The sequence below is a fragment of the Punica granatum genome, chromosome 5, assembly GCF_007655135.1.
Source record: "Punica granatum isolate Tunisia-2019 chromosome 5, ASM765513v2, whole genome shotgun sequence".
Classification (NCBI taxonomy): domain Eukaryota; kingdom Viridiplantae; phylum Streptophyta; class Magnoliopsida; order Myrtales; family Lythraceae; genus Punica; species Punica granatum.
In genome coordinates, this window is record NC_045131.1 from 29,449,859 (window position 1) to 29,594,037 (window position 144,179).

The 144,179-nt window shown below is 37.0% G+C and overlaps 7 protein-coding genes and 1 non-coding gene across 19 annotated transcripts; 1 reads left to right on the top strand and 7 right to left on the bottom strand.

Annotated features, from left to right (window-relative positions):
* Window positions 1-7,379: 7,379 nt before the first annotated feature.
* Window positions 7,380-42,643, bottom strand: LOC116208043 (protein DETOXIFICATION 40-like). 8 transcript variants are annotated; one of them, XM_031541238.1, is made up of 8 exons: window positions 42,208-42,642; window positions 41,380-42,011; window positions 33,239-33,389; window positions 27,674-27,730; window positions 24,010-24,065; window positions 8,475-8,593; window positions 8,234-8,320; window positions 7,380-7,691 (listed from the first exon to the last, which is right to left on the bottom strand). In XM_031541238.1, exons 1-6 carry the CDS (start codon window positions 42,472-42,474, stop codon window positions 8,548-8,550), a joined length of 1,209 nt encoding a protein of 402 aa, XP_031397098.1. In that variant the 5' UTR covers window positions 42,475-42,642; the 3' UTR covers window positions 7,380-7,691; window positions 8,234-8,320; window positions 8,475-8,547. The 8 variants fall into 8 exon arrangements, with proteins under 8 accessions (XP_031397098.1, XP_031397099.1, XP_031397101.1 ...); XM_031541239.1 differs by having other exon boundaries at window positions 8,463-8,593; XM_031541241.1 differs by lacking the exon at window positions 33,239-33,389 and having other exon boundaries at window positions 42,208-42,632.
* LOC116209727 lies at window positions 31,857-31,963 on the bottom strand. Its single transcript, XR_004157319.1, has one exon. It is a non-coding gene; the product is annotated as a small nucleolar RNA R71 (small nucleolar RNA).
* Window positions 42,644-45,896: 3,253 nt separating the features above from the next.
* On the bottom strand, window positions 45,897-52,689 carry LOC116208615 (protein DETOXIFICATION 40-like). Of its 2 annotated transcripts, XM_031542145.1 has the most exons (7): window positions 52,166-52,686; window positions 51,390-52,021; window positions 49,480-49,536; window positions 48,503-48,741; window positions 47,198-47,316; window positions 46,951-47,037; window positions 45,897-46,285 (listed from the first exon to the last, which is right to left on the bottom strand). In XM_031542145.1, the coding sequence occupies exons 1-7, from the start codon at window positions 52,511-52,513 to the stop codon at window positions 46,217-46,219; spliced, it is 1,551 nt and encodes a 516-aa protein (XP_031398005.1). In that variant the 5' UTR covers window positions 52,514-52,686; the 3' UTR covers window positions 45,897-46,216. The 2 variants fall into 2 exon arrangements, 1 of the variants encoding a protein (XP_031398005.1); XR_004157100.1 differs by lacking the exon at window positions 45,897-46,285 and having other exon boundaries at window positions 47,198-47,287; window positions 52,166-52,689.
* Window positions 52,690-61,488: 8,799 nt separating this feature from the next.
* LOC116208399 (protein DETOXIFICATION 40-like) lies at window positions 61,489-69,118 on the bottom strand. The gene is made up of 8 exons (XM_031541806.1): window positions 68,610-69,118; window positions 68,128-68,503; window positions 66,592-66,847; window positions 65,448-65,504; window positions 64,556-64,794; window positions 63,202-63,320; window positions 62,848-62,934; window positions 61,489-61,850 (listed from the first exon to the last, which is right to left on the bottom strand). The coding sequence occupies exons 1-8, from the start codon at window positions 68,961-68,963 to the stop codon at window positions 61,785-61,787; spliced, it is 1,554 nt and encodes a 517-aa protein (XP_031397666.1). The 5' UTR covers window positions 68,964-69,118; the 3' UTR covers window positions 61,489-61,784.
* An 11,937-nt stretch (window positions 69,119-81,055) lies between these two features.
* On the bottom strand, window positions 81,056-84,913 carry LOC116206691 (uncharacterized GPI-anchored protein At1g61900). 3 transcript variants are annotated; one of them, XM_031539490.1, is made up of 9 exons: window positions 84,561-84,913; window positions 83,805-83,966; window positions 83,390-83,536; window positions 82,937-83,311; window positions 82,254-82,499; window positions 82,137-82,151; window positions 81,892-82,035; window positions 81,722-81,766; window positions 81,056-81,495 (listed from the first exon to the last, which is right to left on the bottom strand). In XM_031539490.1, exons 1-9 carry the CDS (start codon window positions 84,619-84,621, stop codon window positions 81,425-81,427), a joined length of 1,266 nt encoding a protein of 421 aa, XP_031395350.1. In that variant the 5' UTR covers window positions 84,622-84,913; the 3' UTR covers window positions 81,056-81,424. The 3 variants fall into 3 exon arrangements, with proteins under 3 accessions (XP_031395350.1, XP_031395349.1, XP_031395348.1); XM_031539489.1 differs by having other exon boundaries at window positions 81,056-81,269; window positions 81,377-81,495; window positions 82,937-83,536; XM_031539488.1 differs by having other exon boundaries at window positions 82,937-83,536; window positions 84,561-84,912.
* Window positions 84,914-91,366: 6,453 nt separating this feature from the next.
* On the bottom strand, window positions 91,367-92,098 carry LOC116207121. The gene has a single exon (XM_031539982.1). The coding sequence runs from the start codon at window positions 92,016-92,018 to the stop codon at window positions 91,641-91,643; it is 378 nt and encodes a 125-aa protein (XP_031395842.1). The 5' UTR covers window positions 92,019-92,098; the 3' UTR covers window positions 91,367-91,640.
* A 17,089-nt stretch (window positions 92,099-109,187) lies between these two features.
* On the bottom strand, window positions 109,188-114,983 carry LOC116207032 (extensin-like). 2 transcript variants are annotated; one of them, XM_031539878.1, is made up of 2 exons: window positions 113,941-114,977; window positions 109,188-111,416 (listed from the first exon to the last, which is right to left on the bottom strand). In XM_031539878.1, the coding sequence occupies exon 2, from the start codon at window positions 111,365-111,367 to the stop codon at window positions 110,309-110,311; it is 1,059 nt and encodes a 352-aa protein (XP_031395738.1). In that variant the 5' UTR covers window positions 111,368-111,416; window positions 113,941-114,977; the 3' UTR covers window positions 109,188-110,308. The 2 variants fall into 2 exon arrangements, 1 of the variants encoding a protein (XP_031395738.1); XR_004156845.1 differs by lacking the exon at window positions 109,188-111,416 and adding an exon at window positions 111,423-112,014 and having other exon boundaries at window positions 113,941-114,983.
* A 23,937-nt stretch (window positions 114,984-138,920) lies between these two features.
* Window positions 138,921-140,030, top strand: LOC116208715. Its single transcript, XM_031542263.1, has one exon. It carries the CDS (start codon window positions 139,040-139,042, stop codon window positions 139,661-139,663), a length of 624 nt encoding a protein of 207 aa, XP_031398123.1. The 5' UTR covers window positions 138,921-139,039; the 3' UTR covers window positions 139,664-140,030.
* Window positions 140,031-144,179: the final 4,149 nt, after the last annotated feature.

A 144,179-nucleotide genomic window follows, 5' to 3' on the forward strand; every position in this document is an offset into this window, starting at 1 on the left:
TTCATTTTCTTTAGACAATATTACTGTACATCCTCGTCCTACAAATTTTCGCTTATCTGCTTATTGTCCTGACCATGAAGCACCTTGATGCGGCAGAATTAACGGCAAATCGGTACATGGAGAAAAATAAGTTCTGATGACTCTATCTCAAAGAAAATGGCCTTCGGAGCAAAATACACAGCTTTGTTGTGATTTTTCGATATTTAAGGCAAATTCCATCGTTTAGGGTCTCAAACAAACATTTTATAGTTATTTGGGTGTTTTTATAATTTTAGGAAATTTTATTTCTTTTAATGCAATTTAGGTTTTCATAAGCCCTAGGGCTGGGACAGTTAATTCGGATTTATCAATAAAGTTCAGAGTTTTCGTGCTCTTTGTCCAATCTCGGAGTCGATTTGAGTTTGATGTCTATTTTCTGGTATTCGTAGAATTAACAGGTAGTAGAAGGTCGTAGTTCCGGTATTCGTGCGCGAATCAACGGGTTTGTAATAGGTTACTTGTGTGTATGCTGCGTCACACCTCCAGAAAAATTTTGAATTATAGATTAACTTTACCCACCCTAATACGCATTATATTAATTCACGACAGTCTTTTGAAGGGGGAATGGAGGGATTTTGACTGAAATGTCTCTCCCTTGTCTGGAAGAGTTACTCGAGGGAGACAGAGGCACTGAGGCGGAGAAAGGGGAGAGAGGGATTTGAGGAGAAACCACTATCCTCCCATTTCCCCCTCCATCGGGAAGGACTTTTTAACCTTTTAAATTGGAAAAACTTGAGAACATTTAAGCAATTATCTTTTTTTTGAAGCAGATAGTTCGGCGGACTGATCACTAAATGGATAGAAATACGTGCAAAATGCAATTTCTCCCCTTTAGGATGGCTCGAGTGGCGAATTAATATAAATTTGTTTTCGAATCTCTTTTGCTCAACTCTTATAATTTTTTGAACTTTTTTTTACTTTTTATTTTTATTTTTTTTCTGCACTTTAATATTAAAAAAATTAAAAAATCCAGAAAATCTCAATTAATCCGGTTGATCTGAGTCGGTCCACTAAAAATGAAGCTATCCCAGTTATGTCATCACCTCTCCCTTACTAATTGGGAAAATGACACTGTTAGTCTTAATTGTTTAGTCTTTTTTGACTTTAAGTCCTACAAGTTTTAAAATGGGTAATCAAGTCCTATAAGTTTGGAAAAAATGTCAGCATTGGTCCTAAATCTAACTGACCGTTACCGTCAGCCTACGTGGACTTAACGCCGTCAAATTGGCCGTTACTGTGATGATATGGCACGTTCGTATTGGTCCGACTCAACTATAAACTTTTTAAAATTGAATAGTAATCCTATTTTTTTCATTTTCGAAAAATGCCCCAGCTCTGCACTGTTCATCTTCTTCTTCTCTCTCCAGGTCCGCACGGTTCGAATCGGCGCAGAGGAGAACCAGAGCTTCGATTAGGCTTTGAATCCGCACATAAGAGAACCGTTGGGCGGAGAGGCCGTCGGTGGTGGCGTGGATCTCGGAGAAGTGGTAGATGTTAGGGTTTTTCGGGAGGAGCTGGTCCTTGAGGCGGGAGAAAGAGGACTGGGCTGAGAGGGTCACAATGAGCGACATTATAGCCTCGTTGGCAGATGCTCGGTCAATCGAATCGAAGAGCAGATCCGATGCGGCCAGATTCGCCGAGGTGAAGGCGTGGCTCGCCTCTCAGTTCGAAGCAGTGGGCAAAGAAGTGCCTGAAAGTTTAGGTGATCCATAGATTGGATGTGCATATTAGGATTGTGGAAACTGAGAGCTTTAGATCGAAGTGGGTGCCATGATGCCATTCATTGGTGCAAATGGCTTCAGTATTATGCAAATGTATAGCTGTGCCATTCCTTATTCTAGTTTTGCTCACTGAAGTTATGGATGGTACAGCTGCTAGGAGACCACCCAGAAGTCGAGTCAATGCGATGTTAATTTGGCAAATCACAGTAATTCGTATGTTGCCCCATGGTGATGCAATTATCTTGATTATGTTCTGCTTCTGCAGGACAAAGCTTTGGCTGCTTTGGCTATCGAGGACAAGAAAAGGCAGTATGCTGTTGCTAAGAAGTATTTTGAAGACGTGCTCCATTCGGCCCTTTCTTCAACTGATTAATCGCAATGCCATGTTATGTTAGGCTTCTCATCACCGACAGTTGAAATTTGATGCGAAACTCTTTGTGCTGTGTGAAATGTTGCAGCATAATGTTTTGTATTTTTTGTGGAAGAATGTTAATGATTAAAAGCAAAGAATGAATTGTGTCAAACAATTACAAAGCTATTATTTGTACATCTTACAAGCTCAAGAAGCCGAAAAGTTTCAGTAAACCTCCAAACATCGCTGCACAAGCTGCCAGGCTTTTGGAATATTCACCACTTCTGTAATAACCAACGGCCATAAGATAAAGTTTCTCTCTCTGTTGTAAAGTGGTGCTTGAATTTGTTAATGAAGCTGCAAGTGAGCATAATTTGGATAAATTAAAAAAGAGAATGTACAGGTTGAATGATGAAATCATCAGCACGAAATATCATCTTTTCACTGGAGCAAACATCGTGCTTTCCATGAATTAGGACTCTTGACAAGCTGGAGCTCATGTTCACAAAATCGAGGGCTTCGATTTCATGGGGTCCAGGATCGACAATGTGAAGGCCAAAATCCAGGATAAGGAGGGCATCCCGCCGGACCAACAGCGGCTCAGCTTCGCTGAGAAGCAGCTTGAGGATGGCCGAACCCTCGCTGACTACAACATCCAGAAGGAATCGACGCTCCACTTGGTTCCCGAAGAAGACGATGAACAGTGTCTCCTATGTGCTGATTCGAAGCCTAATCGAAACTCTGGTTCTCCTCTGCGCCGACTCGAACCGTGTGGACCTGGAGAGAAAAGAAGATGAACAGTGCAGACCTGGGGCATTTTTCGAAAATGAAGAAAATGAGGGATTACTATTCAATTTTAAAAAGTTTATAGTTGAGTCGGACCAATAGGAACGTGCCATGTCATCATAGTAACGGCCACTTTGACGGCATTAAGTCCACGTAGGTTGACGGTAACAGTCAGTTAGATTTAGGATCAATGCTGACACTTTTTTCAAACTTATAGGATTTGATTATTTCTTTTAAAATTTTTAAGACTCAAAATAAAAAAAAGATCAAATAATTATGATCAACAGTGTCATTTTTTCTAATTATTGTTCTCAGATAAGAAAGACCATCTTTCTTTCAATTTTCCTTCATTTCTTCACTTTTTCTCTGCCCTCGCTCCTAAGAATACTTCCAAACACAGTGTAAGGGAACGAACATGCTGGGCAGATCTACTACTTCTTGGGTCCCACAAAAGAGCTGATTCTGACTTTTGATTTCTCCGACCTATCATTTTACAACGTGGGATGCAATTAATTAACTGTTGACTTTGATCCAACATTACATCTGTCAAAGCTTAGCATTGCTCGACTCTATGTTCGAAAAAAAAAAGATTATTAACGATGATCTAGCAACTATTATTTCCTCTTCAGGTGTTTTTCCTGCATCACTGGATGTTGTTCTCATACTAGTAGACTGTTTTAGGGCAGATATGTGAAATTATATCTCCTAATCTTATACAAGTGATTCAGGGCACTCAAGACATCCATCAAGAAATAACGAATTACTACTTCCCATTCATATTTTATCCCTTATACTTTTCTAGAATTCATTCATAAAATTTCTTCTCTTGGTTTTTCTTCAAAGAAAATAAAAGAATACCAAAGTTAACTCAATATAATTTGTCTGGTAGTTAAAAGAAACGACTTTCTTAATCAAGTCTAGTCAAGTCCCAATACTATAAAACCTTGCAAGAGAATACTCATACCGAGCCACTTGTACGCTCTATGGCCAGCTGTCATATAAACTTGAGTAGGGTGGTGTTCAAATGGACCGTGGAAAGTAACGAAACTCGAATATCCCTCTATATCAATTTTAAAAAAAAAGAAAACCAAATTAGCTCGACGATCCTTAAGAATTTTTATTTGAATTTTGAACAAATTTAGGGTGTGGGGGTGATAAATAAATAAAGAGAAAACATTTAGTTTAGTCCTAGGAAGATTAATTTGTTGATAATTTGGCCCCTCAATAAATTTTGTCAACAATTTAATCCTCGAAAGATTAGTTGGCCAGCAATTTGGTCATCAGAAAACTAATTTGCCCACAATTTGGTCCCTTAATGAATTTTGTCAACAGTTTGGTTCTCGAAAGATTAGCTAGTCAATAATTTGGTCATCAAAAGACCATTCCGCCAGACAATTTAGTTCCGACGTTAACTGACTGTCGACGCCATGACGATAATCTGACATAGAAGCTAATATGACACATCCTTATCTAACGACAATTGAAAATTTGATTTTTTAATTTTCGAACGCGATATGACGTCGTTTTGGTCGTCCCACCTCCCATCTTCTACAACGGCAACGGGAATCTCAACTAACCTGAGATCAACCGAGGTGGTCTAACCTGCACAAAAGACCTGATGAAGTTGTTGATTTCGCCATTCATTTACTGTATCTTCACACTCTGCTGAGATTTTTGAAGTTATGGCTGAAACGAGGAGGGGGAATGACTGGATTTACAGAGTTAAGGGAATGAAAATATGAACAGTGTCTTTTGAAGTTGTTGATTTCGCCATTCATTTACTGTATCTTCACACTCTGCTGAGATTTTTGAAGTTATGAAGAAACGAGGAGGGGGAATGACTGGATTTACAGAGTTAAGGGAATGAAAATATGAACAGTGTCTTTTGATATGGTGGGGGGATGGAACAACTTAGTTAAGGATGTGCTATATCAGCTTCCAAATCTGATTATCTTCACGGCGTCGGCGGTCAGTTAAAGTCGGAATTAAATTGTCTGGTGGAACGGTTTTTCGAGGACTAAATTGTTGACCAATTGATTTTTTGAGAACCAAATCATTGGCAAAATTCATTGAGGACCCAAATTGTTGGCAAATTAATCTTTCAAGGATCAAATTTTTGGTTAACTAATTTTTCGATGACTAAATTATTAGTAAAATTTATTGACGGACCAAATTGTTGGCAAACTGATCTTTCGATGGCCAAATTGAATGTTTTCTCATAAATAAATGGAAATTCAAAGTTTAAGATGTAAAACAAAACAGCAAAGAGAAGGGCTATAGCCTAAGGATACTATGGTGATATATACTTTTGCCTAAAACTAAAATGTTTGAGTTATAGAGAATAAGGGTGTATAGCACATGTCTTTATTTTCAATTAAGAGATTATATTTTCAATTTTGATTGTGAGAGCACAATTATTCCTTTATTAATTATTAAAATTTATGTTTTATTGTATTAAACTCACGAACGGCCTTTGTAAAAAAAAGAAAAACAAAAATGTTTGAGTATACTCTCATTAGTAGACATTGGTAACTAGTTATATATATCTTCTCATTGTCATTTATTAGACCTACATAGACATTTATTTTTGTGAAAAAAAGTCTTTTAAATATATAGATATTGAAGATTTTCCAGGGTGGGAGAGTCAACAGTACAGCTCAAGACAAGATCCTCCCTCCATGTCTTTTCTAGCTATCTTCTCACTTGCCGTACTGTCCTCGCTGTTCTGTTCAATGCCCAGACCCATCCCACTCCCAATTATTTGGTCAATTATTATGAAACACAGTAGATGTTCCTCATAAATAAACCACAGGGAAAAAAAATGTATAGCCAGAAATAAATGAATAAAACAAATAAATATTTTGCTGCCGCCAACCCTGATGTCTCCTACAGAGAGAGCAACTAACTGGAAAGTGGAGATTTCGTATCCATATCATAGTACCATTTTCACATTGAAAAAGAATTTATTATTTACTAACGTCGAGCTTCAAGCCCACCAGTTAGCCGTATTGCCATATGTGAAACATGCACAGTCAGTTTAAATGTCACATAAATCTAGTTTATATGATTGAGTAAATGAAGGACAAATATACCTAGCATTCAATTCCCAATATTTGCAGCTCGAGATGAAGGGACTTTTAAGCTCGATCGTTAAAATGTACTAGGTCCTGTCATTCGAAAATCGACCACCGAAGGATGTTCCTTGTCGCTTGAGGAAATTGAGGCGACTCCTGGGGCTTCCTATGGGTATAACCAGCGAAACCAAGCTATTTAACAGGCCAGGTCCAAATTTAAATACAGGGGCCAGGCCCATGCTAAGAGGGCCCAGAGCGGCCGGTTTTAAGCCTTTTGCTGTATAATTTCCCGGGCAGGTTTTCCGCTAGGTGCTCTTTAGACTCGACAGCCTTCAACTGAATGAAGAAAAGCTCACAGGGAGGGGGACCACATACAGAGATTCGGTTGAACCGGTACTACTAACGCTCGATGTTGCGCCTGTAATCAAAATTATAATTAGTCGTAATAAGTCACAAAAAATTGAACGATAATTCAAATAGCTATTCGGACAAATAGAATGCTATAAAATTAACTGAATTTCACTAGTGTAAGAACTTGGAAATTCAAACCGAAATAAAGGTGAAACCGAAAGATACGAGAGAGCCGAGTCATGTGTTAGACACAAACCCTTGAAACAGAATTGTTCCCTCCTGCGTGCTTGAGGTCACGTGGACAATCGTTTCCTAGGGTAAAACGGCAACAAGCGAAGCAGCAGCACAAACAGCAACGCTTCAGCGAACTCGAAGTAAAGCGTGAACACTATCTCAAAAGGTACATAGGAGGAAAGGGGAGACTTGGATCCCTCGAACCTCAATTCACCAAATTCCGTTGGTTTCGGGTGGAAATTCGGATCTTTGTGCATGAAGACAAAACTCCACACTAGCTCATCATTCCCAAACAAGCAATTAATCAATTTTTGTCCCGAAAGCAGATTGAAAGGTCTGTTGGATTTTATAGGCTAGGTTCAATGCTTCTTTGACTCTTCCCATTCTCCTGTTATGGAGAATAACTCACATATATTCAATATATGTGTTAATGATATTTGATTATTCATGAATGCAATCCATTCATTTCTTGTAACTACCAAGAAAATCAAGAGTCATTAGCTTGTGAACAATTTCCTCATTCATCCATTAGCCATAATTTCCAACAGCGCCAAGATCACCGTATACAGGATTTCCCAGGAATTTTCTATGCTTGCTTCAATCAATAATGATCAAGTTTCTTTTGTTCCACACATTATATATATAGTTCGGACTGACGCAATGTAATAGGCAAAGAAAACACCAGTGAATCAGTCGCAATATCGACTCGCTTCTATTTCATTTCGGTTATGTTGCACCCGAGTCATTATGGACAATGGATTTTTGTTTAGGCCGATGTTATAAACTAAGGTCGAAAGGGCACATCACATTTTGAGAAATAAATTCGATGGACCAACTAGTCTGACGCTGACTTTAATTCCTGGTAACAATATAATTAAGAAGAGCCAGTACGGCAGTAACAACCCGATATGTCATATATAAGTTTGCAGGACAAAGCTTTCCAATCAGCTAACAGTATTCCTCAGTGGCAAAGGTTGGTGATTCGGCTATTTGTGTCATTATCATTGCCTGACTTGGTAGTACTGCTCTTTTCGGGTATGAACGGATCGGTCTTTCCATGGATCTTAGCTTTCTTCAAAGAGGTGCTTTCTTCTTGTCTTCCCATTTGTCCAACCTCTCCTTAGCTTTCTCCACCTGCAAGTTTCAGGAAAAATAAAATGTCGCTTTTATCACCGGTAGTTGGCAGTTCATGTAACAATCACATTTTAATTTCATGGGGTTGATCTAGCTAGTTTATAGATGAACATCTGAATCAATACTTTGCATAATATAGACGAACATCTGAATCAATACTTTGCATGATATATCGATAGAGTCCAAAATTTTTCTAATCGTTTTGTCACGAAATGGTAATCCCGGGACTGACTACTCTGATCTTTATAAACATATTGGGTCTGCTAATTGACACAATATCCTCATGGCTCGACCGGTCACATAAGAGACAGTTCGTCCATAGGCTTTGAACACCCTAGCTAGCTCGGTAGATAGGTATACACGTAGTCAAGATTACTCTAATGAAGACTGGGTCTAAAGTTTCTGATTTGATTCATTCATAGTTTGCGAGCCAAAAAAATAAAATCAACATGGACCTAACTTTGCCATGGCCTGACAGTTTGATATGCATGTGGTAGGTATAGAGTAATATTGCCCTCTTTATTGGGTGGTTAGTTGCTGACCTCTCGGTTCCAGTCCGTGCGAAATGTCACCCACAGTAGGATAGGAGCTTGCATCACAGTTCCACTGATCATTCCTGACCATATTCCCTGTAAATAAAAACTATCATAATCACTGATCACCCACAGTAGGATAAGAGCATGAATGCACAATATGTATGAGCTGTCGTGTTCCGAATTAATGAGATCATGGTGCGCAAACAAGGTAAAAATGAGATTAGTGGCACGTAACAGGAGATTTCACCTATACGCCAATATGGAATTTAAAGCCGAGGAGGTAACCGAGCGGGACCCTGACTATGTAGTAGCATCCCACGTCAACGTATGCAACGAACCTTTGCCACCCACATCCAACAGCGACCCCTGTCAACATTATTCGGAATTACCTAATTATTAGTAAATATTACGAAGAGGTGCATATATATGTATAGGAAGTATTATGTGATCAGATCAGGATAAACTAAATTAGAAGAAGATTATTTACCCGAAAAAAATCTAATAAATAAAAGGATATAAATTTGAACATGTTTACCAGAAAGAAAAATTTTCACCCCATTTAGAGCGAGGCTAAACGGCCAACAACGGGCAAAGGTCGGTTTGGCGACGGTTTTGCTGCGGTTGAAGGCGTAGCTGATGACATGCCGCAGTCCCATTACCGCTGGCCTCCCCCACCGCCACCACAAGCGACACGAAACGTGTGCATGGTATCTCGATGACTTTCCTAGGTTTTGGAAAATATCGGGTCGGACTGATTTGAGGAAGGGAGATAATAGGCTGAGTTGGATTTGGGCCCAAGTGTTGAGCCAAGTATCAATTGAAGAGATCCCAGCAAGGTGAGCCCATGATGGAAATTATATGCATATGTACATATTGCGGTGGAGGATTTTATTTGGCAGCCGAATATTATTCTTTGAGATCAAGTATGCAATGTTCATGTGATATTCTCGTGTTATCTTTAGTGTTAGGAAATCGAATAGGTTGGACATCCCTCCAATTTTATTTGATATCTTATTTTAGGCAATTTAGATTTGATAGGTAGTCAATTTCCTATTTGAATTTTATTTCGATATAGTATATTGTGGCATATCAGATTACGATATATTCTCTAGGATTTCATTGTAAACGCCTATATATACGTGTCATCTTGTTCGTTGTTAGGTTAAACACACTCATCAATCAAACTCATACTTTTCCTATTTTTTGTTTATCGCACCTTACTTTACCGCACTTTTCAATTCCCGTTTCATATATCCCTCAATCGATGTCCCGTGGATTGAGAAAATTCATCCTTGGAACTCTCAGGTTTTCAAGACGAAGATTTTACCTTCCTTCTGCACCACTTGCCGAAGGTTATTGAAGTTTGGGTTCACTCACATCGGGTGGACTTCCTTTCCCTCGGTTTCCTGGGCTAAGTTATTGGCCGAACTCTATTAAGCGGCTGCATAGCCGCTTGATCATTTTCGGACTGTGTTCGTATGAAGAAAATTGGTAAAGACACTCAAACGGCTAAATCCCTGAGCCTTGTTATCGTTTGAGGCGCAAATTATTACTTGAAGTTAAACCTAGCCGTCGATCAATCTCGCGGACATTTAGGCCGTGGTACACACTTTGAATCGGTAGGGCCAGCTAATGGCATGTCTCATATCTTGGAACCGTTTCTTGGTACGCTTGGATCTTTTTATCATGTTGCCAGTTAGGTACTCGTGTGATTTTGAGGAGAACATCACTTTGGCAAGCCCAGTGGGACCGTTCTATCGAAGAAGTGTTAAACTATCAAGATAGTGTTGACTCGTAGCAAGTCTCAAGCGACTCTAGAGACCGCACAAGAAGAAGAAACAAGACGATTGCTTCAAGACGAGGAAAGAAAACACTTACAAGAAGAAAATAAATAACCTCGTCTTGGTGCCGATGACCCGGCATTGGCTAAATCCTAGATGCCCGAGTGGGCGTGTACAATGATCCGAGAACTCAAAGACGGGATGAAGCAGGCCATCTGCGTGTCTTTAACTATGAATGAAGGTCAAGAGGTTACTCATGGAAAGGTCATTGAAGAAAGGTCGAACAAAGAGTTGAATCCGATCATCCATAAAGGCTATGAGTTTGCTTTTTCTTATAACTATGGAGTTTCGAGCATCATAGGGACCTCAGCCGGCAAGTCATGCCCGCCGTGGCAACCTTCATCCTCCATACCGTATGGTTCACTTAACCCAGTGAGTTGTGTGCCTACGATCCCGACTTATACCATGGCCAAGACCTACAACCCAACTACATTGGTGTTCCATCTAGTGCCGCAAGTCTCAAGTTAAACGACGGCGTCAAATATGTCTTATATGCAACAACAAAGCATGGAGACCTACATGCAACAATCGTTATATGGCAGGGCACCCTAAGTAAACGATAGTTATCCCTATTCAGACCAATCCTTTTCGTCAAAATCAGTTTGGGCAGCCTTATGCCATTTATACCATGCCATATACAACGTCTTTTGTTGCGACACAGCCCCTCCACAAGCTCAGCCTCCGGCTTTGACTAGGCCTCGGCTTGCATTGCCGCCATTACTACTTCAGCCTACAGCGAGTAATGCTTAGTCGCTTCAGGGGCATGCTCCACTCAACTTTTAGCAGCCCCAAATTAATTGGACCGACCTTATGACGAGTCCATAGGCTGCTCTACCGCAAACCTTATCCCGATTGGATCGATAGAGTTCATGAGTTCTCGATATGCTTTAAGATGCCTGATTTTAATCGATTCTTCTCAGGGGAGGACAACCAATCCTCCATAGAGCACATAGCTCGGTTTTCGAGTCAATGTAATTTGTGGCCGGTAACGACTATTTGAAGTTGCGTTTATTTGGTAACTCCTTGACTAGAACGATCTTTGATCGTTTGCGTTTGTTTAGTAACTCCTTGACTGAAACGACCTTTAATTGGTTCACCAACCTACCAGCAAATTCAATTAGAGATTGACAAGAGATTGAGGCAAAATTCCATGCGCAATTCTATGGAACTCAACCCGAGGTCACTATAGTCGACTTGGCAAGGTTCATGCAAGGACCGGACAAGAGAGTCGAGGATTATATTGCTCGATTCAAGATAGCAAAACAAAGGCGTAGGATTTCCCCCCCTGAGAGCAATTCATGAAGTTATGCATCAATGGGCTTGAGTTTGAGTTAAAGAAAAAGTTCGAAGGAATGGGATACCAAGACTTTTTGATTTGGCTTCCAAGACTCAAGTTACGAAAAGCTTTTGAAAGAAGAAGCTGACCGAAAGCGGAGTTCTCATGGCCATGTAAATGCTATTTTCAATGAGCACGATAAGGATTTTGAAGATGGAATGGTCGAAATAATTGCGGACAAGCCCATCAAATGTCCATTGCTTGTACAGGCGAAAATCAGGCAAATACGATAAGCCGAATGCCTTCAGCAAGGTAAAGTGCTACACTTTTGATGTTTCTAGACTCATGAGATCTTTTATTTCCTTGTTAAGTTAGGCTTAGTCAAGTTCGATCCCGGTCACAAGCACTCGTTAGCAAAGGAGACCCAAAATCGAGACTTTTGTCGATTCCATGGCTAAGCCATAGCACCAAGGATTGTATCATCCTAAGTAACATAATTTAGGACAAGATCGATCGTGGGATCCTTACAGAGGGAGAGAAGTCGATGAAAGTTGACACCCGACCCTTTTTCGGCTATCGCTCCCATTATGGCAAGATCGGCCGACTTACAGACAGTTCTTTCAAAGCAGAAGCTGGATGAGGGCTTTGCTTTAGAAGTTATCGAAGATGTTACAAGGCCTGTATGCAAACTTCATGATGAGCACAAGCTTTGCTCGGCTTGTGCGAAGTTGGTCATACAAGAAAATATGATGCTATCCATTTTACCTCGACCTTCACAGAGAGCAAGTCCCAACGTATTGATCAGCCACGATCGGTGAAAAAATGGACTCCTAAAAGGACTTCACAGAAAAGCGACATAAGGAGAAATGGAGATGATGAGAGGCAAGTCGAGGTTGAGGCATCTCCGAGGAGTTCGAGTTCGAAAAGCAAGGGTGATGGGCTCGAAATTGAGATTCCAATATCTCAAGGATCCTCAACTTCTAACTCGATCTAAAAAACGTCATAAACAATGACGATGACAAATGGAGTGACTTTCGACCGGCCAACAAGGCTACCCTGAGCAAGGAGAGGGCCAAAAAGAGAGCTTTCCTGTGAGTAAACTTGACTTCGACGAGTAGTTGTGCGACCATGTGATGGACAACGACAAGTGCACCTTAAACATATAGGAGTTCGATGACGGAGACGCCGTAAACGCTATTCAATTTGGTGCTTTCGTGATAAGCTGGATGTTGTAATGCTCACTCTTCCGACCACATTTATGGATAAACAGGCAGTTCCTCAAGTTAATGAAGTGCGCCAGCTGGGGTCATTCATGCTCCGAAATCCAATAAGGAAGAAGCGGCCTCACTAGAAGAGCACTCGAGGCTGAGGAGTTAAATAAGAGGAATGTCTAGAAATTTGTTGTCGAGCGAGTACCAGAGGTAATGTCTCGGCATCATCGCCTTCTATTCATCACCGTTAATATGTTTGGTGTGCCCAAGGTTATGGTTAACAATAGAGCAATGATAAACGTTATGCCTACGAGCACCATGGCCAAGCTCAACCGCACGGAATAGGATCTCGTGAAGATGGGAGTGACAACCACAGTTTTCAAAGGAGCTGTGACGAATGCTCGGGGGGTTCTTTCCGTTAACATTGAAGTAGGTTCAAGGGTTATCACATTGACTTTCTTTGCTATGGATGCCTTGGCTAGCTACAATGTGGTCTTGGGTCGAGATTGGATTCATGGAGCTGAGTATGTGCCCTCTTCATTACACCAAAAGTTGATTCTTTGGAATGAGAATGCTCACGAGGTAGTCCTAGCCAAGCCTAGGCCGTTCTTTATAAACTCTCTTGCTTCGGAGGTTAGGTACTATGATGAAGATGTCGGCTTTGTTTGTTACCCCATTGCTTGGCTTAACACTTGGGCCTAAATTCAACTCAGCCTATCTCCCTTCCTCAAATCAGTCTGATTCGATATTTTCCAAAACCTGAGAAAATCATTGAGATACCACGCACATGTCATGGCTCGGCTAATTTCTATGGAATGCGAAAAATAGTTGTAAACAATACTCCCCGCATGTCTAGTCGTGCGGAACAACATTGAGCGAGACTTGACATGGATATTCACGATGACCATGAAAAAGGATGAAGGAATGAGTGCACCTTACGGCTAAATAGTTGTTGCGAGCAAGTTGGGCACGAACGGTGAACTGAACCTTTATCTCTAAAACAACTATGTTCTCTCTGTTTTAGCTCCACTTCAACCTCAAATTTGAGCATCTTTTGCTTTGAACTAGGCAAAGCTCAAAACATAAAGTTGTAGATCTCAAAATTAGCTTTCTGTAGCATCTTGAATCATTAAAATTCGAGCTTTGTAGAGCGAAATATGCAATTCAGCCTGAAACTGTGCAGAGATTGAAAGGAACTGGCTGTGAGCATTTCTTGACAGAGGCTGAGTCTCTTCCGCATAGAATCGGATCGAGGTGAAAAAAAAAGTTGAAGCTCTCCTTCTTAGCTTTCTATAGGACTTTGAATCACACTAATCCAAGTTCCAGATAGTGATATGCAGACTTTTCCGTAAACCTGCGTGCTATAGGAAAATATAACCGAACCTCAAAGACTCGGCTACCCATTAAATAATTAGTACGCGTTCGGCCTCACAGCCATGAGGTCGACTTAAATGGCAACATCTTGTAGGTTGTGGTTCAGCCCGCTCTCATAATCCACTTGATCTGATCTATATTCTCATGGCTCTCACATCGTTGAATAATATCTCTTCAAATATTGGCCGTTAATATATCTATATTGAAGTCGACCCCAAAGTCTTTTAACCAATAAGCCTCATTGGGTGGATCCTCATGAATAACGAACGGGCCTTCCTACTTAATTTCCGTTTGTGTACTTGAACTTTCAGCCTCTTGAGCTTCCTCTGTGTAGAAGTTCAAGAGATGTTGGATAGCGGCTGTGGCTTCGGCTATCATCTTATCGCCGTGAGTCGGCATATTCATTCTAACTCTTTAGTGATTAGTATAGTCTTCGGCTGGGGTGCAATTAGCAATGCGAGCCGAGGCAAATGAACAGTTGGGTTAGCCGATAATTGATGAAGTCGAGTTGCTTGATGGTTATAACTTCAGTTGGCCTCCCATAAGCATCTCAGCCCTCAAAATTGATAAAGCCAACATCTTCATTACAACACCTAACCTCCGAAGCAAGAGAGTTTGTAAGACCGGACATATTTTTCAAATACGGATACATATACATGCTTATATATATATATATATTATATACTGGAATTTATGTTGTAAAAGAAAAAAAAAAGAGAGAAGGGTGGAGGCATGGGCTCCACGTGGCCCACAATTCCTCCTCTCATCTTCCACCGCCTTATTCATTTCATTTATTTGTCTTTCTTCCTTTTTTCTTCTTTGCTCGGTTTGACTGAGGAAACTGAAGGGGAACGGAGTAAGGAAAAAAAAACAAAGAGAGAGTGGAGAGAGAGAGAGAGAGAGAGAGAGAGAGAGGCGACGGGCACAGAGGCGATGGGCAGAGCAAGATCGTTGAAGAATAAGAAGAAGAAGATGGAAGGATTCAGGGAGCCTTCTAGTTGGGCTTGAGCTCGGTTTAGGCGACAAAGAGCAGAACATAAGAGAATAGATAAAAAGAGAGACGAGCGGAGTTGAGGAAGAATCGAAGCAGCGCTAAAGGCTAGGCTCAGAATTCCGGTTAAGTAAGTGATTCTCTCTCTCAATTATTTGACTCATTAATTGTATTTGTTCAGTAAGTGATTCTCTCTCTCAATTATTTGACTCATTAATTGTATTTGTTTAGTGGATTCGATTTCAGATCTCCCGAAGTAGAACTTGAGCTGAATACATATATGACTTTGGTCAATTACTAGGATTTTCAATGACTGAGCAGAAACATGAACAACCTCTGCATCTAACCATCGAGTTTACTTGTTGAAGTGAGCTGTCTTTCTCCCGAAATTCATCCTTGAGTGCTGAGTTGAGTCGGTAGATGACCCCGTCCCAATTTGTTTGTGACTTAGCTCGATTTGACTGATTCGAGGTTAGGTTTCAAACATGGCTGAACCATAAGACATTTCTATGTTTGATTTAGTAAGTTTTTAACTTGATATGACGGTTCAATCTCGAGTTTAAGGTGTGGACTGAGCTGTTTCATAGTCCTTCGATCCACAGGTGGATGTTCGGCTTGATTTTGGTGAATTTAAGTCGTATTGCTGATGTTGGCTGATTTGAGGGTGTTAAGAGGAGTTATTATATTCGATTTGGAGACGAGTTGTTGTGTTGTCTTGGTGAATAGATTGATGTTTCCTATTGAGTCCTATGGATGGTAATGCATTCTTTTCGCTAATTCCTTGTTAACCTTAGGCTATTTGGGTGAAAAATTATAAGATAAGGTTGATGGTAATCGTAATTGATCTCATGAGAGTGCTTATTTGGGGTCGTGATAAAAGGTTTGATTAATATAGTGGCTCTACTCAAATAAGACTTGAAGTCTTGAATTACTGTGGTAAAGATAATATGAATGGAATGAATTCGTTGGCTAAGTTTCATTATTGAACTTGCAAAGGATTGTGCTATGTATGTGGATCTCAAAGTCTTGGTCAAATATTTCAGCTTGGGTAAATTTATAGAATTTTAACATGATAAATTATGGAATAAGATTAGTTATTGTTAAGAAAAAGCTGGCTACTCTCTTAGGATTATTTTTAGCTTGATTAACTTATTTATCTCGTGTTAATAACAATTGGAGCTGGTTAAGTTTTGAGGTTCTTAGGGGTAATGAAGTGTGAAAGAATTTCTTCCTTTTAAGGTCAAATGTGATATTGTTTGCCATAAGGAATACATAAAGAAAATGCATATAATTTATAATTTTTTTCTGGTTATGCTTATGGTTGATAGGAGCCGAAGAGACTGAAACTATGCATTCTGATGGTTCGGCTTCATCGAATATTTTGGCAGTTTGATGAGAACTTCGTTCCATTGTGAAATGATATATATAGATATATATATGTTATGTGAGTACCCTATTCCCTTGTGAAATGATGTAGTATAGTTATATAAATTATTTAAGAAAAATATTGTGATAGTTAGAGATTAAGAAATCGGTCTTGCTATGCTGTGTGAAATGATTTGAGAGATATTGCCCTCTTATGTTCAATGTTGACATGAGATATACGGTGTGATTGTATATATTGATTGTGTATAAGATATGTGATGATAATATGTTGCAATTGTAATGTGATTGGGATTGTGCTTGTGGATAATGATATATGAGGTGAAACGACATGGTTACAATTGATTATACTTCTGTTATTACTGTTTATAGCCATGGGACAGCTGATCCGGTGGGATACAAAAATGGACGCCTAGACCGCTGATCCGGCGGGATACAAAAAGCGTCTAGACTCCTACTGCCGAAGGATAATGGGCAGCCCCCGCTTATGAGAAAGGAAATGATGAATTTGTGGATATGAATGCAGGGTTATGGTACCGTCTTAACTTGTTGCAAGGAAATACGACCCTATGGCTATATTGTTTGACTAATGTTGTGTATTGGTTGTTTGGGTTGATTTAGATGGATGTGATGATTATTGAGCTTGTCGGAATATGTCCTTATACTTGAATGCAAGTGGAATGCTAGAGCTTGATATGTCAAGTGATTGTGTAGTGGTTTGCTATGGAACGCTAAATGAATGGATATTTGATATTTATGTGATATTGGATGTTAGAGAAATGGTTGAAAGAATTATGTCTATTCTTTAGTAGGACTTAATTTAGTTACTATATTGGATAATTAACAATATAGTTAGTATAGATATATATATATATATATATATATACATATCGTGTGTGTGCGGTGAGTTGATAGTTGCATTGAATGTGATTTTATTATTTATTTGAATATTTGGTTGTTTGCAATTAAATATTTATTTAATAATAATTCATTTTGCTTTGGAATTTAGTACTCACTGAGGTGCAACTCACACTCTGCATATATTTTTCAGATGAGTTAGGAGCTAGACTAGCAGCACATGAGACTTTTTGAATAACGAGGATCAGCACGGAGGACTGGGCAGTGACCTTAGTTATTAAGTATTCTTTTTGTATAAAATATATTGAATATGTTACGACCTGAAAATTTTGATTAGTTGGTTGAGTGATGTGGCTCTCTTGGAAAATATATATACGTGAGAGCTTGCTGGATTGGTTATGTGGTTGTGAATTTATGAAAAGCAGGTTCGATATGAATAGTTTATGTGATATTGAATATCGAAAAAATATAGGGGAAACTCTGCTAAAATTTCGGGTCGTGACAGAGTTGATAAAGAACAACCTCGGCTCGGCTAAGACTTCCTCGGGAGCCTTTTAATTCCAAAGAATCAGCTTTTAGTATAATGTAGAAGGCATACACTCAATTGCATGAATCCAATCTCGGCCCAAGAGCGCATTGTAGCTAGCTGAGGCATCCACAACAAAGAAAGCCGATGCGATAACCCTTGAATCTACTTGAATAAAGATGGAAAGAACACCCCAAGCATGGGTCACAGCTCCTTTGAAGTCCGTGATCGTCACTCCCGTCTTCACGAGATTCTGCTTTGAGTGGTTGAGCTTGGCCATGGTGCTCGCAAGCATAAAGTTTACCTTTGCTCCATTATCAGCAATAACCTTCAGAACCGGCACACTAATCATATGAACGGTGATGAATAGAGGGCGAAGATGCCGAAACATTCCCTATGGTACTTGCTCGAAGACAAAGTTTTGGACATTCCTCTTATTTAATTCCTCAGCCTTGGGAGCTCTTCTAAGAGGGCCGCTTTTTTCTCATCGACTCTAGGAAATGAATGACCTCAGCTTGCAGCACTTCATCGACTTGAGGAATTGTCTTTTCAGCCATAAATGTGGTCGGAAGAGTGAGCATTGTAACATCCAAGCTTACCATGAAAGCGCCAAATTGAATAGTGTTTTTGACGTCTCCATCATCGAACTCCGACCTGTTTAAGGTGCGCTTGTCGTCGTTGTCCATCACATGTTCGCTCAATTACTAGTCGAAGTCAAGTTTCCTCCTCACAGGAAGGCCCTCTTTTTAGCCCTCTCCTTGCTCGAGGCGGCCTTGTTAGCCAGTCAAGAGTTGCTCCATTTGCTGTCGTCTATGTTCACGACGTTTTTACGATCAACTTAGAAGTTGAGGATTCTTGGGATGTTGGAGTCTGCCATTTATTCTTAGGGACGTTCACTAGTGGTACCACAAGCCTCTCCTTGGCCGGAAAACAATAAATGATGGTCAGAAACCTACCCGACCTCTCTCCTGAGCGCGTCGTCCATTGAGCCACACTTTGGTGAAGCATCTTGGCTCGCGAAGGACAGACCTCTCCTTGACTTGCAACTCTGTTCGGGGTTGATCATTGGAGAAAATCTCATGGGAAGCTCGGTTTAGCTCTTCTGGACCACTGAATTCGCGCTCGACCCCCCTTGCATTGCTTGGAGGTGCAACCTCAGCTTTGGACAAAACACTCTTGGCCTCATGCTCGAATTACTTCAACTCTCGAACGCTTGGAGTATAGATGAGTGTTCCCTTTTGTGAGCTTGAACCAACGTGTTGTACTCCCTTGGATATGGGCTGAACTGGAGGTTTTATATCCCGAGCCTTTAGGCAACACAAAGAGTCCTTAATAAGCTCAATTTCTAACCCATTACCCTTACCTTTCGAACTCGAACTCCTCAGAGTCACCTCAGCCTCGACTTACCTCTCACTATCTCGACTTCTAGGCACGCCGCTGCTCTGTGGAGTCCATTTGGGAGTCCATTTTTCCACAGATCACGGCTGATCAATACGTTGGGACCCACTCTCCCATGAAGGCCGAGGCGAGGTAGATAACATAATCTTTTCTTGTATCTAGGAGGAAAGTCCTGCACCTTTGCTTTATTATTTTGAATCGAGCGATATAATCCTCAACTCTCTCTCTTTCGGTCCTTGCACGAACCTCACCAAGTCGACTAGGGTAACCTCGGGTTGAGTGCTATAAAATTGCGCATGGAATTCGGCCTCTGTCTCTTGCCAATCTCTAACCGAATCAGCCTGTAGGTTAGTGAACCATTATAGGCTGTTCTGGTCAAGGAGTTACTAAACAAATGCAACTTCGAATAGTTGTTACCGGCCATGACATTACATTGACTCGAAAACCAAATCATAACGACATTATGTTTTTTTTTTGTTATTACAAAGGTTCATTAGACATTTTCTTCATTTTGATCATAACATCAGTCGTACCGGTTAGGATTACGGAAAAAAGTGTTGGGTCTATAAGATCACCCAAAAGAAAAGAAAAGAGAAAAAGAACGGCGGGTTTGTCAAACTTTGTTGATGAGTCGAATATATTACCTCTTGATTTTACATGAGAATTGTACTACATTTATTGATGAAATTTATTGCAAAGTGTATATTATAAGAATTTTAAGATTTCTATCCGGTTTACACATATTGCTTTCAAATATATGGCTTACTAGGTTTTTAAACCTGTACATTGCACAGACTCTATAAACAAAAATTTAAGATAGAAAATTTCATTTATTTATAATATAAGAAATTGAATTTAATAATATTTGTTAATGTAAATTTTATAGTTACAAACGTATGTATATAATATAAAAAATTTATTTTATACTATATAAATTATAATATAGTATGAAATTACTTAATTTATTAAGATTCTTCACTATTTTTACATTTACATAGTATTAATAAATTATATTTACTTTGTACGTATGTGGAGATATTTCTTTTGTTTAAAATACACTATATGAATTCTTTTAAATTCTATGATGATTGTATGAATTATATTATAATAAGAAAAGATAGTTAACTCTTAAAGTGAAACCAATTTTTTTAAGATCCATTTAAAAATTATAATTACAACAATTATGTGAGTTATATAAAGTGAAAAACGACATTATATTTTAGGAATATAAAAATTGAAATGAACTTATATGTATAGAATTTTTTTATTCAAACAAATGTATGATCACTTGTTTTTTGACAATTATTTAAAAGAATTACCAAAATATATTTTCACATATATATTTATTCATTTGATTAAAATTTGATTAATGTTATTTAATTATATATCTACAATTAGGCCATATATATATATATATTAGCTTCATTTATAATAGATTATTACGCAATGTTTGACTGATATAATATTATTTAAATGAATTAATAAATGTCGTAAATAAACTATAGTTATAAGATTTTTAAAGTTTCAAAAGTTATAATTCCATGCATTTTATGAATAGCTCTAAGATATTAAAAACACATAGTATTAAGAAATTAAAAATTTGTAAATCCTTGAGCCATTTAAAGACCTTCTTTTTGTATTTTGAGGTGAATCTTTTACTTTAAAATTCTGAATTCCAATGTAATTCATTGCATAACATTTTTAGTTTCTAGGGCAAATTACAAAAAAAAACCCAAATTTTGTAAAATGTCTCAGTTTTGTCCTAAATTTTGTTTTGTAACAAAAAAAACCATAAGTTTTCTAAAATGTCTAAAAAATGACCTCCGTTATAATTTCCGTCAATTTTTGCCTACGTGTGACCTACGTGGACTGTTAAAGGGACCCACTAGCCTACGTGTGACCTACGTGGACTGTTAAAGGGACCCACCATCAGCAGCAAAAATTGACGGAAGTTATAACATAGGTCATTCTTGAGACATTTTAGAAAACTTATGGTTTTTTTTGTTACAAAACAAAATTTAGGACAAAATTGAGACATTTTACAAAACTTGGGTTTTTTTTGTAATTTACCCTAGTTTCTATGGCAGTAAGCTTATGAACCCATTTTTATTTATGATTTTTAGGTATATCTTACAATTATTTTCTATTGTTAAATTTTCCTTTTAATTTTTAATTCTAGTTGTAATTTAGTGTCATTTTTGAAATGTTTTATTTACAACTAATATGATTTCTATGAAACAATTATTGCTTATTTCTTCTTCTTCTTCTTCTTCTTTTTTAAAGTACCTTTATTATCATTTTCATGGTTAATTTTTCTATCAATTTTTTTTCCAATAGTAATTTAGTTTGTTTATTAAAGAATCAGATAATCACCTGTCTTTGTTAAATATTTTCAATTATCATACTTTGTTTTTTAATGTTCTTTCAATTATTAAGGGATTTAATTACTTGTAATGCTATTAATAGTATTTATTGCACTCAAGTTAATTTTTATATTATATGTATAAAATAATTTTTAATTCCAAAAATTAAAATTAATTTATTTTAAAGTATTCAAGTGAATTAACTTAAACAAATTTAATACTACTCAAGTGAGTTTTATATACTATTAATTTTTTTTTCTTCCTATACAAATTTATTTTGTTTATTAAAGAATCTGATAATCACATGTCTTTGTTACATATTTTCAATTATCATACTTTGCTTCTTAATGTTCTTTAAATTATTAAGGGATTTAATACTTGTAATGCTATATTTAATTGTATTTATTTCACTCAAATTAATTTATATATTATGTATATTACGTAGTTTTTAATTCCAAAAATTAAAATTAATTTCTTTTAACATATTCAAGTGAATTAACTTAAACACATTTGACACTGCTCAAGTAAGCTTTACTCTCTCTCTCTCTCTCTCTCTCTCTCTCTCTCTATATATATATATATATATAGACTAGTCTAGCAACTTAATTACGCATTGCAAGGGAATTTGCATATTATATTTGCAGTAAATATCTTATTAAAAATTTGCCAGATTTTTGGGGTTTGTTTTCCATTTGTTTTGGTTTTTATGGGAGTATTAATAATCTATATATAGAGGAAAGGGGTTTAGTACAGTGGTATAAGTCGCCGACTTAAAACCATATGAGATTCGATTATTTCGTCAGTGAGACTTATGTGTTCCTTTGCCCATAGTATAAAGGAGAGATAGTTTTGTATTGTTATCTGCTTGACACTTTTTGGTTGATGGAGTTTTTATGAGTTGTGACTTGTGAGTCTGTCTCTGTACATACAGTTTTTGGAATGAAAGGTGCATTTATTAAGCAAAATAGAAAAAGCTTTACATGGATTTCACTCTTCATTTTTTAACCATAGGTCTGCAAATGTGAAACCATTTTCTTGTGGGAATTGTCAAATTGTCTTAGTGATCAAAGCATCTGTTATTTAAAAGAAGAAAATAAATGAACTGTTAAGATTTTATTTTTTGAAAAGAAAGAAAAGAATCAAATAACTCTTAACGGTTTAGGGTTATATTTATGAACTAGTTATTTGCCCAAGTTTTTTACGGGTTGAGTAAATAAAATTTATTTTGCATGGCCAAATTAATTTAATTTTTGCACTTTCCATTTATATGCATCGAGAAATGTGAGTATAGGGCCCCAGCCGGACCCTGAATCCAGTAGGTACATTCATTAGAATGTATTTAACTGAAAAAAAAAAGTTAAAAGGAGGTCATGTGTGATATATTAGGATTCATAATCAACTAATTATAATATTACGTCAATTAATAAAGTTAATATCCCACATTCAGTAAATCAAAAATTGTAAAATGAAACTTGATGTAATAATTATAAATCATGACGTTAGTTTATATACGTATTTGTAAGAATATATATGAAATTAATTTTATGATTATAAAATATTTATCTCTATTAAACGCATAGGAGTAAAACTTATATATATTGATAGACATATAGGTGTGATGAAAGTTTTTAAAGACAATTTACTATATTTTATTTATTTAAATCCTAAGGTTGAATCGTTTTTTATATTTACCCCTATTAATTGCATGGGAGAAAGACTATATATGTTGATAGATATTTATACATGATGAAATTTTTAAAACAATTGACTATATTTTACTTACCTTAATACTTGTATTGAACCTATTAAACCTATATATTATTATTTATTTTAAAATAAAATTACATAATTTATTCTCTTTTGGTATTATATTAAAGTTTTGCATTTAATGCGTTATAAAATATATAATTTATATTTTCCTTACAAATATAATATTTATTAAGGTATTTGACATTTCTAATCCTATATCATTTAAACATTTATCTTTCTAACCCTATTTATTATCTTGTTGTCATGTTTATATATAGAGAGATGTGAATAGTTGTTTTTAAATAGTCGAGTGGTTTAATACAGGTTTGCTTCTTTTTCGATTTGTTGTTCTCCTTAATTCAACGGAAGTATATAATACGATGACTGAAATTGCACTAAAAGTAACTTTTAAAATCATTAAGGGTATTTTAGGATTAAAAATGAGATATTTAGTTGAGGACATGAGATTAAATGAATATATATGTAAAAAATTGTTGTAAAATTTTTCTAGGATTGTCTATATTCACAAGCCTTTTAATAGTAAAGAACATTAAAGTGTTCAATTTATTATGTTGAATGTTGATATATATTCGTCCATTTATCATCTTTCTTATGAAGTCGCATAGCGCGGAGCCGCAGACGCATTGTATGCTCTAGTAAATTTTAGTAATTATCGCAATAATAAAATTCCAATATACTTTATTGAAATTTTTATACGGGTATCCTCCGATTTTGTACGTGGTTATTAGTTTCAGCATTTCACTCTAATTAAAGAGTAGGTACAAAAAATGAAACGTATGCTAATTAATTACCTTACAACTGTTTTGAGCCCGTAGGAGACCCCATTAACAGTCCCAGTATCCCCAAGCTGCACAAGAAACACAGGCAACTACACGAATGATCAATTGTTTTTTGTGGATACGTCAAGAGTCAACAATCAATTTTGAGGAATATCTGTAATTAACTACATGAATAGTGTCTTATAGAGACGGAATTTTGAGACTGAATGAGATTGTCTCTATTTTGAGATGAAAATTTTAAAAATTGAGACACAAAATACCATCTATTACCTTAAAAAGATAAAAATCTCCGTCTCATTATTCGAGATGAATTAAGAGATGGAAAATATTGTTTCTTTAATAGGAGGACGACAATTTCCATCTCAAAATCCATATCTCCTATAGAGACAAAATTTTGAGATGAAATGGATTGTCTCAATTTTGAGATGAAAATTCAGTCTTTCATCATAGAGATGAAAAATAAGATGTAGAACTCTATCTCTTTTTTTGCGATGGATCAAGAGATAGAAAACTTTGTCTCTTAATAATGAGACGAAGATATATATCTTAGATTCCGGTCTCTATCCACATGAGATGAAAGTTTCTGTCTCAAATTTCCGTCCCTGTGGATCCATATACTATAAATTCGAATCTTTATTTATCTTTTTTTTCAAAAAGAGTTAGGTATACAAATATAACTTTCATTAACTAATCTAGAAAATGAAAATGGATATAGTAAAGTGACATAAGTGCTCTCTTAGGAGTCGAGATTTCATGTTCGATTTTTTCTAGTGTGGCTACCTTTACCCCTTTATTTTGATTTCTATTTTTTCATAAATACTAGATGCATGAGCATTCTTTGCAACCGAGAAATTTTTCTCTTAAAAAAATAATTTTTTTTATTTTATAGGAAAGGAAAAATTTTAAAAGATACAAAATTTAAAAAAATTTTAAGAAAAAAATAGAAACAAAGACGACTGGAGAGGGAGAGAGGAGCGGCGGTTTTGCCACCACCCGTGGGGACAAAATCACAGTGGTGTCGGGAGGAGTTGTCTCGCTATCGACATCACGCTCCCACCACTGTCCCTCTCTTCGTTTCTCTCCGATATTTTAGCATGTTTTCCTCTTTTTTTAAAATTATTTTTCTAATACTATTTTTTATTTTAATTTTTTATTAATAAAAAATCTAACGAAAAGGCGGATGAAACATGAAAAATTAACGGAAAATGCATAACTAACTAGAAAGAAATAATTCTTAATAATGTACACACTTAAAATTTTAACAATTTTTGTTTTTGTCTATATTTAAGATAATGAATAAAGTATATCTTTGTTTTTAAAATCCATAACATTTTTTTTTCATTCTTTATGCTTGGATCCGTCAAGTTAAAAGAATTTCTTTGTTTAGAATGCTATTTCTATTTTTTTCTCACTAAATCCATGGATCTCTTCCATAATCGAAAAATAATAAATTTTTGGTAAACTAAAAAATTTATGAATAATTTTTTATTTATAAGTAAAAAAGTTCTTTATATAAGAAACTTATGTCACATAATAATCATTTTAACCTTCACGGGAACCTCACCACCACCAAATACGCCACCCCTGCCCTCACATATACACATGCAGGTTTAACTTTTCCTCTCTGTTCTTTTTGTTTTTTTTTAAACAAGAGCTGTCGGGCGCTTGACTTGGTAATTAATTTAATTTATTTTATTTAAGATTCTTCACCATTTTTACATTTACATAGTTTAAATTTTATATTTTGAGGTGCATCTTTTATTTTAAAAATTTCAATTCCAATGTAATACATTGCATAGCATTTTTAGTACCTATGGAAATAATATTATGAACCCATTTTTATTTATGATTTTTAAGTATATCTTATAATTATTTTCTATTGTGAATTTTTCCTTTTAAATTTTAATTCTAGTTGTAATTTAGTGTGACATTTTAAATGTTTTATTCACAACTAATATGATTTCCATGAAACAATTATTGCTTATTTCTTTTTTTAAAGTACCATTATTATCATTTTCATGTTTAATTTTTCTATTAATGGTTTTCTTCCAATAGTAATTTAGTTTGTTTATTAAAGAATCAATTAACTACCTGTCTTTGTTAAATATTTTTAATTATCATACTTTGTTTTTTATGTTCTTTTAATTATTAAGGGATTTAATTACTTGTAATGCTTTTAATAGTATTTATTGAACTCAAGTTAATTTTTATATTATATATAATAATTTTTAATTCCAAAAATTAAAATTAATTTCCTTTAACGTATTCAAGTGAATTCATTTAAACAAATTTGATACTATTCTAGTGAGTTTTATATACTATTAATTTTTTTTCATCATATACAAATATATTTTGTTTATTACAGAATCTGATAATCACATGTCTTTGTTACATATTTTCAATTATCATGCTTTGTTTCTTTATGTTCTTTCAATTATTAAGTGATTAATTACTTGTAATGCTATATTTAATTGTATTTATTGCCCCCAGAATCCAGTAGGTACATTCATTAGAATATATTTAACTAAAAAAAAGTCAAAAGGAGGTCATGTATGATATATTGGGATTCATAATCAACTAAGTATAATATTATGTCAACTAATAAAGTTAATATCCCACATTCAATAAATCAAAAAATTGTAGAAGGAAACTGGATGAAATAATTATAAATCATGATGTTAATATATATATGTATTTGAAAAAATATATATGAAATTAATTTTATGATTATATAAATATTTATCTCCGCATAGGAGTAAAACATATATATGTTGAGAGACATATTGGTGTGATTAAAGTTTTTAAAGACAATTCACTATACTTCATTTATTTACCCCCTATATATGTTGTTATATATATATATATGTGTGTGTGAAATTTTTAAAAATAGTTGACTATATTTTATTTACTTTAATGGCCATATTGAATCTATTGAACCTATATATTATTATTTATTTTAAAATAAAATTTCAGAATTTATTTTCATTTGGTATTCTATTAAATTTTTGCATTTAATGATTTATAAAATATGGAATTTATATTTTTCTTGCAAATAATAATATTTGTTAAGGTATTTGGCCTTTTTAACTCTATATCATTTAAACATTTACCTTTTGAGCCCTATTTATTATCTTGTCATCAAGTTTATATGTGTAGAGATGTGAATAGTTGTTTTTAAATAGTTGAGTCGTTTAATACAGGTTTGCTTTTTTTTTTTTCCTTCTTTAATTCAACGGAAATGCTTAATAAAATGACTGAAATTCCACTATAGGTAACATTTTAAAACCATTAAGGGTATTTTAGGAATAAAAATGAGATACTTAGTTGAGGATATGAGATTAAATGAATATATATGTAAAAAATTGTTGTAAATTTTTTTATAGGATTATCTATATTCACAATCCTTTTAATAGTAAAGAACATTAAAGTGTTCAATTTATTGTGTTGAATGTTGATATATATTCGTCCATTTATCATCTTTCTTATGACGTCGCATAGTGTGGACACGTTGTACGCTATAGTTAATTTTAGTAGTTATCGCAATAATAAAATTCCAATATACTTTATTGAAAATTTTCTTCGGGTATCCTCCAATTTTGTACGTGGCTATTAGTTTCGACATTTCACTCTAATTAAAAAGAAGGTATAAAAGATGAAGCGTACGCTAATTAATTACCTTACAGCTGTTTTGAACCCCGTAGGAGACCCCATTAACAGTCCCAGTATCCCCAAGCTGCAAAAGAAACACAGGCAGGCAACTACATGAATGATCAACTATTTTTTGTGGATACGTCAAGAGTCAACAATCAATTGTGAGGAATATCTGTAATTAACTACATGAATAATATCTTATCGAAAATGAATTTTGAGACGAATTGGGTTTCTCTCTATTTTGAGATGGAAATTTTGAAAATTGAGATGTAAAATTCCATCTATCACCCCAAAAAGACGAAAATCTCCATCTCATTATTTGAGATGGATTATGAGACAAAAAATACCGTCTCTTTAATATGAAGACGACACTTTCGGTTTCAAAATCCATCTCTCTTATAGAGACGAAATTTTGAGACGAAATGGGTTGTCTCAATTTTGAGACGAAAATTCCGGCTACCATCAAAGAGGCGGGAAATAAGACATAGAACTTTGTCTTCTTTTTTTTTTTTTGCGATGGATCAAGAGATAGAAAACTTTGTCTCTTAATAATGAGACAAAAATATCTGTCTGAAATTTCCATCTTTATCCATATGAGATGAAAGTTTTTGTCTCAAATTTCCACTCCTGTGGATCCATATACTACTTATAAATTCGAATCTCTATTTCTCTTTTGTTTGACAAAGAGTTATGAATACAAATATAAATTATAAGAAAAGTCTATATAAAAGTTTCAGCAATTATTAAAATAAAACTGATGAATATTAATTATATATTAAAAGTTTTTTAGATAAAATAATAAATAAATTACAGATAAGACATAAATAATATTAGGGAAAAGGGTGCAAACTACAATAACAGTGAATGTATAAAATTAGTTTTAGGTATTTAACATACAAGCAATAGAAAGATAAATATCAGCTTTAAGATGAAAATTTGCAGATGTATAACAAATATAATGAAATGTTAAAAGATAACAATAAATCGGAGTAGTCTATATGGTAACACGCATACGCGCCTAGGTGAAGACCTTGGTTCGAATTGTGCAAAGTCCACATAATTAGAGAGAAACGGTGCATTGCACCCCTGTTATAGGTGGCGGGCACACAAAAGCTCATGCTCCCACTAGGCTTCGCTGACCCAATATATATATTTTTACATTTTTAGTGGACTTCGGTCTCAAGATTTGAGACGGAGAGAAAGACAAAATTTTTCCTCTCTAATGGAGAGACGAAAAGCTTCGTCTCTCTTTCTGTTTCAATCGTGATACGAAAATTGAGACGGTTTATTTCGTCTATCGAATTGAGACGGAAAATTCAATCTCAAATTTTTGTCTTGTTATTCTACAACGAGACTTTTTGAAATGAACCCTCTAAGACGGAAAAGATTGTCTCTATATCATGTAGAGACGGAGTTTTTCGTCTCAATTGCCGTCTCTATAGGAGCAAATTCTTATAGTATAGTGTGGTTAAAAAAAAGGGAACTATATGTTGAACCCAAATTCTATAGTGCATATTTTGGGTTTTTCACACCATACTAAACTAATATGGGCCCTTAGATCTATTTCAATCTAATATGAAACATCTATTTTTTATAAGTTTTAATATTTCAAAAGCACCCCTGAAAAATCACGATATGGTCCCTTTATTATATAAAACGTGATTGATCTCTGTTATCTCAGCTCATCCTTCGGTCCGAGAAGGAGGGAACACATTGGAGATACCGATAGATATATATGTTTTCTACAATATGAGGTAGTTTGTGAAGTACAACAGCTTTAACAATTTGATTTGAGGATGAGCGAACAATACTTCCTTGCTTTCAGAAATCAATGTTTTTCAGTTTGATGCTGTTGATGTGGACAAAAATGGTTACATCAGTCTCGAGGAAATGAAACAGGTGAATTTTTACTTCAAACTTGCAAGCTGATTCTTTCTCATTAAAGCTTCTTCTTGGTGGCTTACTTTGATAGTTTTCGTGCAGGCCTTGCTAAGGATCTTCCCTAGAAGTTGAAAGAATCCCGTGTCTTAGAAATTTTTCAAGCGGTAAGCTTCCTCTTCTCTTGTTATTCTAAATCATTATTGTTATGATCGAGGAAGACCTTTTCAAGAGACATTATGGTTTATATCTTTTGAAATGGTCTGACACTATTTGATGTTTCAGTACAGATTTATACGAACACATAATGTCGGTGGATTTCGATAACATTGTTGAAAGTTTGTGGGAGGAAAATGGGAAAGTAAAGAATGGAAATACTTAAAAAAGATTATATACAATGGACGGTCCATATTAAATGAAAAGAAATCTAAGGGTTCATACGTTGAAGTAAGTTGATAAGGGCATATTATACTCATATTTTATTGTGCAATTCATGTTAAATTATTATTAATTTTATAGAAATTATAAGAAGTCGGTGCTTAATTATGTGTAATTTGATATTGTAGGTCTTTGAGGACTTAGATGGAATTACGAGCAATATTGAGGAGTTTTGCGCAATTTGGAGCCAGCATATATCTTTCGGAAATCTTTTTTTTGTTGTGGATATAAATACTCCTCATAACAAGATTAGGAAACCCTAGGGGGGGAGCCATCTTTCACCATTCTTTTAACCTAGAGAGTTTTTGGAGAGGATCTTGTCTGGAGCCGTCACCTGGATCAATTGATTTGAAGCGAAGAATTGTGGAAGAGATAATTCCTTAAAGGAATTGTTGGGTTTTTGTTTTAGGATTCAATATCTTGAGTTTACTGCTGAATATGAATTCTATTGCAATGATTCCTTGGAATTATAATTGTGTTTTCAATTCCATGATATTCTAAGCTTCTTTTGTGGGAATATGATGAAACCCTAGGTAGCTAATATGATGATTGTCGCCATGTTATAGGATTAATAGATGTGTTGATGATTCATGATTGCAATTCCTATAATTTCAATTTTAATTCTTAATTGGTTATAATTGTTAGAAACACTATTGATACGGGAGTTGATATAGTGTTTGTTAGGAATTCTTGATTAGACTAATTAGTTAAATGCGATAACTGCGTTAATTAGTTTAATTAGAGATTATCCAGGGATTAATGCAATGTTTCTAGTTAGTTATTCGCTAAGACATTAGGGATAATTAATTTAGGGCATTAGACAATCATAGCACTGGAAGGTGTATGATTATAATTTAGAGTCCACTATTAATTAGAGATGCGGGAGCTGATTGATTAATTAGAGGTTTAAGACTTTAATTTTAAAGGCTTGATAAACTCACTTGAATAATCACATAGCTATCAGTCTATATAACATGATGGCAATCTGATTAGTGAAACTAGGGTGGATTCTGTTTTTCCCACTTTCAATTGATATATTTTCGTACAATTCTCTTTCTGCTCTTTGTGACGATTTAGGTTGATTAGTAGTTAATTAGTTAATTCTCTTAATTTGATTGCTTAGATAATAATAGAATCTAATATAGGTTTAGTACTTAATTAATCCTTGTGGGATCGACACTCTATTCATCACTATATTACTTGATCTGACCCAGTACACTTGCTGGTAGAATTTGAGCTTATTTTTATATATATTTGCAAAGGGATCAAGTTTTTGGCGCCGTTGCCGGGGATTAACTTAATATTAGACCACCTTTAGTTCTATTGTTAATTTAGGCGCACTTTACTGTGTGTTTATTTCTTGTTCTCTTTGCAGGTATTCTATGCGCAGGAGTAGAAGTGCTGAACTTCTACCATTAGATCCTGAGATAGAGCGCACCTTGCATCGGTTGAGAAGAGAGAACAGAAGAAGGGAAGAATTGCAGGTAGTTGAGATGGCAGATGATGACATCAACCGCCAAATACAGGGTGCTGCCAGAGCACTTCGAGACTATGCAGTACCTACTATTATGGGTTCTGCGATCAGAAGGCCCACTATTCCAGCTAATAACTTTGAACTGAAGCCAGCACTCATCCAGATGGTTCAATCAAATCAGTTTGGAGGATATCCCAACGAGAGTCCTGATGAGCATATTGCAGGATTCCTCCAATACTGTAACACGGTAAAGATGAATAATGTCACTGATGATGTTATTAGATTACAGCTTTTTCCTTTCTCGCTTAGGGATAAAGCGAGAGCCTGGTTCAATTCACTGCCACAAGAGTCCATCACCACCTGGGCCGACCTTTCATCTAAGTTTCTCAGGAGATTTTTCCCACCAGCTAGGACTGCAAGATTGAGGAACGAAATCACTAACTTCACCAAGTTCAATGGTGAATCACTTTATGAGGCATGGGAGAGATTCAAGGAGGCAATCAGAAAGTGCCCACATCACGGATTGCCAGATAATCTCCTAATTGAGGTCTTCTATCTTAGCCTGGATGATACATTGAGGTCTCTAGTAGATGCTGCAGCAGGAGGCGCACTGATGGGTAAGAATTATGATGAAGCAAGTGCTTTGATAGAAGAGATGGCCTCCAGTGCACATAATTGGCAGAATGAAAGAAGTAAATCAAGAGTGGCATCAGTCAATGACATGGACACTATTGCTAATTTGACAACCCAGATTTCAGCTCTCACTACCCAGGTAAGTAAACTCACCTCAGCACATTCTTTTAATACTAATCAGGTTGCTTTTTGTGAGTTGTGTTCAGGACCACATTCGACTCTTGAATGCATGTCTGGAAATCCCTCGGCTTCACCCAATGGAGAGCAAGTGAACTTTGTCAACAACTTCCAACGGAGTAATCAAGGGCCTTATTCGAACACTTACAATCCCGGGTGGCGTAATCATCCTAATTTCTCATGGAGGAATGAGAATAATGCACTTAAACCGCCACCTGGATTCCAAAAGCAAGGCCCTGCTCAGAATGCTCCACCTCAGCAAAGTCAGTCGAGAATGGAAGAGCTCATGTTGAGCTATATGCAAAAGACTGACACCATGCTACAGAATCAACAAGCCACTATTCGAAACCTAGAGGGTCAGATTAGTCAGATTTCTCAGCAATTGAGTAATAGACCATCAGGGTCTTTACCCAGCAACACTGAAGAGAACCCCAAGGGTGTCAATGCTATAATGCTGAGGAGTGGCAAGGAATTGGAAATAGTCAATAGAAAAGCTCAAACTCAGGAGGAGAGTCCGAAGAAAGACAAAGGTAAGCAAAAGGTGGAGGAACCAAGGCAGAAGTCACTAGGGGTGAAACCGTATGTTCCTCCTGTCCCTTTTCCAGGAAGATTGAAGCAACAACAGTTGGACGCCCAATTTGCTAAATTCCTAGATGTTTTTAAAAAGCTGCAAATCAACATTCCATTTGCAGAAGCACTCCAGCAGATGCCTTCATATGCTAGATTCATGAAGGATCTGCTCACTAAAAAGAGGAAGTTTGATGGGAGTGAGCCTGTGATGCTTACAGGAGAGTGTTCTATGATTCTCCAAAAGGACTTGCCTAACTTACCACGCAAACAAAGAGATCAGGGGAGTTTCACTGTTCCTTGTACTATAGGGAATTTTCATTTTGAGAACGTTCTTATTGATTCAGGTGCAAGTATAAATTTAATGCCTCTATCTATTTTCAGGAAACTTGGACTTGGAGAATGCAAGAAAACTCATATTACCTTGCAACTTGCTGACAGGAGTATCAAATATCCAAAGGGTATTGTTGAGAATGTCCTGGTGAAGGTAGACAAATTCATATTTCCAGTCGACTTCATAGTCTTGGAGATGGAGGAGGACAGAGAGGTGCCCATGATCCTTGGCAGACCGTTCCTTGCGACAGGTAAAGCATTAATAGATGTGGAACAAGGTAAGCTCACTTTAAGAGTTATGAATGAACAAATAACTTTTAATGTTTATGACGCCATAAAGAAATTTGATGATGGCAAATCATGTTACACCATTGATATTATTGATGAGCTTATCTCTGAGTCTGTGGAGGAGAAAGCAGGTGTGGATACAATGGAATCAGTCCTTAGGGATCTGGACGATTGGAGTGATGATGATGAGCATGAGGAAGAATCTGTGGAGAAGGTATCAGAAATCAAGGCTCGCTACTATGAGGAGCTGGGCACTAGTGCGACAAAACCAGTATCATCTTTGACACAGTCCCCGGTGCTAGAACTTAAACCATTGCCTAGCCATTTAAAATATGCCTATCTTGGAATAGATGATACTTTGCCAATAATTATCTCTTCTTCCTTGACAGGTGATCAGGAGCAACAGCTCCTAAGCGTGCTGAGAGAGCACAAGGAGGCAATAGGATGGACTATTGCAGATATCAAAGGGATCAGCCCTTTGATTTGCACTCACAGGATAATGTTGGAAGCTGAGTGCAAACCCATAGTGCAACCACAGAGGCGACTTAACCCAACTCTCAAAGAGGTAGTGAAGAAAGAAGTGCTTAAACTGTTGGATGCAGGTATTATCTATCCTATCTCAGATAGTAAATGGGTTAGTCCTGTTCAAGTAGTGCCCAAAAAGGGTGGTATGACTGTGGTTAAAAATGAGGTCAATAAATTAATCCCGACTCGTACTGTGACTGGGTGGAGAGTTTGTATAGATTACAGGAAACTAAATGATGCTACCCGTAAAGACCATTTCCCCCTCCCCTTCATTGATCAGATGCTAGAAAAACTTGCAGGGCATGATTATTATTGTTTTCTAGATGGTTATTCTGGTTACAATCAGATTCATATAGCACCCGAGGACCAGGAGAAAACCACATTTACTTGTCCTTATGGCACTTTTGCCTTTAGGAGAATGCCTTTCGGTCTCTGTAATGCACCTGCCACTTTCCAGAGGTGCATGATGTCTATATTTTCTGACATGTTAGAGAATTTTATTGAAATATTTATGGATGATTTCTCTGTTTTTGGGAAGTCATTTGAATCTTGTCTGACAAATTTAGGCTGTGTGCTTAAAAGATGTAAGGAGACTAATCTGCTTCTGAACTGGGAGAAATGTCATTTTATGGTAAGAGAGGGTATAGTCTTAGGTCACAAGGTGTCAAAGAAAGGGATTGAAGTTGATCGAGCAAAAGTGGAGATAATAGAGAAGTTGCCACCACCCACTTCAACAAAAGGAGTAAGGAGCTTCTTAGGACATGCTGGCTTCTACAGGAGATTTATCAAGGACTTTTCTAAAATCTCTAGACCTCTTTGTAATTTACTTGAAAAAGATTCTGCTTTTGTTTTTAATGACAATTGTTTGCAGGCATTCAATTTATTGAAGGAGAAACTCACTTCTGCACCAGTGATCGTTGCACCTAATTGGGAGCTTCCGTTTGAGCTGATGTGTGATGCCAGCGACTATGCTGTAGGAGCAGTACTTGGGCAAAGGAGAGGTAAGGTATTTCATGCAATATACTATGCTAGTAGAACTTTAAATAAGGCCCAAAAGAACTATGCCACAACTGAAAAGGAGCTTTTAGCAGTCATATTTGCATGTGACAAGTTTCGGCCTTATCTGATAGGTTCTAAGATCATAGTATACACAGACCATGCTGCCCTGAAATATTTGTTTGCCAAAGCTGATGCTAAACCTAGGCTAATTCGTTGGATTCTACTGCTACAAGAATTTGACCTGGAAATTAGAGACACAAAGGGAACTGAAAATGTAGTGGCTGATCACTTATCCCGTTTGGAATCTGATTGTTTAGATTCACCCATTAATGAAAAGTTCCCTGATGAACAATTGCATGTAGCAGAAATCCAAGGATTACCTTGGTATGCTGATATAGTCAATTACATGGTTAGCAACATCACACCATATGGTTTGTCATCTCAACAGAAAAAGAAATTTTTGCATGATGTGAAATACTATTTTTGGGATGAACCATATCTGTTTAAATATTGTGCTGACCAAGTAATTAGACGCTGTGTGCCTGAAACTGAACAACTTAGCATAATACAACACTGTCATTCTAAGGAAGCAGGAGGCCACTTTGGTGTGGAAAGAACTGCAACTAAGATCTTATCTTGTGGATTTTATTGGCCTAGAGTATTTCATGATTGCAGGAATTACATTATGTCTTGTGCTCCATGCCAAAGAACTGGCAATATTTCTAGGAGACATGAAGTACCACAAAATAGCATTCTTGTAATTGAGCTTTTTGATGTGTGGGGAATAGACTTTATGGGTCCTTTTCCCTCTTCTTTTTCAAATAAATATATTCTTGTGGCTGTTGATTATGTTTCAAAATGGGTAGAAGCAGTTGCTCTACAAAGTAATGATGCCAGAGTTGTAATCAGATTTTTGAAAAAGAACATCTTTTCAAGATTTGGGGTACCTAGAGCCATTATAAGTGATGGGGGATCACATTTTTGCAATCGGAAATTTGAAAAATTATTATCAAAATATGGAGTTACTCATAAAATTGCCACCCCTTATCATCCACAGACTTGTGGACAGGTTGAGGTGTCCAATAGGGAAATAAAGCGTATCTTAGAGAAAACAGTCAATGCATCTAGGAAAGATTGGTCTTTAAAACTTGATGATGCATTGTGGGCTTACAGGACAGCTTTCAAAACCCCCATAGGAATGTCCCCATACAAGATTGTTTATGGTAAATCATGTCACCTACTAGTAGAGCTTGAGCACAAAGCATATTGGGCCATAAAATACCTTAACTTTGATTTACAAGCTGCAGGTGAAAAGAGATTGCTCCAATTGAATTAGATGGTTGAGATGAGAGAGGAAGCATATGAAAATGCTAGGATATACAAGGAGCGAGCCAAGCGATGGCATGATAGGAACATCCTAAAGCGAGAGTTTTTGCCTGGTCAGAAAGTCCTATTATACAACTCTCGCTTGAAGTTGTTCCCAGGTAAGTTAAAATCTCGATGGTCTGGACCATTTGTTATTTCTAATGTTTTTCCCTATGGTGCAGTTGAGCTGAAGTCAGAAGATGACCGCACTTTTAAAGTAAACGGTCATCTTCTCAAGCATTACTTTGAAGGGGAAAATATTGATGGTGATGCCACTACGGTGGATCTAGCAAATTCGGTTGAAGAATTGGAAAAGTCGAACTAGCGACTATAAACTAAGTGCTTCATGGGAGGCAGCCCATGTCTGAGAGCTAAAGTCCCTGTTGGCTCTCAATTCTTTTGCTTCATTTGTTTTATTTTGATTTGTTGTTGATTTGTACTTTATCAAGCACCCACTCATTGGGTAGACTTGGGATATTTGCTATTTGATTGTTTTAGTTAAGATGGATTATCTGCTATTTTTGTTCTTTTTGTTGTTTTCTTTTTGTTTTTGAAGCCAGGGTGGATAACAACTGCTGACTCTCTCTATTGCTATACCAGTTGGAACTCCAATTGCTTCAACTTAATTTTTCGAAACCGGGGAAGTACTAGTATCTCTTTTTCTCTTATGTTCTTTATTTTTATTTTCGTTTTACTAGAGCTACATTAGGAACAGTGAGGACACTGTTTAATCTAAGTGTGGGGAAGGGAGATACTAAACAGATGGAGTATAAAATTGAGTATAGTGTTGATGTCTGAATTCTGTGATTTAATTTGTTACTCATGACATCTGATGCCTGTCTTTGTTGATAAATAGTTATACTTCCCTGTCACCTTGAATTATAATTGTCCTTAAGTTATCTGGCAATTGTTAGGCCAAATTCTTTTTTTTTTTTTAATTTTTTTTAATTATTGAAATCTAGAGATTGTACGAAGAATACTGTTGATAGCATTTGTTCAGGAATTGTTTGAAAAAAATTGACTCACTTAGGCGCCCTACTCACCACTGTTGTGATTTTTGTACTTAGTTAAAATTAATTAGTCAAATCTTTAGAAATCAAATTTACCTAGTTTTTAGCCCTAGAGTTTGAAGTTTAAGAGTCGGTCAAGTCCTTAAGTGAAAAATAAACAGGTCTACTTCTAAGCAAAGTTAGTTAGTATATCCTCTTTTTAATTATTCTAATAGCACTTTAACATTTAGTGAAAGAGGTAGAAGAAGCTTTGTACTTAGTGATTCCTATAAAAGAAGTCTGAAAAGTGTTAGTGAGCATTCAAAAAAAAAAAAAGCAAGCATAGCCTTTACTCCAATGACTCAAGAATTGAGTTATGAGTATCCTAACTTGAATGTTAGAGTGAGGAAGAGTTCGTAGGGGTCCCTTTAAAACCCGGTCACTTGGGTGATGAGCCCGGGATGTGCCGACTCAATGAACTCACTATAACGAGAAGAGCGGAAAGGCACAAGTTCAAACAAAAATTGGACTTGAAAAAAAAAAAAAAAATTTGCTTCTTAAACAGAAAGGAAAAATTGAATGCAAAAACAAAAAAATAAATTAAGACTTGTAATAAAAAGGAAGAAAACCTAGGGACGAAGCAGATACCATATGCTTTCACTACCTTGTTGACTTGCTTAGAGGGAAAATTAGAGGGATTATATGCCTGCTAACAGCTATGAAGTTTAAATGTGTATTTTTCCTTATAGGACTGAGTATTTACTTTTGAAATAGAAATCTTAGGCTAAACGCTTGGATTAAAATTTGCTTTCTCTAGATTAGCTGGTTAATTTCAACTGTAGTACTCTGATCACATGTTTCCAGTTTGGTTTGAGCAGTGGGCACCACAAAATAACGAGTAATAAATTATGAGATATCAAATGCTTAAATCAGTGAATATGAAAATTTGTACTCTCTCTGATAGATTTCTTTCCTTGGTCTTATTTATTTTGCTTGAGGACAAGCAAAAGTTCAAGTGTGGGGAAGTTGATAAGGGCATATTATACTCATATTTTATTGTGCAATTCATGTTAAATTATTATTAATTTTATAGAAATTATAAGAAGTCGGTGCTTAATTATGTGTAATTTGATATTGTAGGTCTTTGAGGACTTAGATGGAATTACGAGCAATATTGAGGAGTTTTGCGCAATTTGGAGCCAGCATATATCTTTCGGAAATCTTTTTTTTGTTGTGGATATAAATACTCCTCATAACAAGATTAGGAAACCCTAGGGGGGGAGCCATCTTTCACCATTCTTTTAACCTAGAGAGTTTTTGGAGAGGGTCTTGTCTGGAGCCGTCACCTGGATCAATTGATTTGAAGCGAAGAATTGTGGAAGAGATAATTCCTTAAAAGAATTGTTGGGTTTTTGTTTTAGGATTCAATATCTTGAGTTTACTGCTGAATATGAATTCTATTGCAATGACTCCTTGGAATTATAATTGTGTTTTCAATTCCATGATATTCTAAGCTTCTTTTGTGGGAATATGATGAAACCCTAGGTAGCTAATATGATGATTGTCGCCATGTTATAGGATTAATAGATGTGTTGATGATTCATGATTGCAATTCCTATAATTTCAATTTTAATTCTTAATTGGTTATAATAGTTAGAAACACTATTGATACGGGAGTTGATATAGTGTTTGTTAGGAATTCTTGATTAGACTAATTAGTTAAATGCGATAGCTGCGTTAATTAGTTTAATTAGAGATTATCCAGGGATTAATGCAATGTTTCTAGTTAGTTATTCGCTAAGACATTAGGGATAATTAATTTAGGGCATTAGACAATCATAGCACTGGAAGGTGTATGATTATAATTTAGAGTCCACTATTAATTAGAGATGCGGGAGCTGATTGATTAATTAGAGGTTTAAGACTTTAATTTTAAAGGCTTGATAAACTCACTTGAATAATCACATAGCTATCAGTCTATATAACATGATGGCAATCTGATTAGTGAAACTAGGGTGGATTCTGTTTTTCCCACTTTCAATTGATATATTTTCGTACAATTCTCTTTCTGCTCTTTGTGACGATTTAGGTTGATTAGTAGTTAATTAGTTAATTCTCTTAATTTGATTGCTTAGATAATAATAGAATCTAATATAGGTTTAGTACTTAATTAATCCTTGTGGGATCGACACTCTATTCATCACTATATTACTTGATCTGACCCAGTACACTTGCTGGTAGAATTTGAGCTTATTTTTATATATATTTGCAAAGGGATCATAAATTCAATGGTTAATTTTCAAGAATAATATACCTATTTTACTAATTTTTTTCTAAATAAAGTAAAAAAAAGAAACTCGTTAAAAATTAAGGCATGTACATTAGAAAAGGAGACGGTCATATCCGTTAACTAGTCTAAAAAAAAGAAAATGGATATAGTACAGTGACATATGTGCTGCTTAGGAGTCAAGAGTTTTCACGTTCGATTTTTGCTAGTGTGGTTACCTTTACCCCTTTATTTCGATTTTTATTTTTTCGTATATACTAGATGCATGGGCATTCTTTGCAACTGAGAAATTTTTCTCTTACAAAAATAATTTTTTAATTTTATAGGAAAGGGAATTTTTTTTTAAAAGATACAAAATTTAAAAAATTTAAAAGGAAAAAAATAAAAACAAAGATGACCGAAGAGGGAGCTAAGGAGCGGCGGTTTTGTCACCACCCGTGGGAACAAAATCACGGTGGTGTCGGGATGAGAAGTTGTCTTGCTATCGACATCACACTCCCACTGTCCCTCTCTTCCTTTCTCTCCGATATTTTAGCATGATTTCCTCTTTTTTTTTTAATTATTTTTCAAATACTATTTTTTATTTTAATTTTTTATTAATAAAAAATCTAACGTAAAGGCGGATGAAACAAGAAAAATTAACGGAAAATGCATAACTGACTATAAACAAATAATTCTTAATGTACACACTTAAAATATTAACGATTTTTGTTTTGTCTATGTTTAAGATAGTGAATAAAGCATATGTTTGTTTTAAAAACCAATAACTTTTTTATTTCATTCTTTATGCCTGGATCCGTCAAGTCAAAATAATTTATTTGTTTAGAATACTATTTCTATTTTTTTTTTTACTAAATCCATGGATCTCCTCCATAATAGACAAAAAATAATCTTTTGGTAAACAAAAAAAAATTTATGAATAATTTTTTATTTATACGTAAAAAAGTTTTTATATAAGAAACTTATTTCACATAATAATCATTTTAACCTTCTTGGGAACCTTACCACCACCACCACCAATTCCACCTCCCCTGCCCTCACATATAGACATGCAGGTTTAACTCTTCACCTCTCTCTCTGTTTTTTTTTTTTTAATTTTACAAGAGATGTATAGTATAATGTAATGGAAATACTAATAATTAATAAAGAGACATAGGTAGTCTCACAACGACTATCGAATCTAGAATTTCTTAATTATTGACGAGAACATACGCCTTTGCGTTACACAGTTTTTAGTTAACTCTTCCTCTCACCAATGTTTATGAATAAAATATTATATGGTGAGGGATGACGATGACTCCGACTCTTCCTATTCTCTTCCTTGCCAGATTACCGGCAGTGGCGGCTCACCGGCCACTGTGGCCCTGGGGAGTTCGGAGGGGAAGAGAGCGGTCCTTGGGATGGCAGGAGGGGAAGAGGGTGCTGAGGGAGGCTGATGGTCATTATGTTTTTCTTTTCTTCTCAAAATTCAACAGTAGAGATTTTAACAGAAGAGACATTTTTCTTCAAACATAGATGAGGGATAAATGTTTCAAAAAAATAATTAGGATGAAAATGCTCCAACTCCACACTTTATCGTGGAGAGCAGTATTTTTTTCATGTAAAAATTATGAGATGTATGTTGGATGGCAAAGTTGAGACAATGAAATATAACAAAATACAATCATGAATTTCATATTTTTATATACGTAATAGATAATAAATGATAGACAATAGACAGTAGATAATAAATAATAAAATATAGCTAGTAGAAGTATATGGTAATAAGAGTTTCTCACCAGACGGCGAGGGAGTCTAGGGCAAGCTCGGGCTCCGGGAGCAGGCCGGCGATGAGAACAACAACTTGATAGTACCAAGTCTTTAGGCAGAGCATCATCGCCCACGAAGCCGACAATTTCACGAACTCCCATAGCCCAGTGAAGGCCTGCAGGCTGAACCCTTGCCATGTCTCCCTGCATCGCCTGCTGGCAACAATGTACACAAATTGTGCTGCTGCCATGATCCACCACGAGAGGCCGAGGACGAGTGAAGCTCCAGCCAGGCCCAAGCGCAGCTTGTACACGGCTGCCCAGCTCAGAAGCAGGTGGATCCCGAGCGTGGCAGCCGAAATAAATGCGCTTGGCGCCATGATGCTCTGTACCTGGAGGAACTCCTGAATTGGGTAGTTTGTGGCGTACCCGAAGATCTGGGGGATGAGGCCGGACACGTAGACGGCTGCAGCTGTGGCCACTGCAGAGGATTGCCCAAGGTGGAGGAGGATAGGCTTTGAAAGAGCGTAGATGGCCGTGACCGGGATTCCAGTGGCCGCGAGCACGATTATTGCCCTCTGCAGGTATATCCCTAGCATATCATACCGATGGGCTCCATACGCTTGCCTGCACAATGTCTCCATTGCACTTCCCATCCCGAGCTGCAAGAGCAAATAGATCATCAAAACTGGAGGTTGGACAAGGACATTGATGAATCATATATCGGAAATTAAATTGAAAGTCTTTGATAAAAGAAGCAGATTTGACGTCAAATATATGTTCAGTATCTTCTTACTTATAGGCAATAACTTCTGTTCTGTCCATCGCAAGTACTATTGCACAAGGTTGATATATTACCATAAGGCCCAAGGCGAAAAATTGCATGCCACTGTTGCCGAGAGAGGCAGCGGCGAGTTCTAGGGAGCCAAGGTGGCCCGCGAACATAGTGGTGGAAAGGGTCAAGAAGTTGTTAACCATGCTGACAAACATAGCCGGTGGCGCCAGTCGTGAGAGCAACGCCATCTCTATCCATGTGGCCGACATCAAGCGCTTCATCCACGGCAGGTCGGGATCTGTCAGCACCTTCTCTAGTCGGGAGCTCACCTCACTGCTAGATGCAAGCATGCCTGAAGGGGCGGGTGCATTTACCAAAGAGGTGTCGAGAATGGGTTCCCGTAACTCAGCCCATTGATGCTCGTCCTGGGAATCCGTTGTCGTGTGTGCTTTGTGGGAAGGTTGATTAGGTTAGAGAAATTAGATCAGACCCCACCAAGAAGGGTTTTAATTAAGGAAATTCTTTGGTACGATATTTGCTTATTTTCATGTCACGTATGAACTAAAAGTATATAACAAGACATAATAAACACAGCCCTATGGCAATAGCTCTTTCTAGTGGTAGATAAAAAACACTCCTTACTTTTGTGTAAGCTATCATCAAACCATAAATGGATAAAAGAAACATAATTAATCATGTTTCTTCTTTAAAACGTAGAATTCCTTCAAGAAATAGTGCTATTGGTAAATTTTGTACATCTAATGAGTAGACTTTACTGCCACACAGAGGTTCGGAATCAACTAAAGTAAACCAATTCGTTTGCCAGCAAATCAACCCCTAACTGGGATTAATCTTAGTCAAAAGGTAGAGGATATTTTGTGGTCTTACCAAGAAGAAAAATTGACCAACAAGGTTATGGGAATTTAATTTCATGTGTCATGAACCTATTCTTCATTGATCATACTTCCTACCCGTTCTCATATATATTTTTCTTTTACTGAAAAGAGAAATTCATTACTAAACTCTCATTCACTTTATGTTAGTTCTCAAAAGTATGGCGCAATTACTTTTGGTATAATCACTTTTTTAATATATTTGATTGCAATAGTTGATGAAGTGTTCCATAATGTGATTGTATCATAAAATTTAGCATTCTGGCCATAAAGAGTGTAGCATTTTCTGTTTGTAAAATGATTTGAGCCGTGTTGCAATCATAAGGTAGTACACGATTGCGCATTGACAAGTGAATGAGTTGGTACTACTCTAGCTAGCGCAATTGCACACTTAAGTTCTTCAGTAAGCTAAAAGTTGTAATCTGTTGATTCGCGCACGAATGTTAGAAAATAATTTTCTATAACCCGTTAATTATACGAATACCAGAGAATATGCATCAAAAGTTTTTTTTGGATGAATAAAATTTTAAGAGAATATTTTCTCAATTTTTTCAAATTCGGTATTGATTGAATCAACGAATTTGATGTATATTCCCTGGTATTCGTAGAATCGACAGGTTATAGAAGATTGTTTTTTGGCATTCGTGCGCGAATCAACAGATTATAATTGTTCATTAGTTTCGCTGCGTCAACCCTCCTTTAAAATTTATCTTTTGTATTACAATCAGAACTCCCTTTTTAGGCAGCCATTTCATTTAATCATTAACGTGGAAAGAACGAAAACAATCCAACGGGGAAATTCTTCCTTGAATGGGTCTTTGCCTCGAAAAAAGAAAAAGAAAGAAGACAATCCAATAGGGGAATTCTTCCCTGAATGGGTCCTTGCTTCGAATCGCGAAATAGCTTATGTCTCATTTCATATTACAAAGCTTACTTCTTCCTCGTGTTTTCCTGTTTCTGGGTTAAGTTGCATGATACCCGCAAGGCCCTTGTTAGAGCTCAATTTTCGCGACCAAATTGAAGCAAAAAATGTCATGTATCAAGATAAAAAAAAAGCAAAAAATTTCTCATAAGAGAACAACAAAATATATATCTTCAATGCATCATTTAATAGTTCGATGCAAAAGACGAACCTTTAACAAGTATTCTAACAAACACTATTTGATTAAAGGCTTTCGTTTCCCTTCTATAAATGCCAAACTCTTGATATACAGCTCTAAGTTAACGGTAATAAAAAGTTTACTGGCAATTTGGAGAGATGTTGGATACTTGATGTCCTACGTGCACATAATGAAGATCTGAAAGATCTTTACGATGAAAAGGAGATGTGAAAATTTCATGGCGTTATTATTGTAACTTGTATAACTATACCCCAAAGGCAATCAGTTAGTTATAACATGACGGGAAATTCTAATATGACTCTGTGTTATTATGACACGCTCAGTACTTTAGTTCAAATATTTAGTATTTTAGTAAAATTGTTTAGTACTTTTGCTATTTGTGATGAATTATAAAATATATTAAACATTTCAATCGCAATACTAAATACTTTAATTGAAAGCAGAAGCAAAAAATACTTGCACTAATCAGGATTATTAAAAATACTAAATACTTAAACTGAAGTACTAAACGCTTGAACTGAAAGAACTAAACGTGTCACCATGACACAGAGTCATGTTAGCAAAACCCGTAATATATATTGTGAGAAGGAAATTTTATGTTGTACTGAGTACTAAACTCTTAAACTGAAAGTACTAAATATGTCACCATGACACGGAATCATGTTAGCAAAACTTGTAACATGTATTGTGAGAAGGAAATTTTATGTTGTACTGACAAGGTGCTATTTACAGGACAGGAACAACGCGCGGTTTGCAGGTTTAAACGGGTGTACGGTCACTCCATGGTAAAAGGAGAGAGATGCGTTATGAATATGATATTAAAATTGCTCATTTCCATGGAACTAAATAATCTAATGATATTACGAATGAGGATTGTTTAGGTTGTTTCGCCCCTCTTTCACTTAAATATAAGGTCCCAGATTCTAATGGGTGAAGAAAATCCACAATTGAGATATTTTTACTCATTAGTTATCTGACTTGTCTTGTATTTAGATTAATTGAGTCAAATTGGGCTTCCGAATAATAACCAAAGCTAACTATCGTCTCACATTGGGCCTGCATAATAACCAAAGCCCAGATAGGCCCAGGCACTATTCTATTGGGTCCTGGAACAATGCAAGCAGAGGGGAATGGTGGCTGCAGGAACGAGCAACTTGAACTAATGACTGGTCTGGTCAGCAGAAATCGAGAATATCGAAATTAGGCTCTTCACAATACATATGCAGGTCAATTAATTGGTATTGGATATACTTTTGGTAATTGTGATTTGCAGATAATTACAGCGTAATGTGGAGCAAGGTTGGTCTGCCCCAGATGATGCAACAATGTATGACCATCACATCACATGAATCAATGTCATGAAGTTCACCCGATTTCATGACAAGGTTTAGTTTCTGATCAGGAAATTTACGTTGATGATGGTTGGCTCATTAGCAAGACTGTCATGTATCTATCTAACCCGAGTTTTGTTTGTGTGCTCCCTTATTTTAAATTGATGCTGCAGACTGAGATTTTACCGTGTTCAATTTATTGTACCCGCAGTTGAGTCCATGGAATATTAAGAAATTTCAAGAATTTTTTCATTTTATATGCAAAATGAACTCCCAATTGAAATGTAACGAACTCCTGCTAATGGAACGTGGCATGCATATTTAACTGGATGGTTTTTCTATACAGATTCGGTTCTATGTCCATTCGGTTATGCTGCTTTGGATTTGCTTTAGATAATAGAGTTCTGTTGGGTCGACCATGAAAGAAGAAGGAAAGGGCAACATCAACAGCATTTTCAGAAATGAAAGCAAACGCTAAGCAGCTACAAAGTGCAATCAAAGGACGAACCGAGGCCGACTTTCCAGGTAACAACAAGAAAAACGGGTTGGACTCTTTATCTCGAAATTATTACGTGTTGTACGAGACACTGGCAAAAATTTTCCCTGTCAGGGAGTATTATTCCCCAATGGTTAGGTTGGCAATTCAGACTAAATCGTATCGCTATCAGTCGCTTGACTTGGTAATATTATTGCTCTTTACTGCAAGGTGAGATCCAATCTGCCTTTCAAATGGATCTTAGCTTCTCATCAGCTCTTCAAAAGAGGTTCTTCCTTGTTGTCTTCCCATTTGTCCAACCTCTCCTTAGCCTTCTCCACCTGCAAAATTCAGGAAAAATGCATTTTCGCTTTTATGGGCAGCAGTTGGCAGTTCGGGTTATCACGTAACAATGACATTTTAATTTCATCAGCTGATCTAGTTTATAATCGAACATTGTATGTAACAATTTGCAGAATAGATAGATTCCAAAAGTTTCTAATCATTTTAACAAAATCTTAACCGGAATTGACAACGGTTCTGCTTCACTCAGTTATAAATTGTGGCACCAGAGTGTTCTGCAAGAACACGTGGCCTATAAATGTTAACATTTCTCAATTCAATGCCCTGAGCCCTTATTTAATGGTCATACTGCTTTTAGGGCTGGATCAGTTGTATCACTGTTAGAAATTCAGAATCCTCAATTCATCCATAGTCTTCGTCCTAGCTCTATTATCGTGTGTATGAATCGATATCTAATGCTTCCGATATGGTACATCTATAGTTTTGTCCAAGCTAAAAATAAAATTAATACGGACCTAACTTTGCTATGTGATGCCGATAAAGTTAATAGCTAGAGTAGTGTGTTAGGGAAAGGGAAAAAAAAGGATTAAACTTTTAAGACTCAATATTGAATTTAAATTTAAAGATTAGTCTTCCAACTCTTTTTCTAAGAAAAAAAGAGGAAAAAAAGAAGAAGTCTTTCCAGTCCGAAACGAAATGTTACCTCTAGATTCCAGTCCGTGCGAAATGTTACCCATAGTAGGATAAAAGTTTGCATCACAGTTCCACCAATCATTCCGGACCATATACCCTGTTAAAGTGCCAAATCTTAATCATATATAAGCTTCTATTAATCTCACATCGGGCTACATACCTACGATTACATCGCGATTTGCCATAAGTTCAAAATTAATGAGACGACACATGCATGGAGCACTAATTAAAGAGGTACAGAGAAGGGATTAATTCACCTTTGCACCTTGATTGAATTTAAAGCCAAGGAGGCAACCGAGTGGAACCCCGACTATGTAGTAGCATCCCACGTTAACATACGCAACAAACTTTTGCCACCCGCATCCAACAGCAACCCCTGTTAGTAGTATCTCAAAATGTAGTGCGCTAGACTAATTATAATTGCAATTGAAATGATGATGGTAGCGATAGTTCACTAATAATAATCTTTAATTGCTATGCAAATAAGGAGGCTTATGCCATAGTACGAATAGATTACAAGAAACTTCGCAAAAAAAAAAAAAAGAATAGATTGCAAGCAAATAAATGGTATTAGATACCTAACCAGCAATAAGTATATCCAAAACCTTTTGGTTACTAGTAATTATTGTATAATAAAACTTGTGTATAAATTTTAGCAAAAAAAATAAAGAAACCCTCAAATCAAAAAAATATAAAAACTTGGATGATTACATCTGGCAGTTTCAAAATCAACTATTGATGGGAGAGGAATTAGAAATCAAATTTCGCATAAAACATAGAAACCTCGAGCTAAGCTGTCTTCCCCGCCAATTACTATTGGACACTGCTTTTTTTTCATTGAATTGAACCTAAACATCAGGGAGGATTTAATCAATCATTAGTTTATTGAACTGAGATTCTCTCATGTCTCGGATCACGTGATCAATTTTGTCACCATGCTCTTCTTCATCTTCTCCTTTTGCATATAAGAAATTGAAAATCATTGATATAAAATAACAAAAATATTATGTCAGATACGTGAAGAGCAGTTGGTTTGAACAAACTAATCAGACAAAACATTCACAACATTTTCAATTAGTCTTTGTCTCTTGAAAGCATCTGTTTGGTAAGAGATTATATTTGTTTGATTTGTTGTCACGTGAAAAATGGCATCTCCAATAAGTAAAAACAAGGACAAAAATACGCACGATGGCTTGATTACTTTGAAATCAACGTGCCATTCAATGAATCTCTAATACAATACAAACGATGGATGACAAGAGCGTGCCTCAGGCACGTAAACTTTTTCATTTACGAGATCATTCGATCAGCAAGATGAGTAATTGTCCCGGTATATATCTCATTTTTATTAGTAAAATTTCCGATCTGGCTAAGTCAAAATTCTAATTCCACTTTTAGTTAAATATGCTCTATCTAAACATGCTGTACGTATACATACAAACACATTCAAACATTCAAACATAGACGTATAATATATACATATTAATTTTTCAATATGTGTATGGAAACTGTTAATTTGTTGGTATGATCAATCAGTTAATCATTCATTAAAAGATATTTACCGGACAGAACAGGTTGCACCCCATTGAGGACGAGGCTGACAGCCAACCAGGGGCAGAGTTCAGAGACGGCATTGGCGACTGTTTCACCGCCGGTGAATGCATAGCTGATGACATGCCTCAGCCCCATCACCACCGCAGCCTCACCCACCGCCACAACGAACGACACCAAATTCACCACCACCACTGAGAATGCAGCCGCCTGCGGGTGCCCCGCCCCGAGCTCATTGCTCACCCTCACACTACACCAAATTAATTCAGACGAAGTTACTATTTTTCTCTAGATTTATATAATATTTAGACAATTTATATACTCATTCAATTGTAAAATCGGACAGTTAATTAATTAATTGTAACTTTAACAAGAAAACTCAAGTATGTACACTAATAATCATATAATGTTAGCCTACTCTAATAAAGGTAAGCTCAATCTTTCTTTTTTTCTTTTTTTTTTGGATTAAAATGGAGGCGTATTGGCCCAGTATCAAAAAAAGAAAAAAAATCTAATAAAGAGGAGTATGATAATCTCATTACGAGTGTCAAAATTAAAACCTCTAGCTAGTCAGACAAGGACGCGTACATGGCAATGCTCTGCAACCCCCTTTCACAAGGTAAGCTCAACCTTAAAGCCTCCACAAAACTTCTATTTCTGTTGGAATTATCTCATTTCCATCTCTATCAATTTCAGCAGCAATTTCATCTTCCGAGTCACTCCCTTTAGATGTCGACCCTCTAATTATTATCTGAATTTCTGAAATCCTTTCCTCACAAAAACGTGTGATGGACCCAAAAAACAAAGTGTAAATAATTTGACAACAAGAATGCGATTTTATTCCTTTGAAGATTGATGATCTAGCTCTTCATATACTCAAGTAAAAAATGAGGCAGATAGAGAATTACTTAGAATATTGTAAAATTTGTAGTAATATTAATTATGGATGACAATATGAGCGGAACAGGTAAAACGAAATGAAACACACCTTGCAGCTGCGTTGAACCCAACCGAGACCATAAATAATAGTCCCATTATTGCCATGCTGCACAAGACATAGGAAATACATCAATGCTGATAGAGATGTTCTGTCCAACAAGAAAAATCTTGAGAAAATGAAATGCCATTTGAGTGCTATGGTCAAGGAGATATTTTTGTAATCAATTCCAAGCTAGTTTCAGTCCAAGTTTCAAATCCAGCAAGAATTATTCTTCTTAATGTCGGCTACGTCTCTCTCCTGGTAGCTAGGTTGGTAAATTTATTTCTTCATAGCATGAAAATAATATATATATATATATGTGTGTATATATATATACCCTTTCAATTTACCAGGGAATATTGAATGGTGGTTGATGTATAACTGTGTTATGAAAGTTCCATCAAAAGAATCGAACTCAGAACTTTTTTACGGAATGAAAAACACGGTTCCTTGTGACTAAAAAAAATTCGGCCCGTTTGGTTTATTTTCAATTTAACAACACAATTATTATTTTTTCATATTTTTTCAGTGAATCTTACTTTTTTGGGTGAACAAAAGAATATCAATCGTTTAGTTTAGAGTAATTTAAGAGATAATTTTGACTCAGATAGAGTAAGGATATATATATATATACATTCAATAACATATATTACAAGAGAATCATTTTTCAGTGAAATAATGGGTACCTCAATCTAATGGTTGAAACTGATTTCGTTCAGGTATTGATTTAGTCTGATCAGAACAGGAATATATAATTAAAATAGAAAAGCATGCGACTCTCCATAAATATCTTTCTACACGGTGCAAGTATCCTCCAGTGACATCTCACGCCAAAAGTAATTCTCGTTTCTGGCCTTATCTCTCTTTTTAGGAGGAAAAGTGTCCGCGTGTTTGCTTATCATAGGTCAAGAAATCATAGGACATCACCACATACCCAAACATCATGCATAGTAAAAAGGTGAGAATGAGACATTTGCAGATAATTTTAACTAAAAATTCCGTTTTAACACTGACCAAACTTAATCCTCCTTTTTTTAACATTAGGAGGACATGAATATAATATAACAAAATAAAAATTATAATAGCTAATAAATGGGTAAATGATTCCTAACAGGTATCAAATTTAAAATATTTTAATTATCATGCGAAGGCGTATGCCATTATTCGACGCTCTCTTTAATTGACTAAAACTTAACTTTATTTTAGTGAAAATAAGCCTACAAGTTCTATGTCAAAGTAAGCATATAATAACGTTGGGCATATATACTTCGACAGAAGGGGCGAGGGATTAATTAATTGAAATGTACTCATACAATATCATCATAAATCTATCCAACATTCATACCGAACGTTACACGAGCATATGGGCTTCTTCTTTTTTTCTTTTTTTTTTCCTTTAATTTACATGCTCATAATAAACCGAGATATGGATTTCTTTTTTCCCTTTACATATGATTATGAAAGTTACATAAACCAAATTGAATTTGCAGAAAGAGATTAGTACTGCAGCGGTCGATCTAGAATCAAGAGATTTCGAATTTCAACCTTTTATTTCACTTTTCTTATTCTTGTACTAAATGACATCTTTTGTTTCCGAAAACAAAATCGAATTCATGATCAAATATATTCGCCCAAAATAATTATTCGATGCCAGAATAAATATATAAGCTGTGACCTAGATCTATGGTTTCTTTTCCCCCGGTATATATGCATCAACTTGTATCCCGAAATCTACTGCTAAAGACTAAAATTCTCACAATAAATTGATTTTCTCTATGCATAAGACTCCAATCTGAGAATTTTGCTTAAGAAAAAGAGGTGTCGAACTATCTTAATCAACACTTTACTTACGGGAAACAAGTCCGACATTTGCTTATTTTGTAAAATTGTGAAGAGGGGATTTTTGGCTTTAAACTTACCAGACGGCTAGCGAGTCAAGGGCAAGCTCTGGCTCTGGGAGCAGGCCGGCGATCAGGACAAGAACTTGAAAGTACCAAGTCTCCAGGCAGAGCATCACCGCCGATGCCGCTGACAGCTTCACAAACTCCCACAGTCCTGAGAAGGCCAGCGGGCTGAACCCCAGCCATGTCTCCCTGCACCGCTCGCTGGCCACGATGTACACAAATTGCGCTGCAACTATGATCCACCATGACAAGCTGAGAACCAGCGAAGCTCCGAGCAGGCCCAAGCCTAGCTTGTACACGGCTACCCAGCTCAGCAGCAGATGAATCCCGAGCGTGGCAGCTGAGATACATGCACTCGGGGCAACGATGCTCTGTGCCTGCAGGAACTTCTGTATCGGGAAGTTAGCAGCAAACCCGAAAATCTGTGGGATGAGGCCGTAGACGAAGATGGCTGCAGCCGAGGCCACCGGAGCAGACTCCCCCAGGAGGAGGAGGATCGGTTTGGCAAGGGCGTAGATGACAGTGAGGGGAATCCCCGTGACGACGAGCACAATCGTCGCCCTCTGAAGGTATATCCCTAGCATGTCATACCGCTGCGCCCCATACGCCTGGCCGCACAATGTCTCCACCGCGCTTCCCATCCCCAGCTGCAAAGACAGAAATACTATAAGTCATCATTGCTCGATACTGAAACTACAAATTAATATATATATATATATATATATATATATATATACGTTATATGTTGGCCCATTGTAACTTGTAAGTATTGGACAAGGCTGCTTAATCACCATTAGGCCATAGGCGAATAGTTGAATGCCGCTGTTGCCGAGAGATGCAGCGGCGAGCTCAAGATTCCCGAGGTGGCCGGCGAACACTCGAGTGGAAAGGGACATGAAGTTGTTGATCATATACACGAACACAGCCGGCGCCGCTAGTCGGGACAGCAGCCCCATCTCTATCCATGAGGCCGACAACAAGCGTTTCAGCCACGGCAGGTCTGGATCGGTCAGCACCTTCTCTAGCCGAGAGCTTACCTCATTGGTGGCATGTGATGGTGGAGGGGCTGCTGCTGCGGCGGCGGAATTGAGGATGGGTTCCCGGAGCTCATCATGTCGATGATCGTCCTGGGAATTCATTCTTGTGCTCGATTCGATGAATGTTTTAGAGAGATCTGACACTAAATAAAAACACACCTGCCCGTGACGTTGCAACGTACAACGTTGTGTTTGTAAAGAATCGAAGCAACAAAAAGAGTTTAAGGAGCAAAAATTTAGTGCATTTTTCCCATATATTCTTTCTTTTTCTTTCTAAAACTTAACTTTATATTCTATCTATATATCTATACAAAGTTGTATCCACCCTAATAAATAGAGGTATAATGGTAAATATTTTTATAAGTTCATATGCAATATAGATTTTAAATCACAATAATAACAACAACAATAATAATAATAATATGATTATTATTATTATTATTATTAAAGAAATATCCACCCAATAAATGGGAGTAGAATTGTAAATCTACATATCCATATAAAGTTGTATCAGTCCTAATAAATAGGAGTAGGATGGTGAATGTTTTTGTAAGCTAATATGCAATATAGATTTTAAATCACAACAACAACAATAATAATAAAGAAATATCATTACCAATAAATGGGAGTAGAATGGTAAATGTTTAATAAATTAATATGCAATATAGATTTTAAGTCACAATAACAATAATAATAATACTAATTTTTATAAAAGAAAATATATTTAATAGTAAATGTCTTAATAAAATTAATATGCAACATAGAAATTAAATAATTATTATTATTGCAAATGAATAAATAAATATACCCAATAGTGAATGTCTTAATAAATTAATTTACAATATAGAAATTAAATAATAATTATTATTGTCCATAAAAAATAAATATATCCAAAGAAATATATAAATAATTTATTGTTATTTCATAAGTTAATAAATATTCACAATTTTAAGGATTTCCTTAATAAATAATTGTTCATAATTTTAAGGAAATTGGGAATTATTTAAATTTTAAAAATAAATTTTAAAAATCATTGTTAGCTTTATAAAAGTTCAATCAAGAAATCTCACATCGAGCCCATTTTATTGAAAATTATTGAAACTCATGAAGCTTAATTCATGAAATGCGATTGAGAATAAAAAATCATCTTAATAGTAACTTTAAAATTTTATAGATTTCTTGATTATTTTTTTTCTTTCATTAATTAAATCTAAGAATTTTTAATTTTTTAGATTTTAAAATTATTTTTTTTTATAAATTACATTGATGATTATGATTATAATAAAATTTTCTTTGTAAAATCCGTGCAATGTATGGGTTCAACGACTTAATATATATATATATATATAGTTGTATCCATCGTAATTAATAGGGGTATAATGGTGAATGCCTTAACAAATTAATATGCAATATAAATTTAAATAATAATTTTATTATTATTATTATTATTATTATTATTAGAGGTAGTGCATTCAATTTTTCAATGCATGTATAGGGGAAGGGAGATCTTACTGGTCGTCGGGGATCCTCCGCTGTCCTCTCCCCCTCGAGGTCGCCGAAGGCCTCTGACGCCATGGGTGACCTCGTTGAGGGGGGGGGGGGGGGGGGGGGGGGGGGGGTGGGGGTGCCCCCACCAAGGAAACCCCTTCCCCCTTTCTTCCCTTCTCCCCAACGAGGTCGTTTGAGCCTCTGGCAACCTTGCTAGGGACCAAGGAGATTCTCTCCCCCCCTTTTTTTTTCTTTTCTTTCAGATTTTCTAAATATTGTTAATAACTAAAAATTTTGATCGATCAATCATGAGGCGCCACGTGAACCGACATAACAGTTTTAACTTTCAATTATGATTTTAGACCGAAAGTATCTAACGGACTAAAAATTTGGTACAAATTATGCTAAACTAATACATTTAGAACTTAAATTTAACTTTTTGCATTGTTTTAGAACTTTTGCGTTCATTTAACCCTAAAAAAAACCATAAAAAAAAGTACCCAAAAATGCCAATGGCCCTTTTGCCCATCTTAAAAAAAATAAAAATAAAAAGATAAAAGTTGTTGCATTCAGCAGTAGCAGCAAATATGAGCCGCTACGTGGCGACTCCAGAGGGAGACATTTCTCTGTAGAGAGGCCCGTCTCTAGCAAAGAGACGGGCCGGGAGACCCCATTGGAGATGGTCTAAACAAGCAAATCTCTGACCGATCATGTCATTGAAAAAACATAAAAGACCAAACAATGTTATCATTTTTATATATTTGGGTATTATTTTGTCTCTAGGACCTTATTAAATTGTTTACTTGATTTGTTGTATCAGCAAATCCTACAAATAGGCCAATTGATCAGTATAATCAGGGGTGGAGTCAGGATTTCCATTCAGGGGGTAAACTCATACTTTTGAGGTAAAATTTAAAAAATTTAAAGTTCATGGGGATAAAATACTAATTTTACATAAAAAAAAACCTCATACTTTTGGGATAAAATTAAAAGAATTCCACCCCCGTGTATAATCTCCTAAAGTTATTCAATTAATCGCCTAAGCTCCATTTCTTGAATATTTAAGTATATATATGTGTATGCTCTATGTACATGCACACATCACACACTATATATATATAATATAATATATTTATCTATCTATCTATCTCTCTCCCTCTATCTCTTCTCTATCTAATAATCTAGAACTGGTCCGTAAGACCAGGGTGGCAAGTTTGGAGATTTCTCCCACTTGCATGCTCTCCTTTTTTTAATTTTTATTAGTTTTTTTTATTTTTCACATTTTCTTATTATTTAATAATTCTTGGTGCATGGACTATTCAATATCCGAAAACTCAATTGACTCCAACTAATCCATTTTCGAGTCCGGTCGATCCACTAACAAGTGAAACTCGGATTCCCGAATTTTCTTCCTCTATAAGACTTGAATATGAAATATGAGTCATGGGTAAACCAATTAACGTTGATAATCATTATTTAATAGAGGAAACTATTAATATGGTCATTCAAAGATCATATTATCATCAATTTGGTCTTTCAAAGATTTTTGTCATCAATATGATCCTTCAACGATCCTATTGCCATCAATTTGGTCCTTCGAATATTTTTGCCATCAATATGATCCTTTGGAGATTATATTGTCATCAATCCTTCAAAGATTTTTGCCATCAATATGGTCCTTCAAAAATCATTTCGTCCATCAAATTAATCATTCGTTAAAAACATTGTTAGTATTGCTTAACTCCGTCAAATAATTTCTATAAAAAATAAAAAGAAAAAACTCTATCTGTTGAAACAAAAAAAATTGCAATATTTTTCACTCTAACACATGTGCAAACACGTACATCTCCAACATGATCATATACAGAATGTGTGTTACAAAGAGAATGAGACAGAGACTGAGAGAGAGTAGTATTTCTTCTGTGTAAAAATTTTTATTATATTTTTATTTTTCATAGAAATTATTTGACGGAATTAAGCAATTCTAACGGTTTTTTTAATTGAGGATTAAATTTATGGTAATATGATATTTGAAGGACTACATATTGATGGCAAAAAATTTTGAAAGATCAAATTAATGGCAATATGATCTTTGAAAGACCATATTGAGGGTAAAAGTCGTTGAAAGACCAAATTGATGGCAATATGATTATTCAAGGACCAAATTGATAGTTTTCTCTTATTTAATATTAGTTGAAACAATTTGATAGGAATTAATCATAATTGCAATATAGTGGATGACAACTGACCTTCCCCTTTTTCTTGATTATGATTATTATTTTCTTTATGAAATTTCTCATCTTACTATTCATTATTTCTAATATCTCTTACATGGGAAATTATCTTATTGATGTCCATTTAAAATAAGAAAGAGAGAAGAGGATATGATAAGACACGGTGCAAATGTCATCTTTCATCAAATACTTGCTAATTAATGATTTTGATACAGCATGAGTATCATCGTAATTTTATTCTTATATGGAATGCTTAAATTTTCTAAATCATTCTAGAGGGAAATTCTAGGATCTAGTGACTGAATTTTCAGTTGCGGGCCAAATACAAAACCAAAACTCTTATACAACAACAGTAAATGTATTGTGCTTGGATCGTGACTGAAAATCCAGTCACATAATCCAAGTATTGTCCCATTCTAGATAGTATTTTACCACCCTATCTTAAAAAACATATGTAGGACTTTTACTTCTTATTTTCAAATTGAACTTCTTTAATTATCTTCTCAAATTGATATAAGTTCCATACATATAGATATAGAGTACTTATCATTAATATTCCATAAATAACCTAGTTTTTGAAAATTTCAAGTCAATTATTTCCAAGGTGTTCGATAAACTTAAACATCTGAATTGAACTTCCTTAAAAATTGAAAGTTTTTTTTTCCTAGCGAGTATAGGATTTTATAGCTCGTATATATGTACATTGCGTTTGGTATTGAAGTTAGCTTGATTTTTAATCGAATAATATATTTTTCCATTAAAAGGGACGCCAATGAGCCTATTACAAAGAATTCAAATAATGCTTAACTAAATAATTGTTATCCCGCCGCGAAGTGCGGGTTATCTTTTTCCTCGTTTATATATAGATTACATACCCAACATATTTGTATATATATGGAAATCATCCATCAAACAACAATGATCTTTGTATAATCTATACAATATATAAAAATATGATAAGTTTCTTTAATTTTAATATTCCAAAAATGCTTTTATACCCTCATAACTTTTTCTCGCACATTTTCGGTTCGTGACTTTTGGTCGCACATTTTTCCTATATACATATAAACCAACTCTTTCTATTCATTGTTCATTTTCGACGCTTAATTGCCTCGCATCTCTCAACTGAGTTAGCCATTCATCATATGTATGTTTGTTCTATTATTATTTCAAAACAATTTATAGTTTAAAATTTCGTTGTGCCATATATTCGTTTTCAACGTCTGTTGTCCTAACAGGTTCATACTTTATTTGTGTCACCGCTATGAATCACGTGGTTGTTTTCAAAATTTCATGTTTTCCCAATTTTTGTTTCAAAAAATACTCGTATAAATTTCTACCTTTATTTTTATACATTTTACTTCCACACTTTTTGTGTGCTTTGTTAGTATTACTTTTTCGCACACACTTTCAACTCTCTATTTATCGCTCATTCTCAACATTTGTTGCCTCACGTGTTCTATCATATATTGCCTCAGCCAAGTTAAAATTTATACATCTCTTCTAAAGTACAATCATTTCCAAGTATTTCTCCAAGTTTTTTTTCTTGTTTGCCCTTGATAAATTAATAATATTACTATTTTACCCTTTGTTCAAATAATATGAATGTTACTAAACATCACATATTTCAATAGCATGGCATATTTTCATTCGTTTTAATAGAAAAACTATTTTTTACGTATTTTTTTCATGACCTTTCGACTTTAAAGTACACTTTCATACTTCTTCACTATAAAAATCACATAACATGTTCTTTCTCATAATTATTCACTTTGACGAGCGCATCACATATGAAATAACTTCTCCATTCAATGCTCAATGTTCCTCTCTCCATTTTCCTATTTACATTTGTATTTTTTTTATTTTATCTTTTGGTTTTTAATTACTTCTATTCTTATTCTTTGACTTTACTAATCGTCGAAAAAAATTTCTCGTATTCTCTTTCTTCGACCATAATCTTTTTATTTTTTTCAAGTTTCAAAAGCCATCTTATACTTATTCTTTCTTATGATCTTTTAATTTCAAGGCATCCCTTCATACGTTTTTACTATAAAACTACCTAGCATGTTCTTTCCCATAATTATTCACTCTGATGAACATATCAAATATAAAATAACTTCTCTATTCAACGCTCACAATTCCTCTCCTATTTCCTATATACATTTGTATTGATGAATTTGCAAAATTTATATTAAGAATCTTTAAAAATTATTTTATCGATGGATATTTTCTGATGAGTTATTGACATATATATTTTTTGGTGAATTTTTCAAAATTTATATTAATTTATTTAAAAATTATTTAAGATATTATGCCATCGATAATTTGTTTTCAAAGTTCCAATCAATTTTTTTATTGCATTAATTTCATTTTTTTAAATCATTTCCAATATTTTAATCATACTAATCAAATTTTTATTATTCATACACTAGATTCTGCACCAGTGCTATGCTCTGTGTTAAAAAAACATGGTTTAAAATTTTAGATCTGTATTTTTATCATTATATACCATTTGTAATTCTACATAGTTGTGCTACCATTAAAAAATTAAAAAAATTGTGATGAAATTTGAAAAAAAAAATATTTTTTAGTGCAAGAAAAGAAAAATAACTCAAGCTGAGATAAAGGTAGATTGGGGTTGAAAAGAAATAAATAAAAGTAGAGTGGATGATGATCACATGTGAATTAATGGAGGAGTGAGATACGGTATATGAATTTAAAATTTGACAAGTTTTATAGTTTTATTATTGTCTTTAGTTTTACTTTTATTTAATATAGTAAAAAATAATAGGGATAATTTCGTAAAATTATACAAAAACTGATACATATATTTAAATATAATGATTTGTCATTAGTATGATAATTTTGTATGTAATTTTTTATGTTACTCATATGTAATTACTATTATTAATATATATATACACATATGCGTTTCCATTGAATTTAATATTATTTATTTAGTTTATTATAAAATTAAATGAAATATTTTGTGTTTATTATTTTCCTTTAATAGTTTTTATTTTTAATTTAATATTGAAATACTCATGGGATCCACTTGGTAGATTTCCATGTGTCATGTCTACAATGTTAGCGCCATGCTAGAAAATCTGTTAAAATTGACAGGAAATTGATCGCACGCTAGACGTGATTAGAAATTCATAATTTGTAATTTTTTTCCATTAAAAAATTGGTGCTGGAAACAATAAAAAGTCAAATTTTTACTTTTTTGGGCCATCCACCTCATAAATATTATTAACTATTTTTTATTTTATTTATTTATAAATTAAAGTAAGAACAAATTTCTAATTATAAATGGTCATAAATTCATTTAAAACGTGATACTATTAATTTACTTATAATTTCTATATTTCTTTTTTTAAAAGAGTTTTCTTATATATTTTGTTGTTATAGTATTATGTATTTTAACATTATCAAAGAAGGTACACGTACAACGCATGTGTGAATTCACTAGTTCTAACAAATCCATTGTATAATTGCATGCTGTCGCAATTAATTTGATAAGGCTAAAACAAAATATTTTTTTTCTGCAAATAAAAAGCTTTGCCCTCGCCTGGAAATTAGTTAGAAGTTTCAGATTTAATTCTCACGATGAAATTACTCATATATTTCTATTAGTTATTGAGATTTATATTATCAAGTTTATAAGTCTCTTTCATAACAGAAAACAAAAAGGCTCTTGGACAAATTCTTTTATCCCCAACTAAGGCCCACAATTATATTCGCAACACCACCTCAACCCAAACAGGCAAAGAAGGGATTCCATTTCAATTCAAACCACGAAATTATTTTCAATTCGATTTTCATTTTGTAATGACATATAGCTCTTTCTACCAAAAAAAAAAAAAGAAGATATATAGCTCTATTGTCACCTATGGGAATCGATCATCCGTAAAAAGACATATATACAAACACAGGCAGGGACGACGCAAGGTTCAAACTCAGGGAAGGCAAGGTCCCTGAAGCGAATTTAGGAATTTAGTTTAAGGGAGCCAAATTTTAGGAGTCTTTTTTATCTCATTAAGTCAAGCGGGGCAAAAATGATAATTTCATTGGAAAAATGATAAATTTGAAAAAATTCAATAAAAATTTTGTAACTTCTTCCAAGTCCAAGAGGACGACCGCCGCTCCCCCTAAAAAATTGATTCCTGTCCCGGATGAGCAAATAGGAAGATATTTTTTCCCAGTTTAGAGGGGAAGAGAAGGGGTGAATATAAAGAATTCCATCAAAATTGAGTAATAATATCAAATTCGAATTTGGGAAAGCATGTTTCTCCAGCATACATATTAGGGGTAAGCTAGCTCTTGTTCCCTTTGCAATCAATAAAGTAAGAAAAAAATTGACGCTGGGAAATTTTTATTTCTTAGTGAGCAGATCTAGCTAGATTAAATTAGTTGGAGCTCATTGGGCTTTCGAATATCAGTATTTACGCAAAAAAAAGTAAGAAATTTTTAACTATTCCATTGTATAATTGATTTGATATGGTCAACACCAACCATGTTTTCTGCAAAAATGCGCAGAGTGACCTTTTTGATAGGTATGCGTAGAGTGACCTATACAAGATATATCGATGACCCATCGACAGATTCTTTCGTCCCCAAATTAAAGCCCACAATTATATTCGCAATACCACCCCAACCCATTAGGTCATATTAAAAGGGGATTCCCTTTCTACCTCAGTTGCTATCATGGACATGGCTTAGCTTAATTTTGAACATTTCTTGCTTTCTGATTAAACAACTATTCTACATGCACACAAAGAGAGATGGCGCCAGGGCCAGTACAGTGTCATCTGCCTCCACTTCAAACCCCAACATAATTTTCAATTCGATTTTCATCCTAAGGTTAGTGATGATATGTAGCTCCATTTTCACCTACGAGCCTTAGTCTTTCGTAAAAAGACATATATAAATACACATGCAGGAACGACAGAGGATTCAAACTAAAGGGAGCAACATGAAGATATTTTTTCCAAGTTTAACAGGGAAGGGGACGGGGCGAAATTAAAGAAATCCATCAAAACTTGGGTAATAGCACATGAAGGGATTTTGATGCAGTGACACAAGGCGCCGCCCGGAATCAAGAGGTTATGAGTTCGATTATCACCAGTAATACTTATGTATTTCTTTATTTAACTTTATTTCATTTCCTTATACTAGACTTATGTGCCTTTCTTATTATCGAAAAAACTTGAATAATAGTATGTACATTTTTTTAAGACGTCATAATCTCAGCCTCCTTTGGTCCATCCTTGTAGACATGCAAGAGATATTCTTGCAAAGAGTGGCCATCGCATTTTATCTCGAATTATTACGTTCTATGCACAAACAAAAATATAAAATTAACGAAACAGATTTCGATTTTCATAACATTTATACTTCAAGTTTCAATCGGAAGCATTGAGAACCAAGTAATCAAGAACAACATACACAAAATGGGACCGAATGTATAGTGTCAGATCTGGATGCCTGAAAAACAACAAAATGCCTCATCTCTGTTATTCTGGTCGGAACATAGTACTGATTCTATGCGTGCTTGGGTTGTGTGAAGATGTAAGTCTGAAGACTGGCATTTATTGTACTGTGTGGGACCATGATGGTGCCAAACAGCTAGCCATTCAGAATCTGCCACGTCAGTCGTTCAACGGTTGTGCCTTGGTGTCGTCCCACGTAGCCAATCGGTTCTGTGCCTTGTCAACCTGCAAGTATACCAGTGAAGAATTTTAGTAAGTAGTTGTTCATCAAGCAACTTCAACAAGCTAATCATTTCCAGTCATTAAGAATTCATTTTGCTCTAGCATGATTCGTATTTGTTCGGGGGATCGATCCCCATGAAAGAATTTCCAACACCGGGAAAACCTCGCTGTTATCATCAGCATTAGCGCATGTGGTCTTGTACGTTGATTAGACCGGTTTCTTTCTTCCAAGCCTTATTATTGGACCGGCTGGTTGGTGAGTCATATTGGGAATATAATGATAGGTAAGTTCAATTTGTCAAAGCTTAATTCATCTTTTTAATCATTTTTGGATTAACTAGTTTTTTTTTTTGCTAACCCGGGGTGTCCAGACTTCGCCCGACTAATCCCCGGGGCTCCGTGAACCCCCGGCGACGCACGGAGCGGGTAATCACGCCAAAGGCGCTCCAGTGGCCCCAAGGGGATTCGAACCCGAGTCTCGGAGCAAACTTGGGTGCTCATTAACTATTAGGCCAAATCCCTTGTGGTTTTTTGGATTAACTAGTTAGTGCTCTTTGCCATTGTCATTTTTTTATTAGCTGTCAACTTTTGAACAATGAAACTATATATAAAGATATATCATGTATCATTTTATGTGGCAATGCATTGAAGTTAATATAAAAGCATAAGGATCCATTTGGTTCACGTAAGAGACTTTTAAAAGTATGAATTTTCGCTTAAATTTATAGTTGTTGTTAAGTTAAAAAACTTCGAATCTACAAAAAAAAAATTGAAATTACTTATAAAAACAATTAGTTTTCGCACAATCAGGAAATAATTGTTAGGCGAAATTCCCCCAAGATATTTTTCTGAAATTGCTGAAAAGTTGGGGCTACCGCTGGTCGCAGTAGCTGCCACAAATTAAACGCAGTTTATTTGTACTTCTTTTTAACCGAAAAAACGGAATAGACAATCCAAAAAAATCATAATTACGACATAGATATTGCATATATACGATTACCTCTTTATTCCAATCTGTCCTAAACGTAAACCACAATAAAATGATAGTCTGCAGTACGGTGCCTCCAATCATCCCACTCCAAATACCCTACACGCCATACATAAAAAGTATATCAAAGTCCATCAACCACGATAAATTAACCTTTTGAAATCGGCCTGATTGTTAGAACCACATTAACATCAAATTCTTAATTAAATAATCGTACCTCACTATATATAGCATAAGAAAGTAGTAGATATATAGGATTTTCATTAAATAAGTGAGCAGTGCTAATCACGTGTTATGATTTTTTTTTTGTTACGAAAAATACATAGGAATAACATATATGTCTGCGTATGGATGAAAAAATATCACCTTAACACCGAAATCTAGCTTGAAACCGAGAACTACACCCAGCGGAATGCCAATCAAGTAGTAACATCCGACATTAACGTACGCGACAAATGCTTGCCATCCGCACCCAACAGCCACCCCTTCAAATAAAAATTTAACATATACGATATATCATGACCAATATCATAAAGGTTTTGTTCAATTATGTGGCCTAGTCCATATCTGCTGCGCCATAAAAGAAATAACACATAAGCTAGCACCAAAAAGAGAAGACAAAGAAATTAGAGAGAGATGTGTAACGTCTAGTCCACGAAAGAAGGTTAGGTGGTTTTATTAGTTATGTTATATATCATGTATATTGTTTAAGAACGAAGCTTTTCCCTTTCTCTTTGATTATATTATATATATATATATATATATATATATATACACACACACGTATATGGGTACGTTTTGGCAAATCTCTAGGAGAAGGGACTATGTTGAACGACACAAGAAATGACAATATCACGTGCTAAAGTTCCGAAAACATTAAGGGTGTGTTTGGATTTAAAAAATTTTTTAACTCAATTCCACTTATTTTCAATTCAACAACACAATTATTTCAAATGCTCTTTCTAATTTTAAATTTGTCGACAATATGGTCGAGGATTTAGGACAACTGCCCAGAAGACGACGTAGAAGAGGACATAGTCATTTCTAAATTCCTATAATTGAGAAGGGGTACAAATAATGCAGTGATTCCTCGCTTGATATTAAGAATTAATTTCCCATTTCTTATGAAAAACATAAAGTTTGCACGTTTCATGACTTGCGGATAACTGTTATGTCATTCAATCAACTGAGTCCAGTACACCTGAGCCCACTTTATTTAAGTCCAATCGAAGTCCGAGTGAAAGTAGATCAAGGGAATTTTCTAGCTTGAATGATGTCATTGCTGATTAATGAAGTGATATCGAAAGCTTATAATGACAAGATGGATTTTGCCTAAAACCATCTGTCACTTGTCGGCTCTCACCAACAATCGATCTTTGTCTTTATAGTAAGTATCACACTTCAAATTGATCATTACTTACTTTTTCGGTTACAAAAGAGTTTTTAGGGAAGTGAACTAACAAGCAGGAAAAATTTTTCTAATGCGAATTATATTTGCAATCTCTTCATTATAATTGATGTCGAGTTTAAATCCATTTTCTTAATGAATGCTTATTTTATCTTCCTTTTATTTTAGTAAGAAATATATTTTCCATGGCCTTCAAAAGAGGGGGGAAAAAAGAATCTGCTTTTGTGATAAACGGGTTCATTTAATTTCATCCATATATATGTTCCCTAAAGTTGATCAAAGTTCATGTGATGTACGAGTTGGATGACTTACCGGATAAGACAGGTTGAACGCCGTTGAGGATGATGGCGAGGGCCAACAAAGGACTTAGCTCGGCCACTGCATCGGACACTGTGGTGCCGCTGGTAAAGATGTAGCTAATGTCGTGGCGAAACACGAGCACCGCTATTGCAAATAACACAGCGATAAGGAATGAACACAAGTTCACGATCACCACCGCAAATGCTGCCGATTTCGGATGCCCGGCCCCTAGCTCATTGCTAACTCTCACACTGCACAGCACATATTGAAATGAAATTACATTGACCATTGACGTGGTCAAATGAATTTGTCGTGCGCGAAGTTATCGTATCTTCCTATTTTTATTATTGGTTGAGATTCTTTTTAGAGCTTACGTTTAATTTCGACAATAAAGTTTGTACCCACAAAAATTTTTGACAACAAAGTTTTCGTATTGCTGCAGTTTTGTTTCTATTGTATATAAATAACTAAATAAGACAGATTTTGTTGATTTATTAGTGGAAATTGAAATATTTTTAGTATTTCTAAGAAAGACCAAAACCTTTGTTGGAGCAGACTGATGACTAAATTATTGTCTCCGTTTTAGCGACTAAATTTGATTCAAGTGATTTGATACTTATTTTTTGTTAAATAAGGTGTCGTCTTCGAGTCTTATAAATAGAAAAAAATTTACGCTGAAAGAGTTTTACTCAAACCCGAATCGAACTGGATTAGTCATGGCCAATTAGGCTTTCAAATATCAGGACATCCGAAAGCCCACACAAGCCGACTAATTCAATTTGAGACATATCAGTCTGTTAAGAGGAAAAACTCTCCCAATTATGATTTAATTTATGGAAAACCATCTATACATAAATAATAATTGAAAATGCCAGAAAAAATAATTAGAAAGGAAGATTAATACCTTGCAGCCGCATTGAATCCCACCGAGATCATGTAGACCCATCCAGATATTGTCATGCTGCCACATATAATATGTGTATCTCGTGATGATATAACTAAAGTAATCTAAAAACAAGTGGAGGTTCTTTTAAATGTAGGGAGGCCATGTGCCTTGAGGAAAAAGAAATAAAAGAGTACAAAAAAATTCAATCATAAAAATTAAATTTCGAGCATTTTGGTCTCATGTCAAGTTCAAGGGCGAGTATTTTATACATAATCGATTCCTCATACAAAGGGAAAATAAATAAGTGTCCTTTTCATTTTATTTATTTGCAATATAGACGTGCCATTTTCATTTTGTTTCATGTACCAAAAGTTACCAGCATCCCCATTCAAAAAATATAGGGATAATTACACTGGTAGTCCAAAAAGTTTCACTAATGTATCAAGTTGGTCCAAAAAATATTTTTGCTACTTGATGGTACAAAATGTTTCAAAGTTGTAACATGATAGTACAAATCGTTATCTTGCCATTGACGTCGTCATCTCGTCATTGACATGGGTGGACTTTTAAGTTAATTAAAGAAATATTTTGTACCATTATATTACATCCGTAAAACATTTTAGACCATTAAGTGATGACTTCAAAAGAATTTGAACAATCATGTAACGTTCCACCAACTCCTAAAAACATATCAAAATCACGTATCGGCCACGTCAGCTTCGCTTGACGGTGTCAATGGTGAGATAACGGTTTGTACTATCATGTTACACTTTTGAAACATTTTGTACCATCAAGTGGCAAAAAAAACTTTTTGGACCAACTTGATACATTAGTGAAACTTTTTGGACCACCAGTGTAATTACCCAAAAATATATATATATATATATATATATATATGTGGTATTTGTGAAACCAAAAGTTATCATGTTATTCTCTAATTCTTTTATATAATAGTTTAAAAAGAACAATCAATATAATTATTAAATTCATGTGAATTATGATCCATCGTGTTTTTTTTTCTACTTTAATAAAATTTTCCTTTTTAATCCCAAAATGAAATAACAATAATCATATATAGAAATACTGCTACATGTCTGTTAGAACTTCCAAACCAATACCATATAAGATTTAATTAATTCTGTAAATTAGTTATTGTGCTTACCAAACAGAGAGGGAGTCCAAAGCAATCTCAGCATTTTCCAGCAGTCCAGCAATCAGGATGATAATCTGGTAGTACCACGTCTCGAGGGCGAGCATTACAGCGGAAGCGATCGAGAGTTTAAAAAACTCCCAGAGGTTCGAGAATGCCTTAAGGCTCAGCCCCGTCCACGTATGCTTGCACCTATCGCTCACCAGTATGTAAATGAACTGGGCCACCACGATCACCCACCAGGAGAAGCTCAACATCAACGCCCCACCTACAAATGGATCAATTCGCATCAAAGAACTTACAAAGATACAAAAAAAAAATTTCTAATATAGGAAGTCTATAAATCTAATATAATGAAATAAAAATTCTAATAACTAATAAAGAGATATGGATAGTCTCAATTTAATTCTCGATGTCATTCTCCCTTTGTAATAAATAGCCATTATAATCGGCATGTGAATTTTGGACAGTATTCGATTTGCATTGGCCCATGTCTCCTAAACATTGAGAACCACATCTCTCTTCTTTATTTCGTTAAAAAAATAATTAATCATAAACGGAGGCGCGATTAGCTGACATGGCTCAAAAAATTTCTAAAAAATAATCGAATCTCCAGTCTCTTCACCTTATGATAATATGATAGAGGTGGGACAATAGTTAATGTGCTAACCATTGTCTGCTAGTGGGGTTTGGACTCAGCATTGGGGATCAAAGATCCCTCTCATTAATATTGCCAAGGCCCTTCGTGCTCCTTTCGAGTCCCGTCCACTGGAATTAGTTAGGTATACGTATAAGAACCGAAACGATTAATGATCACTCATGGTCACTGGGGCTACCTTGTCCGGTCTATGTAGCTTCTTTTTTCTTTATACTTTTTTTGGGGGGGAAGGGATACCGTCTTATGTAGCATTTAATTTTCTTGGTTTTTATATGGGTCCTGTTAGGAAAAATTTATAAGCTTACTTCGAACTCGGATCTATCTGTAACTCAAAAGCTTAAGTCAATAGGTTGTTAGACCATTGTCTCTTATAAACTTATAGATTTCCTCTCAACTTTTCCCTGTGAAATTACCTCAAACACCATTCTCCATATAGGAGAGAAACCGTCCCAACAATCCTCTCCCTTCTCGACTATGTGGAGGACTTCGTCCCTCATAATACGACGGAAAACAACATAATGGACACAATTAACTTCGAGCCGGGCTTTCACTTTCAGACTCGGATACCAATTGTTAGGACCTTCACTAGCCATGAGTTCCACAGTTAGGCCTGTTGTAATGTGGGCTTGCCCAAGATCGTTACCTTGGACTTTGATGCCACTTGTTAGGAAAAATCTATAGGCTTACTTCGAACTCGGGTCTATCTGCAACTCAAAAACTTAAGCCAATGAGTTGCTAGACCATTGCCTCTTCTAAACTTATGGATTTCCTATCAACTTTTTCATGTGAGGTTACCTCCAACACCCGCTCTCACCATTTTTCATATAGGAGACAAATCGTTCCAACAGGTTCGGTCCCCATTTATTTGAGCAAAAATAGGAAAATCTCACCTAAGAGTCCCCCGCCAAGCTTGAAGATAACAACCCAGCTGAGCAGGACGTGCACCACAAAGGTGGCACCCGAGATGTAGGCGCTGGGCGCCACAATGCTCTGCGACTGCAGGAACTTCTGTATCGGGAAGTTGGCGGCATACGCGAAGATCTGGGGTATGAGCCCATACACGAACAACGCTGCCGCCGAGGCGATCTCCGTGGACTCTCCGAGGAGGATGAGGATGGGCTTGCAGAATGCGTAGATCACCGTGAGCGGGATCCCTGTCACCATGAGCAGGATTGTGGACCGCTGTAGGTACACCCCCAGCATATCGTACTTGTGTGCCCCATAGGCTTGTCCACAAAGTGTCTCCACTGCGCTCCCCATCCCGAGCTGCATCAATCATACGATGGATATTGAATCAGAGATATTCAGACTCATCTAGCACTATTAGTAGGGAGAACAAATTTAGGGTTTAGGCGTTATCATCATATATTACCATCAATCCGTAAGCGAAGACTTGGATGCCATTGTTACCGAGGGAGGCGGCGGCAAGCTGGAGATTGCCGAGGTGGCCGCAGAGTATCTGGGTGGACATGGAGGTAACATTGTTGAGGAGGTACACAATGACTGCAGGGGCGGCTAGTTTAAATAATATATTCAGCTCAATCCATGTCGCTTTGGTAATCCGTCTGCACCAAGGCAACGTAGTGTCCGACAGCGCTTCCTCGAGCCGAGAGCTCACGGCGGCCACTCCCGAGGGCTGCTTGGGAAGCAGGAGAGGCTCATAGGATTGATCAGTTTCATCGGCAGAGACTATCGCTCCAGTTCCATTGTTATGGTTACTTCCCATTGCCACCTCCTCTCTGTCTTGTCTTTGGATCAGTGTTTTGTGGGAAAGACAGGGGGACAGTGACTAGGAAGTGATGAGAAGTGTTATGTTTGGTTTTGTTTTGTCTTGGACAAAGAGATGTGATAACAAAGCCGTAACTTAGGCCACATATATATATGTGTGTGTGAAATCCAATAGTTTTGGTTTCATGGGGAAGGTTTTCCATTTTTTATGCCAAATTGGGGAGGAGGTATTCAATGATACCCCGTCTACCAAACCACACGACGCGCAGAGCAACCGATGAAATCACCAAAACGGGGAGGATTTTCTTATCGACAGATAATCGCGCATGCCACCGTGATTGTGGGGGGGAAGTGTATCTGATTAGCTTGTGGCGTCATGCGGCAAACACCATGGTATAGTTCTGGTGATCGCCGGTAGCCACCGTGGGATTGGCTATCAGTAGAAATAGTAATTAGTCCGAAGCCGTTAACTTCGTTAAAGAAAAGTTGTCAAAGAAAGTACTAGGGGAAAACCCATTTTCTTTAAATTCATTTTCCGAATAGGCGCATGTAGTATATAGAAATGCTTGTTTTAACAATATAGTAGTAGACGTCGAATTATTTGTTGATTGTTAGCTGTCGCATAAAGCCTTCAATGGTGCGGGCCACTCAATGCTGAAAGTGGTAACGATTCGAGATAAGACCATACAATAAAATCATAATAAGAGGGTGTGGAGGGACTGAACAGTGGACAGGTAGGTGACTGAGGAAGGGACCAAAAATTTACTGGAGATAGCGTCAGGCCATATCGAAGGCAGCATACCTATCATCGAGTCAAGTGTCAGCTCGATGCGGAACGACAAGACTTTTCATCCAGTAATTTTCCTGAAGTAGGACAAACATAATTAGAATCACGGCACTTGAATTTCGTCATATGGGGGCGTCTATTTTAACTAAGAATAGTCCAAACCGCAGCCTGGGAGCATCCAGGTCAATTTTTTTGTGCATCATATATATATATATATAAATCCAGTTAATTATCCAAAAAAAATACTATCTTTACATTTTTTTCTAAATATAAAATGACTTTTAGAAAATAATATAAAAATGCACGACCTTTGTATTAATACTAAATATAACATGACCTTTCGAGAACACCGCAGAAATACATAACATTTATATTTTTCTTAAATATAACACGATCTTTAAAAAATAGCACAAAAAGGCAGACTTTCAGGTTTAGCTGCAATTCTAGTACGGCGTTAATTATTCGTCAAATGTAACGGTGACAGCTAACGGCGCCTCGTGACACAACATGATTAGACGAGTGGGTCTCACACATATTTATTTAATTAAAAATAATTCTAAAAATTTTAAAAAAATATATTTTTTTTATCTTTTTTAAAAAAGGAGTGAATTGTAGATTGTGAGGGGCGCAAACGGGGCCTCCATCGCCAAAATGAAAAAGCCTTTAATTTCGGGATCCTTTCTATTCCAACGGTAGGTGCCTCGATAACGATCGCCACTCACATAATTAGGATCCTACTGTCATCAGCGACCACAATTGAGAGATGGTAGCCACCGGTGTAGTCATCACTGTTGGCCCCCTCCCCCTTTCCTCTTATTAAGTTGAATCCCCCTTTCTTTTCTTTTAATTTTTTAAATTTTTTTAATTATTCTTTAATTAAATAAAAACCTATGGGGTCTAATCATCTAATCATGTTATGTCACGTAGCATCGTTAGCTCCACATTAGCCGTTATCGTTACACTATGACAAAATAATTAACGTCGTGCTAGAAGCGCAACTAAACATGAAAGTCGTGCATTTTTATGTTATTTTTTAAAGGCCGTGTTATATTTAGGAAAAAAATGCAAAAGTCGTGCATTTATGTGCTATTCTCCAAAGATCGTACTATATTTAAGAAAAAATGCATATGTTGTGCCTTTCTATGCTTTTTTTTTTTAAGGTTATGCTAAATTTAAAGGAAAAAATAAAAATAAATAAATAAATAAAGAGTGCGAATGTCGTGCTACGGAATTAACCCTATATAAATCTGTCAAATAGTCAGCATGCAGGAATGAGTTATCTTGTTTGGGAAAAGTAGACTATCCGGCAAAAGATGGCTCAGGGAGATTTTCACTTCGGTTTTGCTTTTTCCTTTATGTTTTCCTTTCTCAGTTATAAGAAAATTAATCCGGTTGACTTATAGAGCGACAAGAAATAAGAGGCATGAGAAATGTCACTGATCGGTATCTACCGAAGAAGTTCTTAATTCTAGAGTAAAGACGAACGCTGCCGCACTGGCCCCTTTTCTCTGTCGTGAACGGTGACCCAGCATTTCATAGTGACCAACATGGCCGCTGGATGCCCAGAAACGACACGCCGGTTGGGATCGACGGGTGGAAATGGGATCTTTCTACGTACAATTGGATATTCCTAAAATTATATACTTCTAAGTTGTATATTCTGGTCCACCGTCCACGGGACTTACCTTCTAATCCAGCCACATCAATTATTTTTTTGGTAAACAACTCAAAACTAGCTCAACCTCTGTTTAGCGGTTGTAACATGATTCATGATTATTGCCCAAGAAAAAGAACATGTTTCATGATTATTGCCCAAGAAAAAGAACATGTTTCATGATTTTTTTCAAGTTGATGTATTTATTCAAAAAATATAAAGTTGGTTAGGATGTAGTTATGAAATCTGCTTCTTGTTGTGCCATATACCATGCATCATCCTTTAATATCCTAACGAAGTTTGGTATAGTTTTGATTAGATTAGCTTATCCCAAACAATTTAACAGCTCCTGAAAACAGGCAGTTATTTTTCAGCAGTTTTCGGTACTTTTCGATTACGGGATGCTCCCAAGGCGTGCCTAAATTCAAACATGAAATGCATGAAATGGACTTAGACCGGTCACTTATCGAAGCATAGCCTTAAAAAAATTAAAGAAGAAAATCCGCAGACAGGAATGAAACTGATAAAACAGCTTCAGAACTATAGCTCGACCTCTGTTTAGCACGTGACTCATGGTTTTCAAGTTGGTAAGGATGTAGTTTATGAAAGTTTGCTTCTTCTTATCCCATATGCATGCCAAGCATATTATCATTTTAATATATCCTAATTAGGTATGGGGTAGTTTTGATTAGATTAGCTTGTCCAGAACAATTGAAGAGCTTGCCAATTCATAAAACATGTGAATTGGTGATCATTTGCATGAATGTATTTTCCATTCTTCTTTTTTCTTTTCCGGACGAGTGATTTCTCATCACTGTTAAAAATATGGATACAAATGGTCTTAGACAAATCACTTATCCAAGCATAAAAAAGATTCAAGAGAAAAAAAAAACCCATAAACAAGCATGTAGCTCATAAATAAATAAATAAAAAGATGGAAATCCGAGCGTTGCGCATGAAATTTTTATAAATAATAATGCAACAATTATATAGAAAAGTAATTATGTTGTACACAACATAAAAATTAATCGACATCAAACATTTCTTACTATATTTTCTCAATTTAATATAGTTATTGATATCATTCACCATAAAAGAATATGATTATCGATATTCTAATTAAACCTGTATTTCTAACGAAATATATAAGAAAAAGAATTGGATCTTCTCTTGTATAAAAAATTGTCTCAATTTGCAGTAGCATCTACGGAGTCCATAGATCCTCCGCTACTTGAATTGAAGCAGAATTTGGAGGGCTCCGAACAAATAGTGAAGAAATAGAAAAAATTGTCATAATTAGAGAATCAATGGATTGTTGCTTGTTGAAGAACTCCAATGGTATAATATATATATATATATTTATTTATTTATTTATTTATTTATTTATAGTCAATTGAAAAGATATTTAAGTTCAATAAAATGAAATTTAATATTTAGATTTCATAATAATAAATACATAATTGGAAGAGGAATATATGCATACACTATTATATATTTTTATTGTAATTCTTTTACCATATATATGCCATTTAAAATAATTAAAAGATATATCAAATATAAAAATTTTCTATAATTAAGTCCAAATAAAAAATTTGATATATTTTACTGAATATATTATTTAAATAATTAAATTGGTGATGTGTTTTTATATAATACAAACGGAATATATTTTGTTACATATGCAAAAGGAATCAATATATACATATATATATATATATAGATAGATAAAGATTAGAGGGTGGTTTAAATAATGAAATCAATATATATTTATATGCAAAAGGAATCAATATATATAATCTATATTATGAATACAAACAAAATATATTTTAAATTTATTTTTTTGATGGATAAATAGTATGAATATATTAATGAATATATTTTTTTTGGCGTACATATTCTACTATATATTACCGTCATAAAAGAATAAAAACTTTCCTTACTATATAACACGCGCGATGTATGGGATTGGAGAGAAAAACTAAAATTTTATTAACGTTTTAATATATATTTTAAAAAATTATCTTTCATTAGCTAAAAAAAATGGCTTTCTAATTTAGCAAGAGAAAATAATTCTTAAATAAATATAAGAATAATAACAATAATTAATCAAGTAGATCATCCTAATATTTGAAATTAAAAAACACGATATATATCAATCATCTAACAAAAGTACTACCAACATGAGAGTTATAATAAAAAAATTATACTAATAGAAGAGTCATATAACTTAAATAATTACAATTAGCTTATCTCTAATATTGGCTCATAAAATCCAACACTGAGTTTTTCCTCAAACATGAATTTAGATGAAAAAATTAAATCTATTCAACTATTTTTCATGCAAACATATGATTACTCGTCAAAATAATATTACAAATTGCGTATAAGCATAAGCTTGCATGGAATTAGAAGACAATAATAGAATTTGAAGGGAGAGAAAAACCTATAGAAAGAGCTCAGATGAGAGGAAACAAAATACGAAATATAACAGGAAACACCATATATGAACTATTTCATTCTTATCCTCAAATTATATTGTAAATATTTCAAATATTTCTTATAATTTAATAATTTCGAGATAAGATATACATACAAATTATTTCCTTAATAATTAAATACGAAAATTTTCTTTCGATCCATTAAAATATTCCACTACAATCTCTCTCTCTATATATATATATATTAACAAACGACATCTATATATATTGTGTATATATATATATATATATATTCCGTTGGATTGAATATATATACATATTCCGTTGGGTTATACGTGGATATAATCTATATATTCTTCTATGCTTTGCTGACGTAGACATCGCGCCCTTAAAAATAGCATAACTAGCCGTTATTTATCTATGTTGCCTTTCAAAAAAAAAAAAAAACAAATTATTTTAAAAAATCGAGAGAGAATGGGGAACCAAATTAGGGTTGGGCTCCCCTTCCAATCACCCTCTGTTCCGACGAGGTCATCGTAGGATCTCAAAAAACACAGAGCGGGCCCCCTCCTTCCTAATAAGGTCATCAGAGACTCAATCGATTTGGACCCCCCCCCCTCTCTCTCTCTCTCTCTCTCTCTCTCTCTCTCTCTCTCTCTCTCTCTCTCTCTCTCTCTATTTTAGGGTTTTAAAAAGACATAGGCGAGTCGGCGATGGGTAGGCCGGAGTTAGGTAGTTTCCTATGGTAAGGGCATTGTCAATGACCCCCAATACACAACGAGAGATAGGGGTTTAGGGTTTTTTCGGCCCGAGGGGTGGGGGTAGGCTAGGGGGGCTCTCGGCTACCACATCCAAAGAGTGAGGGTCACGAACAATGACCCAATTGTCAGCAACTATCCAACCCAATTGCAAGACCGTAAAAAAAGGACAATTATGTTGTATTTGATTACGTAACATCCACATCAGCAAGACCGTAAAGGTCGATTTCAGAATGGACCAAAAGTGTATCATTTAGCAAATGTTTAGAACTCACTTTTTCAAAGTAAAAGTTTTAAAACTCACTTACAAAAAAGGTAAAATTTTAGGACTATCATTGTAATTATCCCCGATAGAAAATATTTAAACTTTCACGAGGCCTACATAATTGGCTAGGCTCATCTCCAATTCAAACGCTTGAACTTTTGGGATGGATATGGGCTCTATTACATGTAGATTTAATGAAAATTTTACATGCTATCAAAGTAGATTTTACATGTTCTTGTGTGCTTATACCCAGCCAACCCCAAGTGCAAAACATGTGATCAATTTAACTAGATCGCAAAAGAGAAAGCCAGCCCAGTAGTTGTAAGTCAAGTCCGAGGTGGAGGAGTAAACTGTATCATAGTCAATTATCCCCCTTGAGTCTGGAGAAAAGCCTACCTTGGCTATAAGCCCAAGCACAAAAGTGAAAGTCCAGCTCATAGTCAGGGAGGTGTGTTCAAGTACACATAATACGTGTAGAAAAATGCCAAAACCACATTTTGCTACGTGAGAGGAGTGTTGAGAGTCAAAATTCCATATTGAAAAAAATAAATGAGAAGATCCTGAGAATATGAGAAGATTGGACTCGCTATCCTATCAACACGAACTTCGGGATGAATATGCGTTCAATCATTTTATGAACATGCGTTCAATCACTTTAGCACATATTGGATGAGTATTACTCATCCACTTGGCTGTGTAATCCAATTGAAATATTTTTTGGATAGAATCCAATTGAAATATTTGAAAGTGGAAATCCAAAGTGGCCTACATATTCTCACATACAAACATTCTCATTGGTTATTAATCATTCGTAGTGGAAATTCTACGAAGTACTTGAAACAAAGAAATAAACTCAGCTGGGAGAATTTACACATTCACTTGGTTGTGTAATCCAATCAAAACGTTTGAAAGTTGAAAATCACTCCTATAGTAGCCCTTACATTCTCTCTTATAAACATACTTATTGGTTATTACTCAATGAAAACTTTATGAAATACTTGAAACAAAGAAATAAATCAGTTGGGAGAATCTATATATAATATTGAAAGTTGGGACGACGCCTCTAGCAATACCATGTAGGACGGATGAGAGTTATGCCCACATGCCCATTCTAGTAGCAACTAGATGAACAGGCCCGGGCATATGTGCATGCTAGAGTAATTAAGAGGATAAAATAATCGATGATCTATATTTAAAAAGACAATTAGTACCATAATATTTTTTAACTTCAAGTTACAAAGTAGGAGTCCAATTCTTCCTATTGGCAAGAGAGTTTTTTCTTTTATTCTTCTCATGAGGTTTGAGGATATATACCTTCGTAAGAGTGCGTTTATTTAATTTACTCTTAATTCTAGAGCGTGTGAAGAATAATTGTGTTTTTTATTTTTTTTTCCTTAAGACTACAAATAGAACTTTTCAATTTTTACAACTGAGTTATGGAAGTACTATATTATAAAACAGTTAATCCAACAAATATAACATTTCTAATACTTTTTTATAATATAAAGTACTAACATAAACCCCAATCTAGATATGAAATTCTTTTCATAATCATGAAGCGAACACTTCCACTATGTCAAAGTAGAATTATAATACTACGATTTTGCTGGTTGTGTAAAGTACACATTGGAAGTTTCAAATGTAAAGTTTCCTATATATTGAAAGCAAACATGGTGGTTTCGCACCCACCATAGTCTCTTTTCTATAGAAAAATAACAATTTACACCTAATTATTATAAATATAAATATCTAACCCTTCAATGAGTGTTGGTCCTTTCAACTTCTATAAACTACATGTCAGCATGATATCGTGCCGCATGCCACATCACCATTGGTGATGAAACGAAAGGTCATGCAACGAAAACCTTCCTTCATCCTATGTGGTGCATCAAAACCCATTGTCTTAGCTTTTATAATTGTATATAGAAGATTTGATAAGTGACAGTGTTATGCGGTCACATCACTTATGAAACCCAAATAACCTACACTCGTGGAAAATGTAAAGATTATACTATAATGAATCAATTAAATTGGTATATTGAGCTCGGTAAATTAAAAAAAGAAAAAGAAAAGCAAATTTAGCTAAATTTATCTTATGCGAGTGTTGTTTTGCTTCTCAAGGTAGTTGAATTGCAGATTGAGCTAAATGTTTTCAAAGTGTAAAATCGTTCATATTTTGCTTTAAATTCTTCTCTGTAGCTGGATCCACTTGCTCCATCATTTCAAAATCACCTATTTACATAGAATGGTAAAGGGGCCAACTAACAACCAAGTCTCTAATGACCTTAGCGCCAGAAGCAAAACTCAGTATTTCTTCTAGAGAATCTCCCATTCTTCTACCCCTTCTATGGAGTCGATGACTATTCATAGAACCCAATGAGATCTAATCTCCCATTGTTCCTCAGTAGCTCAATGGTAGAGCGGTCGACGAAATATGACCGACAGTTGTTCGAATGTATATACAAAGAAGCCCAAAAACTATGAATTGTCTTAAGAATCATAAATCAGATAAATTCAACTTTTGAAAAAAGGATTAATAATGAGTAAACAAAAACTATCTTGTATCAATTCAATAAGAGATCTCGAATTGAATCGGTATTGCACTATAATTTCAACTTGAGAGTGGGAACAATTTTTCGCGATTATATGGGAAGTATTTCGTCCTCCATAAATTGTGTCATATTAGTCCTTTCGATAATAGAGGTACGAGAAATGCTCGTTCATTAAATCAACTGCTCTATAATATCATATGGTTAAAAAGAAGGCTTCTTTATATATAAAGTTGTGAAAGCTAGACCAACTCATCAAATGATATCACGTAGGATTTTAGTAGTTTGTGGTTGAATCATTTAGATATCCCAACACTAATCCTAATGCGATAGGTGGCATGCTATAATTTGGCGAAGTCACTCATGAACTTCAGAGATTCTTAATTTATAGAAATTGAAAAGACATATATTATTAAAAAAAAAGATTAACATTTTGTGACTACATGCCTTCCGTATGAACAAAACAAAAATTATTATCTTATGAACTACAAGGAACTCACTTTTTGGTGAACGACATCAATTGCATGAATAAAATAAAGAAACTTGAACAAAATATGATTGATAAGAGATAAAATTTATTCAAATATGCTGTTGCAAATGAAAAAAATCTAAAAACTTATCGATGTGGACAAATTCTAGTCATGGATGGAATTTATGTTGGGCGATACTACAATGATTGGCACCAAAAATTAACAACCACGGTTGTTTTATTCTTGGCCGTTGGATTCATTGACATAAAATCATGATTGTACAAGTATTATATATTTTTTATCTTGAAGATTCACCCATGATATTTTAACTATCTATAAAGAAGGACATAACATAAGTAGTTTCTTCATTGGTTATTCTGTAAATTCGAAAGGTTTCAGGTTCTATTGCCCTTCACATAGTCCTCGAAATGTCAAATCAAATAATGCAAGGTTTTTGTGGATGTTGAACCTAGTGGGAGTAATGGTACTCAAACTATTGAATTTGAAGGAGCTCGAGAAGGTGTTTCGGTACCTAAAATACCTTTGGTTGCATTAAGGCATAATCGATCGGTCGATCATAGAGAGCAAATCAGGAACAAGCTGCTCCTACCGAAGTTATGGTTCAACCAGAAAAGGCAACTAGTTCTATTCAGAACACTGAACAAGTTGATTTAAGGAGATTCTCAAGAACTAGGAGACTTGTTATTTTTGATGACTATCTTGTATACCTTGTCGAGTTCGACTTTGATATTGGACCTAAGGAAAACCCCACAACGTTTTCACAGGCCATGAGTGAGGATAACTCCTCACTTTGGTTAGACATCATGAAGGATGAGTTAGATTCAATGGCTAAGAATAGACTATGGGATCTCGTCGAATTACTAAAAGGGACGGTAGCGATTGGCTTCAAATGGGTATATAAAACCAAAAGAGATGCTTCGAGTAAAGTCGAACGATATAAGGCTAAACTTGTCGCCAAGGGTTTTATTCAAAAGGAAGATATAGACTGCCATGAGATCTTCTCTCCAGTTTCTAAGAATGACTCGCTCAGGATAATTATGGCATTGGTGACTCATATGGACTTAGAGTTACACCAGATGGATGTGAAAACGGTTTTTCTTAATAGGGATCTTGATGAGGAGGTGTACATGAAGAAACATGAAGGGTTTAATGATGATAGTCATAAAGTGTGCAGGTTAAAGAAATACTAAAACAAGCATCCTGCCAATGATATCTAAAGTTTTACAAGGTCATCACTTCATTTGGATTTTCTGAGAACCTTGTTGATGAGTGAATATACTTGAAGGTCGGTGGGGATAAGTTTATTTTCTTAGTCCAATATGTAGATGACATACTCCTTGTAAGCAGTAACTTAGGTCTGCTGGAAGAGACTAATCAGTTTTTCTCTCCTAATTTTGAAATGAAGGATATGAGTGAAGTCTCTTATGTCATTGGCATAGAGATTCATAGAGACAGGAAACAAAAAACTTTAGAACTATCTCAGAAAACCTACATTAAAAAGATATTGCAGAGATTCGGTATGAAAAACTATCGACCCTCTCCAGTCCCTGTGATCAAAGGAGATAAATTTAATAATGGCCATTCACCTAAGGATGAGTTAGAACTTGAGCAAATAAAGAACATCCCATAAGCATCCGTAGTTGGGAGCTTAATGTATGCTCTGGTCTGCACGAGAATTGACATATATCTGGCAGTTGGATTGCTGGAACATTACCAGAGTAATCCTGGGATCCAACATTGGGTTGATGCAAAGAAAGTAATGAGGTATTCAGGGAACCAATGATTACCGGTTGACTTACAGGCATACCGACCATTTGAGGGTGGTTGGTTATTCAGATGCTGACTTTGCCGAATATGTAGATTCCAGAAAACCTATTTCAGGGTATGTGTTTCTTCTTGCTGGAGGAGTCATTTCTTGGAGGAGTATCAAGCAGTCTATAGTGGCTACATCTACTTTGGAGGCAGAGTTTATTGCGTGCTATGAAACCACAATACAGGTACTATGGTTGAAGAATTTCATAAGTGTCTTCAAGTTGTCGATACCATACAGAGACCAATCCAAATCTATTATGATAACACAGCTGCAGTGTTCTTCTTTAAGAATAACAAAAGTGACAGCAAAAGTAAGCATATCGATATCAAATACCTCAGTATGAGGAAGTATATCAAGAAAGACGTGGTGATTATTGAACACGCTAGTTCAAATGCTATGATTGCAGATCTAATGACCAAAGGTTTATCGGTAAAATAGTTCACTGGTCATGTTAGAAGTATGAGCCTATATGCAGTGTAGTTTTTCTTGATATATTTTTGACAATTGTGTATTACTTTTATTATTTTAGAGAATAAAGTTGAATTTTATTTATCATTAGTTGCGCAAATAAAGTATTGAATTCATGGAGATATAAAGTATGACCTATGTAACTTATGTTGAGTTACAAATTTCCCAAAAGTGCTTATTTTTGGAGTGTTATGCATCGTGACACATGGATGAGAAGTACTTTCTTGCCAGGTATCACCACCATGGTTCATGTATAACATTCTCAGGGTAAGTGGGAGGTTTCCACAGTTCAAGGAACATCAAGTTTGGCCAAATAAAGTTTATCACTCATAAATATTTGTGTCATTGGGCCAAGCGAGAGAATATAAGAAATATTATATATTTACATAATTAAGGAAATAATCTCTCAATTAGGTGGCCCTTATGTCACAATATATTCCATTATTTCAGTGAGATATTTTATATCTTGTGGATTGTAAAAAATATCCTTTTGATGGAAGGATAAATAAGGAAATATTATTCTTAGGGGTCCTTAGCTCTGCTTATTTAAAAGGGCTTATGTCTCCATCTAGACGTCATGTACAGAGAGGTTAGGAGCTAAAAGAAACTCTCGGTCTTATTTGCTTTATCGTGAAACGTGTGAAAAATCATCGACATTATCAAGGCAATGGCTGGAGATCAATTTATTTCGCTGCGTAATTTATTGCTATTATATTAGAAATTAATCTTACATTTTCTTCTCTCACTCATAGATAAGTAATTATCATCTATTAACCAAACAAAAGAAAAACATGGAGGAGATTTTTGGAAGGTGGCCTGGGAACCGCACTGCTTGCTCCATAAGAACCCAAAAATATGAGATTCAGATTCATGTACATATGCAAAACAATCTTTTATATAAGTATAATTATACACATATATATAGAATTTGATTCTTTGTCATACACTCTCTACAAAAGTTTATTACACAAGCCAATGAATTTTGAATAAATACATACCTCGAACAACAACATCTTATCTCACTTCCCGTCCAGAGTTCACTACTTCGACAGAAAACTCCTGGTTACTTTCTGTCAACAATCTTGATAGCCAACCGAACTTCAATGATCACAGAGCCCTTGCCATGAAAAAAAACAAAAACAAAAACAAAAGAAAAGAAGAGATTAATGGTTCTCGTGATTGTTTAACCTGCGAGAATCCGGCTTTCTGACTAAAAGCTTGTTCATTGCAGAGTATTCACGAGATGATCGAGAGAAATGCCACTAGTGCAGAAGTCTTAAAAAGGTTCAATCCTTCACTGTTAAGGCCTGCAGAAGGTGATCGGACATGCAATTGATCAGTTGAATCGCTAACCAAAATAGATCAAACATGACAAAGGGCATATTCGATACATAGGGAGAGGAAAAACTGAGATAACGAGCAGTAATACCTGAAATAAAGAACAATCAGTAGTATCATAACGAGAAAATTTGTTTTGGCTCTATTGCTTACTATCAGGTCATATTCGTTTAAATTTGCATAATTGTCTCTTACCACTCTGAGCAGATGTTGCTGCAGGAAGCGCGGGAATCTTGATAGCTGCAATTTTGAGATTCAAACAATAGCAAAGTTAGAGACATGATAATAGCGAAAAGAAGACACGAAGATCGAGCACAGGGAATACAGAGTCCAAAGAGAAATAATAAGCATACTGATGAACTCACTCTTATTGCATGATGAAGTTGGCATTTGCAAAGAAGACGGCCACGGCGCGGGAATATTGTCGTTGAGATCGCAGAGGAAGCTTACCCCGGTAAACTTATCAAACGTTGCATCCGATGGCAAACTCGGCAAAAGGCACCCGGATTCTAATCAGGATAAAATGAGTAAATCAATGGGAAGAGTTAAAGTGGCAGTAAAAGTAGGGCGTGGTATGAGTTTTCTGGGATATTTCTTCTTGTATAATTACCTTGACTTCCAATTGCTGCGCCCGCAATATCCCATCCACCAAGAACCGTAAATTTGTTAGTGCTAGTAAAGTATAGTCGGTTAACTAATTAAAGAGCGCTGAGGCAGCAGACCAAACCTTGCAGGGAGAAGTCCTTGAGGCTGATCTGGCAGAGGCTATAGATGTTCTTCGTGATGTTTAGTTTCCGTAACTTCATTCCCAAAGATGACGCGCAGTCTAATGCTTGCAAGTTGGTTATGAAGCTCTGCTTCTGCAAGTGAGACACGTAGCTTTCCATGGAATTGCAGCAAGCTGTCTCGTTAGTTATCCCATCTCTGCAGCTCTTCTCGACAAGTTTCAGCTCAGGGAATAGCAGAGGACATGCTGAAGAAAATAAGATCAGGATAGCAAGATAAGTAAGAAGAGGAACTCGTAGAGAAATGTGAAAATCGTATATCGATTCCTCCTCGTTCAATTCATTCTTAGAAAATAAAACTCTTTCCCGAGATAAGGAAAACGAAAAGATTGGGAATTTCAACAACGATCTGGTGGAAAACATGCTTTCTTATAAAGATCAACTCCAGTAAACTTCTATAGCTCTATAAACATAGCAGGAACTATATTGAGCTTATCAAACTTTCTTTCGGCACATCTTCTCTGATCACATAACGTTCGATCTTCATTTGGAATAAAACTATTCACCACATAGAAATGGTCCCGTTTCATTCCTTTCTATCTTGTTTCCTGTCTGCTGTACAAAGATGATCTTTGTGTTTTTTGTTTCTCAGAGCAGTATGCTCGTGATAATAAGAAAAACTCACCCTTATTGATGTCACAATTGGATAGTCCTCTGAGAATCTCCTTTGCCAGGAAAGGGTCAAGCTTACTCACCAGCCACCTTGCAACAACCCTCTTACAATCATCAATCCTCGATGAATGGTCTGTCGCTGTAAGTTGTTGGGCAAGAACATCTGAAGTTTTCAGGGCAATTTTCGTGGCTGCTTCCAGCATAGCATTCTGGCAGACCGCGTCGCAGCACTCCTTTACAGGGTCAATCCTCTCACAAGCCCTGAGGAGCTTTGAAGACTCCAATGTGCTCTCAAACTCGAAAACATCCTTTACTGGGCATGAGGCTTCGGTGAGGATCGATGCACGAACAGAACATATCTCGTTTAGATTACTCGCTGCTCCCTGGCCTGCCAAAATTTGCTCAATATCGGAAAGGCAGTACTTGGCATGGGTCTCATTGAGGGCAAGGAGGTTGGTAAATTTACTAGACTGCCCAACAAGAATGGTGAGCGTAGCTGCCAACTGAGGACAGCACATCACATTAGCTAAGAATGGAGCAAAAGCCGAATAGCAATCAACTGATGTCGTGTGCATCAGGCTTTTAGCAGCAGTGAAGTTCAATGCACAGAGTCCTGCAGCAGAAAACATAATGATTCATTCGGTAGGAAGAAATGGAAAACCAAAAGCAATGAAATTGCCATGCAAGAATAGTTCAACTTTTCATTATGACTGTTGTACAGAATTTAGCCGGGCATTGTTTTCTGTGAAACAACGGAAACATTTCAGAATTAAAGCAGAATGCATTTTATAACAATTCCACATCTTTGGCGTGATGGCCAGATAACGTTCGTTAATGTTAAGACACATACATGGAAGATTTGGGACTGATTTCTGACGCACCTGAGAGTTTCGGTGCAGTGCTGTTCGTGAATGGAGACAATGGGGAAGGCGAGGGGAGCGGGAGGAAGGGTTGAGGGGAGCCACTGGGAGAGATCTCGGGAATCAGTGGATTCATCGCCGCTTCATCGACTCGCAATGGGCTACAGCAGCACCCATGAAGAACTGCAGAAATAGGTCCAAAACAGAAATGATTTAAATTTACAGCGCCTATCACTAGATTGCTACAAGGCAATTTCCGGCTTTATCGTGCATTGGAACGGCAACACTCGAACCATAGGATATGACTCATCTCAAAAAGACCAAAAAATGCTTTATACTTGATTCCTTTCTTCACATCATGGCTCATTTTTATGATTCAAAGGGACACGAACCCAGAGGTCTTTCTTTGCTCAACATAACCTTAAAGTGCCATGAACAAAACCAGAAACTCGCAAATTACGGCCCGAATTCATTCCCCATGGTTCCAGAATCGACCAGAACATTCAAGAGACGAGCCTAAGCCATGAGCAAATTAATGCTTACCAAAATAAAACAGCAGTTATACAGCAGCAATGACAAAACATACTCTTCAGACTAAAACACCCGATCGAATTCCGAAACTATCCACTTCATCGAGCACCACGGCAACAAAAGTTGCAAGCTTTTTGGCCTAAATTTCCCCAAGAAGATGATACTAATTGTGCTCCAGAAGATAGAATCATAAACATTCACACAAAATGCTGAAAAGAGCATAGCCATTAAGGTAAGAGGACTCACAGAGGAGTAGGAGGAGGAAGAAATGTGCCCTCAAACTGGGAGACAGAGACAGCACTCCCATGCCTCAAGAGATTCTTCTTCTACTTCTTCTTCTTCTTCTTTCTTCTGTTCACTTTTTCAAACTCCAAAGTGGGAAGTAACAGCCAAAACAGAGGACTAACTTCCGAGGGTACACACAAACATGGTGAAGAAACGTGGGCTACAGAGACTAGCTAAGGACACGGACATTGATCTCTTGTAATTTGGGAAATTGGATTAGTGGGATGTCTTGTCTTAAGAACATATACACAGAGAGAGGAAGAAAGAGACAGAGACAGAGACAGAGAGAGGAGACAAAGAATTCATAGGAAAGAAGGAAAAAGCATGGTTGTGGGGATGGGGAGGAGCAAGCCATGGGATGCTTAAGCCTTGTGGGGACACAGAGAATTATAACTTATCATGTCATTTACACAAATAAGTAACATAACTACACTTTAATTGACAGACTAGCGACTAGAATCTCCGTAACGGCGCGACTGAACTCGCTTTAGAAATAACTCGGTCCCACATTACACGGGCTAGATGCTATGTGGGAAACACCCACAGATGAAAGCTGGACTAGCACCGAATCAAAAAGGATGGACTGGTGTAAGTCGAACCGATTTGACTCAAATTTACATGTGCGAGCCACAGCGGCGTAAAAGCTGTGACATTGAGATATCAAAACCGGAACGGAAACAAACTGGGTTGAAAAACTTTATCGCAATAAGATGCGCCAATACAGAAATACACCCACAGATGAAAGCTGGACTAGCACCAAATCAAAAAGGATGGACTGGTGTAAGTCGAACCGACTTGACTCAAATTTACATGCGCGAGCCACAGCGGCGTAAAAGCTGTGACATTGAGATATCAAAACCGGAACGGAAACAAACTGGGTTGAAAAACTTTATCGCAATTACGATGCGCCAATACAGAAATGGTATGTCAAACGGGACCGAACCGATTACTTTGAATCATGCCTGCGCAAAGCTGGATGTTAGTGGAACGCTTAATAATTATCCGTGGGGCACAAGGGACAGCAGCATTAGCAATATAGATGTCCCCTTCTTCCATCTTTCAAAATTGGGCAAAAAGAACCCACAGAAAGCAAGAGACAATTAAAATGATTCGGATTAATAATAATCTAAATTATTCTTTATTATTATTATTATTATTATATAACAATAGTGTCTGGCTTTTGTCCAAATAATTTTCATCTCTTATCTAAACACTTAGCAATAGATAAGTAACATGGTGCAGGTGGCCCGCTAGAGACTGTATAGCTTCACGGGAGACCCGACCTTGGATTTTTACCAATGGAATGTGTCGTTCAACTATCAGGCAAATCCTTTCATGTTAGTTAAATTATTCTAATTAGCTAATAATTATTATTATTTAATATTAATTATAATTGCATTCAGAGCCATTATTTTGCCTTTTCTTTTTGCACTCTCGTCTCCTCGGTGAAAAAGCAAGCGGGCGTGACTCAACTCGTGAGTGAAATGCCAAAAGTTCACTTATCAAAAAAATAAAAAACAACAACAAGAGATGCCAAAAGTTCTAGGGATCCTGTCCACTATTCACACGTGTGGTGAGCGTGCGAAATGTTTTTTTCCTTTTTTTTTTCTTTTTAATTTTTCTAAGGGCTGCACCATTCTATTTTCACACCTTTAATGACTAATCCACTCCAATTTTAAGTGATTAGCCAATAACACCCTCAAATTAATACTTGCTTTTGGTTTTCGAGTTGGATAATGATCCAACTCAATTTTATTTTATGTAATGATGGTAAGTGTAGACAAATATATTAATGTGCGAGGATATATGTATGTATGAATGTACGTGAACGTAGATGAAAATTTATTATTAAAAAATTAATATGTATACATAAATGTGAAAGTATATAGAGAATTTATTTATAAAAAATTGATTATAAAAATGGTTAGAAAAAGTATATTTATTAAATTAGAGAAAAAGATTAAAAAAAAAAGCAATGAATTAAGGGAAAAATAAAAGTTTAGTTTAGTTGAGTAAGATTATTATTTAGAAAATAAACAAAAGCCATTAATTTTCTATTTTTCTTTCTTCCCATCTCCGTTTCCTTTTCCTACTTATAATAATTTTTCTAAGGGAAAAAAATCTAATGTTTAATTTTCTTTTATCAGAAAAGATGGAATATTGTTTTTAAAAAGATGCTAAATTATGAAAATGATTAATACCTTTTACTCTGTTCAATATTAATCGATCTTTTTATATTACCTTCCTCATGTTTATACAATTCTAATGTTCATTCGATCTCTGAAAAGAAAAAAAAAATGCTAGTCCTTAAATTTCAAGGAAGAAATCCCAATTAGTGGTTGTCAATAACTGAATTTTCTTCTTCTTTTTTTTTTCTTTTTTCAATTTTCGCCTTAGTCTGTAGAATCAAGTCTTCCTAGTTCCTATGGAAAGAAATTTTTGAAACCGAATTTGTATATTTGAAAAAAATTAAAAATTTTGTGTGTGTTGAGTTTCTTTTCTTCCTCTGTTTTCTTCCTAAAGGATGATAATTATGAATTACCAAGAGGAGAATGGGCGCTAATTTTGGAGAGAAAGTAGGAAAGAAATAGAAATTAGGAAGAGAGAAGAAAGTAATTAAAATCCTTGAGTGAAGGATTATTTTGTGTAAACATTTGTAAATTGGAGTGTATTATTATTATTATTTTGATTGGATAGAGGAGAGGGCTCATAAGTTCTTTTGTATATTCCTCTAGTTCAGACTTCCATAAGCAATTGGACTATTATTTTGATGGTAATGAATGGAATTTGGTGGTCCAAAGCTTGAACTCTTGATTACATTTTATGATTTATAGTTGTTAAATGATGAGGAATGCATAGTCTGCTGATTGTGGATTGAGTTCGAAGGAATCGCAGTTTCAGTGTAGATGGAGAGAGCTGTGATGAATGAGTTATGTCTTTTGCTTGCTTTCAGAATAGTTTTTAGCTTATGCAGTCCATTGTCTCAATTGAATCTGCAACGGTCCTCGTCATAATCTGCAACAGTCCATTATCTTTACGAGATAAATATGATATGGTTCTAAGGGACTTGGATGTTAAATAGTTTCAGGGGCTAATGATCAACCCTGCTTTCCTTTCTTTCTATAATTTTTATGTAAGATTATTTTAAGTATGATTAATTTTTAGTTTCATTGTAGGTTTTTTCATAATATTTTAAAAAATAATTTTAATATTTTTATTTAATAATTGAAATATTTTTATTAAATGGTTATTCTTTGTTAATTATTTAATTAGAAATTAAATTATAATGTACGGTAATTTTTTATTGTAAGAGAATATGTTTTTATTAAGAAATTTTTTTATTAATTCTTTAGATAATTATGTTTATTAAATTATTAAAATAATTCATTTTATTAATAAGTACAATTTTCAGTAATTTAATTAAAATAATTAATTTTTAAAAATTATTTACTTTTAAAAATGTTTATTTTTTATTAATTATAAAAATTTTCATTAAAGTTATCTATTTATCCTATAAAACTTTATTAGATTTAACATGAAGGGTATTTCTGTCTTTTCACCCTATTCATGTTATTTCCATTCCCTATTCAATCCAACCAAATATCAAAATTATAATTTTCGGTTTTGCTATTCCCTCCAACCAAACAAAAAAATTTTATCTGAATTTTTATTCTATTTCTTATCTATTATATTCCTCGTCTATTCTATTCTCTGTCTATTCTATTCCAGCGAACCAAACGTACCTTAGGGTGTGGAAATAGCCTCAATCTTTTTTCAATGATTTAAAAAAAATAAAAAATGGTGGTAGTTGGTTGTTGGGAGCAATATAATTCAGGGGGATGGCCTCATTTAATATATATATATATATATATATATTTATTTATTTATTTATTTATTGCTTTTTTTTCTGGGCATTTATTGAGGTTTGCGTCCTTTGAGCTGTTTTTAGCTATTCCTCTTGCCTCTGGGTCTATCTGCATGAGAAATTATTGCGCCAATGGGGGGGGGGGGGGGGGGGGGGGGGGGGGGGGGATCATTCCTAGTCCTTGATTTTTAACTTTGTTTTTCATTTTCGTCATAATTTTTATCAGTATTGTCCTCAGAGTTTTTTTTTTTTTTTTTTTGCTTATTTTAGTCATATCATTCACTTTTCCATAAAAGAAATTAATTTCACATTTTAAAAAATTACTTTTCAAAATGAAGATATTTAGGGGTAAAATAGCAAGAAAAAGGAATAGGACATATATTACAAGGGTCTCATAAGCAACTATCATCGCCATTTTGGGATTGTAACAACGTCTAGGATCACTAATCACCTAAGATGGAGAGGGGTGGTGGCCACTGGCAAGATGCTTAGCCTTCAAAGATAGAGATCCGAGTGGCGTTCTGAGTTTAGGATATGGTCCATGACAATACACAATGCTGAAGTTCTCTCATATCCTCTTTCAATTCATGCTGATCGACTCTCGATTTTGCACGATTCCAGAGGCTTAGATACTGAGAGCTCAAGTTCCAATAGTTACTATTTGAGCGCCGAAGATGAATCGGGCTAAGAGATTTGCCAGAGCTCGGTAGGAGAGAGTCCCTTGGGAAGCACCTATGAAAGTGGCGGTGGACGAAGCGGAAGTGAGAATATCGGCTTGAGTGACACAAACATGTAGTTGAGAAAACAACATAGTTGATGGGTCTACATAGACGAGAAATTGGGTCCATTTAAGTGATCATCATGGATTTGGGTTGGGCCTGGATCAATAAAAATTAGATTCCATTCCCCGATCTGCCCTTAAAGCTCCGACAACCTCTAAAGATTTATATGCCCAGATGATGTGGGATGGAGTTACATCGCACGCTATCATATCTCGATATCACAAATCGTATACAAAATCAAGATAAACTCTGAACATTAGATATGACCTCCAAATAATAGGGGTCAAGATCAATCAGTGAGGACAATGGAGTGTAAGCTTCATCATCGAAAGGGAAACAGTCCGTATCACCAACTAAGACCCCTAATAACCACTTAGCCATAAAGAAAATAAGGGTGTAGAGACAGGTAGAAGATTTGCATAGAAACAATCACCCTTAAAAGAGTGTAATAGCTCACTGGTTGGGGCGTTCTTGCGCAAAGTTAGCATGGAATAAAAGATTTTACTATATGATGTGGGAAAATCTTAAATAAAATTTACAATCTTCTAATTAAATGCCCGGAATTTCGAACTGATGTATCCACGACTTCCTGAAGCTCCTCATCCTCCCACCATCATTCCCCATGATTCTCAAGAGAAGGTCCTGCGAAGGGGGGCTCCGAAAGTGTGTCTCGCGTTGTCCCACCAATATTTAAGTTGGAACTCTGATGTGGCTTGTCAATGTACGAACATATAGATGTATCAAGTAGGGGAAGAAGGGATGGCAGAGAAGAGAAGATCCGCGTGTGAAAGAGATATGAAGCTGTCTTCTATTCTATCGCTATGTATTGAAGTAATCTTTCTATAGAAATTAAAATGCTCCAATAAATTCCATTATACCCAAGAGAATAGGGTTCAACGCAGAGGTGAGGGTCATTTCTCTCACTTTCATTTCCCTAAACTACCTATAGTACATATTATTTAATTAATAATGGTTATTGAACTAGATTTATAAATAAAATTTTGAAAAATAACTGCATTTCCTATTTTTTTTAAGTCCATTGTTTAGTTTCATTCGATCCCCATACTTTTAAAGTCTTTTCTAATTTAGATGCACAACGTAAATTGGCATCCTCGGTACGCATCGGTCACCGTCTACTATTGATTTGGTAAATTTTCTTTTTATCTAAAATTACAGTGGGAGCAACCATTATCAATTTTTCAATATGCATGCTCATATCATGAAGCCCACGAGGCCCCGACTAAATCAATTCGAGCCGGGTCAACCTACTAAAGAGTAAAGGTCTATGAACGTAAATTTTCTCTATTTATAAGACTCAAATTAAAGACTTTATTTAAGGAAAATAAGTACCAAACTGTTAAAACAAATCCACATTGATGCAACCGTTATCAATTTTGCCTTATCCCAAAATCCCATTCTTTTTTTTTTTTTTTACATTTACCCTCCTTCAAATCCCCTCCCTTTTCTCTCTTTCCCTCCTATCCAGATAAAAGCCTCGTCCCAACAAAAAACCTCATCAAGATTCCAGAAAAACAACAGTTAAACAAATTTAAAAAAACACACACACACAAGGTAAAAAGGTCTTATAAGAAAAAAGGAAACCTTGATAAAAGTCAACTGCGTTTATAACTTCACCCTAGTAGCTTCTAGAAAGGACTTATTAGTTTCCGGCTGTAGAATTCATATTCATGTATCTTCCTTATCAATTATATATATCTTCCTTATCATGCATATCGAATCTTTTCAGTTCCCACCAAACAGGGCTAACTCCTGATTGAAAAGGAAGGTTCATGGAAAAAGCGAAATTAATGAAAATACTCTCATACAATGAAAATCAGATTTAGAAACTTTTAATTCCATAATATTAAGAATGAAAGTTCTTTTATTGGGTAAATATTAAGAATAAAAGTTACTACACCAAATCCCACTTCTCATGTATTATTTTTACTTATTCACAATCTTTTTTTTTTTGAAACTTGTTCCCGATGATTAAGCTTCAGTGCCTGAAATAAACCAAAAAAAAAAAAAGGTTTTACAGAGCTCATACCAAAAGTATATCCGCGACCATGTCCTTGTACATTCAAGAATAAAATATTCCGCAACAGCATATGTCCATCCAATACTCAAATAGAAGTACTCGCTTTTTTTTTTTCCATCTATTAAAAGTACTTGCTTTAGCATAAGCAAAAATAGAGATTTCTGGCAAAACTTTCATACCCCACAAACATCACTCCAAAATCCTACAATTAATCATAGATGTTCACCATTATGAATATGAATCAATTAATGAATAGAGAGAGAGAGAGAGAAAAAAAAAAAGGTATACACAACTGGTCACAATCTCTCAAATGCTCTAAACCGCCGAAAGGGACCTCATCATGTTCAGGTGGAAATCTAGTTCACCTCCGGAATGCTCGTCAGCCCGGGCCTCCAGTGATCATGCTGGTGAACGGTGTAGCGGCCGTTGCTCGCATTTATCAGACGGGAAAAAACCTGCTCCGAGCTCAAGTTCTGCACGTCGGCCTTCCCCAGCAGCTCCTCGAGCTCCTTCTTCGTGATCTTTATCTTCACCTCAGTAGTCGATGTTGAACCTCCACCGCTCAATCCCGAGAAGGATCTTGAAGATGAAGAGGAAGAAGCCTTTAGATGGCTGAGAATCCGTTGCTTATCGAACGCTGGCTGCTCGTCCTCCTTCTCGGAGGCCATCGACGACTCCCATTCGTCGCCGGCCCAAACCATAGACGACGAACCCCGGCGGCAGCAATTTCCCATTTATTATTATGATTGGTTTGTTAAGGTAGGAAAGAGAGATTTGAAGAGTGGAGAGCTTTGGGTTTATATATAGTCCTTTTGAAACCGGAGCTTGGGAACAAGTTCCCTGATTATTACTACTATTTTTTTTGGTGAATAGTTCTATGCATTAAAAAAAAAGGGAATAATTTTTTATTGTGAAAAATAATAAATAAATATATAGCTGGCTTTTCATTACTTAGTTTTCCAATAATATAATTTTCTACTATATCATACCGACATAATATCATACAAAATTACAAATATAGTACCGACATAATATGAGATTAAGATTGACAAGGAAAGAGTATAGAAAGAAAGGAGATCCGATACAATCACCATGACTCCCACATGACCTCAAGAGTTTGAGCAAATTCAATTTTCATTAGCGGAATTTTACAAATTCGAGTGTTTAATTGCCCATCTTCATTTTCAGCATTCCCCATTTAGTATTCGAAAACTCAACGAGTTCCAATTAATTCAAATTAGAATCGAGTCGACTCATCAAGTGTAGCTTTTCTAATTGTTAATCTCTTCATCAAAGGTCAAACTCAAAACCTTTATTGCATAAATGTCGAACTACTTGAACTAACAACATTATTATGGATGCAACTTTTTTGACAGTGTACGCTAATATTCGAAAATTCAACAAATCTCAATTAAACCAGTTCAAAATACCCTAGCTCACATGTAACTTTTTTTTTAGAACTATTGATGCAACTTTTTTTTGTGTTATAAGGGCGGCAATAGAGATAAATAATCTCACTAAGTATTGAATCTAAAATCTTTTAATTATGAGGTAAGAATGTGCACCATCCTCTTATATCATTTATATATGTAACTTTATAAACAGAAAAAAGAAATGCAAGAATGGATGATGAGAGGACGCGTGGAAGATATAGGTTGGATGCTCACCTGGCAATGTGGGATAACCTGGAGGGAGGGGTTGATTGTTGACCAAATTAGAGCCAGCATTTCCCGTGTGGGACCCACGTGGACTCCCGCCACGTACGGAAGATGTCAAGGACAATTCATTAAGCACCGGCTCCCTTGCTTTGTTGGGTTAATTTTTCATTTATCTATTAATTCATGCAATGCATGCATGCTCTACTACACTTTTAATTAATCCCTTCATAATTTTTCTTGTACTTGCTACTCATTTTCTAATAATTCCAATGCGTCACACTTTTATTTCTCGATCGCATGAACTCAAAGGAATATACATTCAATTACAAGCTTGACGTCTAGCTATCTATCTACATGCGACGAGTTTATGGCAAGTTGTCATTCGAGTGTGTCATAATATAATAAGAGAGCTTAAGGGCCTTTTACTTTAAAAAAAAATCTTTATATTTTCCCCTTTTCTACAAATATTTTTCTAAAAAAATTGAGAAATCATATTTATAAATTTAAAATTACAAATTTTCAAACTTATATTGATTATTTATCAATAATTGAAAATTTTCCAATTAAAGGGAGCTGAATTGATGTGATTAAAAAAGAAAAAAAAATTATTGATAAAAAAAATCTTCCAATTAAAAAGAAGAGAATTAGAAAATTATTAAAAGTAATTTTCTTATTTTTTTTAATTTGAAAAATTAGAAGAATATTTTTTCCTAAAACCTCTTCATCGTTTTAAATAGGTAAACACATATTTTGCTGTTTTCTATTTTTTTAAAAAAATTCAAAATTTTCTCAAAATAAACAAGATCTCATCTTTCACCTTTCTAAGAAATTTTGAAGAATTTTGAACTGTTAGTAGTAAAGATTGTGTTCGCAATGTCCAGTACATCCAATGCTAAAAGAACATGATTATTAGCATAAACTGATTGATCTCATAAGACCAATCATATTACCAATTATTTTTCTGCCATGAAGAAGAACCCTAATAACTTTACCGAGAAAAGAAAGTTCAAATAATAATTTTACTTAAAAAACATACTTATTTTTTTATTAGAAGAGAGAAATCTCATTATTATTAAGGGTCCGTTATTAGAACATGACTAGAAGGCAACTCAAAGTTTTTTTATTATGAATCCAAACAAGACTTGAAGTTTCCATGTATGCAAATATGAGGGGTGTGAAATGGAGAAGACAAGTGGCATCTTTGCCTTTTTCCTTACATAAAATAAACATACATATATATATATATATATTACATATATCCTTCTTGCAGCAAAGCTTGCAAATTAATTAATATAACAAAAATGTACTGATATAAGTAAAAGTGTGAATCGAGGTATTTCAAAGAATCTTTCGCGAATCATTGACTTCTTCCTCTCCCTCCGTTCTTTTTTGATAAAGCCTCTCCCTCCATTCAGCCTTCCATGTGCACACCGTTTTCTCACTTAAAGTGGCCACATTCTTTCTATATCATATAATAATACTGACACTACTCGACTCCTTTGTATTTTATCCAATCTCGATTTTGATTCTCAATTAGAATTTGTCAAATTTATAAGAATTACAATTTATTTTTATGCTGAAATGTTTCTACAAATCTAACCACTTTTTCTTTTTTTTGTGCATACATTGGTACTGTCTGATTAATCTAATTCGAGCCGAGTTGCCCACTAAATGGTAGACTTCTCCCAGCTTAGATTTTCTTCATTAGCTTCATCGGTGTTACCTACCGGCAGATAAATAAAAATGGAGTCGTACAATAAGATCAAACTAAAAAAAATAAGTGATTACAACACGATACTTTCGCATAAATAATAACTAGAGGGTACCCGAGTTGCACGCGAATGGCATATATCAAAATGAAAAAGTAAGTAGTGAAGACAAAATTTGAAAAAATAAATGTTATAGAAGATGGGATTGAAAGGTAGAGAGAGGAGATAATAAAATAAGAAGATATGAACCCATAGAGGAAAGATAGAGGAGAACAATATGAACTGGATAAAATATTTTCTTTTAATTTTTCTATTTTACTTTGAATTATACAATATTTAGAATAAAAATAAAATGGTATTTTTGATTTTTCAATCATTTTACAAATGTGAAAATTATTACAAAATTCAACTATTACTTAAATAATAGTGATATGAGAAGTATGAGATAAGGAAAATAAAATATGTATTTGTAATTTTTTTATTTATAAAAGAAGTTTATGTACTCAGTATAATAAAATAAAATTTTTAATAATTAATAAAAAATATATGAGCATTCTTATTATCAGATTCAAACTTAGAACCTCAAATTACTATGCAAAGTCGCGCTCTACCGCAATGCACCACCATTCTCTGGAAGTATTTGTAATTTGTTTGCTTCTCTAAGCTTCCAGTGTCTTCCAATTAATTAATTGAATTTAATAAAGAAGATATTTTTGATTTTTTTAATGATGGTGTTGCTAGCTCAATATCATTCTTACACGTAATCACTTACCCGTTTCCATGTACCTCGTTTACGTGCGCTTTTCCACCGCGTGTGATTGCATGACCCGTAACCCCGTTCAAGCAACTATGCACATACATATAATAGTGCATAGTCACTTACCCGTGCGTATTGTATTTATCGAGTAATTAAGTTTAGTAATATCTAGTATAGGACTTGATCAATCTTTTTTTTTTCAATCAATTGTCCTTTAATAACAAAAATGAGTACATAATAAAATGTTTAAGAGAAGATTATAAGAACATAGAAAACACAGCAGATCACCGAGATCGCTGCAAAGAAAAAAATAATGTGACAAAGAAAAAATAATGAGCACAAATATAATTATAGAATCCTTCCAATTATTGTATGTCTGGTTCCGATCTCTTAAAGCTAAACTATATATGGCCCCAGACAATGTCGAAAAGTAGAGCTAATTGCAAACCATATAAAGCTGCTACTAGGCGAAAATAAAGGAGCAGAGTCAAGAGGGGTTTTAAACTGGTACTCGACTCAGGAACTCTTCACAAGTCAGAACTCTAGACCTAATCAATCAAATCAATTCCTAAACAAACCCAATCCCTAGCTAGTCAAACCAAGCAACCAGACTTTTTTGATCGGTTCAAATCAGCTATTATCAACCAAGATAATCGAATCAAATTGGTTAGAGTACCTGATCAGTTCAAACCACCAACTAACATAGGGGAGCCAAGACCTGCAGAAATTTGACAAATAGGCAAGTCACAAAAGGTCGAACTTTGCAAGTGGCAGTTCAATTGATCAAAAACTAGAGTTACAACATTTTAACGTGGAGGGCGAGGATGCTAGCTCACCCGCATGTGAACATTTACTCTCTCAAAATACAGCACTATATATGAGGGGCGCTTCGAGATGACTAGGGGGTGTGAAATTATCTTATCGATAATGCTTTACATATAATGTAAATTACAAGACATGGCATTGAGCTTGATGGTGGGACTCGACCTACTCTTGTGTAGGGCGTCGTAGTTCTATGAAAAATTCCACACTTAATTAATCTTTAATTAATAAAGCAATTAATGGAAGAAGAGGACAAGATATATGAAAAGCTTGATTATTTGAATTGAATTAGTCCAAATTCTTTGGACTTTAAAATATTAAAGTATATACCAACAAAAAAAACACTTATAATTGTTGCAAAGAAGAATTCGAGTTTGCGTTTCTTTTACATCATGTGCAACTGCAAGGATTAGATTTTGCTACCCTAACATTTTAATTTTCATAATATTCCAAACCATATCCTGAAATTAATCGCTTACTCTGAGATTAATTATTGGTGTAAAAGTTGGGTATGACCAATTCGTTCAGTCGCTATATGACACTTATGGGGAGTCGTCGGACCCCTTCAAGGCATCAATTCACCCAGTCAATGCCGTCCTACGTGATTCTTGAGAATTTCCCCTCTCTTGAAAATGACATCTCGGCCTCGTGTCGATTCTTCTAATGAAGGACAAGTTCTCCGGATAAGCTTCAAAGAAAATCTAGTCCGTACTATCCAAGTGTCATATCTTTTTATTTACATATATATGTGCGTATATATAAATGTTGCACGATAGTACTATGTTGTCAAACCGACTTATTAGTGTTTTTTTCCCCTGGAAAATCAACTTATTAGTTCCTACGTTACGAGTAGTTCCATTTTGTTAAAACGCATCCGAATAATTGAAAAATCGAAAACCAAATTGAGACCAATAAAAAAAATAGAATATTTGAGAATATGATTTGATTACGTTGCAAATTTTTATGAAATTTTCTATATGGTTTGGTTTCGGTCTTTAAAGTTAAAAATCGAAAAGATCGAACCAAACCGTATATGTGTATATATTAGGGCTGTAAATGGTTGGGTCGGCTTGGGTTTTGCAATTTCGGGTCGGTTGCCCGAATTTTCAGGGCAGCATGGGTCCACTACTCATCGCAATAAGAATCAACTTCAAATATAAATTCAAAATGAGACAAATTATAATTAAAGTATAATTATAATATTTACAAACCTATATACTTTTTAAAATAAATTAAACTTGGTTCGGATCGAGTCTTATCAGATTTCTTGTTCGACTTCTAAGAACCGACCCGAGAAACAAATTAAGGTAGAAAGCCCGCCCAAATTTGAAATAAGGTATTTGGTTTTCGGGTTTTATGGGTTCGGTTTATGCTGGGTTGTTTTATGGACTTTTATGTTATATTTGGTAACGAAGTTTAATTTTACTTAATTAACTTAATTTAACTTTTCTCCTAATTCAACAACGCAATCATTACTTTTTTATATATTTTTTTTCAAATTATCTCTCATACTTTTTTCTTATTTATTATTACAATTAATTTTTCAATACTAATTTCTCGCAACTATTCAATACTTTTAATCAATTCCAACATTTTTTTCTTCAATTCAGCAGCACAATCATACCCTGTTTATCTTCTTTTTCAAATTTTCTCACATATTTTTCCTAATTACTTTTGTCTTCATCTCCTCAAATCAAACTTAATCAAATTAAATCAAACTTAACTTCGTTACCAAACGCTATATTAAGATAAATGAGGTTTAGGTTCCAAATTATTTTGTTGATGATACTCGTTGTTAGTGATGCTTCATGTATGTCATTTTCACACTTTCTTGATAAATAAAATTGGTCTGAGATATCGTCCATCATGGAAATTAAATTGCTTATAAAATATGAGGGGCAATGCGGTCTTGAGGAAAATAGGTTATTCGGTTAATCCAACCGGAAAAATTGAATATTATGGTCAGTTTTACTTTAACAAATGCGATTCAGATATGGATATGCTTTTCTATTTTGAAAAGAAAACGAAGATCAAATTTATGACTTCGTTGTGGTTTGAGCCAAAATCCGCACTAAATCAAAGCCAAGCACCCCCTAATTCGTGATCGTTGTACGCTCCTTAATCGGCTCCAGTCACCTGCATGCAGGCGAAACGGGTAAATAGTCCTAATTTCGCTCTCCAATTCTTGATGTTGGTGGCATCAATTCCCAGTTCTTTAAACCAAATTGATAATTGGGTGATAAAGGAGGGGATCAGTGTAGCAAGGCCAGGCTTCGCGCATGGGTCAAGGCTCACTCATAGTGGACCGTGATTTTGTAAATCATCATCACTTTTCAGACAAATTTGCCATTCAATTTGCTGTTTCATTGTAAAATATATTGTTATCCAGACTGTGGTTTCATGATTCTATAACATAAATTTGTCAAATTTTGTTTAAGATAACAATTTTACTTTAAATTTCTGTTAATAATCTTGCTTGTTTTGTTGAACTACAATTTAGTTTGTGAATAGAGAGCATGCTGGGCCATGAGAACCTTATAAACTTTGGGCTGAACAGGCCCATCGAGTCTGCCTCATGCCTTTGGCTATATGGATTCTGTTTTCATGCTCAACAGGAAAAACGTTCCTCCAGTTCAAAGGAGATGCGTCCTTAATGAAGATTTAAATCATAACATAATCATATGAGATCAACGTAAGTTGGTTTAGGTAGGTCAATGCCCGCTTTTCTTAAACAATATTCCAAATTCGAGTCTTGTAAATGAAAAAAATTTATGATTAGAAGAGTTTTATCTCTCAATGAGTCCGAGTCCACCCGGTTCGAACTAAGTTAGTCGGGACCATTTGAACTTTTGAATACCAAAGTCTACTCATCCTATATGAGAGAAAAGATTCACAAGACAAACCTGTTATTATACTTATGCACAGACAGATCAGTAAACGCGAAAATTTGTAGTCATTCCTTTCTTTAGCTTAAAAATTTTTTGGTTATTTATTTCTTGAAAAATTTTATGATTGATTTATCATCAACTTGGCTTGATTCAAGTGGTTCGGCGTCTATTCTCCTTAAGCAAAATCTCGAGTTCGAATTTTGTGAATGAAGAAAATTCACACCCGAAAGGCTTTTCCCCTTAATGAGCAAACCCGGCTCAATTAGGAGCCTAATTATACTTTCGGATATAAAGTTTCAGACCGAAAAAAATATTGAGAGTAGTATAGTTTATCAATTATTCGTTCGAGAACTTCTATGCAGAAATATTACGCGCTGCCGCTATGCAGAAATATTGAGAGTAGTATAGTTTATCAAATTTTGTATGTTCGTTGAATTTTATTTCATCCTCTTGAAAGTATCAGCTGAATCACAAATTAATATTGAACAGCTAAGAATATTGGAGGGGCAAGATGCTTATAGCGAGAGACAAGGTAACGGACAAAATAGAATCGAACACTGGATATAAACCTCCAGAGAAGAGAGAACATTCACAGTAGAGAGTAAGAAAATTCATTAGATAATAAATCGGAGATTAAAGCCGTCACCCTCCATTACAAACTCCGTACTAAGAAGAGTTTAATCCAATTTCTCAATTCTATTTAACTTTTCTACTCTAATACCCAGAGTTAAAAAGATTCACCCTCACCATTCTCGTGATTCAAAACTCTCTCAATCGGCCCCAGTAACTAACTAAAGTTTATTTTATAATTCGTACAAGACCCTATTTATATTATCTAAAAGATACATTCTAAAAATATCATAATATTTCTACAAGAATATTTCTCGTTTGAATAGATTATGAGGTTACAAGTAATATAGAAAATAATTTTGATTTTGATTTTTTCTCTCGTTTATCAGGTTTTTCAGATTTTGGGCTTAATGCAACACAATACGCTACTCTAAAGCAGAGAATTATAACATGCGTTTGCTTCATGTTGGTATAACTAATCATGCAGCGATGGATCTTTCCTATTAGGTTGTCTAAAATTATGGATCATGGCGGTGATGGCCATACTGAACCAATCACCGTGTTGAACCAATAAAAAAGCTTGATAAGAATCATGTCTTGTCCCCTCTTGGTAACACGATGATAACTTTTATTTTTTTCTCCAATTGGGCCCTAATCTTTTCTTCTTCTTTTTTTTTTGGAAGGGACATCAACGCAAAACATAGGGAGCCCACACGAAATATATATAGAACTATCACGAACTAAACAAGAAAAGAAGTCCATTAATGTTAACAATGCGCGTCACTAGAGAGAGGGTTAGATTCCGATTTATTGGTGGTGCCATAATATAGGATCTGTTGTCACAGTCACGAACCAAGGATAACAATAATAGGCCACGACACGGGATACTCTATGCTCCAATCCACAAAGATCCCGTAAAACACGTCTAGATCTAAGACCAAGAACCTTAAAACATGTGTTGTATGTTGTAATTTTTCCTTTTATTTTTTCTTCTCTATCTCTATCTCTTATCAAACCTATGAGTCTTGAAAATAAAGCATATGGAAAAGACATTTTCATAGTCAAGTTGCAAATCTATAATCAAGTTACTTTGAAAATAAAGCATATTGAAAAGACATTTCCTCTCAATAGTTCCTTTGAGAGCAAACTCTTTCTCAATGAATACCGCAATTCGAGCGACAAACACTTTACCCTCGATGGGCTCGATGGGATTATAGAAATAGTATTCTCGAGTTTCCTTAGGATACCTCACAAAGTAACATTTGTCCGATTTAGGACCAAGCTTATCCGAAGACTATCTCTTCACATAAGTTTCGCAACCTCATATCTTTAGAAAAGACATATTGGAACATTTCCCATACCATATCTCATATGATGTCTTTTCAACTGATTTCGATGGAACATAGTTTAATATGAGAGCGGCTGTCTGTAGAGCATATCCCTAGAAGGAGTCGGGTAAGTCCGCATGACTCATCAAAGATCAAATCATATCTCATAAAGTTCGATTCCTATTCTCAGCTACACCATTCCACTGTGGTGTTTCCGGTAGAGTCAGTTGGGATAGAATCTCACACTGTCTGAGATAGTCAGCAAACTCATAGCTCAAATATTCAGCTCCTCAATCTGATCAAAGAACTTTAATGCTCTTACCCAACTGATTTTCCACTTCATTCTTAAATTCTTTAAACTTTTCAAAGGATTCGGATTTGTATTTCATCAAATACACATATCCAAATCTACTAAAATAATCAGTAAATATAATGAAGTAGAGATACCCACCTCAACAAACTTGTTCATTGGTCCACATACATCGGTATGTATGAGAGCTAGAAAATCACTAGCTCGCTTACTAACCGACTCCCAACTGACCAGACCCGGTCGACCTAACCAGGCCTACTCCTTATTTAAATGCCGACTACAGTTATCGGTACCTCTGACAACAATAAAAATGGTGCAACCTCTTCGTCTTCGGCTTATCGCTCCACCATCATAGCCTCTCCCTCCTTTTGCATTAAGGAATTGTTCCCTTATTTAGTTTTGGACCACTGCTACTTTATTCCGCTCTTGTATCGAACTACTTTTGTTAGCTCGGGGCACCTAGAGCCTACCTCGGTTGTTTTGTTTATCTTGTTGCAGAGTGGAGTGGCAGAGGCGAATTTATTTGGCAACTCGACATCTTTCTCGACTCGATCATTGGTCCGTACCATTCGACACTACTAAGTAATCCTCGGTTTGACTACTACCGTGGTCAATGATTTGAATCGATCGATGCTTCTTAGTGGTTTGGTTTGACCTGCTGGCTTGGTTGACTGCCTTCCCGGGCCCGCCAAATTGGTCGATAGCCTAGTGTCTTCTCTGATTTGCCAGATTGGTTGACAGCCCTCCCCTGTCGTGACTCTGATTCTACCTATCAGTACTGTTCATTGAAGGGTTCCTGGCACACGAGTACAACTCAAGACTCCTTGCTTTGCTTTGATATCGAGGTCTCTATGGAATCTTGATAACAGATAGTTGAGTTCTACATGGATAGATGGCTTGATAACCTTCCTGTTTTACCCAGGTCCATGTGTGACGGCAGAGGATTTTGATCGGAATCTTGGATAGCTAATACCCCTTACTTTCCACTTCAGTTTCTTCTGTGTAGTATGTCCAGGAGGACTTGGTTAATTTTAATCTTGTAATCTTTGTTTTCTTAAGCATTTTCACCTTGTACTTGAAAAATGTTTAAGAATTTTTATGATTTAGAGGAAACTCTGTCAATTGACTCAATTATAATACATAATACTAATATCATGCTTTAACATTATAAATGGCGTGATTACAATCCTAAAAGAATAAATGAAATAAACTCATGCATAGTAGTAAACTATGATAGAGTAAAATTGACTACGTCTGTAATATATGAAGTTAATGATTATTCTGAAAATTATCATTGGAATCAATACATTAAGGCAATAAATAAATATAAATTAGTAATAATACAACAATTTTTTAAATTTTATTATTAAAAATAAAATAAGTATATATTATGGGAAGTTCCGACAAAAGTATAAAAACTGATATAAAAATAAATTTCATTCTAAAGTAGTTAATTAATAGTTAATAATATTTATGAATAAATTTTACAATTTGTATGAATGTATGGTCGTAATACAAAATAAAATTTTAACACGTCAAAATATGAATTGCAAATAATACTATTTAAGAAAAAAAATTACAAAATGAAACTGGTTTTATAAATTTGTAGGAACTTATTATTGTAATGTATATATCCATTAATTGGCGATATTTAATATGCTCGTTGTTATTACCAATCGACTGTGCGCACCCGAATTTCGTCTCGTCGGGGCACGCGTGCGCGCGCCTATGCAACGCGGCTTGGGAGTGTCCACCTTCCCGAGGACGCGCGATGGACGCACGTGAGAAGGAGTCGTCACTTGCCATTTTACGACCCGAAGGTCGAGTGCCGGCAAGTTACCCGGGTCTAGGGGTACGGGGTACACCTAATTGCTAAGGCATATGGTCTGCGAAACCCGAGGTTCCGAATTCGGGGATTCTGTTACATGCGAGCCTATATCTCGCATGCCCTATCGGTACTCTAGCTTGTCTAAGCTTGCCATTTTAATTTAATTACCGCTTAATTAAGTTCCGCTCATCTTACGCGTTTTGACACCGTAAATTCGAAGGAACACTCTGACCGTCCACTCTCCGACCGGGATTCTTACATGAATAAATGTACAACATAAATCCTTACTTTGTTCTCTCAAATAAATAGAATACAAATTACAACAATTGAGTCCCGGTCGGTTCGTGTTCGGTTATTATTCCACTCGTGGCTCACCGCGTGGTTTGAGTAACCGAAACCGAAATTAAAGCAACGCGGGCTCCGTGAGCCGGGGGTCGGGTCCAACCGAGCCAACGGATGGTGAAAGAATCACGTGACTCTCTTGATAGCCGTAGGATCGGTCGAGCTCCCGGGTCATGTCCGGCCGCGACTTACTTACTCGATCCGAGTCGTCTTCCACATAGACACTACTAGGAACGCAGCAGTAAGTCGAAACAGGACCCGATTCCGCACTCGGGTTGCGTGCGCTAGGTGTGTGGGGGCGTTGGACCCCGTGATTGACAAAAGAGGGTGTTGGACCCTGTGTATATCGTATTCCTAGGGATCCGGGCTCAACTTGCAATAAATAAATAGAAAACAGAAAGTTGTGTCTTTTAATGTCGTGTTTACGTGATTAACCGATTCGTGCGGGATTTCGATCAAAGCGAATCTAATTATTCACATGTGCATATGAACAATCAAAATCAGTCACGGCGGAATTTAATTTGTCAATTTTAAGTCCGAATAATTAATTAAACCAATTTTTGATGTATTTAATCGATTTAATTCTCTTAAAGCCGAGTGAACATGAGATTGGTTCGTGTGAATTCGTTCTTGCTTCAAACAAGCGGTTTTAATGTCGAGTAATTAAAAACGTTCAAATTCGTGCTTTCATCGGTTTAATTAAAACACAATTATTTATTTATTTTTTATTGTTCCATTTTTCCTATTTCCCAATTTTTGAATTTTTGAATATATTTTTTTTTAAACACGACAATCACAAATTTTCACCGCAATTATCGAATTTATTCATAAATTGAGTCCTACGCATGCCACTAAGTCGGAATAATATACCTAGTCTCGGTTTAAGTCGGAAACAGTGCAGTTGGACCGGATTGGAGGCGGTATGAACAGTGCAGACCGGCTGGACGGGAGCTGGGCCGAGCGGACGAGTGCTGGGCCGGGCGTGGCGAACTGGGCCGAACGCGCGGGTAATGGGCCGCGAAGGGAATTGGGCCGCAGAAGGGAGCAGCTGGGCCACGATGGGCCGAATGAGCTGGACTACTCGCTGGACCGAATGGGCCGCTGCTGGCTGGGCTGGACCCCTGCTGAACCGGGCTGAACGGCTGCCGCTGGGCCGGACTGAATGGCTGGGCTGCCGGGCGGTTGGGCGGATACCTGTGTTCGCCCGGAGAGGAGGAACCGGCGGTTAGCAAAAAAAAAAATAACGAAACAGAGGAGAAGGAGGGGTTCGGTTCGGGGCGGCCGAGCGACTCGGGTGGCGGCGAAAGGCGAACTGGAGGCCGGACGAGGAGCCAAGGGAGCCGAGGCGAGGGAGAGCGGGAGAGCTCCGGGCTGGGGTGTCCGGACGAGCCGAGGGCAAAGTAGGTGAGAGATCCGAAGGTCGCAGGTGAGCTGGGGGCAAAGAAATCAAGAGGAAGAGAGGGCGTGAGGGAGCCGAGAGATTCGAGGTTGAACTGAGGGAGTCGTTCCGTGGGCGAGTTGCGGGTTTCGGATCCGAGAGAGAACGTCGAATGTGTGAGATGGGTGTCCGAGCTGGGGGAAATTCCGGAAAATCGAGCTCGGAGGTTTCCGGTCGTGGGTGAGCTGAGGGAAAGCGCGAGCTGTGGGAAAAATTTCTTCGTGTCTGAGTCCCCCCGAATTTTTCGTGTGAGATTCGGTTTTGTCCCGAAAAAAAACCGAGAGAGAGAGAGAGAGAGAGAGAGAGAGAGAGAGGAGAGTCGGCGTTTGCGTGTCGGAAATCGTCGAGAGAAGAGAGAGCGAGAGAGAGTTGGAAATCGTTGGTGTGCAGAGAAGTCGCGTGCGCAGAGGAGTTGGCGTGCGGCAGGCTCGGGTCGGATCGCAGCAGGCTCGGTTCCGACTCTGTCAGAGGAAGAAGAAAAGGAAAAGGAAAAGAAAGAAAAAAGAAGAAGAGAACAGGAAAGAAAATGATGAAAGAGGAGCAGCAGCAGTGACTTCTGACCGTTGCTTTTTTTTTTTTTTTTCGAATTACAAAATCGATGCGCGTATAAATTTAAAATCTCGTCTTCTTGATCGGACGTCGGAAAAAAATTCGAGACCGGCATCACGCTCCGAAAAATTTGATGATCGATATTACGCGATAAAATTATTTTCAATCTCGAATTTTGTCCCGAATTTAGAAAATTGACGTCGATGTACGCGAAATTCGTAAACGTCCCAAATAGTATTATTTTGAAAAATCATAAATTTGGTGCTAGATTAGGAAAATGTGCTATCTCCGAAAAGTGGTGAATACTAGGGTAATTAACCGGAAATACTTCCCTCACGGGTGGCAAAAACGACGATTCTACCCCTCTGAAGCCGGTGGACCAAAATTGGGTGCTGACAGCTTGCCCCTCTTTGGTTGCGTGTTCGGATAGAGGATGCAGCCAAAGATCATGAGAAGCACCCCATCGGATGCGTGGGAGAGAATTGTGCAAGTGCATGGACCCTGCAGAAAAGTAATGATGGGACTCGGCCCTGCAAAAGAGTAAAGATGGGACTCGGCCCTGCAGGAAAGTGATGACGGGACTCGACCCTGCAGAATAGTGATGATGGGACTTGGCCCTGCATAAAAGTAAAGATGGGACTCGGCCCTGCAGAAAAGTAATGATGAGACTCGGCCCTGCAGAATAATGACGATGGGACTCGGCCCTGCATAAAAGTAAAGATGGGACTCGGCCCTGTAGAAAAGTAATGATGGGACTCGGCCCTGCAGAATAATGATGATGGGACTCGGCCCTGCATGAAAGTGAAGATGGGACTCGGCCCTGCAGAAAAGTGAAGACGGGACTCGGCCCTGCATAAGAGTAAGATGGGACTCGGCCCTGCAGAATATTAAACAAGGGACTCGGCCCTGCATAAAAGTAAAGATGAGACTCGGCCCTGCAAAAAAAAATGATGACGGGACTCGGCCCTGCATAAAAGTAAAGATGGGACTCGGCCCTGCAAAAAAGTGATGACAGGATTCGGCCCTGCAGAAAAGTAAAGATGGGACTCGGCCCTGCAAAAAAAGATGATGACGGGATTCGGCCCTGCAGAAAAGTAATGATGGGACTCGGCCCTGCAGAATAGTAACGATGGGACTCGGCCCTGCATAAAAGTAAAGATGGGACTCGGCCCTGCAGAAAAGTGATGACGGGACTTGGCCCTGCCTGAAAGTGAGCGCCTACATATCCCGCGAGACCGGGAATCAGCGTCTGCCATAGTTCTTGCCGCTTGGTATTTGTGATCCTGACATCATTAGCAAGTCGTAGTGAGTTATTAACGATGTATGGGTGTATCAATGTTTATGACGATGACGCCATTGTGACACACGATGCTTCAATTTTGGGTTCCCTAGGTGACCCGTGAAGAATTTTGCTTTGACAAATACGACTGGATCCCGCTTTCAAAGGCCTCAATGCGAGGCCTTTAGGGGCTTTTGTCGACCATGCATTGGCATATTAAGACGTCCTCAGTGATGCCCTGGCGACTCTATCGACTGTTCGACGCGCCTGTCGGCTTAAGACCCTTCTCATCAGGGTAGCGCAAGGCGGCTGCATTTGTGACCGCATGGAGAGTTTTTGTGCAAATTTGATCAGACCTCGGTCTAGTCATTCCAGAGTGTTATGACTAGACTCCCGGAAAGGAATGTTTGGGATTTTGGCTTTGTAGTAGCCAATTAAAGGGTGGATGTGACCCATTTGGAGTTATGTAAATGACAAGGAGAAAAGAGAAAGTTTAGGGAGCACGTTGCCCCAAGCTAAAAGGATACACGGGTTCACGCCTTCAGTGAGATGTACCTCCCTTTCTCTTCCGTCCTTCGGTTGGTGTTGGTTGTCTTGAACTGCTTGGATTGCGTGCTTGGTCGCCCACTGTGCTTGAGAAAGAATCTGCTTTGGACGGTTGAGTTTGGTAGGAGAGCCAATCGGGGATCGCGTTGGAGTAGATAACCTGGCCATTTCCCTTGGGGATCCCTGGTCCGCGCAGTGTGCGAGAGGCTAAAGTGATTGTTTTGTTTATCTCTCATATTACTCTCCTTTTGCTACGGTCACCCATCTCGGGGCCGTACCTCTTAACCTAAAGGGGATAAGCTCTCCTTTTGCCACGACTGCCCCCATCGGGATTTTCAATCGTGCCTCTCTCTTACCCTAGCTTTTGCCTAGGTCGCCCCGAGGGGTTTTCGACCTAGCGGGCTCGATTCTTTTGTCTCTCAAGTTTGCGAGGGCGAAGGGTTCAAATGATTCGACCTCCGAGTGCATTCTGTCTCCGTCGAGGAGTGGTGTCTGCTGCTTCCCCTTTTTTGTCGGGGTTTATTGACTGCTTTTGAATTGGCGGTGCCGGTGCTTTTGGTGAACGTCGGCGTTGCCTTGTTTGTTCATTGGCGGGTTTTTCCCGCGTCTTTTCTCTCTCTCTTCCTTGGCGATTTTTTTCGCTTCTTTTCGCTCTGTTTTTTTTTTCTTGCAGTTGGGGTTTGTTTCGTGCCCCGTGTCTTTGTTTGAAACTTCTCGACCTTGCCTCGCCGAGGCCGCTTTGGTGTGCTTCGCCTCGTGGAGACTCGTTGCATGTTGCTAGCCCTATTTTGTGAGGACTGGCTTTCTTGGAAGTTTGACTCTTATGCACTCGGAAGCCGACCTTCGTGTCATTTGCCCTTGCAAGCATTACAAGTGAACTTCCCCTATTGTCTAAGAAAAGAAAATGCGGGACTGCTCCGTGAATAAACAACTGATGTTGCCCCTGTACGAATGTTAGACGGGGATGCCCCGGTCTTCATTTGTTAAACTGGCCCGTGGCAGGCTCCTGGTGGGATATCCCCGATCGTTTCTTGTTGTTCTTACGGCGTGTGCCTCTCGGAGGGTACACGCTGTTGGAGTTGTCGGATGTTCGAGAAAGACGGTCGCATTGATGCTGAGTGATTCGCTCGATTGTCCTCGTCTTCGGCTTCGTAGGGGGGGTACCTCATGGTCGGACCCTTTTCCGATCAAAGTAAAAGGGTGAAGGGCCCGATAGAGTTCTCGATGAGGTGTGAACCCGCGCATCGCTCTTTGCTTGCGACCGGCATGTCCCTGTGAAATACGACAAAGGAAGTGATGGATCAGGCGATTATGCGGTGGAATGTGTGGTAAGAAATGTGGAGCGGACCCATGGGAAATCCCTTCGTCCATCGCGTGGCCCATGGGTGCCACTCATGGGGGTCATTCGTTCCCGGAAAACTAGTTATCACCACACTGGAGTGGTTAGGAGGTGGCCGGGGGCGGCATGAGTGTACTTTCCTCCGACACGGGTAGGTAAATGCAGCCGTCCTAGAGACCGAGGAGCCGGGTCCCACGGGGACATGCGAATCGAACAGGTTCGAAAGAACCAATAGGGCGTCCTGAGAACTGTCCTAATGCCCCTTTCTAGTCAGGAGTCCGTCTGGGAATGCATTCAGATATACGTAAAGAGCGAGTTTAGGGGAGGAATGTGTGTTTGCAAGGCGCATGGTTCCCCTTCTGTTGGTTAATATCCACCGCGGTGGGTGGGTCGGCATCTCAAAAGCGCAGCTCGGAATAACACAAGCCACTGTGTCGGTTGGTTGCATGTGAGTGGAACCTAGCAATGAAAATAATTATTTTCAGCGGGCGAAAGTGCTTGAAATAAATGAGGAGAAAGAATGTACAGATGCGACGATTTCAAAAACATGCGAAGATATTTTCATTAAGATCGACATTTGCGTTACAACAACAAAAAAATCCTCTTCCGCCGTGCGGCTTATAGTTTCGACTGCACGTAGGGAACGTTTTATGTAGGTAGTCTCATGGGAAAATCAGCTTTTCCTCTTCGACCTTGTCCTTGCCGCTAGGGCAAATGCCGATTAGATTGATAGCCGCATCAGAATTTGATTCATGGTCAGGGAGGGGGTTGGCTTGGACATTTGGCGGCTTGACTTCATTGAAAGAGAGTTGGTTCTTCTCAATCATCTCCTGCAATTTGCCCCGAAGGGTGTAACAATCGTCCGTAGTGTGCCCCGGGGCACCCATGTGGTATTCACAACGGAGATTCTGATCTTGATTCGCGGGATTGAACTGAGGATGAGGGGCCACGGGTCTAATTTCCTTCTCTGCCAGAAGTTGGCGATAGACTTGTGACTGGGGAATCGGCAAAGGCGGGTATTGCAGACGTGGCCTGGCCTGCCCTCCTTGTCGAGGTTGCAAGGTTGGGGCTTGTTGAGCCGTTGGTGGAGCTCCTAAAGCTAGGGGCCCATTTGGAGATGCCCAATGAGAGGTAGTCGCGTAATTATAACCATATGGTTGCGGGGCTCGTGGCGGAGGGTAAGCTAATAGCGCCGAGTAGTTAATCGGCGGGGCCGGGTATTGCTGCTGGTACGGCATGGGTGTTTGGCGTCCAAGGCTGACGGCATTAACGGACGCGTCTCTGCCCTTTTTGTTACTCGTTGGTGATGGCGCAGTAGTGGCATTCTTTGGTGACTGCCTCTCCTTTCCAGTCGGTCCTTCTATCTTCCCAAGCTTGATGCCTATGTCAAGCTTCTTCCCAGCGTCGATCAGACTGGAGAATGAGGAAGTATGGGCCAATAGGTGCAAGTAGTAGGCCCCTGTGAGAGTGGAGTGGAATAACTGGATTTGTTGCGCTTCACTGATCGGGGGGACATGCTTCGCCGCTCTAGCCCGCCACTTCACTGCGTAGGCCTCGAAGCTCTGGTCATCGGCCATCTCCATTGTACTGAGCTCCAACAGGGTCGGGGGCGTCTCTGCACAGTGCTTGTACTGGTCGATGAATTTACCCGATAGGTCCGCTCATGTAGGGATATCCGCGGCTTTCAGTGACATGTACCAGTCAAGAGCCGCTCCCGCCAAACTGTCCCAGAACGTGTGGATGACGAACTCTTCGTAGTCCCAGTACTGCAACATCTTTCCCCTGTAGTGACGGAGATGGTGACGAGGGTCGGTCGTGCCATGGTACCTTTGGAATTCAGGCACCTTAATCTTCGGGGGTAGCCGCATGCCCGGGAAAAGAATCCAATCGCCATCGCCGGCATCGAGGCGAGATCCACCTGATTGTAGGGCCTTGATGTTCTCTTCCATCTTCTTCAATCTCTGCTCCTGCTCGACCTCCGTCTCTAGGAGACAATTTGTTAGTGGAGCTGCGAAGGCCGCCTGAGTTGGCGTGTTTGGTTCAGAGACAGGGATATTTACGGGAGGTGGTGCTGGGTAGGAGAAGTTGATATGGGGTTGTGGAGCTTGGAATGTGAGAGGCTTGGATGTATAAACGGGAGCGTGGAGGTTTGGTACCGGGAAGACCATCGGCGGAGGAGCTACGTAAACAGGAGCCGGAACCGATATGGACATCGGCGGCGGTACAAGAGTGGTCGGATCCGACGGTGGAGGAGGAATGACCGCCGAGAGAGTCACCGATGGCGGAGGGACATTGGCCGGGTGACACGTCGGTGCGTGTATTGTAGGTGCTTCAACACCTTCCGGAGCATGGGTCGGCGGGACCCAAGGGTTAGGGTCGACCGTTGGCTCGTACCCCGGAGGCGGAGTAGAGTTTGAGGAGGCGCGGTTTGGGCCCTTGAGCAAGGCCATGAGCTCGGCCATGTCAGCAGCCATCTGGTTGATCGTACCCCTCAATGTGGTGATGTCGCCTTCCAATGTGACGATGCGGGCACCATCAGTGGAGGTGGATGGTGCTCGAGTTTCCGGCGATGGGACTGGTGGTGGAACTACTCCCGAGTGTGTCGGAGGCGCGCCCGCAAGGGTTGGTGGTAGCGGTGCATGAGTCATGAGCGGCTGAGAATAGACCGGCGTTGGTGGAGTGCTTTCCTCGAAACTAGCGGGTTGGTTGTTTTGCGCCATCCTCAATTGCCGACGAGTGGGATAACGATGTGGCGCCAGTTATGGTTACCTGCGTCCCACAAGTTTGTAAGTTGCAACGCAAGCGAATTCTGCTAATTATATAAATGTACATAACAAATATAGAGAGATGTGGTGTACGAGATGCATGAATTTTAAAAGCTAACGCCGTCATTCGCATTGATTCCCGGGGTTCGAAAATAAATGTAATTTTGAAAAACAAGCCCTAAATCGATCTTCCACCGCGCTCGGGGCGCGAGCAACCACCTCCATGGAAAGCACCGGTTCCAGGCAAGGCCTGGTGAAGACTATCCTAAGGTGCATGTGAAGGCTTCCACAAGCCCTCTTCCTAGACCTCTCCAGGGAGGTGTTCGCTCAAGCGAGCTCCTGATCGTGTCTCTGTAGCTTGGTGCGGGCCCGGGAGAGCTCCCTCCAAAAGTCACGGTTAGTCAGTGAATTCCTCATCTTTCTTAGCAACTTAACGGCGAAGGTGATCGATCCTGATGTTGGTGAAAATACCATGATGGTTGTGCCTGGAGTAAGGGATATCCTGGCAAGTGTGTCGATCTTGGTTTGCGGAGACTCGGTGGGATCCTCGTACGCTGACAGACTTTGTCGAGATGCGAATCAAGAGACCGAGTGTGGCATCCCTTACCAAGATGAAAGGAAGATCAACTTAAGACTCATCAATGCGAATGACATCCTAATTTTAAAAATTTACATGATGCATGTTTACGAAAATGTAAATGTCCACGGCTTAATTCATGTTACAAGTTATGTGTACAACGCTCTTGAAAAAGAAAAAGATTCAAATTGGCACGCAGGCCGACTCGATGGACTGTTATCGGCGTCGGGTTAAAGGCTTGCATGGAGGTATAGCACGATGCATGGTTCGGTGCTACAGGGACCGTGCTATCTATGGATGGGGGCTCCCGACTCAAGGGTGTGAATTCCTTGAAATCGAGCGAGGATCTTTGGGGGCCGGTTCGGTGGCATAGCCGACTCGATCCGTTCCCTTACTCGGAACCTCTGACTAACCTAGCTTCCTATTTTAGCGCCCGTGGGATTTCGGACAAGGCACCTAAAGCTAGCATGATATGCAATGCATGCGTGAAATAAATGTGCGTAAGTAGATAAGCGGTAAACGACGGAAAGCGGTAAATAAACAAGCAAGCAAGCAAACGGGATTGAGCCCGAACCCTCTAGATGTCCCCAGTGGAGTCGCCAAGCTGTGCGCACCCGAATTTCGTCTCGTCGGGGCACGCGTGCGCGCGCCTATGCAACGCGGCTTGGGAGTGTCCACCTTCCTGGGGACGCGCGACGGACGCACGTGAGAAGGAGTCGCCACTTGCCATTTTACGACCCGAAGGTCGAGGGCCGGCAAGTTACCCGGGTCTAGGGGTACGGGGAACAGCATATGGTCTGCGAAACCAGAGGTTCCGAATTCGGGGATTCTGTTACATGCGAGCCTATATCTCGCATGCCCTATTGGTACTCTAACTTGTCTAAGCTTGCCATTTTAATTTAATTACCGCTTAATTAAGTTCCGCTCATCTTACGCGTTTTGACACCGTAAATTCGAAGGAACACTCCGACCGTCCACTCTCCGACCGGGATTCTTACATGAATAAATGTACAACATAAATCCTTACTTTGTTCTCTCAAATAAATAGAATACAAATTACAACAATTGAGTCCCGGTCGGTTCGTGTTCGGTTATTATTCCACTCGTGGCTCACCGCATGGTTTGAGTAACCGAAACCGAAATTAAAGCAACGCGGGCTCAGTGAGCCGGGGGTCGGGTCCAACCGAGCCAACGGATGGCGAAAGAATCACGTGACTCTCTTGATAGCCGTAGGATCGGTCGAGCTCCCGGGTCATGTCCGGCCGCGACTTACTTACTCGATCCGAGTCGTCTTCCACATAGACACTACTAGGAACGCAGCAGTAAGTCGAAACAGGACCCGATTCCGCACTCGGGTTGCGTGCGCTAGGTGTGTGGGGGCGTTGGACCCCGTGATTGACAAAAGAGGGTGTTGGACCCTGTGTATATCGTATTCCTAGGGATCCGGGCTCGACTTGCAATAAATAAATAGAAAACAGAAAGTTGTGTCTTTTAATGTCGTGTTTACGTGATTAACCGATTCGTGCGGGATTTCGATCAAAGTGAATCTAATTATTCACATGTGCATATAAACAATCAAAATCAGTCACGGCGGAATTTAATTTGTCAATTTTAAGTCCGAATAATTAATTAAACCAATTTTTGATGTATTTAATCGATTTAATTCTCTTAAAGTCGAGTGAACATGAGATTGGTTCGTGTGAATTCGTTCTTGCTTCAAACAAGCGGTTTTAATGTCGAGTAATTAAAAACGTTCAAATTCGTGCTTTCGTCGGTTTAATTAAAACACAATTATTTATTTATTTTTTATTGTTCCATTTTTCCTATTTCCCAATTTTTGAATTTTTGAATATATTTTTTTTTAAACACGACAATCACAAATTATCACCGCAATTATCGAATTTATTCATAAATTGAGTCCTACGCATGCCACTAAGTCGGAATAATATACCTAGTCTCGGTTTAAGTCGGAAACAGTGCGGTTGGACCGGATTGGAGGCGGTCTGAACAGTGCAGACCGGCTGGACGGGAGCTGGGCCGAGCGGACGAGTGCTGGGCCGGGCGCGGCGAACTGGGCCGAACGCGCGGGTAATGGGCCGCGAAGGGAATTGGGCCGCAGGAGGGAGCAGCTGGGCCACGATGGGCCGAATGAGCCGGACTGCTCGCTGGACCGAATGGGCCGCTGCTGGCTGGGCTGGACCCCTGCTGAACCGGGCTGAACGGCTGCCGCTGGGCCGGACCGAATGGCTGGGCTGCCGGGCGGTTGGGCGGCTACCTGTGTTCGCCCGGAGAGGAGGAACCGGCGGTTAGCAAAAAAAAAAATAACGAAACAGAGGAGGAGGGGTTCGGTTCGGGGCGGCCGAGCGACTCGGGTGGCGGCGAAAGGCGAACTGGAGGCCGGACGAGGAGCCAAGGGAGCCGAGGCGAGGGAGAGCGGGAGAGCTCCGGGCTGGGGAGTCCGGACGAGCCGAGGGCGAAGTCGGTGAGAGATCCGAAGGTCGCGGGTGAGCTGGGGGCGAAGAAATCAAGAGGAAGAGAGGGCGTGAGGGAGCCGAGAGATTCGAGGTTGAACTGAGGGAGTCGTTCCGTGGGCGAGTTGCGGGTTTCGGATCCGAGAGAGAACGTCGAATGTGTGAGATGGGCGTCCGAGCTGGGGGAAATTCCGGAAAATCGAGCTCGGAGGTTTCCAGCCGTGGGTGAGCTGAGGGAAAGCGTGAGCTGTGGGAAAAATTTCTTCGTGTCTGAGTCCCCCGAATTTTTCGTGTGAGCTTCGGTTTTGTCCCGAAAAAAAAACGAGAGAGAGAGAGAGAGAGAGAGAGAGAGAGAGTCGGCGTTTGCGTGTCGGAAATCGTTGGCGTGTGCAGAAAAGTCGCGTGCGCAGAGGAGTTGGCGTGCGGCAGGCTCGGGTCGGATCGCAGCAGGCTCGGTTCCGACTCTGTCAAGAGGAAGAAGAAAAGGAAAAGGAAAAGCAAGAAAAAAGGAAGAAGAAGAACAGGAAAGAAAATGATGAAAGAGGAGCAGCGGTCAGAAGTCAGTGACTTCTGACCGTTGCTTTTTTTTTTTTTTTCGAATTACAAAATCGACGCGCGTATAAATTTAAAATCTCGTCTTCTTGATCGGACGTCGGAAAAATAATTCGAGACCGGCATAACGCTCCGAAAAATTTGATGATCGATATTACGCGATAAAATTATTTTCAATCTCGAATTTTGTCCCTAATTTAGAAAATTGACGTCGATGTACGCGAAATTCGTAAACGTCCCAAATAGTATTATTTTGAAAAATCATAAATTTGGTACTAGATTAGGAAAATGTGCTATCTCCGAAAAGTAGTGAATACTAAGGTAATTAATCGAAAATACTTCCCTCACGGGTGGCAAAAACGACGATTCTGCCCCTCTGAAGCCGGTGGACCAAAATTGGGTGCTGACAGACGCTTATATTTTATTTTGTTAGTATTTACTCTTCTTATACCATATCTTGTAAAAAAATGAAATCGTTAATTTGAAAAAATACATCTTTTATAGTAGTAATCACATCTTTTTAAAGTTCAGGAAAATTACAATATAAAATTTCATCATAAATTATCAAAATAAAACCAAATATACTGATGTACATCTGTGCAAGGCCCAAGCGAGGAAAAATGTATTTAAATAGAACAACTACAACGGGTAGTGTCAATCAATTCAATCATTTTTTTTCTGAATAAAAATGATGGACAGTAGTGATGAAATCTCAATGTTTGGGCTCTCGTATTAAACCGCGAACATATCAGATGAATTGAACAACCAGCGTAAGTACTGATCCGTTAGCATAGCATTACAAAATGCATAGTCTAATTCACAGAAATCTGTCTCCCAAGTCCAAGCAAATATTATATTTCTAATAAATATTTTGACAAAAATGCATAGAAAGGATCCAAACCTAGGACCTTAAAATTACGAGACCATTGAAGTAAGTTTGGAACCATTAAACCATCCTTTTTTTTTTTTCTCATCCATGCAATGCTTACGCCTACGCCTTGTTATTTGATAATGGCACCTGGGATTATATTGCGAGATAGCTTTTGAAGGGTACAGTAGGACAAATTGCAGAAGATTAATTGTGTGCGACATAAATATATGTAGAAGTACTTACATAAAAGCTCTACATATTTGAACACAAAAGAATATAGGGAAAGCAAATTTTCTCATTGAGCTTCCGTTGAGTTCAGTGAATTTTCGACTTAGTTCTCGCATAATATATTGCAATAAAGTGAAGTTTTCATATTCTTACACTGCATAGGATGGGTGTAAGTCTATAATGTACAGCAAAGCTTTATATTGACTGCATGATATAGTAATTTATTATTTCAAAAATATAACTTAAAAGATTATAAAAGAAGGGGGGAAAAAAACTTACACAACACTGCTCATCCCGAAGGCATAATTTTCAAACCTAACTTTCATTTAACATCCTGCACATAGCACAAGTCACCTTCTAGTGTGTATATATGCATATCATATTGCATATTAGTCCTGTGTTGTCAACTGAAAGGATTTCTTTTAGTATGTTGGCGACTACGTGTGTATTGTCTTAGTCGGATCATGCTTCCTAGCTACTAGTGAAGCTGTATAATTGAAATTTGCCAGAGATCTCCTCGAGTTTCATCGTCGTACGTTTCGCACCTTAAAACGTCTCCAATCACCTGCTGGAAATTGGGGGAGAATTAGGATAGTCTCAATTTTCCTCTTCAACACTTAAAGTTAGTGGTTGTACTAATTAAAGAGAGAGTTGATAAATTAATTCACCGAAAAAAGAGAGTTGATATTAAAAAAAAAAAACGTATTTCAATAGGTCTTTATATAAGATCTCGGTAATCTGATAGGGCGGGTGATTATGGCGGGTTCGATGCTGCAGGCCAGGCTTCATCCTTGGGTCGAGGCTTGCTCGTTGTGTGGACCGAACTGGGATTTCGTATTCCCCCGTCTCTTTTGAGACTAATTAACCATACGATTTCCTATTTAATTAGATCTAGCATTTCAATGGAGATCCTCCAATTTTAAGATAATAAATGTTATTATTTTGTTGAAAACAATTTTTTTTCTTAAAAAAAAAAATTGTGAATCTTTGCTTTTGTCGACATGAGTTTGTGGGTAGAGAGCATCCTCGGAGATTGGGCATGAGAGGCTCATAAACTTGAGCGAAGCAGGCCCATCTAATATGGATTATGTTTCAGGCCCAATAAGGAAACCTTTTTCTTTCCCTCAGTTAAAGAAAGAGTCCTCATTGAAGATTTACATCAAATCAAACTACTATATTTGAGGAAAAGACTTTAAACGGTCTTATCTCGCAATAATGTGATAAGAAATAATCGGATATATTGTAACACTTAAGAACGATTATAGTAAATATTGGAGTGATTAACACACTTTTTTTTGTGTTGCAATATGATTAATACTTTCTTATATCACGTAATACGATAAAATCACTGAAAAATTTCTCATATTTGAGAGAGAGTAGATAAGAGAACGTTTATGTACATGGAAATCAATGATTAAACTCAAAAATTGTAATCGTTCCTTCTTTATTTTCAAATGTATGTTTTATTGATCTTGGTGTAACTAACGTATCGCGAACGCATATCCTATTGCTGAACCAATCGCCTTGTTGAACCAAAAATAAATAAATAAATAAGAAAGAAGCTTGATAAGAATCATGTCTTCGCCTCTTCATGACATGATATAACTTTATTTTCTCCAAATGGGCCCATATGGTCTCATTCGAATTTGAATTACCTAACGATGATTTCTAATAAATATATAAAAGATTCCAAGTACATCACTCACTCACTCAAACACCCAATTCGCGCATAGTATATGTAGCCAGGCATAAATTAGTTTCAAGTGCAACCCTCCATGATTGAGAAGAACCCCACCTAAAAAAGGAAATTGACCACCCACCAACACATAAACCACAAACTCACATTGTGAATAATTTTGAAAGTGGAATTGACACTCTCCAAACTTATCTCCATCTATAAAAGTTTCTCGACTTTTATATAAAAAATTTCACAAAAGACTGATCTAATTGCAAAACTTTCAGTCGCCAGATGCAATAAATGCACATACGTTTTGGATAAAATGGCAAAAAGTTATTTCTGTAGCCCCTTGCAAATGGCACATGACGTACGTACTACCGTATATGAAAAATGTATGAATTAATGGGCAGTGAATTGCCTTACTATGATCGAATATAATTTGGTCTATATCTTCATAGGAATCATGAAGGGGCCAAAAACATGGTGATGCGGCAGAGTGATACCAAATGTTTAATTTGGATCCCCTTTAAAGCTTTGGAGGGACAAGATTCTTGAAGGGAATCGTATCTAATCATTGCAGAATGACTGGAACTGAGCATGCTGACTATAATTATATTTCAATATATGTACATGTATATATATATATATGTATGTATAATTTGCTTAATGTATATGACTTAGAATAAGAATAATGAAATATATGAAAGAGGATTCTCCTTGCCTATGACGCATACAAAAATGAAAAAACCACCGAGGTTTGTAGGTAGCCTACTGGGACGAAATTCATGAAATTAATTTGTTGTAAGATTCGGAGAAAAATAAATATACATATTAATATTATTTATTTTATCGTTAAGTATATTAATATATTATTTTATGATATTATTATTGCAAAATTCTCACTTGGGCATTTACTGACTTGATCCCATCAGCAACCTAAAAGTTTAAGCTGATAGATTTGTTGGACTCAAATCTCATATAAGCCTGTAATTTCTTTTTCAATTTTCTCATGTGCTACAACATATTTCAATACCTGCCCTCATGTGGCAACGTGTGATCCGACACTTGCCACGTGCCATTAAACACTCACCCTCAACAGCTTCCCATGAGCCGAGTATCCTCTTCCATGCTCGAGTAAAGGGGACAAATACCAAACTAAGCTTGAGCTCCACAGTCGGGCCTAAACTAAAGGTACACCTTTAACTACCACGAAATTGGACCGGATCGCTCTCAGATCTAACATGAGGCGCACTCTTGGCTGCATCGAAACAAAATTTGGCACGGTGTGAGCTCACATATGTGTGCGAAAGCGTTACCCACTCTAATACCGTGTAAAATTTTCACTTAGGCCTACACGGACTTGAACCCACTACAACCCAAAAGTTTAAATTGATAGGTTATTAAACCCAAGCCTCATATAAGCTTGTGATTTGTTTCTCAATTTTTCCGTGTGTGTCTACATATTTCAGCAATTTTTTACTCCATTGTTAAGCAACATATTTACTGTTGTATTATTTTATAATATTATTATTTACTTCATCGTTAAGAAATTTATTTTCCTGATAGAAATAGCAATGTGAATACATTTATTGTTTTCGTTCATTTATTCATCTAAAGTCTAATAAAATGTATTAGAACTAAAATGAATATCTAGAGTTGGGTCCAACGTTTGATTGGAAGCCCTAGCTAGGTTTCAATTGCTCGCTTTGTAACTGCAATCCTTCTAAAACAAAAAACTATGGTTATAATTTGGAAAGTCTGAGCAGGGCTCGCTTGAATATAAAAGAGTTCATGCAAACTAATTCCACTAAACCCTAGCGTCTTAGTGGTGGGCTGCATCGCATAAGGGTGGCCAAATCGGCCAAAGCTACTATACCCCAAGCGGGTGTATAGCCCACAACTCCAAATAAACTATTTTTATAGAAAAAATATGATTTGATGTATTATTAGACCATCTACAATGGAGTCTCTGCTGCTTATGTGGTAGCGGTGGGGACGTCCTCATTTCCCCCCCCATTGTATGGGGAAAATAAATGGGGACCGTCCCTACTGCGGCAGACTATTCTTAGAGCATCCTTCACAAGCATATTCTTCCCTTTTTCCACCAAAATGGATCCCAATCAGTTCAATTTGAACGATTTTCTCAAATACATGCAAAATTCCAACTTTCCTCCAATTGTCCAAATATCCAAATCAGACTTTTCAAATGCCAACTTCCCCCGAAATCTTTCATCAAGTTCCATAGCAATGCTAGTCCTATTTTTTAAAAAAACATTTTAAATTTGTTAAAATTAATTTTCGGACTCGAAATAATTTTTAAATTTAATTTTGAATTTAGTTAATTTTTAAAAATTTAATTTTGAATAAAAATATTTTTTGTTGAATCCAAAAAATAATTAATTAATTCAATTTTAATTAATTAATTTTATTTTATTCAAAAAATTTAAAAACATAAATTAATCCGAAATCCAATTTCTAATATATTATCTTGTGGGTCCATTTGGAATGGGGATGTGAGCTCTTGCATTGTGGAATGAGTCTCCATTTATTTTAGGTTCTCATTCTTGCTTATATGGCAATAAAGTGGATTCTCTAAGACGAAATTCATGGATGGAGGAAAACATGAGAGGGCCCCATCCATGCATGCTTGATGAGATCACACCCAGGCCCAGTTGACAGTATATATGTTGTCCAATCGCGCATAGAAGAAAGAGGAATATTTTGATGCTCTGACACACTTGTTCGTCCCATTTATAGAAAATTTCATTAAAAAATATTATTGAATTATGAGTCTGAAAATTATCAAAACTTAGTGTAATTGTTGTTGTCTATATATTTTGGCCATTTGATTTTTTTTTGGTAGTAATTTTTCGGTGTAAACTCTGATATCCGAAAGTTCAATTAGGTCTCGACTAATCCAGTCGAACCAGATCAGTCTAGTAAGGGATAAACTTCTCCCAAATGATTATATTTGTGCCCATTACATTTGGTCTGCTACATACTCCAAATTTAGTAAATGCATGCATAACTTTCAGAGGCACAGACAGCAGTTTCTCTAGCCAGCACAAATATGATCAAACTGGAAATCTTAATTCGCGTACTTTGGGCGACCACTTTTTTTTTTCTTTTCCTGCAGAGGATAATGACTTAGTTGATGTTTGATAAATTAAGTGATTAAAATTTAAGTACTTAATTAGTTAAATATATATATATATATATATAGGAAGAGTACATGAATGATAAGGATGAGAAAATGTTTTGTAAGGAGAAGAAAGCAAAAATAAATAAAAAATGACTTATTTCATTAAATCAAAAAATTTTGCTTACTCGTCAAGTGGTTTTTGACTCAATCACTAAGTAGGTAAGACCATTATCTTTCATCTTTCTCTTTCTCTCTTATTAAATTGTCCATACAACTAACTTATAACTAACTTTTAAGTATTTATTTAATTAACTCGTAAACCAACACAACTTATTATCAAAAATAAGATTGCCAAATGCCAACGACTCGCCTACGCTTTCCACTTGCATGTATATTTTATCAATGACATCGGGTATATATATTATATTTATATGAATAGTAATATTTTTCTAATTAGTTATTCCTCTTTTAAATTCAGGATTTTATTAATATGACTCTGTGTCACCGTAACACATTTAATACTTTCAATTCAAGCGTTTAGTACTTTAGTTCAAGTGTTTAGTATTTATAATAGTCGTAATAAGTATATGTGTTTTTACTTCTACTTTCAATTTAAGTGTTTAGTATTTTATATAATCCATCGCAAATAGAAAAAGTACTAAATACTTTAACTCAAATATTTGGTGTGTTTTGTTTTAGAGTTAAGTATAGTTGAATTTTAATTTTAATTGGATTGAAATGATTGTATTGTGAAATTATGAGAAAAAGTGTGAAAAAGTAATAAATAGTTGAGAGAATTTAGTATTAAAAATTGAATTGAATGGATAAAAAAATTGAAGAAAAATGAAAAAGTAATAATTATGTTATTGACTTTTGTTGTATAGTGAAAATAGTTAAAGTTAGAGTTAAAATTTTAAAAATCGATCCTAAAATCAAATGGATTGTAAACATTTGAACTAAAGTACTAAATATATCACGATCACACGGAGCCATATTATAATTTTTTCCAAATTCAATAGTGATATCATTATTCTATTGCATCACCATAAAAAATCATATCCCATTAAGATATGATATGGAGGGCAACACATATGAGACAAAGGATTGGCTTAAGGACAGAGGCCCAGCCTACATGATATGATCAGACCCTGGGAGCAACAATTCGAGAATTGTAATCAAGAGGAATTAAGCAAACATTTTTATATCTTTTTCTATTTTTATTTCTCGGATAACACTAGGCGTTCTCAACGTATTTGTTAGAACTAATTTCATCTTAACATGGACTCGATATGCCGCGAGGCGCTTTTTATAATTTTCAAATACCTACATTAACCGTGATGTTGGCCCTTTTGTTGGTTTGTGGTTCTTTTTTTTTTGGGGGGGTAGAAAAGGTACTTCATTAAAATAAGCTAAGTCGCACTAAGCATCAACTTTTGTACAAATAGAGCGGGGGCAAGTAGTGCCCATAACATACGCTAATAGCTAGTCATACACCTCAGGAGGAGGAATATCAAAATACAAAATGTCCCCAGCCGGGGAGATATAGATTCTAGTGCTATTCGAAGCGAGACGAGCAAGCTAGTCAGCTACCATACTTGCTTCCCGGTAGATGTGCTGCATCCTAAGCCATTCGAAACGGCCCATGAGTATCCTGCAATTAGAGATTATAGGCATTAGGGATAGATTGTCATGATTCATCCCGGAAACTAGATCACATATTACCTTAGCATCTAATTCCATGAGTAGGAATTGAATGCCACTATTGAGGGCCATAATAAGTCCATCCCTGAGTGCCCAGCCTTCGACTAGGAGGCTATCACAAGAGCCTAGAGTCCTGCTAAACCCATTGATCCAACCCCCGAGATGGTTATGAAAGACACATCCCGCCCCCTATTTCCTGGATAGCTTCTCACTGACCCATCAGTTTTGAGCTTTATCCAATGCTCGGGAAGCGGTGACCACTTATCTTGGATGGTGGTGATAGATTTAGTGGTAGCATGCTTCATGGAAGCAAAGTATTCTGCAGATAGTTCGAGACACTTGCGATAGAGCAAAGTGGTGTTGGGTTGGTAACCCTCGAAGATGCGCTTGTTCCTCTGTTTCCAAAGGGACCGAAGAGCATAGGGGAACACAATCTTCCATAAAATGCTCAAGGAGTGAAGCTCATAGGCCTCACAATTGAGTTTGAGCCGTTCGTCGAAAGGAAGGACAAAAGTGCCCTTCTTAGAAGGAGGAATCCCCAAGGAGGACCAAAGATTCGTAGTTGAGGCACATTCCCGAAGGATGTGTAGAATGGATTCTTCAGGAGCCCCACACCAGAAGCATTTGGGGGAGGTCGAGATACCTCTTGAGCAGAGGTGCTCTACAGTTGGGGGTTTATGAAGAGAGGCCAGCCATAAGAATGTTTGGATTCGAGGCTGAGCAAGAACCTTCCAAATCCATATCAAATCTTTGGAGATGCGGGTCTTGTTCTGCCCACAGATAATGGTATAGGATGAAATGGTCGAATAATGATCATTTGGAGAGAATTCCAAATAGGATTGTCCTCTCCTGATTCACCAAAAAAAGTACGAGGAACACTGCAGAGGATCTCATGAATAAAGCTTGGTAAGTGAAAAGAGAGATCCGAGAAGTTCCAAGAACCATCCGAATTCAGAAAGTGAGAGACAATGAAATCAATATCAACTCTGTTTAGCAGCCCATGGACATGGGCTCCGAGTGTGGTATTGCCGGCACAATAGTCATTCTAAAAATTTATGTTACCCAGTTCATGCCCATAGAAGTAACAAGATTACCAACGTCAATGGCAGCCCGGTTGAGGGAGTTAGCTGCACTGACTGAGACTCTCTCATAGATTTATGCTGCGTTTGCTTTCATAGTAGAATTTTAAAATCAGATTTTTATTTTGAAAAAGAGTGGTATAAATGGAACTCACCCTTTGACTTTGTATGAATTATTTTGTTTTGTTGTGGAAAAAAGTGGTATAAATAGGATCCACTCTTTGAATTTGTATGATTTATTTTATTTTGTTTTGGTATAATTAAATTAGAATTGTAATTCTAAAATTTTATCCACAAACCAAACAAGCTCTTACCTTTTGCGGAGGACTTTGGACCAGGGCCTATTGTCCTCTCTCAATCCCCAAGCCAGCCCTCCTAAGAGGGCAAGATTTTGTCCTTCAGCTCTTGGTACATCAAGACCGCCTTCTCCTTTCGGGAGGGTGATCTGGTGCCAACCTACTAAATGGACTTTTTTTTTCCTTTCCTTTCTATGGTACCTCAAATAAAGTTCCCACTAAGACGATCAAGAATGCTGCAAATGGTTTGAGGAAGAAGGTGCTAGGAAAAATTCACAGGTCTACTTTGGACTCGGCCCATCCGCAATCCAAAAGTTTAAGCTAATGGGTTATTAGACTATTGTCTCATATAAACCTATGGATTTTTTCTCAACTTTTCCATATGGGACTATCTCTAAAACCTCTACTCACTATTCTCCATATAGGAAAGAAACCGTCCCAACAATTCTCCTCATTCTCGACTATGTGGAGGACTTTGAGTCGGGCTTCCACTTCCGGACTCGAATACCAATTGTTACGCCCTTCATTAGCCACGAGTTTCACACTCGGGCCTTGGTGTGGTGTGAGTTTCCACGCATAGCGTGTGCACTTCTCTAGAATCGTTACCTTGGACTCTGATACCACTTGTTAGGAAAAATTCACAGGTCTACTTTGGACACGGCCCATCCACAATCCAAAAGCTTAAACTAAAGGGTTGTTAGACCATTGTCTCATATAAACCTATGGATTTCCTCTCAACTTTTTCATGTGGGATTATCTCTAACATCTACAATCATCATTCTCTATATAAGAGAGAAACCGTCCCAACAGAAGGATACACTGCGTAATATGGGATGGGGTTGAAGAAAGGACAGACTTAGCCAAGACTACCCTACCAGCTAAAGAAAGTAAGCTAGCCTTCCATCTTGAGAGCTTTTTCTTAAAGGAATCGACCGGAAAATTAAAGGAAGCAAATGAGGCTGCAGACATATCCGTAGGGAACCTAGGATATTTTCCGTGGGAAGGGGCTTCAGCGAGGCCGAGAGTGTTCAAGACACGAGACTTATTCCAAGGAGATGTGTTTCCAGAGAAAATAATCCGAGACTTGGAAACATCGATCGACTTCATGTTCAATAAGAAGCAAGCGGATTTCCATGGCAAGGATAAAGAGATAAGGAGAGAGAGGATCACCTTGGTGAATCCCATGGAAAGGAAAGAACTGACTAAGTTTTCCACCATCAAACAGAACATTTTTTACCAGGAAATGCATTTCATAACGAGCAGAAAGAAAGTATCAGGGAATTTAAAGAAACGGAGAGCATTATGTATGAAATCCCATTTAATACGATCGAAAGCTTTTTCAAGGTCTAGCTTTATAATCATGATCCCTTTCCAGCCTTGCTTATTTTTGAGGGCTGGGTGAGCTTCACAAAGAAGCACCACATTATCAGAGACTCGTTGACCTGGAATAAGGCTCGACTGGAAAGGGGATATAAAATCATTGAGGAAGGGATGGAGATGCCCAACGAGCATTGTTCTGATGATCTTATAAGCCGTGTTGCAAAGGCTTTTCGGCCGGAATTGGGAGATGGTCTCCCGGGCGTCACATTTAGGAATAAGTGATAAGAAGGTATCATTAACGCCCTCAGGAAGATGTATTCCTTCAAAAAAAATTCTAGCATATGAAAGAATCAATGGTCCAGCCATATTCCAATATTTTTGAAAGAAGATGGGATGAAGACCATCGTGTCCTGGGGCCTTACGAGGCTTGAGAGATTTGAGAGCCCCTAACACCTCTAGGTCAAAGATGGGGCTGCTCAGTGCCTCAAAGGCAGCTTGCGCTATATTCCTCCAGGACATACCTCGGCTGCATATATTTTGGTACACAAAACTTTAAACTGCATCCAATGCAGCCTCCAAGCATGAGATTCTTTAATTAGCAAAAAAAAAAAAAGTTATAAATATTGAAGCAGCAAATTAAAAAAAAAACAACAACAACAATAATAATAATAATAAAAGTGCACGCATAACAAGATTATACAAACTACATATTAAATCGTTGCAACTTTGAGTTGCTTTATGATGTAATATAAAAACCACCTCGCACGATCAGACACCCTGAATTCGTACAATCATTGCTGTTGATGAACATGACGGAGCCAAAATATATAAAGCCCGGGGACAAGGGCGGACCTAATGTTTCGAGCATAAAAGAAAAAAAGATCTTTGAGATGACGAATATTCAGACAATTTATTAGTGAAATCAGGAGATGCATAATTCAATAAAAGATCAATAATTTAACCAACGTGGATTGGTTCAAACGGTTCGATACTTGTTTTAAGTAAAGTATCGGACTCGAGTCTTTATGAATGCAGAAAATTCATGCTATGAAAGATTTACCCGTTAGTGGACTGATTTGACTTGATTAAATTAATTGGGACCAATTAGATTCCCGAATATCAAAATTTATAAATAATTTAAGAGTGACTGCTCTGCACAGTTCCGCCCAAGAGTTGCTTCTGGTGGATGATCAGACACATATACTCATGTAAGGTGTGCGCATCATATATTTCTAGATTTAGTGCGAAAATGGAGCACCCAGGAATCGAAATATATATAGAAATTGTTTTTTTAATAAATTGAAAAAAAATGAAAGTGGGGCTATATATATGGTTTGGGAGTAGGGTTGTCGGATTGATATAGGGGGCGGTGGCTGGTGGCTGATCATCGGCAGCCGATCAGATTCTGATTCTGATTCTGCCAAATTGACACACAGCCTGTAGTTTTTAAATATTGTCTCTCTAAATTAATTCTTTCCTCCCACACTTAAAAATTTCGTCACCTCGTTGGATCCTATTCATGCAGAATGTACTATATCAATTTTATAATTAGATGGATCCGCAGTACGGGGAGAAAGAGAGGGAGATGATATTCGAATGGCTCCCGCCCGTCAGGTTGTGGTGTGGCTGCCTTACCCGTGTCGGGTCTTAGGTCATTCATTAGTTTTGCCATGAAAAGGTGCCGATAGGAGACTCGGTGCTGCGGCATATGTGTCTTCCTCTTAGAACTTTATGGATCCTAATAAATTCGATTATCATTCCCAATTCCTCTGCCCATCTCTTATCTCGTTCTAATTTATCTATTATTTAATAAAAATTTTCATTAGATAATAGTATAAGATAATTCATCTGTAACAGCAACCATTTTTCTTAATCAAACTTTCTTATATAAACAAATAATCAAAATCTCTACTACTTTCAACCTCCAAGGGAAATATTGTGAATTAAAAAGTTTTAAAAAACTCACTATATTTCTAAATATCTCATGCATTATCTCTTCAATTACTCATTTTAAAAAAACTAACAAATTCTAAAGAGATTGAAAAAGTCAGAAAAAAAAAAACCACAAAGGCGTGTGGAGCAATCACACATGCATGAAAACACATGCAAGAGGATTAGTATATGTACAACATAAAAAACGGATGATGCAAGTCTCTCTCTTTTTTTCTTTTTTTGAAATCACAAGGTGTTTTAAGCTTAGTCGTATTAAAACTAATCCTCAATATCGACTTTACCATGGCTGCAAGATGCTTCTGGTGGGTGTTCAACCTTAGAACCTCAGTTAAAATCCGCTCACGTACTCAATAATTATATACATGTGAGGGTCATGCGTCCACACACTAGGGAAAACAGTTCTTGGATTTTTCTTGAATTATGAGACAATATATGTATATTGATTTATTTATTATGCGTGATGGAACTTATTGATTGGAAACGATCATCATCATCATTTCCAAGTGCAGATGCATGAAAGAATCTCATCTCAGAAAGCCATCAGAGAGTGAAAAGATAAAAAGATGATTATTGAGACATCGCTGAGCTCATCGATCGAGGGGAAACTTTTTCTCCATGTGCATAATCATATCTAAACTCTTCCCAATTCATCATGGACCAATTCATTTTTCCCTTTTATTTTTTTCTTTCTCCCGAAAACCAAATTTTCTACGATCTCCGTACATAATCCCGATTCCAGTTGTTTTGATAGTTAAACGTGCTCAAATGTTCGATCCATTGATTTTAAGTGACTGTATATATGTAACTATGACGATTGGGATACTTTTTGTAAAATGGATCGAGCTTTCTTCTAGTGCAAAAATTAAAATGGAGATAAGGTATATATGCGGGAAAAAAAAAGAGAGATAAGTCCATCTCTATTCTTACATATGACATATAATTTGGCACATAATATATCTAGAGATTTTTTTTCTTTTTATCTTTTCCCTTTTATTTTTTTTAACTGTAAGGGATTTGATCTAATAATTAAGGAAGACTTCATGTATCAATTCGATCGTAGATTCGAAATCCCTTAGAGTCACTAGAGCACATTTGATATGATTATCCACTTCGCATGCAATTAAGGGATTCATGAGTCCCGAGAAATTAGTCGGGCGAAATTTAGACATCTCAGGTCAGCAAAATTTTTTATCACTCTCTCTCGAGATGTGAGACATATACATCATTAAAATAGTTATCGGTATTAATTCTGATCATGGATATGATTGATGTCGCTACATTTAGCAAGTTACTGACACTAGATAGAGAAGATCTGGTTCGTATATACACATCGATACTTTTGCTTACTCCTGGATTTATAGTACTGAGAATTGTATGAAACTACATGTGATATGGATTGGATCAAATCAAACTTCGCGAGTTGATCATCCAAATTCTTAATTTGTTAGTTGTATTAAATTCTCATTAGGCTCATACAAGTTTGGGTCAATTTTCACCGAAAAGCTTAAATTGTTAGATGGTGATACCAAAATTTCATATAAACTAAATTATTTCTCTTTATTTGTCTGATATGAGATTCAACAACTAATCTCGAGCCGGATTCCTCTTCCACGAGAAATCGTGGAAGAGGAATTACACGAGATGCACTTTGACTGCACTTGACACCGGGCCTGGCGTGGTGCATGTGAACGCGCATGGACATGTGAAACTGTGGCACTAGTGCCATATTGAACTTGCATTGAGCCCATACGAGTTTAAACTCATTTCTACCTAAAAACTCAAGTTGTTTGGTGGTGATACACAAGTCTCATATAAGTCCAATTCTTTCACTTGATTTGTCCGATGTGAAATTCCTTTTGATCCCCAACGGTTGATGTGGTGTATGATTAGAGTGATGTTATACCACCGAGGCCTGGCAAGCTGGTGGCAAGGCTTGGAACAATTGTTTTGAATGTCCCGAGTTCGAGTTTCCTCCCATGTAACTGCAGTTCTCTTAAGACAAAAATTTTATACGTAGCCAGGAATACCTATATGGGAGTACACGAACCGAGAGAGCTCATGTAAGTTGTCTACTCAGTGGAGGGCCATGCCCTGTAAGGATAATTATGTCCGGTAAAACTTTGGGGTCCGTGGAGGGTGTGAACTGTCCACTTAAAAAAAACTTCCTATTTTTTTGTAAACTAAAAAAAATGATTAGGGTGATATCATAGTCTAAGCCAGCCTGTTTGATCCCCGTTGGACCAACCAAGCATTCTATTCATTTTGCAAGAATTACTTCACAAGAATTTCCAATAGTATATAATGCAAGAAAAGAAGCGTATTCATTTACCATTTTAGTTAGTCCTAGTTTGTGCTACCTGATATTCGAAAGTTTAATCAGACTCTATTCATTTAGGTTTAAGTTTAGTTAACCAACTAAGAAATAAAGTTCTCCCAATTATTGGTCTACTCTATTCATAAGGAGACCTTAATTAAAGGAAAGAGGTGAAGAGGGGTTGAATCACCCGAATCAATTCGCATTTGTAACTAGTGATAAGTTTGTCAAACAAGCGACGCTAATATTTTTTTTTGTATAAAATGAACTATTTCATAAAATATGTATTTTTTTTTGTGCAAATATGTAATGATTATTGGTTTAATGGACTGAATTGAGAATCCCCACATTCTCGGTTTTTACTGGGGTCCATGGTGACTTGTTGCAAGAAGATAGTTGATCGGAATTATTGGTTCTAAGAAAGCTTGCTACAATTGTAGTGTGCTCACTCGATGTGTTTATCACATTTATCTCCCTTTGGAATTTGCTTGGAGAATCAACCCATGTATCATGCTTTTGTCATTTTTATTTGAGTATATTTTCCTGATATTTGTTTTTATAATGGATCGATTTATAAATAATCCTAATTATCAATTGAGGAAAAAAAATTGTGTAATGATTATTTAATTCAATAATATTTTTTTACCATAATTTTAGTTGATCTTATATTTCTGATTTTGGATAGAGAAATTGGCTTTGTCTGTAGCGTATGCGCATGACATAAGGTTTAGAAGAAGAAAGTAGGGCTGGATAGGTTCCTCTTTTCACTTCAAAAAAGACAACTGAGGGCCCCACAATGGGCCTCACCTCCCCGTGCCCAAAAGAAATCTCAACCGTCCAATGTTGTAAAATTCTATTGGGCCTATAAGCGATTGGGCTCATTTCCAATTCAAAAACTCGAGCTAATAGATTGTAGTACATAATCTCTTATAAACTCATTAGATTCTTCTTAGTTTTTCTGTGTGGGATTTCTTACGCTCAACACCTGTCCTCACGTGGTAACGTGTGGCTTTGACATTCACCTACACATGCCACGTGAACTAGAACAACCCGCTCTCAAGAACAAATTACGAGCTGGGACTGGACTTCCATGCTCGGGAGGAGAGGGGACGACAATTGACAATAAGGCCACGCTTGGGCCGGACTAAAATGAAGCAGGTTTCTCTCCGCACTCAGATTTCAAAGAGACCACAAGCTCCACACTCAGGCTAAACATGGGCGCACTTTGGCTACCCATCGATGAAGAGATATTTTAAATGGCTGGATATGAACCCACAAACATGCGCGCGTAAGCATTACCTGCTCTGATACCATGTAAAATTCTACTGGGCCTATAAGCGATTGGGTCCATCTTCAATCCAAAAGCTCGAGCTAATATATTGTAATACCCAATCTCTTATAAACCCATTAGATTATTCTTAGTTTTTCCGTGTGGGATTTCTTTCGCTCAACACCTGCCTTCACGTGACAACGTGTGGCTTTGACATTCACCTACACGTGCCACGTGGACTAGAACAACCCGCCCTCAAGAACTAACTACGAGTCGGGACTGGACTTTCATGCTCGAGAGGAGGGGGGACGACAATTGACAATAAGGCCACGCTTGGGCTGGACTAAGATGAGACAAATTTCTCTCCGCACTCAGATTTCAAAGAGACCACGAGCTCCACACCCGGGCTAAACATGGGCGCACTTTGGCTGCCCATCGACGAAGAGATATTTCAAATGGTTGGATGTGAACCCACACACATACATCACATGATTATTCGCTTTGATGACCTATTAGTACTTGCCCTGATGGATCTCGGCCATGCTCGGAATCTCAAAAAGGGATAGAAGCATAGGTTCCAAATGATTGGTGGTTACAAGAAATTAAAGGTGCATGGTATTAAAGTGTTAGAAAGGTAGATATTGAAAGTGCGATAATGTAAGTGCGATGAAAGTAAAGTACCAGAAAGAAAAGATAGAAAAAGTGTAATGCAATTGATAGTTGTGCCGAAGGGGATTACAATGAACTTCGAATCACGTATTTTTAGGCGTTTACATCAAACTCTAAGAAATATATTCAAATCGGATACGCTTATAAACATGGGATCGACATCTTATTCAAAAGAGAAACAACTACCTAGATAATCTAAACCTAACCAACGAAATATTATAATCGCTAGAAATATCTGATTTATTCTAATTAACCAAAATACAAAAGATATCAAGAATATTGAATGCTTGCCACCTAAGTTAACTCGGCTACCATGGAAATTTCTTCACCAAGCATATGCACCTTCCACTTCTTCCCTTAAAGAAAGGCTGCACATTAGTATGATTTACTGCCACTGAACAAAGATCCCACGTCCAAGCCGTCGACTAGTTCTCCATCATAAACTCAAAATTCGCCTCCGTTATTAATGACTCATTTGGTTTATTAATGAGATTTTAAAATCAAATTTTAAATTTGAAAAAGTCACATCCAATTGACCGTTTGAAGTCACTGGTGGACCCCACACCCCCTCCTCGATTGACTGTTTGACTGTTAGAGAAATCTACCCCCCTCCCTACTTCCTTCAAAGCAGTATTCCTCTGCAACTTTCGAAAGCCGGCCCCCCTCCCTCCCCCGCCCCTATTCCTTCTCTGCTCGACAGCGTTGTACAATTTTCTTTCGAATCAAGCTGTTGTTTGCCCAATTTGCCCAATCGTCAGCTACACGTGTAGCGCCTCCCCCTGCATCTCCTCCTCTGTCAATTCGAGCACAGCCACGGCAGGCGTCCCAATCCGTGCCCTTACCACTTCCTTCTCTTCTTAAGAGGCAAAGATTGCGCTTTCACTCTCCCATACCCAAGTCGAAGGTAATTTCTCCAACTCATTTGACGTTACTCCTTTGAATTGTGTCTGCTTGTCGGTGAAAGGGTTAGTGTTGCATGTCAGCTCTGTGCATACAAGAGCTGCCCCTGTGTTGGTCGATTTGTTGAAGGATGATTTTTGTATAGCATCCTCTTCCTTTTGCTTGTGAAATTGTTGGTACCCATGTCTGTTAGTTGCTGCTTTTCGATTGCAGCAACGTTACGATGCACTTCGGTTGTTGCCTCTCTTTTACAGTCTATTGTTGCTGCGATTGTTGAAGAATCTGTTTACTGTCCTTCTGAAAGACCCTATATATACAAAAACGTTTTTATGTGGCTGGCTAATCATACATGCCAGAGAAGAAATGAAAGATGATTTATGTTATGGTAACGTTTAGTATCTTATCCTGCAACATGTTTGATGGAATGTCTATGAGAACATAGTATAATTCCTTGACTTAGTTGTGTGCGCGAAAGGAACATGAAATCGGATATCACCATCGCAAAAAAAGGTCCTGTGCTGCTACTGTGGGTAGTTAGGCCTCAAGCTTGAATGTATGGCTGTAGGGAGATGGATGCAGTACGGGATCGTATTGCAAATCAAATATGGCACGTTGAAAAAGGAGGAACCTCTTAGCATGGAAATGAAGGGATGGTGTTGAGAATTTATTATAATGGAGTTATATTATAATAGAGTGGTATAAATGTTTATGTATGGGGCTCACCTTTTTTACTTTGAATGAGTTATTTTGTTTTGTTGTGGGTAGAGTTAAGTTAAAATTATGATTTTAAAATTTTACTTACAAAACAAACGCACGCTAAGGACTTGTTTGGATTGTGGATATAATTTTAGAATCACAATTCTAACTTAACTCTACCCACTACAAAACAAAATAATTCATACAAAGTCAAATAATGGACCCCATTCATACCACTTTTTTCCACAACAAAACAACATAACTCACACAAAGTCAAAGGGTGTGCCCCATTTATTCCACTCAAAATCAAAATCTGATTTTAAAATCCTACTATGAAACCAAACGCAACCTAAGTCTCTAATAAACCATCATGGACCTCAAGTTTGACTTCAATTAAACATGGCCCATCTTTAATCAATCATGGACTCCCTCTTGATCGGATCGAACTTGAAGAAATAATCCTGAAATTAACAGAAATTAATTTGTTACATGTCTCGAACCCCTAATTCTCACAATATGTGGAAAATAGGTGTAAACAATACCCGTTCATGTCTAGTTGCACGAAAAAATATTGAGCGTAACTTGACATGTACGATACGAATTGATCGCATGAACTTAGGACCAAAGCAATATGATAAACACTTGAAGAAAAAGGATAATATAACTCACAACTAGCATAGCTGCTATGCATGATTTATGCATTGATCAACAGTGAACTGCGAAACTTGAACTAAATGCTGCAATTATGTATGCTCTATAACAACTTCACTTTACCTTTAATTTTGAGCATCTTCTGATCGAAACTAGGCTGAACACCAAGCATGAAATTCAGTAGATCTCTCTCTTAGCTTTCCATAGCATCTTGAATCGCATCAATCCGAGCTCTGTAACGAAAGATACGAATTTTCTACTGAATTTGTATAAATTTCAAAATTTAGCCGATCATCATTCCGTGACGGATAGCTTTAAAATGATTCAGAACATGAAAATAAGCAGGTATCTCAGTCATCATCATAGCCTTTAACATGGCGGCGACCCCTCAAGTGTAAGCTTTTGGCCTATAGCAACAGCCGAAAGTTACGATGGCTTTAGCCCCCTTATCTTTCTTCGTAAAATTTTCAGACTTCGATGTTCACCGATGATCTTTATCTTTTAAACCTTCAACTATTAATACAAGCTGAAGATCATTCACCGAAGCTCTAGCAATAAGCATCCTAAACATATTCATGAATATATGAAGTGGATGGATATGAGATGCAAATACCTCGGGAAGCCCCTTGAACGCAAATGACTCACTCCATTTAATCTTCATCGTACTTGATGGAGCTTGATTGATTGTGGCCTTCGTAGATTCTCCCCTTTGAGGAATAAGAATATGAATTGTCTCGCACTCTCTTTGTTCGTCTACGCTCTTCTTCAATGTGATTTTAGACATGACCATAGGAAATTCGGCCATAAAAGAAGATTCAGCCCCCACATAGTGTTGATTAGCAATAGAATCCTTTAGACTAGCCGCAACACTCGACATCGTTGAGCACGACACTTTTGCATTCTTGTAAGTAGTAGAGGTCTCTTAGAACATACCTCATTTCGCCATTCTTTCTTGGGAACCTTTATGGGTGGCATTACAACATGCTCCGTAGTTGGAATAGGCTGAAAAATGGCACGAAACATGCTCGATTTCTCAGCCGACCAAACATAAATGTCAGTCGAGTTCTTACTAGGGGGTCTCTTGTTCGAGGGTTGTTGCATTTCCTATCTATGTTATGTTTGTTCACTTGTCCAGCCCTATAATAAAGCTCTCGAGGCATTACATTTGCCTCTCGTAACTTGTTATGCTCACACTCGACCCCCCGAGCTTTCACTTTTCGTGGTCTCGAACCTCAAAAATTGCAGGCATCATACCTCGACTTATGGGGCATGGGTTCGGGCTTGTACCCAACCCCCAAGCTTTGCTTGAAGATGCAAAATCAGCCTTGTAAGTAACTGTTTGTGCAATAGAATTCACATACCTCCACTTTTGAGGCATGAAATCGATCTTAAAGATGCACCCCCGAGAGCTCGAGCTCTTGTTTCTTAACTCCATAGGCGCAGACTGAGGAAGAAACTCGATCCCCCGAGCTTTCAAGCAGCTTAAAGCGTCATTGATGAGCTCAGGTTTTGGCCTATTTTTGTTTTCCTTCGAACCCAAGCTTCTTAGGTCCTTCTCAGCCTTGGGTTGTTTCTCCAAGGCCGAGTTCTTATAAGTGCAACTGCTGCTCTGTGGAGTCCACTTCGAGATCCACTTTTCTAAAGAATGGGGCTGATTAGTTCGGCGGGCCTTGCTTCCTCAAGCCAGCCGTGGTGAAGTCAATGGCTTAATCATCTCTTGTAGAACTAATTTTGCACAAGCTGAACATAATTTCTTCTCATTATTTAGCTTGCGAAGAAGTCACGTTACCTCCTCGATAGCCTCTAAAAAGATCTCGTCTTCCGGCTTCCGCCTCGAAATTAACCTCAACTTAGCAACTTCGACAAGAATAGGTTTCATGGTTGGGGAAGGGGTGGTTTCAACATTAAAGGACTTCTCTTTACTTCCCCCACTTCCCTCCATTGATGAAGTAGAAGAAATTGCATCCTTGAGTTTTGATTTAGCTACACCAACTCCTTGATCGACATTGGTTTGATCCTCAAGATTAGTTCGAGATGATTGTTGCTCAGCCTCTTCTTCAAGTTGGCTTTCTATTTTAGTGTCATTAACTCCATGAAGCTCGAGTGCACCAACTCCCAATGGGAGTTGAGTAGAATTCATTGCGCTTGGCTCTTGCGATGAAATTGGTGTTGGTTGAACGATCTTGTCGTGTGTTGACGGTCTATAATCGACCGTTTCTTCTCCTTAGTCGGTGTTAGCGGCATTGCCCGCCTCGACCTTCATCCACACACCATTCATCTTCCTCTCTCTCAGTCATTTGTAGGAGAAAACATTTTTTTATTTCGATTTTTCAAATTTATATGATTAAATAATATAATACATTATTATAGAATTAAATTATTGTTTTCCATTCAATTTTTAACGGTTGGTTAACGTAAGGGCTAGTATGATATATATTTAATTGGTCAAAGTTAAAAATGATGTAAAAAATTACTTGAAATTAAATTTGATGGAGCACTGATTTCTAAAAGGGTAAATTGTTAATTTACACTTTTATAATTTACCTCTTATTTATATTAATGATTAATTAATTAATTAATCAGTCAATTTTCGTTACGTGGGCATGATCAAGACTTCACCTCCGGAGGCACAGGTGGGTCCTTCCACCACCGATCAAGTAACTAAAGGTTCGATGTGGCAGGGAGTGAGGCATCTTGTGACACGTGGAGGTGATCCATCATTTAAATAAATGCTAAATAAAAATGCGGTCAAGCGGGACAGGTGGAAGGGTAGGGCCCACCAGGAGTAGAGAGGGGGGGGGGATGAAAAGATGACGCGGATGAGTAGATAATTGTAGTTCGTGGTGACAACGACGGCGCGTGTGTTCAACCGCCAATAATTGACTTTGGATCTTATAAAAAATCAGAAAGGAAAAAAGAAAAAAAATCCTAGAACTCGGGTAGAACTTACTTCGGATTAATAACGGTTATCTGTCCAATGATTGCAGTAATTTTTGCAATAATCTGGAATTGCTCCATTCTTATTGTCGGAGTGGAATTCTTTAATGCAATATTTCCATAAACTTGGGATATTGGGATCAATTGCAATTGGCAATTGTACACCTTAGCTATTAGAGTTCAAATCCTCCGGGAGTGGAGTTGCATGAATTTATTAGTGAGATGAATTTCTCAAGCAAAGTGTGAATAATTTGTTTTTGATCTGCTCGTGGAGATGGATTAGTGCAGATACACAAAAACTGACCTAAACACCACCTAATCATTTAAAAATTAAGTTTTATACAAAATTTGCTCGAGAGCCTAAGTTGAGGGATGTCTTCAAAAGGGGTATGAAAATTCTATTTGTAACTACTAAACCCAATATCTTGGTTTAAGTCAAGATCAAGCGCCAATATCACACGAAAACCCATTTTCTCGTACATCATACTTGTAGACATTATACTAAACAATTTTCTACTCTCTCCTCTTAGAGATGAAAGATTGCCTTACCCGAAGTTTGATAATTTACCCTCACTATCGATAATCTTCATTTACAATTTCAGATGATCAAAATCAATCATTTAGAAAATTGTAAACATTGTTTGAGGATAGTTTATTATTTATTCATTAAGACTCCCCTATGCATACACGGGAATATTTTTAAATATCCACCTCAAAGAATGAATTAAATAAAAAGCATATGCATGAGAAGTATTTCAAACCGATACTCTAATAACATGTGAAACTCACGTACCAATTATATAGAGGGATTAAATTTGTTGTATAGTGATTCATCATTTATCACCTAATCGAGCACATAACACATGCTGTTGTTTCTCCGTAATCACATTGCATTTCCCTTGTTTGTGAATTTAGCAATTCATTATTATTTTTAATGAAATCACGGGAAATCGTCTTTAAACTAAGTACAATTTGGACATCAGTTGTCCCCTGACCACAAGGTGTTTATATTGAGTTCTAAGTGCCTACATTGCATTTAATTAAAGTCCATCTACTAAACATGTTAGGTTTTGTAAGAGCTCGTAAATAATGGTAAGTATTTCTTTGATTTTTATTTTCCATCCGATGGATATATGCTTACAAGATAATAGCATCTGGGTCATGGGGAGCTTATCTAGTCTCAAAGCGAAACCGGTTCAATTGAACATAGTCGACTGGAAAATGACATGTAATATAGTCGACTGCAGTTTGTCCAGACGACTATATTCATTTTGCAGTCGATTATATTTAATTGGACCGGTTATTTTTCGGGACTGGATAAATTTCTTTAGGTCATGGTAGAGCGTCTTTTCATTTATTTATTTATTTAATTTATTATTTTCTTCTGAATGCATGATGATAATATTTAATAAGAATCATCACAAGTTGTGAAATTCACCCAAATAGGTACAAGCCAGGGATTCATCCGAATTGGTAATTTCCACCCTGTCCGAAGAGCTCCACACTCTTAAATCGGAAACCCACTACGTCACACTCCACTACCCGACAAATCACCACTTGCCTCCCAGCTCATTGGCTGTCGGTCTCACGCGCGGGGCCCACGCGCGTGGTGAGTCAATTAAATCACCCCTCATTTCGTACCCGTCTCGGCATCTTCCATTTTCTTCCATAATCCACGAAATGCAGACAAAATGAACCTTAAATGCAAATGAAATTTTGGTTAAAGAGAACGTTGGTGAATCTAGTATAACTAAATGATATGAAACACCAAATAAAAGGTCAGATAGTATTACTAATGAGAGTTCAATTTAGAATTTTTTGATTCCTAAGTGATAACGAATATCACTCAATACAGTTTTTGAATTGAAAGTTATTTCTTTCAATGAGGTTACGAGATATTAATAATTTATCAACAAAGGTTAGCACGCTAAGAGTATTAACCCTTCTAATCAAAGATTATAAGAAGCATTTTATTTGTAGTAAAGAAATTCGAAGCTCTTGAAAAAGAATCTCATATTTACGAGAACTTACACGAGGGGGAAATTATTTTGCTGGGAAATTTTTTTTTTTTTAACGGGAGTGGGAATCAGTTCAGTCAATATGCCGAGCATACGTGAGATAACCTAATAAAAAATGTAAATTAATATTTGGGAGCGGGGCCCACCAGGGAGAAGGAGCTCCGGGTATATATACACGCTTCTCCCAATGGGTGCCGGCCCAAATAATTGGCCCGTGGGAAAGGGTCATGGAGTCGTCATAGTCCCGGGGCGAGTGTGGTCCACGCGCTCGCCCTTCCGCTAGTGACTGCTGAACCCCGCCGACATGGCCAAGGGCCGGAAGCTGACCACCAGCCGGAGCGACCGATACCTGGACAGCTTCAGCTACGGGAGCAACTACGGCGGGAACGGCTCCCAGGCGACGGAGTTCGGGGAGGAGGATGTCTGGTCGGTGGTAGACGATGCAGGGAACGGGGCCCACGGCCACGAGGACACGGACAGCAGCCAGAGCGAGGGGAGCCTAAGCTCCGCCGGCGAGAGCAGCAGGAGGATGGCGATTCCCCGGACCAACCAGAGCCGCCACGCAGGGGGGCTGTCCCTGGCGTTCGAGGACCCCGCTCATGCTTCGCCGAGGATCCTGCACCAGTTCCGCGGGAACGACGGGGCGAGCCCAAGCAGCGGTGGTGGTGGGAGGAGCATAAACATGGCGTCTTCAGCCCCGGTCAACGTCCCGGACTGGAACAAGATATACCGGGTCGACTCTGTGGAGTCGATGCACGACTCGGACGAGGAGCGGGACGAGGAAATGGTGCCGCCGCACGTGTACTTGGCGCGCAGCAGGAAGATGCTGGCCACGTCAGTGTTCGAGGGGCAGGGCCGGACCCTGAAGGGCCGGGACATGAGCCGGGTCCGCGACGCGGTCTGGAGCCGGACTGGGTTCGACGGTTAAAAGTGAAATTAACTAGAAAAGGAAGGCAAGACATGATTGAATTTTTTTGGGCTCCTGGGCGATGATCGGCCGAGCTGACTCGGTCGGAAGGTGAGCCGGCTCGGGTCGGGTGAGCCAGAGAAAGCTCCGCTTCTTTGTCGGATTCTGAGGTCCTCTCGGTTAATTTCTGTTTTTTTTTTGGCTGGAAATTAATTAAAATCTGTGAAATGAGTCTCGGATTTTCTGTGTGTCGCTGAAATCAAAAAATTAATGTGTTTTGTTTTATCTATGTAGTGAACATAATCGTAGTGTTTTTTTTCTTTTTTACTCTCTTTTTGTGGTAAAAGAAATTGTATTGACTTAATGTAAATCTACATTTTTGTGCCTATGTTGTTTTATTGTAAAAAGTAATCGAACAAATCAACATTCGAGGTGATTCATGAAAGTGTGTTTGGTTTCAAAAAAAAATTCAACTTTATTCTATTTATTTTCAATTCAATAACATAATTATTTTTTTAAAATTTTTTTAAATTTTTTTTTAATTATTTTTAATATTAAATTCTCTCAATTATTCATTACTTTTACCACAATTTAATAATACAATCATTACATTCTCTCAATTATTCATTACTTTTTCATACTTTTTCGCATAATTCAACAATATATTTATTACAAATAAATTCAAATCAAAATTCAAATCAATTCAACTTTAAAACCAAATACAATGAGTTTAAATTTTGTAAATGAAATAAATTCTCAATTAAGAATTGTCGCAGATAATAATACAATCATTACATTTTCTCAATTATTCATTACTTTTTCATACTTTTTTGCATAATTCAACAATACAATCATTACAAATAAATTAAAATCAAAATTCAATTCAACTCAACTTTAAAACCAAATACAATGAATTTAAATCTTGTAAATGAAATAAATTCTCAATTAAGAATTGTCGCAGATAATAAACAATCATTACATTCTCTCAATTATTCATTACTTTTTCATACTTTTTCGCATAATTCAGCAATACAATCATTACAAATAAATTAAAATCAAAATTCAATTCAACTCAACTTTAAAACTAAATACAATGAGTTTAAATCTTGTAAATGAAATAAATTCTCAATTAAGAATCATCGCAGATAATAATACAATCATTACATTCTCTCAATTATTCATTACTTTTTCATACTTTTTCGCATAATTCAACAATACAATCATTACAAATCAATTAAAATCAAAATTCAATTCAACTCAACTTTAAAACCAAATACAATGAGTTTAAATCTTGTAAATGAAATAAATTCTCAATTAAGAATTGTCGCAGATACTACCTGAACTTAAATTAGTCAAGGTCATTAGTGAGAGAGAGATCTGAATGAATTAACACTAGCTTGGTGATCTTACATTATAAAATTATACTGCGACAAGAATTTTAGTTTCATGGATAACCGCAGGAAATAATTTATATGAACGTGGGAGTGTTAATATAAAAAGCATGAAATTAACGTCCCTTGATAAGAAATAAGATGATGCATAAGGTATGACCTATGAGACTTATTTTCTATAGCACCAAAAGAATAATAAAAAAAAACTTAGGTGAGCTTATGATTATCCGAAGTATCTATCTATATAAAATACTAAAAGCCAGTTCAACGCATCAAGAAGCACCGCGTAAGACCGATGAGAGTTCTCCTCGCTTGACCTTTCGTGTGACTATCAATAGTAACATAACGCAATAATGTGATTTCACATCACCTTTTGGAATTGAAAAATGACATGCATTGCAAGATGAAAAGTTGAATTTATGATCAATCCATTAATTTGCAACATTAAGTCTTCCAAGATGCATAATGGTTCTTTACAATTTGCTCGGGACTCTTCTCAGAAGGTGACAACTTACTTCTGATAACGTTTTCCTTTGAAAAGCTGGTCACTTACTTATCACGAATTTGCATCACAGTTTTTCAATTTTTTCATATATACTAACAACGGGAATCTTTTGGATCGTTATCACATTATAATTTTAACTTGAGGGCGATAACTTTTTCATGATTATTGGGAAGAATTCCGTCCTCAGTCCTCTCGAATATGTAGGTACGAGTAATGTTCGTTTATTGAATCGGCTACTTTGCAAGATTGTACAGTTAGAAAGAAGGCTTCTTGTATTTTTACAAAGAGCTGATCACAAATCTTAGTCACAAACGAAATTGTCTTATCTATATATTTCAATATTGGTCGTTATTTTTTCATATGCTTGACAAATCTAGCCCGTGCGTGTGCATGGGCCTTGCGTCTAGTTTTAAAATAAATACATACAAGTGAATGGACTCTTGTAAAACCAATCCTTTACCGGGCATGACATGAAACATAGATATGTTAGTAAAATAAAAACTGAACATGAACGTTCATCTTCTTAAGCCGCTTATAGCTCATTCGCGGAAGGTTCGAAACATGAGAATATGATTAGCAAAACGGGAAAGCGCTGAAAACTCAAAATTCAATATGGGCACCACGTCTTTAGCACGACAATGTCGGCTTCCAATTACATGACGTGATGAACTATCAGATCGATGGATAAACGGTCACTGAAAAGTAATCGGATCAATTGCCTGCAGGCAAGTGCCCGAACGTCGAGTAAGAATCGGGTACAAAACATCGCCCTAGGAGTCGGGGATTGGGGTGGGGGCCCACCTAATGGGTGAGAGGAACAAATTTGCTTTTAATGGAAAGTGAGAGACGAGGAAATTGAGAGTGGCCGCACAAGTTGACAAAAGGCGTGAGAGGGAAAGGAGGAGATGATGAGCAATGAAAGAGTGGACGCCATATGCCTTACCTTTTTAAAGAAAGTGACATTACCATCCCTCATTTGGCTCACAGACAACTTGAGCTTGGAGCCGTTCTTTTTTCCTTCTTTCATTCAAGTTTCTATTTTCCTAATTTATTCTCCTACAATTCTCCAGTGTTTGAACTTCTCTTTGCTGTCATTCCATTTATCTTTTTGAATTCATTGGGATTCGAGAAGAAAAACTCTAGCAATAAGTACAAAAGGTCGATATATTTGTTCCGACACTAAATTGCCGTGCCATAACTGCTTTTTGTTAAGGGAGGGAAGAGGTGGGAACATAGGAAATCTAAGGTACAAGAATCAATCTTAAAATTCTTAAGTTCCGTTTGGTTTCGCAGTTAAAATCACAAAAATTTTAACTTTAACTTTAACTCAACACACTACACAATTATTTGTCATTTTCCACAATCAAAATTAAAGTTACTTTAACTCTAAAACCAAACGCACCATCATAATCTCGAGACGAGGTAGAGTATGAATGCAAGAAATCCCCCCATTTCATTGAAATTGTCATTATTTGTAGTGTCGTTTACAACAAACCAGCTTTCGTATGCACATCGCATAGGTTTCTAATCAGAAAGGAAATAATTAAACTTAACAAGAAGATTGAGAAGTTCTGTTCAGTAGCACAAGATTACCGACAATGGAATCAAAAGGTCTTCGGTATTATTTTCATTAGTATGGCTAAAAGAATCATCGAGGAAAATACTATAAATATCTCGAAGATTTTGATCCAAGCTTTGAATGTTGAAAGATCTTAGAGCATACGGACTTTGCGAGGAAGCCCATTTGCCTTTCTTCCTTCAAGATGGATTGATTAGTCTGGGAAGAAGCCCAATTGGGACAACTCATTGCCAAGAGCCTATAACTATGAGTTCTCGTTCCTCAGCTGGGCTGGAATCTCGACAGATCTGTTTCCTCCTTTTCTATGGTCCTGCCTAGTGTATTATTGCTGTGTATTAGAGATGACCCAAAGATGGTCTGCCCTTGTAGTTTATTTTTACCGGATAAACGATGTATATTCGTGTTTTACCCGACTAATTGGTACAGTCCATGTTAACAACCTCCAAACCCATGGTGCAAGTAACTCAAAGAACAATGCAAGTGGTCCTCAGGGGAGTTCTGCTGCATGGCAGCATGGGAATTCGGGCATGGTTCTCATTCTCCTACGAGACTTCCATCGGGTCAATTCTATCGAAACTCCTCATAGAGGTGATACTGCAACTGTTGCTCTCGCGAGAAATTCCTTATTGTCAATCGGATAATCACCCTAACAAAGTGTATTTCATGTTTCTAACAACAAATTCAGATATCATTCTCCATGTTTTCTCAACAACAAAGTGGTAGAGGACTATGCGTTTGGCAAAGCTATACAATCATAACATTTTTTTTTTTGGAATTAAAAAGAATGAGTTATAAGTTCCACGTAGATTTGGTACCACAACCTACTGCCTTGAGTTGTTGGGTTGAAGATGAGCCTAATAGCTTATAGGACCATTGAATTTTACATTGTATCGGAGTGGATTATGCTTCAGCGTGCACGTGTGTGGACTCACACCACACCAGGTTTAAGGTCTTTTTGTGAGGGTAGCCTAAAATGCTCTGTATTGGTCGGAGGGGATTATACTTCCGCGAACACGTGTGTAGATTCACACCATATTATATTTAAGGTCTTTTTGTGATGGT

What these genes read in the sequence shown, in the direction of transcription:
- LOC116208043 (XM_031541237.1), bottom strand. Translation starts at nt 42,474, where the DNA reads ATGCTTGCATCTAGCAGTGAGGTGAGCTCCCGACTAGAGAAGGTGCTG. An exon ending in CTAGACTCCCTCGCCGTCTG is followed by an intron (nt 33,390 to 41,379) that starts GTGAGAAACTCT and finishes ACCTGTCGCAAG; the next exon opens with GAACGGTCTGCCAAGGATCA. An exon ending in TCCTGTCAGCAAGTTGCAAG is followed by an intron (nt 27,731 to 33,238) that starts GTAATATGAGTT and finishes TTTCTTTTGCAG; the next exon opens with CTTGGGGATACTGGGACTGT.
- LOC116208615 (XM_031542145.1), bottom strand. Translation starts at nt 52,513, where the DNA reads ATGAATTCCCAGGACGATCATCGACATGATGAGCTCCGGGAACCCATC. An exon ending in CTTGACTCGCTAGCCGTCTG is followed by an intron (nt 49,537 to 51,389) that starts GTAAGTTTAAAG and finishes TGTCTTGTGCAG; the next exon opens with CATGGCAATAATGGGACTAT. An exon ending in GCACGGACTGGAATCTAGAG is followed by an intron (nt 46,286 to 46,950) that starts GTAACATTTCGT and finishes TGAATTTTGCAG; the next exon opens with GTGGAGAAGGCTAAGGAGAG.
- LOC116208399 (XM_031541806.1), bottom strand. Translation starts at nt 68,963, where the DNA reads ATGGGAAGTAACCATAACAATGGAACTGGAGCGATAGTCTCTGCCGAT. An exon ending in TCTTCGCTTACGGATTGATG is followed by an intron (nt 68,504 to 68,609) that starts GTAATATATGAT and finishes TGATTGATGCAG; the next exon opens with CTCGGGATGGGGAGCGCAGT. An exon ending in GGACAGATTGGAATAAAGAG is followed by an intron (nt 61,851 to 62,847) that starts GTAATCGTATAT and finishes GTATACTTGCAG; the next exon opens with GTTGACAAGGCACAGAACCG.
- LOC116206691 (XM_031539489.1), bottom strand. Translation starts at nt 84,621, where the DNA reads ATGGGAGTGCTGTCTCTGTCTCCCAGTTTGAGGGCACATTTCTTCCTC. An exon ending in CAATTGTGACATCAATAAGG is followed by an intron (nt 82,500 to 82,936) that starts GTGAGTTTTTCT and finishes TATTTTCTTCAG; the next exon opens with CATGTCCTCTGCTATTCCCT. An exon ending in AGCAACATCTGCTCAGAGTG is followed by an intron (nt 81,496 to 81,721) that starts GTAAGAGACAAT and finishes CACCTTCTGCAG; the next exon opens with GCCTTAACAGTGAAGGATTG.
- LOC116207121 (XM_031539982.1), bottom strand. Translation starts at nt 92,018, where the DNA reads ATGGGAAATTGCTGCCGCCGGGGTTCGTCGTCTATGGTTTGGGCCGGC.
- LOC116207032 (XM_031539878.1), bottom strand. Translation starts at nt 111,367, where the DNA reads ATGGCGCAAAACAACCAACCCGCTAGTTTCGAGGAAAGCACTCCACCA.
- LOC116208715 (XM_031542263.1), top strand. Translation starts at nt 139,040, where the DNA reads ATGGCCAAGGGCCGGAAGCTGACCACCAGCCGGAGCGACCGATACCTG.